General features: G+C 53.5%; 1 protein-coding gene and 1 long non-coding RNA gene across 3 annotated transcripts; one reads left to right on the forward strand and one right to left on the reverse strand.

Annotated features, from left to right (window-relative positions):
* Positions 1 to 4496: 4496 nt before the first annotated feature.
* Positions 4497 to 85507, reverse strand: LMX1B (LIM homeobox transcription factor 1 beta). Of its 2 annotated transcripts, none has more exons than XM_012457884.2 (8): positions 85369 to 85507; positions 84382 to 84568; positions 9803 to 10035; positions 7600 to 7781; positions 7345 to 7422; positions 7138 to 7204; positions 5127 to 5291; positions 4497 to 4844 (listed from the first exon to the last, which is right to left on the reverse strand). In XM_012457884.2, exons 1-8 carry the CDS (start codon positions 85505 to 85507, stop codon positions 4687 to 4689), a joined length of 1209 nt encoding a protein of 402 aa, XP_012313307.1. In that variant the 3' UTR covers positions 4497 to 4686. The 2 variants fall into 2 exon arrangements, with proteins under 2 accessions (XP_012313307.1, XP_012313306.1); XM_012457883.2 differs by having other exon boundaries at positions 5148 to 5291; positions 7105 to 7204.
* A 653-nt stretch (positions 85508 to 86160) lies between these two features.
* Positions 86161 to 92346, forward strand: LOC135274634 (uncharacterized). Its single transcript, XR_010342433.1, has 3 exons — positions 86161 to 86489; positions 90710 to 90780; positions 91172 to 92346. It is a non-coding gene; the product is annotated as an uncharacterized LOC135274634 (long non-coding RNA).
* The last annotated feature ends 49489 nt before the right edge of the window (positions 92347 to 141835 follow it).

The following is a 141835-nucleotide window of genomic DNA, read 5'->3' on the forward strand; positions in this document are numbered from 1 at the left end:
CCCGGTGTCAGGTAACTGCAGATCTCAGCTTAATATGTAGCTTCTTCCAGAAAGCCTTCCATGTTGCTCCACCTTCTAGACAAGGTTGGGTACCCAGGTAACGGGGCTTCTTTGTACCTCAACTGAGCTCATATCACACTGTTGATCTCCTTGAAGCAGGGATGACCAATCCCCAGTTCTCAGCCTGGTGGCTGGCACTTAATGGCCCTTCGCAAATACTGGTTGATTGAATGAATGAAAGTGTTGGAGAATGGGATAGAGTGAAATGGAGACGAGGTGAACACATTTAAGGTTGGCGATGGCTCAGGGTTGGGATGAGACGAGAATCACGGGAGGGTTGGGCAGGAACAGGGTCCTCAAGCCCTCCTGCCTCCTGACCCTGGTGGCCATCAACAAATCTGCTAATGTCACATGCGGGAGCGGCCCAGGCCCAGGAAGCCCCTTCCTCCATCCAGGCCCTGCCCCCCAAGAAGCAGCACCACAGGCGTGTACAGGTCGGTTTATTTACAAATATACTGATGTCTCGTCTTTTTTTCTTGTTTCCATTTTCTGCTGTTGTGGGAAGAGGTGGAAGGTGAGAGTGGAGGGCAGGGCGGGGGTGGTGGTGTGGTAAACGCTAATAAATAATTTAACAATGACAAGTTATTAAATAAAATGTGTCTGGGGATGGCGGGTGGGCAGTGAGAGTCTGTCTGTACAAGGAAAACAGGCATGGCCGGTGGCCCGTCCCCACACCCGGCTGGACTGGGCTCCCATGGGACCCCCGGGTGGGGGGTGGGGGGAACCAGCAGAGAGGCTCATTGGCGACAGTGCCTTCGGAGGGCCAAATGTTGGAGGGGTCGTCTTTCCTGCTCCCCCAGGCCCCCAGGCCCCGTGTGCCTGCGAGTGTGGGTCCGTGAGCCTCCACGTGCGTCCAGGTGTGAGTGTGTGTGTGCGAGTGCGTGCGTGCGAGCGTGGAGCCCTTTCCCCACAGGGCAGGCTTAGTCCCGGAGCTGCAGGCTCTCCCTCACCCTAGGTGGTGCCCAGAGCTCAAGGATGGAGCCAGGCAGGCATCAGGCAGTCCTCCTTCCCGAGGCTCCCTGTGTGCGACATGAAAAGGGTATTCAGAGGGGGTTTGGGAGAGGCAGCTTCTTGCTAGGAGGCTGCAGGGCTTCCCAGAGGAGAAGAGGCTGTCCCCAAACCCATGCTGGGAGCTTGGCCCTGCTGGGCCCTGCTGATCTGATGCGGCGCCAGGGCCTTCCCACCTCCACCCACCCTCAGGAAACCTCCTAAGATGCCCAGCCGCGTGCACTCTCCGGGCTCGTTCCAGGCTCTGCTGGCACCTTGGTCTGACCCTTGTGAGGAGTGTCTCTGTGTAGCCTCCCTGTGTGTTTCCCGGGATAGCAGAGTGGCTGGGAGGCTTCACGGAGCAGGTGGATGAGGCTCTGGCTGGGGCCATGAGCCGGGCTTCATGTCCCTCCTCTGCCCTGTGTCTCCTGGGGCGATTCTTTCCTCTTTCTAAGCCTCAACCTCCCCAGCAGGGAGGTGGCACTTGGCTTTTCGTCAAGACCCCTGCTGCCCCCCTCTCATTCTGTTTTGCTCTGGAGACCACACAGTTATCTCCCTCTCCCACCCCAGCCCCCTTAGTGATGAAGATCCCATGTCATGGCAGGGGTGAGGGGTGGTCCTGGCTACTCCCCGCCCGGCTCCCAGCGAAGGCTGCACCTCCTCCCATGAGGTGGGAGAGGCCTGCCCGGCCCTGCAGACCTCTGCTGACTGGCCCTGAATACATCGCCTCCCTTCTTTGAGCCTCAGGCTCATCTGAGAAATGGGTCCCTGCCATGTCTAGACTCTCCAGCTGGGCTTTCCTTCTAGGAGAGAAGCCCTCAAGGGCAGGCCCTGCATTCTTGTTCATCTGTGTGCCACGCCCAGTCCAGGGCTGGGTGGAGTGGGTGCTGGTGTCTAATAGCCTGTGAGCAGCAAGGCACAGCATAGGGCAAAGGGTCCCTAGCCACGGCTGACAGGGCACCTCTGGCATGAGGGGCTCTCTGAGGTCCCTTCTGGCTTTAACAAGCGTGCTGTCCCTAGACCAGCTCCCAGCATGGGGCCCTGGCTAGATTCGGGGCCTTGTGAGGGCCCAGAGTGGGAAGAGGCGACCCCAGGGGCTGGCAAGTTTACTAAGAACACGTTGTGACCCCCTGACCTGAAGGTCATTCACAAACCACAGGGCACAATGGGGCTGGCACGATGTCTGTTCTCAGCTCAGCTGTCACTAACCCGGCCCTCGGACAGGTCTCTTCCCCTCTCTTGCCTCAGGGTTTCCAGCTATAAAATAAGGGGTGAGGTGAGATGACCGTTTCTGATGTCGCTTCCAACATATCAGGTCTGGGAGAGAAGGGCCAGGTCTCCTGGGAGGTCAGTGTCTGCCCCTGAATCTGCCCAAAGTGTCCCTGGCGTGATTCAGACGGTGCATGTGCAAAAGGAGAAAGAGAGGTGTGTCTCCAGAAGCCAGCATAGCTGCTGCCCAAGGGACCCATGGTGGCACAGTCCCCAGTGGGCTGAGGTGGCAGAAGGACCAGGACATCAACTGAAGTCCTTGGAGAAGCTCTGTTTGGAACAGCTTCAGCAAGGCCAGCTGGCTGCTGGGACCCGATGGCTGACATGGGGCTGCATGTCAGGCGAGGAGGGTGGCCCAGAACGCACTGGGGGGAGTGAGTTCCCCAGCAAACAGGGGAGCAAAACCTCAGGACAGGTTGAACTCGGAGAAGTCCAGAGATCCAGGCAGAGGGCCCCAAGGGTGGAAAGGGACACTCGGCATCCTTACTTGCTCAAAGGTTGGACCAGGCAGACCTTGGGGTGGTGGCTTCGGGCTTGACTTTAGAGTTAAAGGCAGGGTTATGAGCACCTAAGCAAGGACACAGTGACCGGCAGGGGCCAGGGCGGGTTCACCAGTCAGGCCCCAGCAGCCCAGCCTCCTTGCTCTGACGGGGTTAGAAGTTGAGCAGACCGGGACTGGGCTGGATCGAGTGTACCTGGCTTCCAGCAGGGCGCCCGATGGGATCTGCAATCTCCCTGGGGGAAGGGGGCAGGAAATGCAATTGGAATGTGTCCCCCAAGGAGGATGGATTAATGGGCCAATGTCAAACACGGAGAGGCCACCCTGGCCCACACACCTCGGGTGAGACACCCAGGGCCAGCTCTTCACTGGGCAGGTGTGCTGGGAGAGAGCAAAGCAGTGGTCACAGAATCAGGGTGCAGAGAAATTCCACAGGCGGGAAGGAATCGAGTAGGAGGGAATGGAACAGGAAAGAGGGCACATCCCTCACTCGGTCTACACAGTAAGTGCCCCCATCGTCCTGTGTATACACAGGGAAGAGATGTGGCTTAGCTGTCACCTGTGTGTGGGGTCCGGGATTTAGTTACAGCAGGGCAGGGTGACTTTCCAAGGTCATGTGGCCAAATCACTCATTGGTTTTCAGGCCACACTAACAGAGGCAGGGTGCCACAGCCGGAGAGGGATGTGCCTGCTCTCTTCTGGCCGGCTGACAGCAGCGGGAAGGTGAAGTGATACCTGCCCCACAGGGACAGCTGGAGGCCCGCTGGGGGACAGTGTTGAGAGGAAGAGCTGGACAAGCCTGGCTCTGGGAAGCAGGAAGGCACAGCTGCCTTGGCTCACTGATGTAGAGAGCCCCTTGTCACTGGAGGTATGTGAGGGGAGGGAGAGGGGCTGGGGAGAGGACCACATTGCAGATGGGGTGCCCAGCAGGTGCTTTTGAGGTCCCTGACCACATGGAGTTTCTGCCGTCTGGCCTGATGCTCCCTGGTTCTAGGGGCTCCATTTGCCTCCAGAGTTGGTGGGGCCTGGGGCTGCTCTCCCTGCCCAGGAAGCCCCCATCTGGGCCCAGGCTGGGATACAGCTGGGTCCGCATGCTTCAAGCTCACCTCCCTCTCCAATCACTCTAAGAAGCAGGGGTTCCCTGTCCCTATCTGGCCTCCTTTCCCCTTTCTGACAGGCCAGGGCAGACCCACTGAGCACCCCGTCCCTTTCGGGGTCCCCACAAAGCTGTGTGCATGTTTGCGTGGGTCTGCCTGCGAGTGTGCATGCGTCTGCATGTGCCTCTCTGTCCCTTCCCGCCTGGCCAGGCTAGGGCCATGAGCCTACCTCCTGACCGTGCCTCCCCCTCAGGCCATCCCCACTGCTGCTCCAGCCTGTTCCAGGCAGTGGGCCTGCCCCCAGAGGCCATCCCTTCCCCCAGAGGCCATCCCTTCCCTGCTGGGGCACAGGTACACATGCTTCTCAGGTCACCACCTCATGACACCATTGTCTTGGGGGCTTGCATGGAGGGCCATGGACACAGAGAGGACATTTAAAAAAATAGAGAGAATTTAAGCTTCCCAAAAAAGAGATGGGGAGGAGGCGATGGAGGCCGAGGTGGGACTGGGAGGCGGGTGGCCGTCCGAGAGCTCTGGGTCCCTGGGGATGACAAGGTCTCTGTGGGCAGGACACAGCCCCTGCCCAGGCTATGCCCATCTACCGGTCTGGCTGTACCCCATGGGCACAGTGGCCAGGCCCGGCCTGCCGAGGGGAGGGCACCGTATGGCTGTCTGTAGTCTGTGCAGAGAGCAGGGCGGGGTGGCCAGGCTGGCCGAGGAGGCTGGCGGTCCCCCCCAAGCTCCTGCCCAAGCGTCCGTGCGCCCGGCTGGCTCTCAGGAGGCGAAGTAGGAACTCTGCATGGAGTAGAGCCGGTCGATGGGGTTCCCCACACGGGCCTGCAGGGAGCCGACGTCCGAGGAGCCGAGGAAGCAGTCACTGAGGCTAGTTAAGGAGGTATCACTGTCGATGTCGTGGAAGATGGAGTCATTCCCTGGGGGGCAGAAGGGGTGTCAGGACCCAGGCTGGGACTCCTGGGGGCCCTGTTAGTCCTGTAGGCTATGTGACTGGAGGCCAGGGAGTGGCGGGATGGCCTGCTGGCCCGTGCCACCCAAGAGGGGCCGAGGCCCTTCCTGTCAGCAGGAGGCAGGAGGGCTGTGCTGGCCACGTTGCCTGAGCCCGGGGACAGCAGGTGGCTGTCATGGTCCCAGGCCTGCCCGGTCTGGCAGGGGGCAGGGGTTGTGCTGGGGTGGGGGGCAGGGGTAGGGCAGCTTACCATAGGGGTTCATGTGGTCACCTGGCATTTGGGGCGGCGTGAGGCCCTGCTGGAAGGGGTCGCTGCTGCCGTAGGGGCTCTGCTCCATGGCCACGATCTGCTGCTGTGGCGGGGCCAGCGGCGTGTAGGAGGCCATCATGCCCTCCATGCGGCTGGACAGGACCTCTGGGGACACAGTGAGCCTTCACCCACTGGCCCGGCCCACGCCCTCCTGGCTGCACCCCATGGCCCGGCTTCCCCAGCAGCCTCCCCTTCTGGCCCCCTTGGGACTCCCAGGCACCCCTCTCTAGCTGAAGCTATCCAGACACTGACTCCCCAGCCCCTTCCCCAGGTGCACGCTCCGGCTCCTCCTGCAGACTCGGTTTGCTAAAAGCCAGAGTGCTCCCTCCCTATCTTCTTTCCTCCCATCACCCCACCTACCCAGGGGATCCAGGGAGCAGGGGGAGGCAGACCCCACACAGGCAATAGCGACTCTGCCCTGCATCTGGGAGTGCCAAGGTCCCAGACCCAGGCCAAAGAGGCCCCGGGAAGGCTTCCTGGAGGAAAGGGCCTCTACCCTGGTGTGACTTAAAGAACTAGCAGGGGCTCAACAGGCTGGAGCAGGGGAGGCAAGCCAGGTTGAGGGGCAACAAAGGCCCTGAGGAGACAGACCAGCGGTGGGTAGGGTGCAGCACACGGGCTGAGAGCCAGGGAGAGAGGTCGGTGTGTGGGGAGACCAGGTAAGAGGGACCGCAGGTCATGGGGAGCCCTGGTGGGAGCCCCCGAGGCTGCTGGGAGCCACAGGAGGGTCTTGGCAGGTGAGGGCTAGAAAGGCTGGAGGGAGAGACCAAGGCTCGGGCCAGTGGGGGAGGAAGCCAGAGGAAGGGCAGGGTCTCTGTCAAGGTCGCTGTGGGAGAGGGCTCCTGAGAGAGTGGGAGAGACACAAGACTTCACTCCCCAACTTGGCACCTCAGCGGATCACAGCATGGGACAAGAAGGGTCAGAGGTGACTCCTGGTTCCTGGCACAGACAAAGTGGACGGTGGTGGCATTTGCAGAGACAGGGTGGGGAGGAGGAGGGCATGCCGTGTGCGTGTGGGCAGGAGGGAGGGGGGCAGGAGGGAGGGTGTGGCATGGGCTGGGATGAGCTGGGGGGACTGTGGGACCTTCTCGGGGAGGCTATGTCCAGGAAGTAGCTGGGAACACAGGGGTGAGACAGCCCAGGACCTGGCTGGGAGACCAGAGGCCGTGAGTGCAGCCTTAGAAAGGGCAGAGAGGGAGAGAGGAAGAAGCAGGCTCTGAGACTGTGTCCTTAGAAGCTGAGTCCAGCCTAGGACACTGGCCTGGCCCCCAGTGCCCTGGCACCTGGCCGGAAGCCTCCGTGAACAGGCAGCTCTGTCCCCCACCCGCTTCTGCAGTCCCAGGGAGCTCCCTGCTCCTCCCTTCATGGCCTTGAAGGCTCAAAGTCCCATGGGGCCCAGTAACCAGCCTGGCTGGAGATTCTGATGTGGAAACAGCAGTTTTGGTGAAGCCCAGTGATGAGGGGCCTGATTCATGTCCCTGAAACCAGTCCCTCACGCCTCAGCAGGACTCTCGCGCCCGGACAAGCTTTGCCTGCAGAATTCCAGCAGTGGGGTAGTGTCCTCCTGTTAAAGGCACAGGCTCTGAGCACCAGGCTTGGGGCCGAGGTCCAGCTTTGCACCTGACTGGCTGAGGGATCCCAGGCAGTCCCTCAGTTTCCTCATCTGTGAAACGGGACATGGCAATACCCTCCCTTGCAGTGATCTGTGAGGACGGCGTAAGATGGCATGTGCTGAAGGCTGAGCCCTGCGTCTAGCCACCACTCTGTCTCTCCTCCCTGGGTCCCCTAGTCCCCATGACTTCTCTATTTCTCTATGTCTCCGTGGTTTTAAGGCAGAGCCCTGGGCTCTGATGGCCTTGGTGGAAGGCTTTTTGGAAGTTTTGTTAAAGGAAACATCCCGGGTCCCTTGGTCCCTAGCCCTGGGACAGGCGCAGCCCTGGCCCCAGCTCACCCTGGCCCAGCCGCTGGGAGTTCTGCTGCTCCTGCTGCTGCTGGTGCCGCCGAGCCAGCTTCTTCATCTGCAGGGAGAGCTGGTTCAGGCCGGTGCCGCCCCTACCCCCAGGCATGGCCAGCCCCACCCCCTCTGGACCCCTGTCTTCTGGCTGCCCCCTCTACTCCCACCCTACCAGGGCCAGCAGGGGTGGGGGTGGCCTCTTACCTTTGCTCTTTGGTTCTGAAACCAGACCTGGACCACACGCACACTGAGGCCCGTCTCAGCTGCCAGTGTCTCTCGGACCTGGCCCAGAGAGAGGGGGACAGGTCAGGCCCTCCAGGGGCGGCAGCCGGGAGACAGTGGGTTTAAGGGGATGATGAGATGTTGGGGAGAGATAGAGGGGTGTCCCTATCCCCAGCAGGAGCAGGGGGTGGTATCCAGACAGGCAGCCCTCAGCCCCACCCCATAGCCACCCCTCACCTTTCGGCAGGGCTTGGACGAGACCTCAAAGGAGGCCTTGAAGGCTCTTCGCTGCTGCGTGGTGAGGATGGTCCGGGGTCGCTTGGGCCTCCTTGGGTCCTTCCCGTCATCCCCGCTGCCCTTGCTCTGGCTGCCCTGCCCCTTGGCCGGCTTCATGTCCCCATCTTCGTCCTCGCTCTTCACTGTGGGGGACACAACCCGGCCTGTCAGGAAGGGCCAGGGACAGCCCAGTCCTCAGCCTTGTCCCCTTCGGCAACCTGCTGCCCGACAGGAGACTGCACCCCTCTGCTGAGCCCTGCCGTGGCTCCCCAGTTCCCGCAGGATAAGGCCCACTTCACTCCCCTGGCCCTCACCTGGCCCTGCCTCACCTGGCCCCTCGTCTCTTGCCCGCTGTACCCTGCGAGTCCCTTCCCCAGCACACTCTCCTCACTTCCTCATCCTGGGCCGCAGCCACACCTGCACAGGAACTCACACAGGTGCGCCCTGGACAACCACAGCATGGGCGTGCACACACGTACATGTGGCCGCACACACACTCAGGAAGCCAGGCCCACGCGGGGAACAGGCACACAGGCGTACACACACGGTCATGCACATGGCTCTGTGTGTGGACATACGCAGAAGTGTGCAAGCAAAGACACGCACCGCAGATATTCACGCAAGAGTGCTCGTGAGCGTCGCCTACGCACACACTCATAAGACGCACACACTTAGTACAAGCGGCTCATAGGTATATTCACACACACGGGCCCATGCTCATGGGCAGTAACTGACAGGCATGCATGCGTGTGAACAGACATCCAGCGTGTGCATTCACCCAGCACTACAGCCACACCCACCACACACACACAGAACTTCCACGCCCCAGGTTTGGGTCTCAGAAATGCCAGCCCCAGATGGATGGCCAAACCATCCACTGGGCCGTTTCTCCCCAGCCACCACTGGGCCTCCTGCTGCCCCCTGGGCTGGTCTCCCTTCTTCCATCCTGTCCTCCTCGGAATGCGGGGGGTGATCTCGTCCCACTGAGACCCCCTCTGCTGGGCCTGGCATGAGGGGATCACTGGCGCCTGGCTGGCCTCTGCTCTTCCTTAGGAGTCCGGACAGCCATGAGGCTGGCTGCAGCGGTGCCCTGCCCAGGGAGGGGTAGGGACAGATAGTGGCGAGCTCGCTGCTGGCCATGGCAAGCCTTTCCCATATGGCAGATCCTGTTGCCACAGGGCTGCAGGTTACTATGGGGCCTGGCGGACCGGGACACCCCCTCTCCACGCCGCCTGCTCCAGTCCTTCCCCACTGTTCCCACGAACAAGGGCTGAAGCCACTTCCTGGGCTTTCCCTCCTTAAGGCTCATTCCTGGCTGGGCTTGCCCTGTCCGCCAGGAGGGTTCCAAACTGGCCTCATCCTTTTAGGGGCTAGAGCAGAGTAGGGAGGGTCCTTCACCCTGGGAAATGGGGTCTTTCCCTCAAGCACAAAGGGCCCAGCCCCTACCCCTCGGCTGGGAAACAGGATGGCTTGGGGCTGTTTGCTTCCCCGATGAAGGTTTCAGGGGGCCGAGGAGGGGAGAGCACACCAGGTCCCTGCCTCTCAGGTGTCCCCAGCCTGTGGACCGGGTGCTGGTAAGGACCTCTGTGGAGCTGTGCTGTGTGTGTGGGGCCATTAAGGAAGACAGCGCGAGGGGGATGGGCCAGAGAACAAGAGCTGTGTGTGTACACACATGCACAATCCACAGTACATGTGAGCATGTGTACAAACATGCATGTGCAGCCATGTGGATTGTTTAGTGCACACGTGTGCTGTGTCACGTGCATATGTGTGTGTACGCTTAAGTGTGGTTTTTGCATTCCCAGGTATGTGAACATGTATCTCCACATTTATGTACATGTATATATGCTCAGGGTAGGGATACTCCTGTGTGCATTTTATGTGCTTGTGTGTACACGTGATCACACACGTGTTTATACGTATGGATGTGTAGCTCTCAGGTAGTGAGCAGCGCGCATTTTGTGAGCCTGGGGAGATGCACGTTCGTGTCATGTGCATGCAGGTGGACACGTCAGTGTGCATGTGCATCGGGACGTGCATGCACCATCTGTGTCTAGCTCAGGTCCTGGAAGCAGGAGGTGGCTTCTCCAGCCAGGACTCCCCCTCAGGACACCCCAGCAAGCCCCATCTCTGAGGCCTGCCCCCAGCTCAGGCCAGGCCTCACCAGAGTCGGACTCGTCGGGGCTCACGGAGCTGAGCAGGTCCTTCTCCTTCTCGTAGTCACCCTTGCACAGCAGCTGGCCCTCCTTGAGCACGAACTCGTCACCCTTGCGTAGCTGCCGCTCACACACGCAGCAGCAGAAACAGCCCAGGTGGTACACGCACTCCAGCGCCCGCATCACGAACTCGGTGGGGGCGATCTTCTCCATGCAGCCGCTGCACTTGGCCGCGAAGAGCCTGTGGATGCACAATGCGGGTGCGTGGGCTGCGCTCAGAAGTTCCTCCCAGAGGCCACTCCTGCAGAGGGCCTCTCCCTCTTGCCACCCTGACCCTCAGGCCCAGGTGGGAGGGAGAGGCTCCCCTTGGGCACTAGGCAAGACAGTAGGAGGGCCCTGCAGCCCTATTCTTCTGCCTACAGGCCCCCAGTGGCCCTGGGATGGGTGCTGGCAACCTGCCTAGAATCACCTGTCCCACGTGAGGCAGCTCAGGGCCCTTCCAGCTCAGAGACATGGTGGCCACTAGAGGGCAGTGTGCAGGGTCCACTCAAACTTTCCCTGGGGGCCAGGTCAGCCCCCATCTGGAGAGGATCCCTTCCTCCTCAAATCCCCCTTCTGCTTCTCCTCTGATTCTCCCTCACCAACACATCCAGGCAACTCCCAGCCCCGTCTAACCCACTGCCCAGCCTGGGCCCCTCCTCTCCTGCCCAACCAGCTGCCTGGTCCCTTCCCTGGGCTCCTGGCCCCTTCAATCCTTCAAACTGCAGCCCACACAGGAGCCATCACATACACAGGAGCCATCACACACACAGGAGCCAGGGGGACCTTTCTAAAATACAAATAGGATCAAGCTGCTTCCCTGCTCCAGACTCTTCCATGGCTTACATGGGCCTTAGGAGAACATCCGAGCTCCTGAGGCTGGCACTCAAGGCCCTTCATGATCCTGCCTCTCCCCTCTTTACCCTCTGCTTCCCCAGGCTGCAGCCCCAAAGAACAGCCTGAAGTTTCCCCAAAGCACCATCATGGCAGCCTTTCAACACGTTCTTTCTCCATCCTTTGGCTTGGCTAACATCTTCCTATCTCTCTGTCTCAGCTTAGGCATCTTCATCCTGAACAGATATTTACTGAGCACGTACAGAGTGCCAGCCCTACTCTAAGCATCTTATGTGCAGAGATGCATTTAATCCTTGCAACAACCCTACAAGAAGAGAATGAACATTAACCCCATTTTAGAGATGAGGAAAGTGAGGTGCTAAGAGGCAGAGTCACTTGCTCTGGGTTGCATGGGTAGCAAATGCTGGAGCCAACTCCCAGGCTGAGCCTAATCCAGTTCCCGCATGACAAAGTGGTTCCGTCTCCCATCATCTCCGCAGACAAATGAGGGCGGGGGTCTCCAGGCCCTGGCCAGCACTAGCAGGAGGGGCTGGGCAGCACACCCTCCTCCACTATGTCTGCTGACCGCTCCTCCCGACACTCCTCCACCCTGTCACGTGTCCTGCTCTGTGGGAACTCAGCTCAACAACACTTTGATGGAAAAATTTATGAAGAATCAAATTATTGCTGCTGGGAGGGAATTAAAACCATTTTTCATTCCCGGCATCCCCGGGCCACGTCTGCGGGCGCCACCTTGGGAGTGCTGTGCACATCCCATCCCTCTTTATGGCCCGCCATCACGGGCACAGATTACAGCTGCAATTCTCTACTAATCGGTTCTGGAACAGAAATGGCCATAAATGGGAGGCACTGCCTGCCTCCCTTCTCGGGGCTGCTGTCAGAACCACCCATGGCGAGCTGGTGGGGCAAAGTGGGCAGGGCTGCTTTGAGCTCTGCCTGCTGCCCGAGCACTGGCCAGGGCACTCAGTTGGGGACACGTCCATCGCCCCCTGCCATCCACCTCTATTATACCCAACGGGCTCCTACTCATCCTGCCATGCCCAACTCCAATGCCACCTCCTCTGGGAAGCCTTCTCTGATGCTCCAGTTGGTGGGAGGTGGCCTCATCTATGCTCCCCTGAGCTTCCCCCAGCTTCAGTTTACTCCTGTAAAATGGAGATGTCAAGCCCTTCCTGAAGGCTGTTTTCAGGATTCGAGGATGCTGAGCATGTAACTCAGTATGTGGGTATCAGAGTGGAGTGACATGCATGTCCCTGTAGGTGCCCTACTCTACCAACTCTACCAGGATCACACACGTGTTTATACGTATGGATGTGGAGCCAGTCCCAAAAGCAGGTTTCACGAGACAGGACCTAGACCCATTCGATTCTCAAGGGGGCCTCAGTGAGTGTTCATGGAGCAGGTGAGTAAAGGCCTGGGGTGAGCCGAGGCTGAGGCCAGGCTCTGCTGTGGACACCCTGGACCCCACCAGCCCGCAGGGCATGGCTCTGCAAGGGGAACGTGGGCTGGATTTTGGCTCTAATTTGGCCCTCTGGCTGAATCACCTTGTTCAGGGCACAATCTACCCAACTGTCAGTGACCGCTTTAGGCAGAGGCCCTGGGAGTCCAGCTCTACTGAGGGGCTGAGGAATGAGCCTGGGTTTGTAGAACCTGCCACTCTGACATGGAGGGCACTCCTCTCTGAACCTCCAGTGCCCCTCTGTCCCCTCCCCATGCTCTACCTGACCTAGTGGCCCCACTAAGGTCTGCAGCCTGACCTCTGTGGCCTCCCAGTGGACAGACACTAGCCACGTCGTTGCTAGCATGGCAGGGCCAGGGTCTCAGGGTCCCAGGCCAGGGTCAGCACACCTCGGGTGGCTCCCAGAGAGAAGCCCTTCTTAGGCTGGGGAGTGGGCAGCAGGGCGGGTGACCTGCATTTGCAGTCAAAGCCACGGTGCTGGCTGTGTGCAGAATAGCCGAGCTAATGCCTTGGCAGCAGGGGGTCGATTGCTACTTTCTCCAAACTCATCAACACAATCTATTATTAATACTTCTCCAAAGGCTCGGTGCCGCCATTATGGAGGCAGCGCCAGCCACTCAGGGCATCATCTGTTATCTAGATTGCAAAAACTCGGGAAATAAAACAAACTGCACGCACTTTATAAACAGAATGCGCCATCCGTTTGGTCTCCAAGCATCTCTCCACCCAATAAAACATCGGGGGGGATGCATGAAATACTCACTCCCAATTACCGGGCTGCCTTTGTCTACTGTGCTGGGGTGAGAGCGACTAATGGCTTGTGTGGGAGGGGTTGGGGATACCAGCGGGGTCCCCTCTTCTCTGTGAGCCTCCATTCCCCCTCTCTTTGTGCCTCCTACCACGGAGGACTGTGGAGCCAGTCCCAAAAGGAGGCCCAGCCACAGACAGGTGGCATTGGAATCACATGGACTTGAGTTCCACGCCTTGTCCCACCAATTGCTAGCTGGTAACTGGGAAAGTAATTTTGTCTTCTTGAGCCTCAGCTCATGTATCTGTACAATGGGCTGAACGACACTGCCTGCATCTCAGTATGAAGATGTAGTGAGCTGTCAGGATACAGCAACGGGTGTGGCAGGCACAACCTCCATAACTTCCTTGCTGTGTGGCTTTAGGCAAGGCATTAGACCTCTCTGAGCCTCAAATTCTTCATCTATAAAATGGGAATGATCAGGCCAGGAGCGGTGGCTTATGTCTGTAATCCCAGCACTTTGGGAGGCCGAGGCAGGCAGATCACTTGAGGTCAGGAGTTCAAGATCAGCCCAGCCAACATGGTGAAACCCTGTCTCTACTTAGCCAGGTGTGGTGGCACACACCTGTAGTCCTAGTTACTTGGGAGGCTGAGGCAGGAGAACCTCTTGAACCCGGGAGGCGGAGGTTGTGGTGAGCCGAGACTGCGTCACTGCACTCCAGCCTGGGCGACAGAGCAAGACTCCATCTCAAAAAAATATAAATAAAAAGAATGGGAATGATCATCCCCGACCGCGGGGTTGTTGGCAGGGGCTGGAATCCTTTAAAGCCCTTGGCACCACGCTGGCATGAAGGAGGTCCTCCACAGAAGTCTGCCCTTCTCTGCCTTTCTTTGGTTCGGTGTGTGCCCAAAACGCCTTCATTACTCACCCTTCTAGGGTCTCCACGATTCCTGGGGGCAGCCTGCAGCCTCCCACCCTAACATTGACTGGGTTTACAGGGCTCCGCTGTGCTTCCTTCTCACCACCACCCTGGGCTCTGGCCAGCCCTTCCAGCTTGTCTGGCCTGATCTGGACAGAGTACTCCTGGCTCCATTATCAGTCTCATAACGCTCAGTTATCAGCTACCCGCGTCACCTCATTCAATCCTCATAAAACCCCGAAAGGAAGACACTGTTTCCATTATTCCCATTTTACAGATGACCACAGTAAGGTGCACAGGCCAGGTCACTCTTTCAAGGTCACACAGCAGCATCACCAGATATTCCCTCCCTGCTCTGTACATCTCAGCGTGCCTTTGCCCATAAGCCGCCCTTGCCCTGGGCCCCGGGTACCATGCCCGTGTCTGTCTGTTCCTGAGACTTGGGGGCCGATTCACCCCAAGTTCTTATTACTCAGCATGAGCCCGGCCCCCAGAAGGTGGGGCTGGACATTTGCATCTCCTCCACCGGCAAACACTTTCCTCCCGCTGTGGGATCATCTGAGATTATGGAGTAAGAAATTCCATTTTCAGGGATGTCCTTCCTATGAAGAGTCCCAGGGTGTGAGAAGATATCTCCATATCCTCTGAGTTTTTATGGGTTTATTTGTTTAACGCTCAATTTATTAAACTCATAAGGCTAATAAACAAAACTCCTGAAAACCAATTTTTTCAGGAGCATTTGAACATGGATTACAACTCTGATTAATTTCTTAAGAGTCACAGAGTATGGCTGATTCATTGACAACTGCAGAGACACACAGAGTATGGCTGATTCTTTTACCTCCAATAGCACTGGCTTCCTAACGTCCTGGGAGCACTCCAGCTTCTCCAAGCAGGCCTTCATGCGCAGATCTTAGGGTCCAGACAGCAGACGCCAGGCTTGGAATCCCAGCCCTATCACTTCCTAGCACTGGAATCTTGCACAAGTCCCTTCTCTTGAGCCTGTGTCCCCATCTGTCCAATGGGGATGATGACAGAGACTGCCTTACAGGGCCGGGCCCATGAGACGGACTCCATAAACAGCGACTGTGATCACCGTTACCAACTCTCCAGGACTTCCCAACTTCTGCTTACCATTCTTGCTGGTCAAGATCTCCTACCCTCTCCTCAGTGCCATTCCCACACCCCGTCACTGCCCTTTACAGTTGATGTGGCTCTTCCTTGGGTTCTTAGAACAATTCACACTCCACATTCCATAAGTGTCTCCCTACTCTCAGTGGGCCTCTTCCACCCATCAACGCAACCCTATCCAGCCCCTCCCCGCAGCCTTTGTCCAGGACACTGCCACCTCCCACTTCAGAGAGAAAGCAGAAGGTTAGGGAAGAGACATCCAAAGTTTGGTCTCGCCTCCTCATCAAGTTAAATCAGATTACAAACCCCCTTCACTTCCGAATGTCCAAGAGCACCCAAAAATGTCAGGATGAGCCCAAAGACCTCACTGTGGCACTCAAGGCCCCGCCCGCCCCATGACACCCAGCTTTTGCTGCCAAGCTTCTCACTACTCCTTGAACATAGCAAGTCCCTTCTTGTTCCCTTAGTGCTTAAAATTCCATCTGCTTCCAAGGCCTGGCTTCTCTACCCGCTTCCTTTGAATCTTGCTAAACTCCTCTCCATCCTTTAAGACCCAATTCAAGTGTCACCTCCTCTGTGAAGTCTTCCCTGATGCCCAGAATCCCAGCCACTCTCTAGTTATTTGTGTGTCTGCAGCCCCTACTGACCTAGGGTCTAATTTACCCCCTAGGCTCTGGCATGGAGGAGGTGGTTAGTGAGTGTTTGTCAAATGAATGCACAACCTTGCATGAAATGAAATAGGCAGCCAGGTAGCACAAGAAAACACCAGGTATTCTACTCCTAGGGGTCTGAGACTGCCACCAGGTAACAAGGTGAGTGAACTTGCCCTCCCACCCCCTCAGCCCCTTCACAATGACACAACTTGGAGTCCAGTTTGTTAACTTTGTATCCGAGGAGCTCCATGCATGCCTCCTGCAGGGCTGAGAGTCCTCCACCCCAAAAGCACCCTCATCCCCTGTACCCAGGGAAAGATCCTGGGGGTACCACGTTTGTACTAAGTGAGTCTTGTGACCTGAAGTGATTGGACCAGGCCTGGACATCTGACTCAAGGTGGGGGCCAATGGGACCCTCTGTCCCGTGTCCCTTCCTTCTCCTGCTCACTCAAGAGCTCTGTCAGCCCCCACTCCATTTTCAGGGGTGGTTCCCGCACCTCCATTGCCAGCTGCACAGCCCCTTCTCCAAGCCTCAGATTCCTGTTCTGTAAATGGGGGTTTGACCTTTCCCTCCCTGGGCAACTGAGAATCTGGTGATTTTAACCCATGTGGGAAGGCTTGGTCCAGGAGGGATCTCAATAGGTGTGTGCTCCCTCCTCCTCCCCAATCTAAGTCTCTGGAACTTCCTCTTTGCTACGTCCCATTTTTGTCTGAAGCGCCCTAATTGCACTGCTGGGTCTGTGCTCTCCCTGTCTGTCCCTTTGTAGGTATAGGCTGCACTGGGGACCAGGAAGATTCTGGGCTGGTTTCCTTTAGGGCCTCTCCATGCCCAAGTCCCACAGCCCCTGCCGCAAGGACTGCTGGAAACACCTTCCTCCCTCCATGGGGACCCCGAGGTTTGGCCCCTGTAACTGCAGCCCTTCTGTCCCCACTGGCTACACCCTCTCACATTTACCCAGCAAACACCCATGGAGGCTGCGTCTGGGCTGGGCTCATGGAAGATGCTTGGGGCACGAGTTGGACGGAATCTCATCCCGTAGGACACATGCTTGGGTGGGGTACTGGGGGCACGCTGGGCAAGCTGAGAGGCACAGAAAGCAGCAAGAGTCCATCTGGGGACTTTCTGGAAAAGATGACATGACACATACTTAAGAACCTGGTTCTGGAGGCAGAGGAGTGAGTTTGAATCCCAGCTCTGCCGCTTCCTAGCTGCCTGGCCTGAGGCAAGCCACCTCCACTCTCTGAACTGGTTTTTCTATTTGAAAGCTGGAGATCCCAATGCCCACCTTGCAGGTAATCATCAAAATGTACTGACCTCCCTGTGTCACACCTCCTCCCTAGGCTGGTCGGAGGTGCCCAGGATGGTACCGCCGTAGAGCCTTTCTTTCCGACAGTAAGCGCTCAGTGTGGTGGCCTATGTTATGACTGTGGGCAGCTCTGATGATGCCCGTAGAAGGATGAACTGCAGTTCACAGGAGCTAGGGGACAGGACTCTAGACACTCTCGGGGGCCGGGGGCCGGGGGCCGCGGCAGCTGCTGCTGCTAGAGTCAGCCTGTCACTTGGAGAGGGAGCCTCCCCGCCTCCTCCCTGCAGGACTCGCTGACATCTCCCCCACGTGCCTGCCGCGTCCTTATCATTCCGGGCGTAGCTGTTTTTTATTTTGAGACAAAAAAGGGCCTGTTGATGGGGATCCAACTCAAACCAGCTGCAAACATCTGCTTTGATGCGGCGGCTGCGGGCCGGGCGGGCGGCGGCGGGAGCCGCGGGCGGGGGCCCCGGTGCGCGCGTCAATCACGCGGCTGGAATGCGCGGCGAGGCGGGCGTTCCGCGGGCCTCGCGGGGCCTCTCCCGGCCTCCCGGCCTCCCCAGGCCTCCTCGCCGCGCCGGGGCCGGGCCTGCCGCGAGGGCTGCCCCGGCGCTTCCTGCGGCCCGGGCGCAGACGCAGCTGTGCGGGGCCACGGGCCCCTCGGCCCTTTGATCCGCGCCAGGGGCGCTGCTGGGAGCCCCCAGCCGGGGCTGGAGGTCACGGGCCGGGGACAGGGAGGGACGGGCACAGCCGGGAGCCCCGGGAGCCATCTCGGGCCAGCCTGGCCAGGGAGGCCCACATGCACATTCGGCGATTCCACAAATATTTCTTTTTTCCTTTCCTTTTTTTTTTTTTGAGATGGAATCTTGCTCTGTCGCCCAGGCTGGAGTGGCACGATCTCGGCTCACTGCAACCTCCGCCTCCTGGATTCAAGAGATTCTCCTGCCTCAGCCTCCCTAGTAGCTGGGACTTACAGGCATGTGCTACTACGCCCGCCTAATTTTTCGTATTTTTAGTAGAGACAGGGTTTCACTGTTGTTAGCCAGGATGGTCTCCTTCTCTTGACCTCGTGATCCGCCTGCCTCAGCCTCCCAAAGTGCTGGGATTACAGGCATGAGCCACCGTGCCCAGCTCTACAAATATTTCTTTAGTGCCTCCTTTGTGCGGTGCCCAGCGCTGTCTGGAGGTGGGGCTAAAGCAGTGAGCAGAGGCACAGCCCTTACCAACGCCCCCACCCCCAGCTCCTTCTCATCAGTGGAGGACATTCTCATGGGCAGGAGGACAGTAACACTGATCTATTTTAACACAGAGATAAATCTATTTCATACAGAGTATGACAAATGGTGACTACAAGGCAAAGAAGAGTGAGACAGGGAAGAGACGGGGCTGCAGCTTTAGAAGGAACAGTCAGAGGCATGGCTGAGGCACACATTCCAGCAGACACCTGGACATCTACAATATTGGGGGAAGGAGCTCCCTGCAGAGGGAGCAGCCAGTGCAAAGGCCCCAAGGAGGCCAAGCTTCGTGGCTGACTCCTGGAATCCCAACACTTTGGGAGGCCGGGGTGTGTAGATTGCTTGAGCCCAGAAGTTTGAGACCAGCCTGGGCAACATGGCCAAAGCCCATTTCTGGGAAAAAAAAAAAAAAAAAAAAAAAAAAAAAAATGGGCCCTGGGGACCGAGTATCTGGGGTGCGGCTGAAGCAGATGCACTCAGGTGACAAGGTACAGGCAGAGATGGGGGGCAGAGGGGACAGATCACATGAGACAGGGACCCTGGGAAGGTTTTGGGTGGGGGCGCTGTGATCTGATTGGCATTTAATTTTTAATTTTTATTTATTTATGGAGACAGAGTTTCTCTCTGTTGCACAGGCTGGAGTGCGGTGGTGCGATCTTGGCTCAGTGCAACCTCTACTTCCTGGGTACGGGCGATTCTCCTGCCTCAGCCTCCCAAGTAGCTGGGACTATAGGCACACGCCACCATGCCTGGCTAATTTTTGTATTTTTGGTAGAGATGGAGTTTCACCATGTTGGCCAGGCTGGTCATGAACTCCTGACCTCAAATGATCCACCTACCTCGGGCTCCCAAAGTGCTGGGATTATAGGCATGAGGCACCGCACCCGGCCCTGATTGGCATTTTAACCAGGTTCCTTAGGCAGCTGTAGGGGGGCACCGGGTTAGAGGGAGGAGCAGGGAGTGGCTTTGAGAAGTTAGCACAATGAGGCTGTAAGTTCAGAGCCAGGAGGGCAGGGGAAGCCTTGAGAAGGCAGACAGGGACCCGAGAGGATGTGCGAGAAAGGATGGCGTCGGGGATGAGTCCAAGATCTCCTGGCCTGAGCATCCGGAATAACGGAGTTGCCATTAGAGGACATGGGGTCTGTGGCGAGGTGCAGGGAAGAACGGGGAACACAGCCCTGGATGTATTATGTCTGAGCTGCCTTCTAGGCAGCCATGTGGATAGGTCCAGGGACAACTGCTTGTGTGAGGCTGGAGTTCAGGGAGAGGCCCAGGCTGGAGATGCTGTGTGGGGGCTGCCAGGATGGAGACACAGCCAGGGACCATGTCAAGGGCTTTACCTGTATTATTTCACGAACCTTTGGGTTCACCCTCTTCCTCCTTCTTTCTGGCCCTTCACTAGTGAATTTAATACATTTGACGATTTTGTGATTCCCCCACTCACCTAACATTTACCTGATACCTACTATGAGCCAGGCCCTCTCCTGGTCCGCAGTAGGAAACTTCTCCTCCCACCTGCTCATCAAACCCTCTGAGCTGGTCCCAGGTACCTTCCCCTATTCTCACTGAGGTCACCAGTTCCTGGTTGCCAAATCCAACAGTCATGATTGTTTAAAACAGTTATTATTGTTTACTAAGATGTATGGACTATTTTCTATATAGCAGGCTCTGTGCTTTATTTGCCTATGGGCTCCTCTTCCAACAGACCCCTGAGAGGTCGGCACCATCACCCTTTGCTAGAGAGGAAAGCGGTGCTTGGAGAGGGCACACGGCTGCTTAGTGTCTGAGCTGGGGTTTGAGCCTGGCACACTGCGTCCCCGAGCTCCTGCTCACCCTCCCAGCCTCTGTGCTTGGCTTCTCGGACCTCCCTGTTCTTGAAGCCCTTTCCTGCTTTAACCTCATCTGCCCTGGCCTCCTCCCAAAACAACTCTGCACTTGCCTCATGAGCATGGAGCTGCTGGGCCTCTGGCCTGGGCTGGGGGCACTGGGGTTGTGGGAGGATGATGGCCCCCACAGTCCAGAGGGCTGACAACACACGTGGAAGGTGAGAAACCCTAGGCCATGGGAGGCAGAGGCCTTTGGATTTCTCTCTGGGGTCCTGCATGGCCAGAATAGGCCAGGTCCAGAGCCAGGTGTCCAGGAAGGGCTGAGGGCTCCACGCAGTCTGAAGTCAATCAAACTCAGCCAGGTGGAGGGCAGAGTGGTGGGGCAGGAAGGACTTTCTGGACACTTCAAAGAGTTCAGAAGATTCCAATGGGGGAAGTGTTGGGGCTGGGATGGGAATGTGTGTGTCTGAGGCCAGAGTCAGGCTCTCTGTAGAGGTGGAAAAGCAGAGAGCCCATTCTGGGTGGGAGAAGTTGAAAAACAGCAAAGATGTGAAGAAAATGGAGGCCATTTCCAGGGTTAGGAAAATAGTGGGTCAGGTTGGAATATGGGTGACAAAGAAAGGTCAGGCTGGAAGCCTGGTCATTCCTCTTTTGTTCTCATCAAATCATACATTGATCTACCCATCGATCCATGCATCCATCCACCTACCCAGGTATCCACCTGTCCCCCATCCACCCACCCCTTCAACCATCTATCCACCCATATGAATATCCACGTGTGCACGCATCCATCCCTCCACTTACCCATCCATCCACCACCCATCTATCTCCCCATCCCCTACCCATCCACCCTCTCAACCAGCTACCCATACAAACATCCATGCCTCCCTCCATCCAACAAATACTTAGCTACTTGCTCTGTGCCAAACCCCATGTAGTGACTCAGTTCCTCCGGAAAGGGCAGAAACCTTCACTATACGACTTGTCTATTCTGTAAGCACTTGCAAGCACCCACCATGACTAAGCTCTGTGCTAGATAATGGGAAATCAGCAGGGTTACAGCCTCCGGGGAGCTCCTGGTGGAATGGGGAAGCAGGTATTCCACGGAGTGGAGTCTCAGATCTCCAGGGCACCACTAGAGCATCCAAGTGGTTGACCCAGCTGATATTTTGACCCCACCATTCTGATTCCAAGGATTTTGGACTGCTGTACATAGACCATAGCATTTTTCGTTTTGTTTTGTTTTGTTTAGAGATGGAGTCTTGCTCTGTCACCCAGGCTGGAGTGCAGTGGCGTGATCTCTGCTCACTGAAACCTCGGCCTTCTTATTTCAAGCGATTCTCCTGCCTCAGCCTCCCAAGTAGCTGGGATTACAGGTGCCCCCCATCATGCCTGGCTAATTTTTGTGTTTTTTCATAGAGACGGGGTTTCACTATGTTGGCCATGCTAGTCTTGAACTCCTGACCTCATGAACTGCCCACCTTGGCCTCCCAAAGTGCTGGGATTACAGGCCTGAACCACCGTGCCCAGCAGTTTCTCCACATTCCAATCACCCTCTGAATGAACCTGAGTTTGTCCACGTAAGCCAGGTATGATGTCCAGGAGCTCTCTCCTCCAGAGGGAAAGACCAACCATCTTCTCCCTTATTTCCCATCCTGTGCTCCTCTTAATGCAGCCAAAGATAGCATCAACTTTGTTAGCCCAGTCACTGAGGGCCTTACTGCCTAGTCTCTTTCCTGAGATCTGGACTAAGCTCTCTCCTCCTCAGCGCCCTTGAGCACATGCCCTGTGCTCCTGCTTGAATGTTTGAATCCAGGCTGTGAATGAAGCTGGCAGACGTTCCTACTAGACGTTACACTCCACTCACTCACGGGAACCAGCCCAGCCCTGTGCTGGGAGCTTCACACTCAGGGGCCTCACCGATGCCTCCTGACCACTGCTGGAGGTTGGAGTCTCTTTCTTACACGGGTCACCCAGCTGGTGAAATGCAGAGCTGGGGCCCCCGTCAGCTGGGCTGGTAACCACCACACTCTCCTGCCTTCCTGGAGGTTGGGAAGGTGGCTGGGGCCTGGGAAGCAAATGCCCCAGAGGTCTGGGACCCTGATACCTGCTGCTAGCCAGTGGGCTGTTGTGTGCTGACTTTTTGTCGGGACATAGCTGTAGTGGGTGGGCAGGATGAGTCCCCTGGCTGAGTCATCGACAGAGGCCTGAGAGAACACTCTGAGAAGCAGGTGCCAGAGAGGAGCAGGACTCCACGCTGAGCCCAGGGGAGCCTGGAGAGGAGGGAGCAAGAGCGGGAAATAAAAGGAGGTATATGAAAGTGTGGGTGGCACTCATTTCCTGCCAGAGACAGGGATCCTCTGCCAGGGAAGGAGAAAGGAATCTGGGGGACTACATCCCTGGGTCTCTTGCACTCTGGCTGGGGACGGGCAAAGGGTGGGCAAGACAGGTAGGGACCCGGCCTCTGGGACAGGCAGGGCCCGCCGCCCGCCCATTTAGTGGGTAACTGATCGCCCCACGCCCCGCCCCAGCCGCCTGCAGCCTGCCGGAGCCGCTTAATCACCGCCTGCCTGGCCGCATTAGCATAGTAATGGCCTTTAAATTGAGCCTCTTTGTTTTTTAATTAAGCTCCCAGCAGGTACAGAGAAGAGCGATTATTGAGGAAGCTGCCAGTGCTAATCGCCTGCAGTCATTTGACAATTAAAAAGTGCCTAGCTTTAACCCTTTCCCCTCGCCCGCAGCGGTTCCCCCAGCATTTATCCAGCACCAACTGCGCAAGCCTTCCCTATGGGATCTGTGGACCCCGCCCCAAGCAACTCAGAGATATCTGAGAGGTTTCTGCCAACACCCCCATTTTGCTGATGAGCAAACTGAGGCTCAGAGAGGGGAGGTAATTTGCTCAACATACCCAGCTTGGGCATGAAAGAACTGGGGTGGCAGACAGGTTGCTAGAGAAAGCCGGCCGCTTGGTCTTTGCACCTTGTCCTGCGCTCTGCTTGCAATCTGGCCAAATGCTTCTCATCCTTCAAAGCCCAGGTGGGCACTTCCCAAGCCCCATGGCATGGTGTTCCCAGGGTATCCTTCTCTTCCTGCCAGTTCATCCATTCCCCCAAATACTGATGCAGTGCTTATTGTGTACCAGGTGCGGTGCTGGGTGCTGGGGACAGCAGCGAACAAGCCGAAGGGAGACAGCCCGTCCCGGGGACTGCGGTAGGGAGCGAGTCAGAGAAGGCCACTTTTCGGAAGACAGATTTGGGCTGAGACGGGGAGGGGAGAGGAGGGCGAATCAGCCAGGCAAGTATGGGAGGTGATGGAGAGTCCAGGCAGGAGAGAAACACTGAGTGCAAAGGTCCTGAGAAACGACAAGAATCAAAGAGAAATGAAAGGTGCGGAGCTGCGAGGAGGGCGGGCGCGTGGAGCAAGAGGAAGCTGGGGAGTGCAGGAGCTCGCCCGTGTGTGCAGGGTCTTACACACTATCTCCTTAACATTTTTAATTTTTAAAATAATTGAGTATGTTTTTGAATAGGTAATGCACTTCGTGATTTAATACTGAAATGTACAAATACCAAAGGGTGTTCTCTGCATTCTCCTCCACCCCGTGCCTAGCCATCCAGGTCCCCTCCCCAGAGGCAACCCAGGTCTTTTACTTGACCCTCCTCCAGAGATATGCCACACAGACACAAACCCACACGGAAGAATCCGAGTGCATCCATCATTCCCCTCCCCAGCCAGGGTTTTGTTTTGGTTCTGTTTTGGTAATGAAGACTCGTTGGGATTTTTTTTTTTTTTGAGATGAAGTCTCGATTTGTCGCCCAGGCTGGAGTGCAGGTGCAATCTCGGCCTCCCGGGTTCAAGCGATTCTCCTGCCTCAGCCTCCCAAGTAGCTGGAATTAACAGGCAAGCACCACCACTCCCAGCTAATTTTTGTGTTTTTAGTAGAGATGGGGTTTCACCACGTTGGCCAGGATGGTCTCTATCTCCTGACCTCGTGATCCGCCCGCCTCAGCCTCCCAAAGTGTTGGGATTACAGGCGTGAGCCACTGTTCCTGGCCTTTCTTTTTTATACAAACACTAATATGCTCTATAACTGTTCTACACCTCATCCGTCCACCTGCCACCCCCATCCCATGACTGGAGATTACTCCCCGTCAGGGCAGGAGAACCCGATTTTACAGCTGCCTGATCCTCTATTGCAGGGCAAACCCTAATTTATTTAACCCGTGCCCTGTTGATGGCCTTGTGGGCCATTTAAAGGATTTTTGTCTTAATCTCAAGAGCCACAGGAAGTCATTGAAAGGTTTTAAGTAGGGAGTGGCTGGAGTGATTTACATTTTTTACAGATCACTGTGGGGAGACTGGCTAAGAGGTTCCAGGCTGGTGCCCTGCAGGTGGGAGGCACTGCAGTCGGCTGGGGTTGCCGGAGTGGGAGAGGGGTGAGTTACCAAAAAGTGAAGTAGGGAGTTCCTGAAGTGGACAGGGCTTTGGGAGTGAATGGGAGAACTGGGGTTGCTCCCTCGGCCCTGTCAGGTGCCTGGTGGATGTGGCCTGAGGAGCTCTGGCTGAGATGGGGGCACAGGGTGGCAGATGGGGGACCACGTGGAGATGCCAGGCAGGCAGTCACCTGACAGCCAGCGCAGCATCTGTTCATCTTTGGGTCAGGGATCTCCCCATGTCAGGCTCTCTGATGCCCAAGAGGAAATAGATGGAGCTTAGCTGTCCTACAGGTGGCCCCAAGCCCCATCTCTGCCAGTTCACACTTAGCAGGGGCCTGTTGACGTCCCGGAATGCCCGCCCCCTAACCGCCTCCGCCCCCTAACCGCCTCCACCCCAGACCCCAGGTGGAGCAGGTGCTCCTGAAGAGGAGTGGTACTGAGAAAGCCCGGCAGTGACTTTTTAATAAAGGAAGAGGAGCATCTGCGGGCATGGTGTTGGGGTGAGGAGGAGTCCAGACACTCAGAGACATATTCTACCCCTAGTCACCACTGGGGGAGACTCCCTTCTCCTCTGTCCTTGGCTCCCTGGTCAGGGGAGGAGCAAGCTGTTGATGCCCTGGACCCCCCTCACTCTGTCCCTGACTCAGAACTACAGATGCCCCCCTAGAGAGGAGCTGGGGGCACAGCCAGGACCACCATCTAGTTGCCTTGTACCCCATGGATGAAGCAGGGAGCACATAGCAGTGCAGGCAACAAGGGGTTAACAGTCTGCCCATCCCCATCTATCAACCAGCATCTCCCAAACAGACGGACAGACAAGGCAGCTGTCCAAACAGGCCTGTGTACCTGGCCACGGCCGCAGAGAGGACAGGGCAGCGGCTGTTTACTCTGCTGCTGCCACAGCCGCACACTCACACACACACTCGAAGGCCATTTCCATCCAATCTCCCCGTGGGGATGCGCCCTCCACCCCTGCCCCTCCCACCACCCCTGCACAAGCAGATTCCTAAATGCTCATCTCCCAGACAAGGGCTGGGAGTCCCCAGGAGTCGGTGAGGAAGGGAGGCTCCCGAGGAGCACAGTGCTGGCCCCTAGCCGTGCCCCAATGCCCCCTCTCTGCCTAGAGCAGAGGTGGAGTATCTGAGAGCCTGGGGACCTGGTGAAGCTGGGTGCCTGGGGAACCACCCCTTCAAAGCCCCCCTGGCCTCACTGTTTGGGCCCAAATCTGTGTCCCCTTGTCCATCTCCATCTCCCTGATGGTGCCAAAAGCTACCTCCTGCCCTGCCCGATTGACCACTGGGTTAGCCTCTCTCTACACTGGTCCCTGAGCTTGACCCCATCGGCCTCCTGTGAGGCCTCAGATCGCCCAGCTCCCTGGTGCTGAGTTGTTTGTGGGGCCTGGTGTGTCAGGTGCACACAAAGTCCAGCCAGCAGCACGCAGAGCCCTCCCCACCCTCTGTGGGTGGCTCCCCATTCACTCTGACAGGTCCCCTCAATGCCCTTTCCCTTGGGAGGGGCTCCCCGTGGTGTCCAAGGCTCCCCCCTTCCCAGCATGGATGCCTGCTGTGAGCCAGGTTCTGGGCTGAGCTCCTGGAGTTCTCATCTCCTCTCGACCCTGGAAGGCAGGGAGAAAGAGTCTTCCCATTTCTCAGATGAGAAAACTGAGCTTTGTAACAAGCCTCACAGCTACAGAGTGCCAGAGCCCCCAGTAAGAGATAGGTCAGCGTGTGGTTGGACAAAAGCCAAAAAGAGCCTCTTGCTTTGTGTGTGCGAAGAGTCCACAGATGGGCAGCAAGGGGTGCACAGTTCTGACCAAGTCCTGCGCCAGGCACCATGTGCCTGGGCACGTCACCGACATCACTTCTGGCATCACCGGGGCCGGCAAGTGACAAAAGCCAACACTCGCGCTTACCGGCGCCTCTGGGAGGGAAGCTCCTGCCAGGCTCAGCTGGCCAGGACATGGTGCAGCCAGGATTCTGTCCTGGGCTCTGCGCCCCCTCCCTAAGGCCAGGCCCTGGACTGCTCCTCAGCCCCCCGCGCCCCGTGTGACATCTTTACGGCACATGCTGGGTCTGAGAAGGCCTGAATGGGGCAAGAGGGAGGCAGGACATCCCTCAAGTAACGGATTGTAAATTCCTGGGCCCCGGCTTTCCATCCCTAACAACCTCCTCCCAGGCTCACAGTGCCTGTCCCTTCGCAGCCAATTTAAATGAGGGGTCCCAGACGCGGGGTGTAAAGCATTCCAGACTCGGGAGAGGGGCAACTATTGTTTCTCTGGGAAAAAAAATAAAATAAAATAAACTAAACTGAGTCTCTGCAGCTTCTAATCACTCTCACATGTGCCGCATGGGTCCCGCGGAGGACAGCTCTCTACAGCGTGTGAGCCGTGCCCGGGCACAAACCCTGCCTCCCCCTAGAGCCTGTGAGGGAGGCCCCTGACCTCCATCGTTCCGTGGGAGAAACTAAGGCAGGGGGAGCTGCGCAGACACTGGCTCTCATTCAGTCCCTCTAATAGCCTCACACTGTCACTAATGATCCCATTCCACAGAGGGTACAACTGAGTGCCTTGCTCAAGGTCACCAGCTAGTACTGGGCCAGCCAGGATGGCCTCCAGCAGACAGGCCCAAGGGATTTGAAACCAGTTCTTCCCGGAGCCGGAGACCTTTGCCCCTTGCGGTGTGGCCTCCCTACGTGAGGAGCATCCACTGACCCCTTCGAAGGAGCCCGGCCCCAGCAGCCCTGCCCTGGGCAGGTCCCACCACGACCACAGCTGGGGCCCGGGAGCATCAGGGCTGGTTTTTAATAAGGAAGATGAATTTACTTGGAAGCCCCAGTCCAGGAGAAGGGGGTGGCCGAGGCTGCCGACTTCACTTCCCTCTGCCCTTCTGGAGGGAGAGGAGTGGAGGCCTGGCCAAGTGGCCTCTGGGCCGCTGGGGGCCTGGGCTGTGGGGGGCGGCTGCCCCGGCCTGGAGGGAGCTGGCTCACTCTCTCTCCCCGAGTAAGCCCACAGGATATTACACTGCCTTTGTGTGCCTGGTGACCCAGCTGCTGGTTATTGAAAAATTCCACCGCTCGGCACAGGGCAGGCCCGCTGACCCCTCATCCCGGGGCGCGCCTATCTTTCAAAAGATACAGGATTAGAGAGCCAGAGCCGGCCTGGAGCAGTGCCCCGTCTGGGGTGTCTGTGTTTTTGCGGCCTCTTGGGATACTGGCTGGAGTGGGCTCTTGGCGCAGGATTTAATTAGTTGGAATCAGCCTGCGATTACTGCGGCGACTATTTACCCAGCCACTCTGCAGTCTGAGCTCTGCTCGGAACAAAGATGGGCCCCTCGGCCCTGGCTGGCCAGGCCAGGGGCCCCAGCTGAGCCTGGGCCCAGCTGCTGGGAGGGGAGGGCTGTGGGCCTGGCAGACCTTCTGCTGGCGCACCTCATTTAGCCGATATTTGTGGGTTTTCGCAATGCAAAGCATCTACGTGGGGCTTTTAAAAAATTAAAGCATCTCAAGAAATTTATGACCGATTTCCGAGCGGGGTCCCCTCCCCCAGCTCAGGGCTCCACGGTGGCCAAGCAGAGCCGGGTTTACTGGGGTGGGATTGAATTCCTGCTGACGGCCAGTAAGCTGGGCATGGGGCTGTGCCCACTGCCAAACTCTGGAGAGCAGGGGAGGTGCTCAAGCTGATGTTTCTCTTGCCCCTGCTCTGCCACCTGGGATGGCCCCCGGCTGTGTATCTGTCCTGCACTCCCCTCCAGACAACCACAGTGGTGGCAGCTGGCGTGGGAGGTCTGTGTGTGCAGGGCTCCTGATGCCTACCCACAGCTACACCCACACCCACAAGAATTCGCCTGTGACACATACAGTAAGTCTTCACGTACCCTTGTGGATGGGTTCTTGGAAACTGCGACTTTAAGAGAGAAGTCGTATAATGAAATAAACTTTTTTCATGCCCGCTATATGGGAACGTTATTTGAGGAACTGCTGTCTGTGGTTTCACTTAATGTCGCAGTTTCCAAAAACCTATCCAGGAGGGTGAGGGAGGACTGACTGTACTGCCGCCCACAGCAGCCAGGTACCACGCATGTGGCACACCTGTATTGCATGTGCCAACAGTCTACAAGTCCTACCCATGTCCACCCTCACATGCCTGACAACACATAGGTGTATGTTGACCATATGTGTATATACCTGTATTCAAACATGACTACCTACTCACACTTGTAATCCCAGCACTTTGGGAGGCTCAGGTGGGTGGATCACCTGAGGTCAGGAGTTAAAGACCAGCCTGGCCAGCATGGTGAAATCCCTTCTCTACCACCCGTCCATCTGCATCTGCCCAAGCCTGCTATTTACACGTGCCCACATATGCCAGCATAATATGCCGGCAAACCTGAGTGTGTCTGCACCCACATGCACATATACAGGCCACATACACTCACGTGAACACTGATACGTGACCGCTAAACCAAGGATGCGTACGTGCACAACTCTACCTACAGGCCGCTCTCTGAGCATGCTCACACATTTACAATACACACAACTGCTGATGCATATGTACACACATGCACACGTTTCCAGCCGTGGGGAGGTCTGCTGCCTCTACTCATGTATGCATATGTCTGGCCGTGGGAGGCACTGTGGGGGCTGTTTCAGGCTCTGCCCCTTGGAGGAGGTCACTTGGAACCAGCGTCAGGTGACTGCTCTGGGGGCCCAGCTGGTATATTCTGGGAGGCTGAGGCACACGCCAGGGACACTCTTGGGAACTGGATTTGGGTTAGGGTACACCCAGCACCAGGTTTCTGGAAAAGTTGCCAGGGTGGGGGTCTCCTCGCTGTCTGTTGGGTAACCTCGCCCCTAGTTGTCACCAATCCTCTGCCCAGGAGCCCTGCCCTCAGCCTCCTCTGAAGGCTCATTTCTCTCACCTGCCTCCTCCACTTCTAACCATGGCCACTGTGGTTCCTGTCCTCCCTCGCAACCTGGGGAGTGCTTGGAAGCCATCCTGGGGGAAGGGACGGAGGAGCAGGCTGCCCAGATCCAGAGGAACTTTGGGCTCTGATGATCTTCCTTTCTGCTCTGCTCTGCACTGCCCTGGAGACAACCGACCCCAGCCCTCATCCCATGGACACACACCTTAACACATGTGCACACACATGAGGTGACTAGAATGGCACCTACTTACACAGAGAAACATGCTGCCACATACAGAGGTACATACAGGCACCTGGGGTCACACACAGTGTGCACTGACACACCCGGAGGAACACAAAAGCCCAAGGTATACCCTCACACACGCGATCACAAGAGATGCTGGACAAACAAGGACACATCAAAACGACCCCACAGACGCCCGAGCAGGTTGCAGGTGCCCAGGGACACGCTCAGATGCATGTGAACACACACACACGCATGCACACATACAAATACATAATGCAGACCTGAAGGAAACTCTTTTCCCAGAAGTCCAGGGAGGCCCAGGCAGTGACCCAACCACAGACCGAGACTGGTTGGTGATGAGGCCAGGGGCCCCGACTCACGGACTGGCCCCTCTCTCTCCCTAGCCCCCAACCGCCAGGAGTCCTCATATCCACAGGAACCCTCATCCCTGTCTCCACCCTCTTGGCCAGGCCCTGTTTCAGGCCTTACCCTCTTGGCCCCAGGCAGCCCATGCCCTCTCAGGTGCACCCTTGCTGTGTGGAATGCCCTTCTGCCTTCCCTGCTCACACCAGCCACACTTCCTCTTGTCCCCTCCACCTTCCGGCCTCGGGGCCAGGACTGCTCAGAGCTCAAGCTGCTGGAGAGCACCTTCAGGGTTGGACCCCAGGCCTGTTGCTGTCTCTGTGTCTATTTCTTTCTTTTCTTTTCTTTTCTTTTGAGATGGAGTCTTGTTCTGTCACCAGGCTGGAGTGCAGTGGCGCGATCTCAGCTCACTGCAACCTCCAGGTCCTGGTTACAAGCTATTCTTCTGCCTCAGCCTCCTGAGCAGCTGGGACTACAGATGCCACCACCACACCCAGCTAATTTTCATATTTTTAGTAGAGATGGAGTTTCACCAGGTTGGCCAGGATAGTCTCAATCTCTTGACCTCATGATCTGCCCACCTCGGCCTCCCAAAGTGCTGAGATTACAGGTGTGAGCCATTGTGCCCAGCCCTCCATGTCCATCTCTAAACAACAAATGAGTCTGGCCATGACTCAGTTTCCTCATCCAGTCAAGCACTCTTGATGACGTAACAAAGAAGGGCAAGTGCAGCACGCTTTTCCCAACTGTGGGTACAAGGAGCCAATTCCCAGAAGGCTCCTCTCTTCCTGCCTATCATCCCCTGCCAAGCACCACCCAGAGGGCCTGGGGGATGTGGAGTTAGGGGGACAAGAGGTGGGTGGGGCCTCTTTGTGGTCTGAAAGATGTGGATTTAAATCCTGCTTCTGGGCCAGGCACAATGGCTCATGCTTGTAATCCAAGCACTTTGGGAGGTCGAGGTGGGCAGATCACCTGAGGTCAGGAGTTGGAGACCAGCCTGGCCAATCTGGTGAAATCGTGTCTCTACTAAAAATATGAAAATTAGCTGGGTATGGTGGTACAGGCCTGTAATCCCAGCTACTCAAGAGGCTGAGGCAGAAGAATTGCATGAACCCTGGAGGCGGAGGTTGCAGTGAGCCGAGATTGCGCTACTGCACTCCAGCCTGGGTGACAGAGACAGACTCTGTCTCACACACACAAAAAAATAATAAAAACAAAAAAAAACTCCTGCTCTATATTTCTGTCTCAGCTTTATGACCTTGGGCCTGTGACTCCACCTCCAGAGCCTCAGTTTCCTTGTCTGTAAAATGGAAGGTTAGGATCTGCCTCTGCAGCATTCTGGTGAAGGTGTGATGAGACCGTTAGCACTGAGTGCCCAGGACAGTGCTCAGGAAGTGACAGCCTGACTCAGTTGCCCTCTCCAACCTAGAGGGACCTCTCCCTGCAATGCTGAGGTCTCTGCAGACCCCTGGCCTTAGTAAGAGTCTCTGTCCCTGAGCCCCAAACACCAGAGTACTTCCTCAGCATCTCTTCTTCTGCCCTCCGTTTCCTAACCTGCCAGGACGCTCTGCTCCCTTCAGCCCCTCAATCTGCCCCCGTCTTACCTTCCCCGGCCAGCCCTGCTCGGTCCACACGCAGTGGTACCACATCATCACCTGCACTTCCTCCCTCAATCAACCTGCATTCAGCCCCCTCCACTTTCCCCAAGCCACCACTCAGCTGAAAACACACAACACCTTCCAGACCCAGTGGTCTCCTTCATTGATTTATTGATTGCTTCAACTGGCCCTTGCTTACCGAGCAGCTACTACGGACCAGGCACTGTGCCAGGGGCTGGAGAGCTAAGCTCACACTGCCCTCTGCCATTGGCCATCCCTTTCTTCTGGAAACTCTCTGAAGGCACACGGTCTTGGTCTCTGCCCAGAGACTTGCGGGTTCCTAGCTCTCCACCTGCTCTCAAATGCCAGGACCCTCAGGGTTCTGTTCTTTAACAGCTTTGAGTGTCGCTTAATGCCAAAAGCTCTCAAACTACCACCTCCAGATCTACAGCAATAACCCCTCCCTCAAACTCCCACCCTCCCTGGGGATCCAGACCCCTTGACTGGCCTGCTTCCTGGGCTGCTCCGTGAATGCCTCCGGGGCAGCACCGCCCAAAGTGTTTACACTCCAGCTCCCGTCATGCGGCACATGTGCACAAAGATATATGTACCAGGATGCTCACTGATGTATGGCGTGTGTGACAGCAAAGCACTGGCAGCAGCCCAAAGGGCTGTCAGTGGGGAAATGGGTTCATAAATCAAAGTTCACCCATTCCCTGGACTGTTACGTCGTGGCTGCAAGACAGAGCAAACCCGCGTGCACTGATGTGCGCAGGTGTTCTCAGCGTGTTGCTAAGTGGGACAAGCCAGTACAGAGCAGAGCAGTTTAGAGGAAATATGGATCCCGTCAAAAGGAAAACCAAGTGGATGTGCACAGAACGCGCTGCCACGCTTGTAGGAAAGGCCTGGAACGTAAGTTACCCGTCTGTCAACTGACCGCCTCTGGGAAGGGGGTGGGGGAAGGGATGAAGACTATCCCGTTTTGTTTGACTTCTGCTTTGCCTGAATTTATTTTACGATGAGCAGCAATGATATTTGTAATAGAAAAAATAGGTAAGAAATACAAAGAAGAAAGAAAATGACCAATTTGTCATTTCCTCCTAAGCTCAGTCCCCTTTGACCAGCTCTTCTGGAAGTGACACCACCGTTCTCCCAGGGCTGTGAGAGAAGAAACCTCGAATCCTTGGTCCACGCCTCTTTCTCTCCCATCCTTCCCACGCGGCCCCTCTGCAGGCCCTCGTCCCTGTACACCTGTCCGGCACAGGCCTCCTTGTCCCCTCTGCTGTCTCCTGTCTCTTTCAGAATGAAAATCAAACTGCATCACAGCCTGCTCGGAAGCCTTCAAAATCTCTCCACTTACACGCGACAGGACAGAGCAGCCCTGACTACCCAGCGTGTCCTCAGCGTTCGGCATCATGGAGAATGGCGCCAGCGAGGTTATTAGTATTGCTATTATTTTAACAACCTGTTCTTCACACTTCCATTCTTCCTTTTGCCCTCAATTTCCTTTCTTTGCCCTCACTTACTTCTCCACCCTCTTTCTCTCTTCCTGCCTCACCTTCCTCTTTCCAGAAATGGATCTGCAGCTCCAGCCACACCAGGGCAGGGTCTCCCTGATCCCATCAGCCTCCCTCACCCAGCTCAGTTGCTCTGGACTCCGAGGTTCCTGTTCTCAACTCCATGCCTTGGCTCTCCCTGTCCCCTCTCCTGGGGCTGCCCCCTGCCCCTCCAGGGCTGTCAGCTGAATGCTTTTCATCCTTCCAAGCTGGATTTGATGGGCGCTTCCTTCAGGAAGCCTGCCTGCTCCCAGCATCTTCCAGCAGGCTGCCCCCAGGAGATGGGGAGCAGAGCACCAGACCTGGATTCAGACCTGTCTGTGCCTCTCAGCAAATCTCTCAAACCTCAGTGTTCCCATCTGTAAAATAGGCCAGACATAGAAGCTGCCTGGTAGGTTGTTCTGAGGGTTACTGAGGTGCAGGGCAGAGCACCTCGGCATGGCGCCTGGCTTGGAAGCCTCTGTGTGGGAGCTGTGATGAAAGGCCCCCTCCTCCCATCTTTGTTCACCAGCACGTCTCAGCCTCTCCGTGCATGCTGCCTTCTGTGTTCTGGTCAGCGCCTGCATTCACCCTGGAGACAATGGCGCAGCCCTCAGGGAGGGCCCATGCCCGCCTTGTTGGGGGTATGGGGAGGCCTCCATGCAGGGGGACACAGCTGAGCTGCCGCGGGCTGGCATGGGCTGGCCCCACGGAGGAGGCCGGCTACCCAGGGGGCTGGTGGGGGGCAGCTGGTGCCTGCTCTGTTCAAAGGCCAGCGATTCTCCACGGCTGGTGAAGGGTGGAGGGTGTCCCATGAGCCCCTCCTCCCAAAGACATACCACCCAGGGGAGGGAGTGGTCCAGATCAGAGACAGGGCAACCCCGCCCCTGCAGCCCAGCACGAGGAACACCGGAGGGGCTTTTGTTTCTTTGGTAAGAGGAGCCTCCCACCTCCTCCAGACTCACCCTCCCGGAGCAGCCCTGCTGGCCGGCGGCCGCCGACCTACAAGCTGGGCGAGCCTTTTCTCCAACACTCAGTAAATACTCAATACTGCATTAAAGCAATAAATAGTCATTTTAAGGAAACCGAGACTCAATTTAGCCACCAGAGTCAGGAGCAGTGGTTAGCAGGGCTGCGGAATGTCACTGCACAGCTGGCAGCCCCGCCCCCGCCGCCCCAGCCCCAGCTCCAGGGGGAGGCCCAACAATGGACCATGCCAGGCTGCACTGCCCCTCCCCCAAAATCAGGTTACAATGGACCGTGGAGGAGGGGCACCGGCTCAGCCAGCAGCTCCAGGGAGCCAGGGAAGCCAGAGAGGCGCGAAGGCATGGAGGAACACCCCACCTCCACCTGGGGATAATAATAATAAAACTAACAGCAGCAGCAGCACTGGCAGGAAGAAGACAAGCCATTCCTGAATGGACCAAATGGATGCTTGCCTAGTGCAAGCACCGCGCTAAGGATGGCACAGGCATCCCTGTGTTTAATGCTTCAGCCCCTCCAATGACAGAGATACCTTCATCCCCACTTCATAGGTGGAGAAACTGAGGCTCAGGAAGCTGAATTACTTTGGTCAACATCAAGAAAGACTTACACAGCTTGTGGATTTATTAAGCACCAAGTATGGGCCATGTGCTATCTCCGTGACATGTTCCCATTCTACAGACAAGGGAAGCGAGACACCCAGCAGGGAAGGGATTTGGAGGTGACACCTCTCGGCTCCTTGCCCACATGGCCCCTTGGCCTGCTTCAAGGGGAAGGGGTACACTGCCCCCCATCCCTGGACCTGACCATCTGTTTGGGTGGGGGATTGGGCTGGACTTGGGTGGGGGAACTTGGGGGGCCTGGGCCTGTGATTTGGTCTCCAAGTTATGCAGGCAAAACAAACAAGGCTCCTCTGTGCAGTGCTGGGGGGTTTGTGCTCACCGCCATGGAAACTACACAGAGCGTGGGGGAGGGGAGTGTGGCTCGGCTCTCCTTTACAGATGTGAGATCCCCCCAGCCTCAGACCTGGGGCCAGCCGTGGGTGGCCTGGAGGCAGCTGGAGGCAGACGAGGGCTGGCTGGACAGGCGTTCTCTACCTGGTATCCCCTTGAGCCGGGTTTGGGAGACAAGAGCCTGGCACAGGACTCAGACTTGGGCTCTGTGGGTGCAGCTGGCATGGGAGGGCAGAGAAGTCCTGGCAGTCAAGATGTGCCAAAAATACCAGGCAGAGATAAGAGCAGCAACTCCTACCCACCTGGCTAAAAATAGCCCCATACTGGGAGGCAGAGAGGCCTCCCGGGATCCCCCAAAGACAGCCTGGCCTGCTGCCCCTGCCCCATGGGTGGCCTGGTCTGGGATGAGCCCATTTCCCAAGCAGGGCAACCACAGCCAAGGAGAGGGCAAGGGCCTAGCACATCGTCTTGGGAAAAGTGCTCTCAAGTACTGTGTATCGACTATGTGCCAGACGCTGCCTGGCAAGTGATCCACAAGCCTGGTGTCAACCAAAACAAATTGAAATGGTGATAACAGTGGAGGCAGGCATTAATGTTTGCTGCACACTCATTACGTGCCAGCCGCTACTCCAAACGCTGTATGTGTTTCATCTCATTTTAGAGTCAAGGCTTACTATTATCCCCATTTTATAAATGAGAAAACTGAGGCCCAAAGAGGTCAAATCCCTTGCCAAGGTCACACAACTGTGAAAGCGGCAGAGCTACAATTTGAACCCAACTCCCTCTGCTCTCGAAATTCTTTTTCTCTTCTTTCCTCTTCCTCGTCCTCATCTTCTTCTTCTTCTTCTTCTTTTTTCTCTCCCTCTCCCTCCTGCTCCCCCTCGTGCTCCCTCTCCTCCTCCCCCTCCCTTCTCCTCCTCCTCCTCCTCCTCCTCCTTCTCCTCTGTCTTGCTCTGTTACCCATGTTGGAGTGCAGTGGCACATTCTTGACTCTCTGTAACCTCTGCCTCCTGGGTTAAGCAATTCTTCTGTCTCAGCCTCCAGAGCAGCTGGGACTACAGGCATGCACCCACTTGGCTAATTCTTTGTATTTTTAAAAGAGATGGGGTTTCACCATGTTGGCCAGGCTAGTCTCAAACTCCTGACTTCAAGTGATCCACCTGCCTCAGCCTCCCAAAGTGCTGTGATTACAGGTGTGAGCCACCGCACCAGCCTCAAAATCCTTAAGCCTTAGGTTGTTCAGCTGAGGTCAGTAAGGCTCAGAGAAGGACATTTGCTTGCTCTGGGTTGTACAGCAATAAAGCCAGGATTGGAACTCAGGGTTTTCTGACTCCAAGGTCCAAGCTTCTCTCCAGATCCCGAGCAAGTCACCACTGCCAACGCCACCCTCCATGTCAACAGTGGTGTGTTTGTATTGTGTCTGTCTGCTCTTCCTGACGGGCAGTCCTGCCTCTGCCCCAGCCTCCTCTGTCTGTTGGGTCCCATTTGAGCTGAGGGCACCAGGCTCCCTATCTGCCCCTAGTGGCACAGCCCCACCTGGAGGAAGCCCAGGTCAGGACCTGGAGTTGCCCTGTCTAGACACTTACTGAAACTCGGCAGCGGTGGCCGCTCTCGTGAGCCTGGCCTGGCTGAGCCCAGCAACAATGAGCCCTCTGTGCCCAGCTCAGGGCCTGCTCCAACAGGCCGCCCACCAGCTCCCAGCCCAGCCCACACTTCCACCCGTACCTCTCCGGGCCCGGTGCCCACCCTGGGAGCAGGCCTCCTTCCTCCTGAGGGCAGGGCGTGGGAGCCTCCCACGGCTAGACCAGGGAACTGGTTCTGCAGAATTCTCAGGGCTGTTCTCCCAGACTAGGCTGGGAGCCAGGAGGTCTCCAGGAGCAGGAACCAGTCCCTGCCACTACCCTCAAGCAAAGAGATCCTGGCCCCACTTTACAGCCAAGGAAATTAAGGTTCAAAGGGAATTCCCTGACAGGGATCACTGGGAACTACACACAAATGAATGTCTCCTGACAAGGTATAGTAAGGATAATTATTATTATTATTAGGCCACCACGTACTGAGCAGTCACTTGCCCCAAGCTCATGCTAAGCACCATACAGGGGTCAGCACTCTCAATCAGCACAGCCTCCCAGCACAAGGCACCATATTAATCCCATCGTACAGGTGAGAAACCTGGAACCCAGAGAAGTAGACACTTGCATAAGGACACCTAGTGGGCAAATAGCAAAGCAGGAGCTGGTAGCAGCAGTCCTGTGTCTGTCTGAAACCAGCTTTCTTTATCCTGCAGGGTGCTGTGGGTACAAGGCCCTGGGTGGGGGAGGGGCGCAGGGGGCTTGGCTGCCCCGCAGGTGTGCCATGCCCAGTGGGCCTAGCGCGGGAGCAAGGCCCCTTCCTGCTGTAATTCCGCCTCCACAATCCCTGCATTGTTGATTCATTAGGTAATTTCCCTGGAAGCACCAGCTGTTCGGAGGGTCCAGAGATGACTGATTGAGGTGGCTGAGCGCTGCAGGGGCCACCGGGCCAGGGGGCGCTGCAGGCCTGCCCATGCCTAGGCAAAGGTTGCACCTGACCAGGTGTCCCCCCTCCCCTCTGCAGTGGCCAGACCTTGCAGGGAACCCCCAGGGCTCCAAGGACAGTGAGGGGCAGGCCCAGCCCCTCCCACTAGGGCCTGGCATTCCCCATGCCTGCTCAACTCAGGCTGCAGCCACACTGCAGGCCGGCAGGTGGGGAGTGGTGGGCGGGGTCCCACAGGGCCCCACAGAGCCCCAGGCTCCTGGTGGCCCAGCTGAGTTGGGGCAGTTAGGGCAGGAGGGAGGGGCCTCCCTCATCCAGGGTTCTTCTGAAAGCCACCTCTCCATGGCCTCTGGGGCTGGCCCATTAAACCTGCTCCCGGTGCCCCACAAATAGACAGCGACCATGTGCCTCTCCACGGTGGCCCTCTGCCCACCATACCCAGAGAAGCTGCCCCATCCTGGCTGCTTAGTTTGTCCTGTTGCTCAGAAACCCACTGTGGCCCCACAGGGCCTTGAAGGGGGCCATGCATGAGGTGTCCACGCTGGCCAGAGGGTCACCCTGCACGGGGCATCCACACTGGCCTGAGAGGTCACCCTGCACGGGGTGTCGCACTGGTCTGAGATGTCACCCTGCACAGGGTGTCCACACTGGTCTGAGAGGTCACCCTGCACGGGGCATCGCACAGGTCTGAGAGGTCACCCTGCACGGGGCGTCCACACTGGTCTGAGAGGTCACCCTGCACGGGGCATTGCACAGGTCTGAGAGGTCACCCTGCACGAGGCGTCCGCACCGGTCTGAGAGGTCACCCTGCACGGGGCATCCCCACTGGCCTGAGAGGTCACCCTGCACGGGGCGTTGCACTGGTCTGAGAGGGTCACCCTGCATGGGGCGTCCACATTGGTCTGAGAGGTCACCCTGCACGGGGCGTCGCACCGGTCTGAGAGGGTCACCCTGCACGGGGCATCGCACCGGTCTGAGAGGTCACCCTGCACGGGGCGTCGCACCGGTCTGAGAGGGTCACCCTGCACGGGGCGTCCGCACTGGTCTGAGAGGGTCACCCTGCACGGGGCGTCTGCACTGGCCTGAGAGGTCACCCTGCACGGGGCGTCCACGCTGGCCTGAGATGTTGTCCTGTGTGTGGGTGTGTCTACTGTGGTTAGAGGCTGCCCTGTGTGAGGCTGTCCCATGCGGGATATTTTCCAATTTTCCATTCTTCTTCCCCTGGCTACCTCTTACCCATCCCAGATCCCAGCTCTTAGTTTAGATGTTGCTTCTGTAGGGACGTCCTCTGTGGGGTCCTTGACTAGTTGAGCGCTCCTGCTCTGACTCTCCAGCAGCCGCCTGTGGGTCTCCTATCATGGCGTCTCCCGAGATGCCCTGTCACTGCCTGTTTTATCATTTTATCAATGTGGTTCTTGGGTCCTCAGTCCAACCCAAGAACCACAGCAGGCATTGCCTTCATCTGGCTTAGCTGGAGCTGCTGCCACAGCTACACTAAGGGCTCAGGGAATACTGTTGTTAGGTGAAGGAAGGGACAGATAAATAGGACATCACCCAAGGGTTCACATCGGCCTTTGCCATCCCCCTGACATGGATTTCAAGCTCTTCTATGTGTTTACCACGTTCTAGGCTTTGATACAAGCCTTTTACAAAGGTTAGTTCACTCTCACAGTGACCAGTGGAGGTGGCTACTGCTAGCAGCTCCAGTTTACAGATGAGAAAACTGAGGCACAAAGAGGTTAAGTGACTTGTCCAAAGTCTCACAGTAGTCGAGCTGCGGTTTAACCCCAGGCCACCTGGCGGCAGCAGTCGAGTTAATTGCTATACCATTTACACTGCCTTAGAAGTCACTTCTTAGGCAGCTCCAAGCAGTTGCACACAGACCACAGAAAGCTTACATTGCCTGGGACACACCAGGATAAACTTATAAGGCCAGAGTAGACAAACACACAGGACAACCTCTGAAGCCAGTGTAGACACCTCCACACAGGACAATCTCTAAGGCCACTGTAGACACACACATACACAGGACAACCTCTAAGGCCAGTGTAGACATCCCCACACAGGACAATCTCTAAGGCCAGTGTAGACACCCCCATACAGGACAGTCTCTAAGGTTAGTCTAGACACCCACACACAGGACAATCTCTAAGGACAGTGTAGACACACACACAGGACAATCTCTAAGGCCAGTGCAGACACCCCCACACAGGACAGTCTCTAAGGTTAGTGTAGACACACACACAGGACAATCTCTAAGGCCAGTGTAGACACACACACACACAGGACAACCTCTAAGGTTAGTGTAGACACCCCCACACAGGACAATCTCTAAGGTCAGTGTAGACACCCCCACATAGGACAATCTCTAAGGTCAGTGTAGACAAACACACAGGACAATCTCTAAGGCCAGTGCAGACACCCCCACACAGGACAGTCTCTAAGGTTAGTGTAGACACACACATAGGACAATCTCTAAGGCCAGTGCATGCGCCCCCAGATAGGACAATCTCTAAGGTCAGTGTAGACACACACACAGGACAATCTCTAAGGCCAGTGCAGACACCCCCACACAGGACAGTCTCTAAGGTTAGTGTAGACACACACATAGGACAATCTCTAAGGCCAGTGCATGCGCCCCCAGATAGGACAATCTCTAAGGTCAGTGTAGACACACACACAGGACAATCTCTAAGGCCAGTGCAGACACCCCCACACAGGACAGTCTCTAAGGTTAGTGTAGACACACACACAGGACAATCTCTAAGGTCAGTGCAGACACCCCCACACAGGACAATCTCTAAGGTCAGTGTAGACACACACACAGGACAATCTCTAAGGCCAGTGCAGACACCCCCACACAGGACAGTCTCTAAGGCCAGTGTAGACATCCCCACACAGGACAATCTCTAAGGCCAGTGCAGACACCCCCACACAGGACAGTCTCTAAGGCCAGTGTAGACATCCCCATACAGGACAATCTCTAAGGCCAGTGCAGACATCCCCACACAGGACAATCTCTAAGGCAAGTGTGGACACCCCTACACAGGACAATCTCTAAGGCCAGTGTAGACATCCCCACACAGGACAATCTCTAAGGCCAGTGCAGACATCCCCACACAGGACAATCTCTAAGGCCAGTGTAGACACCCTCACACAGGACAATCTCTAAGGCCAGCGTAGATGCCCCCACATAAGACCACCTCTGAAGCTAAGCCAGTGTCAGCAGAGCCAGCAGAGCCCGTGCCCTGAGTTTGTGGAAGAGGCTAGATGGGCCATGCCCGCCCTGCTGTTATGAGGAGGGATGGGGGCCTGCAGGGCCGGCTTAACCCTGGCCCAGCTGGAACACAGGACGGCCTCCTGGGGACAGTGTGAAATTGCCATTCTCCACTAAGGGGCTGCTGCTGGAGGGAGCCTTCCTAGCCCAGCTGGGAGAGGGTCAGCAGCGCCCCTGGGCATGTTCTGCCTAGGCCTGGGAACCTCCTCACCACCTGCCCAGCACTGGTGGCCAGGACAAGAAGCAGACAGGCCTGGGGCATGAGTTGCCTAAAGCTGTCACTCTCCATGGGGGCAGAGGGCCCATTCAGACCTGTGACAGGGCCCTTCTGGGGCTAGACAAAGGGCCCCAGATCCCAGCAACAGACAGTAAGAAGTGTGCCTGTGAGTGCATCTGAGCGTCTTTATGTGTCTGCATGCCTCTCTGTGCGTACACGAGGGAGAGGAGGCCTCGGCAGACCCCAGCTGCAGAACACCCACCTCTCAGCCCCCTGCAGGGTCCTCCCTACCTGTATCCCAGCTGCGGGTCTGGCCTGCCCCATCCTATGTGGGCCTCTGGGTGCCTCTTGCCTCCAGTACAGACTTCCCACCTTCCAAGGAAGTCCTCCTTCCCTCCCCACCAAACTAGGCTTGGTGGGGCAGGGGGCTTTTGGAATTTGAACCCCGGTCTCTCCAGCTGCAATTAATGCAAATGACTTTCCCAGGTTTTGGCTTGATAATTTGATTATTTGTTCGGCATTTATCTTAAGCAAAGTGGATGACAAATAACTGCAAACTAATGTGATAAAAACCATTTATAAAGCTGCCTCGTTTGGGGGCCTTCCCCTAACTATTTATGACAAGGTAATAACGCTGCCTCGTGCGGCCGCCTGCCTTTAAATTGGTTACTTAGAGGCATGATGGATGAGGGGCGAGGCTACCTTCTTCTGAGGAGAGCTCCTGATTTCTGATCTCATTTTTGAGGATAATGAATTATATCTAATTAGTCCTTCCCAAATCTAATCAGGAGCTGGGAATGTGGACCAGAGGGAAGGGGCTGGCAGGCGGCAGGGAGGGCAGGGGGTCAGCAGGAGGGGTGTCCTGGGCCCAGCAGCCGGGGAGAGGGCCAGCCGAATTTGAGGCTGGCTTGCTGCTACCCACTCCCTACACCCTGGCCAAAGGGATCCAGAGCTGATAAGTCCCTCCCTCACTTTAGAGCCTTCTGGACTACCTTTCTCCAAACCCCAAGCCTGACATTTGGTGCCCTTTGCAGACTCAACTTCCTCTGCCCTGTCCTACTCCTGCAACCCATCCCCAACACTCCGCAAACACAGCCCCCGACCTCTGCGCTGGCTGGGGATTCCCTCTCTGCCCTTCATACCCAGGAGTCTCTGGTTTGGTTGTTCCCACTGGGGTCCCTGTGCTCTCTTCTGAGACTTTCCCATCCCCCTGCTTATTCCCCCAAGCAAGGACCTAAGTAGGAACTCTTGCCCATCTTCCTCTAGAAGCTTTGATCACTGGACAGCTAGTCCACACTGCTAAGTGGGGCAGGCACCCCTTCTTCTGGCTAGACACAGTCCTGTGCCAGGTGAGCAAAGTACCAGGTGGAGTCCTGTCCCCCACTCACCCCTAGGCTGGCTGCCCTCATGCAGTGAACATCCTGCATCACAGGAATGGACATCCCTAGGTGATCTCACAAGACGGGGAGCTTCTTGCGGTTCCTTAACTTACGCTGGTATGTTCTTCATCTCATACACTGGCTGGTGCATAAGCAAGTCCTCACTAGTGGCTGAATGCCTGCCTGAATGAACGGATGGATGCATCAAGATCCTCCTACTTCCAAAACTCTGGCCCAGGAGCTGCAGAGCCAGGGCATGTGTGCCCCTGTGGAAGTGGCAAGGGCTCTGCAGTGAGAATGCCCAGCCAACCTCCCTGAGGAGGCTTCTGGGATCCAAAGTCCATAGATCTTCTGTCCTCCCAACCCTAGTCCTGGCCCCAGATGCGGACAGGCAGCCCCTGCTTTCAAGGGTAAGGTGATCCTGGAAACGCGTCACCATTGGGGAGTAGACTTGCACATAGCAGAGTTCTACTTGCAGAGAACTACAAGTATGGTCAGATTCTCAAATACACTTTGCTTATTTCATGCATTTTGTGTATCATATCAGACACCTGACCAAGATTGCCAGCATTTTATGCACTACCATATTTATGTGTTTAAATGTCATTATTTCTCTTCGCCATCAGACAGTCTATGTTCACTTTGTCAAGCTGATGATGTCTGCCTTTGTGGGAAGAATGTTTCTTCTTACTGGCAGTAGTTGCTTTTATTTTGGCCCAGTTCTCACTTGTTTTACTTTTTCAAAATCTAGAACAAAATGCAATAAAATATTGAAAAAATTGCCCAAGTGCTGCTTATAAGGTGGCAGTAGGGCCAGGCGAGTGAACGTTAGGTGACCAGGACCACCCTGAAGAGTGTGAATCCTTCTTTCATGAGGCAATAGGCAAAAGCCAGATCTGGGAGAGAGGGAGGTTTGGGGGCCGGGCTCATAAAAGGTCCGAGGGCCGGATGTCTTTCCTACTCAGTGTTTCTCAGTTAGAGGTGATTTTGCCCCAGGGGACATTCAGCCATGTCTGGAGACATTTTTGAGGCCATGGGCTGGGGGATGCGGTGCTGCGCCAAGTGGCATCCTGTGAGTGGCAGCTGAGATGCTGCTGAGCACCCTACATGCACAGGACAGTCTCCCACAGCGATGCAGAGCTGACCCACCACGTCAGCATGCTGAGCCTCAGAAACCCTGCAGTGTAACTGTTCAGACTCATGTCAGAGGACTCAGCTCTCACCTGCTGAGAGCATGGAGACCTGAGGGATGGGCAGGAGGAACACGCCACTGCCCTCTCACTGGGCTGCTACCTCTCCCCATGTCCCAAAAGTTCCCTGGGGCATCATATCCCTTCCTTCCTCGGCACAGTGACCTTCAGAAATGCCTCCTCCAGGTGGCTTCTGAGGCCTTTGTCCTTGTCTGTCTAAAACCATGAGCCTGGGGAGATGGCCTCTGAAAAATCTATCTATCCTATCTATCTACCTACCTACCTACCTTCCTACCTATCTAATCTAATCTATCTAATTTATCTGTCTGCCTGTCTGAGGCGGGATCTCACTGTGTTGCCCAGGCTGGTCTGGAACTCCTGAGTTCAAGCGGTCTGCCTGTCTTGGCCTCTCAAAGTGCTGGGATTATAGGTGTGAGCCACTGCACCCAGCCTGAAGATCTTGTTTAATATTTTACTTAAACACAGGTGCTCACTGACACCCGTCTGTTTTCCATTCCTCAAATAAGGCAACTACAAAAAAATAAATTTGGTAAAAGAAAAAAAATTCTCCCAATGAACTCATCATCTTCCTGTGGTCAATGTGAATTCTCTAACTCATCCTATTTTTCCTTCCATCTGGGCTGCTAGGATGCTCAGAGTTCAATTTAATCCTCTACTTTAGTGGCTACTGGCCTAGGCATTGGACGTACTTCCCCAGCACACTGTGGGGATTTGCTTCTCTGCTTTTATTTTTAAGAATCTGACTGACTCTTCGCCTCCTCCTGGAAGCTGTCTCTACCCTTTTGGGAAGTAGCAGGTGTGCATCATAAACGAAAAGACGACCCAACATCCACGGCGCAGCTGTGAGCCAGGCGCATCATGGATTGCTCACCCACAGCACTGCTTTCTGTGCTCAAAACAGTGATCAAAACAGTGCATTCAACTTTGTGAATGTACTAAAAACCGCTGAATTGTACACTTTGAAATGGTGAATGTTGTGTAAGCAATACCTAAAACAAAACAAACAGCATCATTATATCTCCATTTCCAAGGGAAGCTTAGCAAAGTGATTCACCCAAGGTTGATTCATTCATTCAACAAGCATTTTTCTGTTAGCTCCTACTATGTGCCAGGCATTGCTCTGGGTGCTAAGAATACATCCGTGAACAAAACAGGAGGAACCTCTCCCTCCTTGCTGCTTATGAGGTGGATGGCCTCTCAGCTAGTAGGGGACAAAACCGGGATTCCACTCCAGGACACAGTCACCTTAAAGCTTCCCTTCCCGTCTGTCTGTCTTCTCTTCCCTCTTGAGACCGAATTCCTCTGTGCTGGGCAGGTGTCCCTGACCAGCTCCCTCAGCCCCACTGGCATCCTCCTCCAGCACCCGCCACTGCTTCCAGTGCTGGAGGGGTAGTCTAGGGCAGCCAAGACCCTTAGGCTCCCCATCGAAGGGAGCCACCACATCGGGGTGAGGGGCCAGGCTAACAAGACCTCCAGGGCTGAGCTGCGGACAACCTCCTGACAGTAGCCCCAGGCCAGGGTATCTTTGGGCACCTCCAAAAAGCTGATTATCCCATGAAAAAAGTACACGTCTTCATCACATTCACACCCACCATCTCTTCCTTTGCTCCTCCCAGGAGTGCATAAGGAAGATCCTGACACCAGGCGGATCAGTTGAGCCCAGAAGTTCAAGACCAGGTTGAGCAATATGGCAAAACCCCATCTCTACAAAAACTACAAAAATTAGCAAGTGTGGTGGCGCTCGCCTGTAGTGCCAGCTCTTCGGGGGGCTGAGGTAGGAGAACTGCTTCAGCTCCATTTCACAGGGAAAAGGGACTTGCCCCAGGTCACAACAGGAAGCAACAGACCCAGGACTGGGTGTCACGACTGTCCCTACCCCCTCCTCTTCTCATGGGCCCACCTGGCTCCCCGTGGCATGCTCAGAGTCTGGCATCCAGCAGGCACTCAGTAGTTGCTGCTCATTTCCTTCTATAGAGCCAGGTGCTCAGACCTTGGCAGTGGAGTCACTGGGAGAAGACAGAGGTCACGTGGGAAAGGCTCTATTCTGGGATGTGTAGCTAGTTTGGGCAAGAGAGAAGCATACAGTCCCTCCTCCTACCCGCTCCAGCCACTGGCTGGCTGCCCCCACCCTGAGTGGGCATGCAAGGCCGACCTGGTACCTACCACCAACCTACCCGTTTACCCTTCACACAAACGAGATTCAGGTGCTCGTTCCCCACCTCACAGACACAGGCTTACCCCACTACACCAGACACAGTCCCTGCCTCCAAGTTATTTGCTGTCTCTGGGGAAGGCCGCTGAGTAAACAGACCATGACAGTACGTGAAATCAGGGCTGGAGTGGGGGAGGCACAGGGGTCTGTGGGAGCCCAGCCAAGGGGCAGCAACCCAGAGCAGAGTGTCAGGGAAGGCTCCCGGGATAGGACGCTAGGCTGAAACCTGCGCAAGGGCAGGAGCTGCCCCAAGAGGAGGAAGCCCGGGTGGGTGTTGCCAAGACAGTGTGGCATCTTGGGATGGCTCTGAAGGGCTGGAACAAACACGGAGGGTGGAGACAGGCGGGATGAGATGGGCCCACCGGCAGCATATTCCACATTCTTACCCTAAGAATGGTGGAGCTGGGGGGGATTGGGGTAGGGCAGTGAATGCTGGGTAGGTTGGCAGAACTAAGCCTGGAGGCTGGGAGCCCAGGTTCAGTGGAGAGAAGGGGAGAGTTCCAGAAATGACTAGTAAGGTACATGTCTAGGCCTTGATAGCCAACTATTGGCCTGATGCCGGGGTGGGGAGTAGAGAGGTCAAGACAATGCCCTGATGTTCAGCTTGGGGGCCTGGGAGGTGGAGGTGCCATTTACTAAGATTAAATAACACAACACAACACAACACAACACAAACCAGGGGGCTGGGGATGGAGGGCAGGAGGGAGGCCAGTGTGGTCATGAAAGGGCAACAGGAGGGATCCTGCTGGGGTGGATCCAGGAACGTTCACATGTGATAAATTTGCACAGAACTACATGCGCGCGCGCACACACACACACACGCAACACTGGAGAAGTCTAAGTGCAACCAGTGCACCATGTGGGTTGTTGGCGTCCTAGCTGTGATGTTGTCCCGTAGCTGTGCAAGACCAGGCAAAGAGTATGGGGACCTCTCTATTATTTCTTGCCATTGCTCATGAATCTACAATTATCTCAAAATAAAAAGCCAAATTAAGAAGTATCCACTTAGAGCCAGGCGTGGTGGTTCAAGCCTGTAATCCCAACACTTTGAGAGGTCAAGGCAGGCAGATCAATTAAGCCCAGCAGTTCGATACTAGGTTGAGCAACATGGCAAAACACCATCTCTACAAAAAATACAAAAATTAGTGGGTGTGGTGGCGCTTGCCTATAGTCCCAGCTCATCAGGGGACTGAGGTAGGAGAATTGCTTCAGCCTGGGAGGTTGAGGCTGCAGTGAGCTGAGACTGTGCCACTGCACTCCAGCCCGGGCTAACCAAGTGAAACATTGTCTCAAAAAAAAAAAAAAAAAAAAAAGCATCTACTTGAAACAAAACAGAAAAACAAAACACCACTAACTGGGGAATGGGTTTGGAACGGGGGCTAGGTATTAAACGAAATCAGCTCCTAGCAAAAAAGACCCAGGCCCCACTCTTCCCATCTTCGGGCAACGCTGGGCCTTTTGCTGGGTTTGTGTTCAGTCTTGTCCAGCCCTCAGCCGGCCCATCCTGCTCCCCGATCTGGCCTGTGCCTTGGCCTCTCCCACAGGGTCTTTCTTCTCCATCAACATCCCCTGGGGCCACACTTCAGCACCCATTAAGCCTCTTCCCCACTGTCCCTGCTGTGTCCACGGATGAACTGTGATGCCACAATCTCTGCTCCTAACCCATCTCCTTGTTCCCACAGGCTCCAGGTATTTCACTCTGGAGACAGGACACGGGTGGGACTGGCAGGGACCCCCATCATGATGGAAGTCAAGCAGTGCCTAGTCCAGTCCAGATCTGAGCCCCTTCCTTTTTCTGTGCCAAGGGCAGATGCACTCTGTGCCCACCCACACACACACCGTCATGCACAGGTGGGAGCACAGACTGGCCTGGAGACGTGCGCACATGGACGGACCTGCACACGCAAAGACCATGGGGTGCACACTCACGTAGCATTAGCGGTAGCCACGTTCCTGCGTGGACACACACCCTGGAGCCAGCCCCGCCCAGGCTGCCGCACCCCCACCTGCAGGAAGGCTTCCCTGCCAGGTGCAGTTATCTCTCCAAACAAACCCCCAGCTGATAAGGAGACTGCCTTTGAACGGGAGCCCTTCCCTCCTCTGTGATCAGATAAGCAGGCTGGGAAGAAAGAGAAAATCCCCCCCTTTCTCCTCCTCACACTCCTGCTGCTCCACACAGGGGCTGCCTGGGGGCCTGCAGCCCCCCTCCCGCCGCGCCCCCTCTCAATCATGCCTCGGATCACAGGATCACAGGCAGCGTGACAGGCAGCTCCTCCGGTTTGGGTTTCAATCAGGGGAGCTGCAGCCTCAGGCAGACAAGCCGGGCCCCTCCACCTGGGTCTGAGGGGCCACTGGGTCTCTGTTGTGAGGACCCTGCCTCAAGGGTCCTGGCTGTTAGGACCCCCAAGCATTCCAGTATCCCACCGCAGGCACGTCCCCCATCTCAGGTCACTACCGAGGCTCCTTGTGGTTTGGTTAGGGTTTCTTTTTCTTTCTTTTTTTGTTTTTTTGAGACTGAGACTTGCTCTTTTGCCAGGCTGGAGTGCAGTGGCATGATCTCGGCTCACTGCAATCTCCGTCTCCTGGATTCAAACAATTACCCTGCCTCAGCCTCCTAATTAGCTGGGACTACAGGCTCGAGCCACCACGCTCGGCTAATTTTTTTTGTATTTAGTAGAGACGGGGTTTTACCAAGGCCAGGATGGTCTCGATCTCCTGACCTCCTGATCCCCCCACCTCGGCCTCCCAAAGTGCTGGGATTACAGGCCTGAGGCACCGCGCCCGGCCTGGTTTGGGTTTCTTTTTATTTCAATGGCCCTGACTTGCAGGGTCCACATTCAAACTAGACTGTGGGATCCTCCACCTAGGACCCTGACTTGTAGGATCCTACTCAAAGGGATTCACAAGTTTGTCGGATTCCTCAGAGCAGACCCAGCCTATTGAACCCGTAGCTCAGACCCTGGTCTGTGGGAATCTCATCTCAGAGATGCTGGGGACGGGGACCCTGTTCTCAGAGGCTCACATGTCTGAGCACTCCATGTTCCTGAATATGGGTCTGTGGGACCCCTCTTCTCCCTGCAGTAAGGACTGAGGCAGCCTCAGGAGAGGAGCGGGGCTGAGGGAGAGGGTTAGGCAGTGGGTTACAGGGCAGCATTCCCACGGCCCTGCCTGGGGCTAATGCGTAATTAGAGGTCTCAGGTGTGTGTGTTGTGGGGAGGGGTGGGCTCCAAGGGCCTTCGTTTTGTTTATCCTTCACAAAGACCCCCAACAGGAGGCCACTGTCCTCTTGAGACAACCCTGCAGTCTCAGCTCTGGGCTGACCCCCGCCCCCTATGCCCCACCCCCTGCACCTGCCAGCTGCCTGCTGAGGAGGATGGCAGCCCTCGGGGTCTGGGGACGGACAGGCCAGGCTATCCTGCAGCCCGGGGCAGCTTGGAGCCGCCCCCCAGTCCCTCCTTCCAGGTGCCTCCCCCACTCAGCTGACTCAACAGAAAACCCCATGATTTATTTATGCCCAGGAGCAGCCTCTGCCCAGGATGGAGGAGGATCAGTCAGCCCCAGCGAGGAGAGAAGGAGGGAGAGGGAGAGAGGTGGGGAGGGAGAGAGAGAGTTGGGGAGGAAGAGGGGGGCAGGCCCTTCTCCTCCACCCTGGAGCCCCATCCAGGCCCTGTCCCCATGTCCCCACATCCTATGGAGTCCTTCCCCATCACCGCCTCATCTGGGCCTTCGCAGACCCAATTACTTATAATAAACAATTCCGTTTATCTTTATCAGAATCATTATCTAAATTGGCTACATGACACATACTGTTCTCTAAGTGCACCCGGGGGAGGAGGGGCCATAAAAGCCGGGTTCTGCACTCCGTAATTATCCCTCTATGGGCCATAAACCATTACACTGGTGTTTAAAATAGGTATGGCGAGCAGTTTCCCTGCCCGCCGAGGGCCGCCCAGGGCACCCACAGAAAGGCCGCTAGGCAAGTTTTGCTGCGGCCAACAACTTCCAGCTGCTGGAGGCTCCTGTCGGGCTCCTGCCTGCTGGGCCATGCTGGCCTCAGGAAGGGTGAGGGGCTGGCCTGGGCGGTTGGCAGTGCCGAGAGGTCAGGAGCAAGGGGGCCCCATGGCCTGCGCTGGGGCATTCCCGTTGCCCTCCTGGCATCATTAACGTCCTCTTTCAGGATACTGGCCCTTCTCCCTGGCCACTGCTGACTCGGGTTTCCCTCACTGTTTGCAGAAGCACCTCCACCGCCCGTGGGGCTGGCCTCCCCTTCATCGTCCCCAGGGAGGGCCACATCAGCATCTCACCCATGATTAAAACAAAACAAGGCTGCCCCCTTGGAGCTCCCCCTGCCTCTCAGCTGACCGGTCAGAGCTGCGGCTCTGGTCTCAGCTTCCCAGAGGCCTCTGCTCCCTCTGGCCCCTAGAAAAGATGACCAAAATCTGTTACCCTACAAATGGCCCACATCCCTGGCAGCCAGGTCCCTTGCTTGTCATGCCAGGACATACTGCTGACTTCGGGACAGGGCAGGAAGCTCCTTATCTGAAGTCTCCTATGCCCAGCCCTCCTCAGTGGGCTCAGGAGTCCCCAGCGTGTGGGACTGACAGAGACAAAAAGCTGCTGAACAGAGAGGCTCCTGGCTGCTGCCTCTGCCAGGCGATGTGGGCGAGGATGAACGGGGGCTCACCAGGCTGAGAAGGAGAAGAAGGAACATTCTTAACAGCAGCCACAGCAGGTGCCAAGGTTTGCAAGCAGGGATAAAACTGATGTTTGAGAACAGTACCAAATTTTGTGTGCTTACAACAGTGGTTCTCTGCCAGGCATGGTGGCTCACACCTGTAATCCTAGCATTTTGGGAGGTTGAGGTAGGCAGATTGATTGAGCTCAAGGAGTTTGACACTAGCCTGGAAAACATGGCGAACCTGGTCTCTACAAAAAGATACAAAAATTAGCCAGGCATGGTGGTGTATGCCCATAGTCCCAGCTACTCGGGAGGCTGAGATGGGGAGGATCACTTGAGCTTGAGAGGCAGAGGCTGCAGTGAGCCAAGACTGCACCACTGCACTCCAACCTGGGTGACAGAGCAAGACCCTGTCTCAAAAAAAAAAAAAGAAAAAAAAAACAACAATAGTGGTTCTCAAGATGAGGTTCCCCTGATCAGTGGCCTCAGCATCACCTGGGATTTTGCAGATTTTTGGGCCTAGCCCAGAATCACTAAATCAGAAACTCTGGGGAAGTCGGAATGGCAGTCATAGTTTAACAGGCTTGCCAGGGGATTCTGAGTCCTGCTTAAGCTTGAGAACTCTGTTTCTAGACGGGGCCTGGAGGATGCAGGGAGAAAAAGCTGGAAAGATGCCTCTGGAAGACTGCTAGAGGTCTTGAGTCTCTGAGAGGGTGGTAAGAGCATGGAAGACTTTTACGCAACCGAGTGACAGGGTCAGACCATAAAAAGTTCACTCTGACTTCAGGGTCGGGGAGGCAGACAGCAGGCAGGGAGGCCAGGACGAAGCTGATGCAATTGTTTAGAGAAGGGATGGGGTGGCCTGAGATAGGAGAGGCCAAGGGGATGGAAAGAAGGGGACACATTTGAGTGATGGTCAGGGGGTCAAATGGTCAGGCTGTAGGTGAAGGAGAGGGAGCACCATGGAAGACACAGGTAGCTTTGACCTAAGAACCCGGGAAGATGGTAGGTGCTTCTCACCAAGACAGGGAGCAGGGATGCAGGTTCTGGATGGGTGGGTGTGAGGACCATGACTTCAGATCATGCTGCCTCTAAAGGACCAGCAGAGCCTCCCAGGCGGCAAGGCTGGATCGGGTGGAGCTTTGCCTCTGGGATTTGCCCCTGTGCAGAGGAGGCTGTAAGCCATTGCCTCCCTCCTCCCAATTACCTGATCCCAACTTGCAGTCCCTACCGTCACAGCCTCCTCAGTCCTGGTGACCTTTATGGTCCTAGGCAGCCTTGTCACCCCTGGTGCCTCCAACAGGCAGCCCAGCATCCCCCAGATTCTAGCACTCATCTTCACCTGGAGAGTCATCACCCATGCACCCGACATCAGTCTATCCATCCATCTTGCTACACCACCAACACAGCCAGTCTTTATGCTCCTTGCTTTATATTAATGATCATCCCCAGTCCTCTCATGCCCCTGAGATGAATAACTAACACCATTTTACAGATGAGAAAATCAAGACTAGGGGAAGCCAAGTCACCTGCTCTGGGTACCACAGCACACAGGAGGGAGGGGTGAGACTTGAAGCCAGGTCCTGCCCCCAACACTTCATCAAGATGGTGCTTGCATTTTTCTCTAGCACAGAGCTTGGCCTGGTTCTCCTAGGGCAGGCAGGAGCCGATGCCAGGGTGGGCAGACCTGCAGGGCTGGGACCTGCCTTTGAGAGAGGACAGGGAGCCTCGCAGCCTCCTTAATAGGTCCATAACTCATTCCCTGGGTTCACTAATGTTCCCGGCTATTAGTGCCAAGCACAGCTAAGCAAACTACAAAATATTCCTCCGATTCAACAATCAATTTCCATACTGTTACAAATGGAGTCCACGCCTGCCATGGTTCATTTTTCTTCCAGCCCCCTTTTTCCTTCCTTCCCTTTTCCCAGTTTAGTGAGGAAGTCATTACTGGGTGTTACGAATTTCACAACATGCTGAAAAAATAAAAATACAGTCATGCATACAGTCAGGGCCACAAGCTGGAAAGCTGCCTTTTCCATCACCCAGGGAGCTGCCAGGGTCAGGAGAGCAGAGAGGGAGGGCAGAGATGGCAGCTCCCTGGGGACAGGAGGATGGAGGGTTGGGGGCAGATGTCAGATCTCTGGGGAGAGAGGTCTGTGTCCCTGTGAACTCACCTAGTCCATGCCTGGAACTGCCCGGGGCTGGCTGCTCTTGAGGCTTTGGATTTCCCAAAGGACACAGTGTGGGCTTGCAGAGTTGGGCCTGGGGTTGTGCTAACATCCCTGGGCTTTCCCAACAAGCTGGCAACCTCGTGCTTGGGCCAGGGCTCCACACTGCCCTGCGCAGGAGCCATCAGTTGCAAGGGTCTTCCCCGAGTGGCTTCCTGGAACTGCTGGATCACGGATTTCCCCCCGAGGCACACAACACTTCAGCAACCTGAGCCACCGACCATTCTTAAACTGGGCAGATTTGAGTGAAAGTCAAGCGATCATAAGGGCAGGATGCAAACCCCACTGTCCATCATCAGGGGACTAGTTACATGAACGCTGTGCCAGTGAAGGCGCCAAGGTGAAAGGAACGGGCCAGTAAGTGAAAAATGCAAGCTGCCAAATGGCATGTGCAGCACGATCCTACTGTGTCCCGAAGTTATGTGTGTAGAACTGAATGTAAATGTGTAGAACAATGTCCAGAGAAATTTATTTCACCTGCTAAGGGAGTTTATCTTGGGGAACTGGGCTTGGTTGGAGTGGCGGGGCAGGGATCTTTCATTTCTTTGTTTATATAGTCTATGTTATTTGAAATCTTCCTAGCATGTTTTTCTTTTCTTGAGATGGAGTCTCACTCTGTTGCTCAGGCCGCAGTGCAGTGGCTATTCACAGGTGCCATCATAGCACACTGCGGACTTGAACTCTGGGCTCAAGCGATCTGCCAGCCTCAGTCTTCTGAGTTGCTGGGAACAGGCATGCACCATACTGCTTTTGTAATAATTTTTAAAAGGATATTTGCTCAAAAGAGTGAGCTCATTTGTTTCCTCTTACATAAGACTTTCCCTGATCCACCAAAGCAAAATGTGTTAGTCTTTCCTTTTGGCGACCCCCTGAACCTTAACGCTAGAGCACCTATCACATTGTGTGTTCCACCCCCTGCCTCCTTGTTAGACCGTGACACCGGTGTTAGGAGCCGGTTGTTGAATGCACCTTAGCGATTCCAGAGCCAGCACACTCCAGAGAGTGAGCATGAACAGGAATCTTGGCTGCTCTGTCCCAGTGAAAGAGCAGGGTCTGCACCGGGGAGGAGCTTGACAAAGATTTGCTGACTGGACCGAGTCTGGTTCTGGGAACATGGTCCCTGGCAGACTCTGCTCATCTACCAGAAGTAGAACCCAGGGGCTGACAGGCACATCTTACAGGCATACAACCTGGCTCTGGCCCCACAGGAGAGGAGCAGGCTGCACCTGGCCACCTGGCCAATCTCTCCCCTGGACTGTGAGCCCTCAAGGGCAGGTGATGCCTGTAGGTTTCACTGTTGTGTCTTTATTTGCCTAACATGGGGTCTGTATGAAGTGGATTCTTGGTGACTACTGCATGGATGGAAAGACAGATGGGGGGATGGATGGATGGATGCATGGATGGATGGGTAGATTGATGGACAGGTAGGTGGATGAGCAATAGATGGATGGATGGGTAGGTAGATGGATGGATAGGTGGGTGGTTGGATGAGTAGGTAGGTGGATGGATAAATGAGACTGGGAGGGGTCATCACTCCTGCTTTTTTTAGACACACAGACTTCTCTCTTGTCATCCATTCTACCCTGACACGTCACTTCATATCACCATAGAGCAAAAAGAGGTTTTCTGAGAGGAGGAGCAGAGTTTAGCCCAGCACTCTGCCCCTGATCACACTACCAAGAAGGTAGGGATCTCAGGCCTCAAATAAGAAGTGAGCCAGGATTCTAACCCTTTCCCCTAGGTTAATAACGGGCCCAGGAAGTATTTCTTGAGTGCCTACTAGGCAGCAGATACGGTACCAACTATGCTCTGGGAGCCAGAGCAGCCCCTACCCGCACTGGACTTCTATCTCAGGGGCATGGTGGGGCTATTTCCCTGACCTCCCTCCCTCAGCAGCTTCTCCCCAACCCCATCTTCCATAAGGGAGTTGGGGTTCCAGAGTTCTATTGCTGGAAATCCCCCGGGGCTCCCTTTGGACTCGAGAGTCAACTCCAACTCTAAAACATGGAATTCAAGAATTCTGAGGATGAAGTCCACTTCCTTGCTAGCTCCTCCTGGAATGGTGTCCCAAAGACATCATCCCCTGCCCTCCCACCTTGTATGCTCAAGGCTCCTGGAGGGCAGGTCTTCCACCCTCAGCCTTGCCAGCACCGTCTTTGACTTAAGGGATCGACACCATTGATTTCTCCTCCGAGGATCTTGTCCTCCCAGCAGGCTGCCATTATGGTTGTGCAGGTTGTTCACTGAACCAGATGCTCCTCAGAGGGGTGAGTGGCTTGAAATTCAGTCTGTGCCCAGCTTGGGAACGATGTCCCTTGCAGGAAGGGTTGGGTTAGAGATGGCCCTGCTCTCTGCCTGGCCTGAGGGCAGACCTCAAGCACAGCAGGGATTTGGCATCCATGTATGTCTCCCTCACAAGACTGGGTGCTTCCCAAGGACAGAGTCTGAGTCCTCCCTATGTCCTTCCACAAGGCTGACTGGGCCCAGGGGAGGTGCCAGTGAGGGGTCTGCTAGAGGCCAGTGTAGAGTTCTGGAGAAAGGTGTCCATCTGTTGTGGGAGAGGTGGTCTCTGGGAGGTGGGGTCCCTGGTCTGAGTGATGCTCTTCCACAGGGACCTCCAGTTGGGCGAGGGAGGGGATGGGGAGCAACCCAGCCAGGTGAATACCATTCACAAGCGAGCTGGAACAACGCAGCGCGGCAGGACGCCTATGCCGCTGGGCCAGGTGGGACAGCGGAGCCGAGTGCCTCCATAGGGTGGGGGCTCTATCAGGGCAGACTGAAAGCAGGTAGGCTGGGAGGGCAGGAGAAGCCCCCGGGCCCTCCGTCCTTGTCAGCGCTTGGCAGGGATTCTGAGGAACTCCGAGTAATTGCTGAAAGGGCCTGTCTTGCTTGGGAGAATCCCAGGTGAAACATGCCCGTCTCCACCAGCTCCTGCCCAAGGAAGCTGCAGCCAGGAACATCCCTCAGCTTCAACCCGGACTACATACCCCTCGAGGGTGGTGGTTCCATTTTACAGGCAACGAAGCCGAGGCTCTGGGAGGGGCAGTGACAGGGACAGGAAGTGGCAGGGTAGAGTTCTCAGCTGAGCTGGAGGGCAAAGCAATTCTCTTCCCGGAGCCCTGTTTCACGGTGGCTCTGAGCATTTCTCTATAATCACACAATGCAGGAGGCCATGGGGCTTTGCAGAATGAAACTAGAAGCCTCAGACTAGGGAGCAATTGATCCCCAAAGATAACCGTCCTAAGGCTACAGGAAGGGTGGGTACTCCCTCCCCTGTCCTGGAGAAGGGAGCTGGTTACAGGGGAGAAGAATAGTGTGGGAGAGTGAACTTCCCCCCTCCCTCTTCTGTGCCTGACCCCACCATCCTCTGTTGGCCATTAAGCTTAAATGCTGACTTGGGAGGGGCCAGTCGATCAATAGCTCACCCAACAAACAGGTTTTTCCAAACTCACACTTTATGGATTTCTCTCCTCATCTCATTCTTTAATCCTGACAGCTGCTGAGCTGATGGCAGAGCCTCTCCAGCCTGGGAAACGACTTCTGCAGATGCCCGGCAAGTGGGGGCGCAGGACACCAAGGACCCAGAGAGACCAGCACGAGCCCACCAGCCTGTTACCTGGCAGGGTGAGATGACTCCCACCTGGCCTCCAGATGGCCTTTATCAGCGGGGCCTCCTCTCCTCTCTGCTGCTGGGCAGTGCAGGCCAGTGGCTGAGACTCCTGTGGTGGAGCTGGCCAGACTTGCTTCCGGTTGTGCCCTTTTCTGGCTGTGAGACCTTGGCAAGTCACTTGACCCCCTGAGCCTCAGTTTCCTCATGTGCAAAGTTGGCATAAAAGTGGCGTCTACCTGGTAGGGCTACTGTGGCAATTCAATGAGAAACACAGTGCCTGGCAGGAAAGAAGTGCTCCATAAAGGTTATACAGTATTGATTCAAGTTCATTCCTTTCTAAGACCCCAGGAGCTCTTCACCCACCCACAAGTACTGGGGACAGATAAGGGAGTCCATGGACACACCCTGTGGGCCTGTATTGATAAGTGACCAGAGATCCAGGATGCTCAGGCCAGTCCTGGCTTACACCTGAGGTCCCAGCATCCTTACCAATGACACCCCCTTTCACTCGGAAAGTGTCCCACTTGGAATAATGAATGATTGACAGGTACACCTAATTCCCTGAGCTACTCAGTTGTGTCAGGGACAAACAGTTTATCACTAAATCTTGTCAACAATCCAGGGGAGTAGAGATCGTGCTCCCCAGTTACAGAGGAGGCAGTGGAGGTTCAGAGAGGTTGTGACTTGCCCAAGGACACACAGCGGTAAGTGACTGAGCGAGGGTCACACTGCTGTCAACATGACCCACTGCACCATGCCGTCTGCACTCATCTGTTCTGCTGGCTCTGTCAAAGATGCACTTGAGGCTTGAAGTCAGAGAGTTGGTGCTCCCCGGGGCAGACAGAGACCCTGAGACCCCCAGCTCCTCCTGCAGCTATCGGGAAAGTACCCAGTTCCCTACCCCACCACAGGCAGGTTACTGAGAGCTGATCTAGCTACCTGGAGAACTCCCCTCTAGCCTCCACCCCTAGCCCCCAGCTGTGCACACAAGTCAGCCTGCCTGGGATAACAAGCTGTGAAGATCTTATCAGGCCCCTGATGGCTGATACTGACACCAGCAGGCTGTCCCCCTGCCCACTGCAGCCTCAGCTCCTCCCAGGCTGGGGAATCCTGTTTTCTTTCCTAAGTGGAACATCAGATTACTCAGGTCTGATTTCACTGATTGGGGGTGGGAAAAGGGCGCGCTCCACTTAACACCTAGACACAGGGTGAGGTTGATTCCCGAGCTGCCAATCCATCATCCTTGGATGGGGTCCCTGTCCATTTTCCCTTCCACCCTAGGGTGGGAATTTCTGAATGAGCAGAAGGCCAGTCTGTCTCACGCCTCCAAGACAAGGAGAATGATCTCAGATGATCAACAGAAGTGTTTCTTCCCCTTGCTTCACTCCATTCACTCAGCAGACCCTCCCCAGTGTCCATGCTATAGCAGTAGAGACCCACCCTCAGGGAACGCCCTCGCAGTGAGGGAGATGGTGGCAAAACCATGTGACAAGAGCTGGGGCAGCTGAGGGTGCCCAGAGGAGGTAGGGCCAGGCAGCTGGGGTGGCTGCTCGGGGGATGATCCGAGAGGAGCAGAGTTTGCTCGGTGAAGAGAAGGGCAAAAGCGTTCTTGGTGGAGGGAACAGCGTAGACAGGGAAAGTGAGAGTGCGGGTGGGGCTGAAGCCCTGGTGATGCACTGAGGGCGTGTGGAAGGAAGATGCCCCAGGGTCTGGCGTCGGGGCTGCCATCTGTCCAGAAGGGGCTAGGAGATCTTGGAATGGCTGTGAGGACAGGTCTGGGACACAGGCTCTGGGGACCTCGCTCACTCACGCACACACGCACTCACCGGTCCACTCAGCTAGCTGCGTGCTCAGGAATCTTTCCTAGGTCCCGGGTGTGCCAGGCCCTGTTGTAGCAGCAGCAGGCTGACTGTGAGCAGGACAGACCCTGCTCCAGCCTCCTGGGCTGGCCAGGGAGACACATATGAGCATGAATTGCCTTGGCATTAGGTGCCACGAGACACACAACAGAGCTGTGGTGTAGAAGAATTGTTCCAGGTTGGGAGCAGGGGTTGCTGGCGGAAGCTGTGAGTCTTAGCTAGAACCCCAGCAGGAATGTGTCTGCTCTGAGGCTGTTGTGTCATCTGTAAAATGGGTCCCTATCTCAGAGTTCTGAGAGAATGGGGGTGAAGTGCTTGGCCCAGGGCCTGACCGGGGTAGGGGCACGTCAGCTGTGACCACAACTGCTCACGTGTGAGTGGCAAGAGGCTGGGGTGGGGTTGGTGCTGTGGACAGCAGCTGTGTGGAAGGTGGATTGGCCCCAGCAGAAACCTGGGAAAGATGGTGAGGTGAGAATCCCCCAGGAGACGGGAGAAGATGGCGCCCTGAGCACACGATTTCCTTGAAGACAGAGCCTCTCCCCACTTCAGCTCAGCAAGCAGCCTGGGGGTTGTGGGGGTGGGACTGGCTCGAGGACAGAAACTTGAGCTGCTGAACAGGAGTGGGAGGAGGACCCCAGCTGGGTAGGGGGTGGTCTCTCCCTGAGCGGGCACACCTAGCCCAGCCCAGCTCAGGCTCAAGAAGACCATACTGTCAGGCACCATGGCTAAGTGCAGGGCCCATGAAGATATGCACGCATGGGTTCATGTCCTGTTCCTGCTATTAGCTATGACCTTAGGGAGGTGATTTAAAACTCTCAGAGCCTCAGTCTGTGCCTCCATAAAACGAGGATATTGATGGGACCTGTGCTTCCAGAGGATGCAGAGAGATGATGCTTGCAAGGGACTTAGCAAACACACTGCCCAGCACACAGTAAGTGTTCAGTCAACAGCCGCTTGAATTATGACTATAGCCTCAGAGGCCTGGAGTCCAGTCTCCTCTGTACTCCAGGAAAGGGGAACTTCCAGACCAGAACTCAGGGCCTGCAGGCCAGAGAAGCCTGTGCAGACCTCCCAGAAGGCCCAAGGCTGTTTCCCATAGCTCTCTCCACATGTCCCTGTGCCAGGCTGCCTGCCTGCCCAGCTCTGTGTCCTGTGGAGAAACTCAGTGTACCTGCCTTGGACCATTTCCCCTGCTCACTTCCAGGCAGGTCACATGGAAGAACTTCCAGAGTCTCTTTCAACTCCTTTTCCCCAGAGGCTGTTTTAGAAAGCCCAGAACAATTCCTGGTAGTCTGGTCTGAGCTGTCCTGCTATATGGCTCTCTGAGTGTCCCCTATGACCCCACCCTGCTATCTGAGGGCCACCCCTGGCTGGCCACCCAGCCAGCAGACTCACTGCCAGGAAAGCCGGAAGCTCAGCTCGGGGGAAATGCCCAAATAGGTGGGAGCCTCTAGCTTGCTCTGGGATGTCACTATCCTCTTTGCCCTCCCTTCAGCCTGAAGAAAGGACCAGCACAGCCTCCAGGAACCCAGCTTTAACATAGCGACCAGCCCATGCCTATTCTGGCCATGATTCCATACCTGCCCTTCCCAAGGAGGCCAGGACAAGAAGGAGAGGTGCAGGCGGATGCAGAGGTGGAGACATCCCTGGCCTGGGAACTTGGGAGAGGACACATCTGGTAAACGTGATAAGACCTCACAAGGACTTGTCACACAGATGACAGGCATGTCACAGAATCACCTCCTGTCCCAAAAGCCCTGGACTGGTGCAGCCTCTGCCCTCAGATGCAGGATGCAAAAACTGATGCAGTGGAAGGACTGGCCTTCTTGGCTCTACAGCTGCCCAAGACTGAGTAAGTCACCCGAAGCCACCTGGAGGGGTCCCATGACAAGGCCTACAGGGCACAGAGCTCAGGATACCTGACGCATAGGGCTGCCTGCTGGCCTCTCTGCCTGAACCTTGGTACCTCCATCAGCACCCCCACACCTCAGCCCCAGCTCCCTAGGCCAGCCCTAAGAGGTCCCCACTCTGGAGGCAGCAGACATCTGGGGGCCCAAAGGGCTCCCTCTTCAATGGACACATCTTTAAATATATACAATGGGGTGCTCTAGTTTTTTCCTCCTCCCTTCTTTCTATACATTTGGGCTCTAAAATCTGGGCCATCCCACCACCCACATTAACTGCGTTAAGGAGGAATTATAAAAAGAAATCAAATTTCCCATAGCATTTGAGCGCCATTAAAATGCCAAACAATAAACTACCAGGCTGCAAATTAGATCAGTGGAAATATCAAACACATTGAGGTATAAAATCCATAATTGCATTTAGTGGCAGCCGTCCCTGGAGAGGCCCTGCTAAAGATCATCACAGCCCCACATATGAGAAGCTATTGACAGAAGAATAAAAATCGACAGGCCAACCAAATAAACCGCACGGGCTTCATTAAATATTCAGCAACGGAAATTTGACTATCCCGGGCCTCTCCCCTTGGTCCCATCCTGAGCCCTCCTCTGCCCCTCCCCAGTCACTAACAGCTTGCACTGGCAGGGCCAGGGGAGGGTGTCAGCCGGGGGTGGTGGGAAGGGGCCAGGCTGCAGCAGTAACAGGGGAGCTCCACCGGGATTATTATTGTTGGGCACATGTTATTAGCTTTCACCCCAGAGTAGGTGGCCCTAACTCTTTAATTAGGTCATTACAGGGTAATTTCCAGGGAGGTTTTAACTCCTTAGCAGCTGAAGAGCCTCCAGCCCCAGCCCAGTGGGGCTTAGGGCGAGACCCTCCAGGCAGGTAGAGGGGTGGGGCACGGGCCAGGCTTTGTTTAAGGCCCCTGGAGAATCAGATTCACCTGCTCAAGGCCAGACAGATGATGGAAAGGCAGGCTGGCCGGGAGCCCCATCACCCAGCTCTCGGGAACTGGCCCCAGATGCAGGGGAACCCTCACCTGGTAAAGCAGGACCCCAGCCCATCTGGGGGCCCCACCCTCTGGGGATGGCTTCTGGCTCCGCCCCTGCCTCAACATCTCTCCTTCCCCGCCTCTTTCCTCTCCTTTTCTCCTGTCCAATTATACCCTTCCTTCCCCTCCCCTCCTCTCCTCTCCAATTCTCCTTCCCAACTCTCCTTTCTCCTCCCCTTTCCTTCTCTCCTCCCCCTTCTCTCTCCTCTCCAATTCTCGTTCCCAATTATTCCCTCCCTCCTTCCCTCCCTCCTTACCTAGAGCCCCGAGATCTGCCCCTCCCTTCGTCCGCACCTAGGAGCTGCCATGTATAATGCATGCAGTGGAAGCGCCCAATAGGATTAGGCACCTCCGCCCGTCCCGGGGAGAGAAAGTTTATGTAAATGACTGATGACAGCGCTATTGTGTGAGGAATATCAATGGAGTAATTACAGTTACATCGGGCGCCCGCGCCGCTGGCTCGTGTTAATTTTTCACCGGCTCCCCGGGGAGAGATCGGAGCGCGCTCCGAAGAGCACAGCTAATAATGGGAGCTCCGAGCCGCCGCTGCGCCACGCGCCCCGAGGTCTTTCTGAGCAGACTGCTAAGCACTGGCTGTCTCCCCGGAGAGCCGAGAACAGAGATAAAATGATTAAAAACTGCCAAGCGGGCCTGGCAATCACTCGCTCCGCTGTCAGCCCCAGACAAGACAAATCTCTGCGATTTTGCTCTTCCCTCCTCTCCCTTTGTGAGCTCCCGAGCTGGGACGTAGGGGGCCGGGTGGGGTCGGGGTCAGCTCCCCAGGGTGGCAGGGCCGCAGGCAGGGCAGCCGGTGGCGGCGGGGAGGGCGCTGGCCTCCTGGGCTGCAGGGTGGTGCAGAGGCTGCGGGGAGTGCTAGGGAGCCCTGGATGCCCTGCCGTTCACCTTGCTCCTCCCAGGGAAACTCCATCCGGCACACCTGTTGGGAGAGACGGGCAGGCGCACCTGGGAGGGCACAGCAGCGGGGCACGCCCACCGGGGCATACCGGTCGACACCCACCTGCCAGGGGCACTAGCAGAGAGGGGCTCACCTGGACTGGGAGCTCCCAGGGCTTCGGGAACCTGCCCCATGCCCTGGAACTGTGTCGCCTCTCCCCATGCTTCCCCAGGCAGCCTGGTCGCTTCCAGAATCTGAGAGCCCAGCCTTAACAAGGCTCCCTGCCAAGGGCCAAAGCACGTCCCAGGGCAGGTTTGCAGAGGGGGAGGAGTGGGGTTTGTGCCTCCTCTCAGGGTTTAGGTCCTGTGGTGAGAGGGGGCCCTGGGATCCATCCCTTTGGCCCTGAGGCTACAGCAGGACCCAGTTCCTGAGAAGACAGAGAGCAAGGGAAGGGAGGAGCTGCCGCAGTTCCCAGCTTGGAGAGGGAGGGAGGGCAGGCATCACAGTCCCTGGAGCCAGTCACCCATCATCACCCCACCCTCCCCTGCACATGATAGAGGTGAAAGGAAATTCCTGCTGAAACCTGGGCTGGCTCTGGGAGCCTTGGCCAGGGATGTCACAGGCCAGAAGGGGCCATCTGCTGCTCTGCCTGTCACACCCAGCCTGCATCCATACATCACACCTGCAGGACCCACAATGACACAGGTGCACACCCTCCTCTCGCCCTGACACATCAGCCCACAATGGCCAACACCACACGCACACCCAGACCCACACAGCATCCTCAGGATGAACCTGTATGCCACACACCACAGAATCACCCACGACCATACACACACAAATGTACACGCATGCGCCTGACTGCACCAGGGCACACAGATATAGGACACCCTGAGCTGTGCTCACAGACAAGGTGACAGGCAGGCACCCTCAGCCATAGGCACAGAGGGTGATGTGCAGGCTCAGGGACACACCCACAGCACACACAGGGACACACACACACACACTGACACAGGCGCCGCCCCTGCCGTATGCTCTGGCATCTGAATTCAGAAGAATAAGCCATAGTCCCCAAGGAGGCATTGAGCCTGCCTCTCCAGATGCTGCTGGTTCCAGAGCACAGTGCCACCACCCACCACTGCCTGTGATCAGCTCAGCTGCAGTGAGTAGGGCAGGTACGCAACCATCAGTTGTTTGGAACAATTTGCAGCAGCGATAACTCCCTGACTGATAGCACTGGCATGAAAGCTAAGCAGAGCTTATGCTGGTGGCTTCTGGCCGGGTGCAAGGTGTCTATGCCAGGCTGGGCCAGTCCAGACCAGGCCAACAGCTGCCTACCCTCTTGCCAAAGGTGCCCTGGGTCCCTCCCAGGGAGTATGGCCAGAGAGGTGCCATCTCACAGCTTGTCATGTACACACACATCTCTAGGGATGCATGGACACATACCATCCTCTCTGACACACTCATACATATGTGTGCCTGCATGCATGCATGCACACACAGTCATGGATGCCTGGTACCCACTGAGATCTGAACTGCACATATTCACTGAGTCTCTACCATGGGCCATTCCCTGTGTCGGATGCTGGGTGACAGCTCTGACCTAGAGGACAAGGGCAGGCTCTCATTCAGTTCAAGTCCTGACACCCCCCTAGACACACCTATGCATACGTGTACTTGCACTTAGGTGCACCAGGGTACACACACTTGAACGCTACCTTGCAGCGCCCCTCTCCCCACATCCACAGCCTCCATTCACTCTCTCCTCTGGCCCCCAGCCTCCCTTTGCAATCTACACAGCAGCCAGAGCGAATGTTCTAACCTGAAATCTGACATGACACTCCCCTCCTTAGAACCCTTTCATGGCTTCTAGGGGCCCCTGGAGTAAAGGCCAGACTCTCTAGCACAGACTTCAAGACCTTTGTGACCTGACTTCTCCAGGCCCTTGTGCATGCTGATCTTTGCCTGAAACCTGCTTTCCTGCCCTCTTTCCCTGGATAATTCCTCTGCTCTCAGCTTCAGCAGCTCTTCCTCTAGGAAGCCATCTTCCATCCCGAAAGTCTGGGTGAGGAGCCCTATCCCCTGGGACCACAATGCCTTGTGTTCCCTCCATCAGAGCCTTTACAAGCTACTGCCACTGGGCAGGGCTGTGTCTGCCTTGTGTCCTTAGTACCCAGGACAAGGCACACAGCAGCCTCTCCGCAAATACCAGAAAGGAGGGAGGGAGGAAGCTGCTAGTGGAGTCCTAGAGGAGGGCTCCAGCATGAAGAGCACCCAGGAAACTCATCGGGCTGTCTTCTAGCAGGAAGTGGCTGTCACTCCTATCACTCGTCCCGGGCCATGGGAGTGGAATGCCTTTCCGTGCACACCCCTGAAGGGCTGGCAGCCCATAGGGCAGGGTCTAGCTCAGACTGCAAGCATTCAGTTAAGCCTCAGGCCCGCCCCTCCTTTCCTCTGAGAGGCCCCAGCCCACGGCACCTAAGGTGTGCAGCCCCTGGTACTATTTACTGTCAGGCCCCAGTCCAAACAACTCACTCCACAGCTGGGTGGCCTCGGGGCACTGACTTAACCTCTCAGAGCCTGTTTCTTGAGCTGCAATTTTGTGAGACTTGGATAATAATAATTTAGCAGCTATCATTTCCTCGTTTGATGGAGCCTCTGATTTGGGTTTTTAGAATAACAATTTTATAGGTGAAAAAAACAGGGTAAGTGGCAGAAAGCGATGGAACCAAGGTTGAGACCACCAGCCTCCTCTGAAACACACAGTTATTTCCCCTGAATCTCAAAGGTCATGTGTGTGACTGCTGTGACATCAGTCATCAGCGTGGCTGGGTTTGTCAGCCTCCGCACTTTTGCCCGGGCAGTGCCCTCAGCCTGGAGCGCCCTCGCCATAGCATCTCCTCCCACTGCAATTGGTTTTGCAGAAGCTTCTCGTGCCTGCCTCCTCTATGAAGCTGTTCTCAGTCTCCCGAGTCCCAGCGGCCTACCTCCCTTGCCTTTGTGTGAGCCCCAGAACATCTTGTCTGCTCCCTGTGCAGGCAATGAGCAAGTGGGTGACAAGCAGCAGACCAGAAGAGGAGTAGGAGGGCTGGGGGAAGGGTGGGCAGGAACTGGAGTCAGACCTGGTGGTGAAGCTCCCCAGCTGTGTGGTCCTGGGCAAGTGGCCTCTGGGTTCTTCTGGCGTCAGTCCCCTCATCTGCGAAATGGGAATGATAGTAACACCTGCCTCCCAGGCACATCAGGAGGCTTCATAAGGTGCTTGTGCCTGGCTGGCATGCAGTAGGTGCTAGGACTTAGAAGCAAATCTGCAGAACCACACTAGTGCCAACTTGACAGTGAAAGGACAGCCATGGGCACAGAGGAGGAGGGTGAGGGGGGAGCCCTGTGCTTCTGACAGGCCAGGGGCTTCCATGTCTCTGGGCTTTGGCCCACACTTACCCCACTCCTCGCCTTTCCTGACTCTGTCCAAATGTCACCCGCCTGGCAAAAGCTCTCCCACCTCCCCAGGAAGCATTCCTTCTTCCAGGTGCCCCTGAAGCAGGACCCTCCCCTGGATTAATCACTACAAAATTAATCCCTACAACAGCCTGGAGAGTAGAAATAGCTTTACCCATTTTATAGATGAGTAACTTGAGGCTCAGAGAGGTCAAAGGACTCAAGATAGTGGCTCATGGCTGTGGCATTAGGGAGGGCCCAGGACCTGGCACCAGGGGCTAATGCAGGAGGTGGGCAACTGAAATCTCCATGGGGACAGTCCCTGAGCACCTACTGTGCACCGGGTCTGCTCCTGGCATCTGCTGTCCCTTGGCTAGACTTGCCCTGCTCAGCACCACGGTGACCGTTGAGGGCAGGGCCTGGAGCGTCTTCTTCCCCATGCCTCCCTGTTACCCACACAGGGTGTGGAGGGAGGAAGCTCCACACACCTTCTGGAATGCCTGTATGAAACTGACGCTGTGTTCAGAGACCGGACTGGTGAGGCCTCTCAATGGTGCTCCCATCGCTGCTGGGCAAGGAGGCTGTCCAGTCTCAGAGTTTCATCACGGTGCCTTCCAGGTGCCCTCTCGTGCCCCATCCTGCCAAAGTCAGTGCTTGTCCTTTAGGTGTCCCTGCCTGCTCCTCATCCCAGGCAGGCCAGGATGGGACTGTCTTGCTCATTTGGGGTCCTGGCATCATTCCAGTCCTGCCTGGAGCAGGAGTCCTTCCGGCTGGATGAGTGAGCTGGGCTTCCTTCTTCCCTCCCTCCTGCCTTCCCCTAACATTCACTGAGTGCCTATTGCACCAGGTGCCTCCCTGAGGCACCACAAGCGGGAGTCACAGGGGCAATGAGGCATCTCGGAGGCCAGCTGGCAGAGTGGTCCCACTAAGGTGTGTGAACTTGGACTGCCGACGGCCCCTTTCTGTGCCTCAGTTTCTACACTGCTGAAATGGGGATAATAACAGACTCTGCCTCACAGACAATGAGGCTTAGGGTTGAATGAAACAATATGATCTTTAAATCAGTGACTGCACAGTGTAAAGGCTTGAGAAATAACAATCAAACCCTTTACTTCCCAGAATGCTGTGGGCAGTCCTTTTGGAGGAGGGGAGCGCTAGAGGGAGGATGTGCTGGTGGACTCCATGGTCTTTCCCCACTTCCTGTCTCCCAGAGGGTACTAATTTTGTCCTTTCATCCCCCAGCCTGGCCCCCATGTCCCAGGGTTTCAGGACACTGGTCCCCAGGATGTGCCACATGTCCTCCCAGCTGTCCTGTGGAAACACACTTGCTGCAACCCCACCCACCCATGCCAGGCAATGCGCCAGGCCCAGGGAGCTTCATCCATCAAGATGGACAGGTAACCACAGCTCAATCATTCATTCATTCATTCGCAATGACACAACACACAGATGCACCTACCAAGTACCAGGCCCTGTGCTAGGCTTGGAGGTGCCCTAGGTAAAGGTTCTCAGACCTCAGCATGCAAGGCTTCCCCCAGGGGCCATCTGGGAATGCAGATTCATGGGCTCCACCTCGAGAGTTCGAGTCCTTTCACAGACCTAAGATTCTGCACGTTTAACTAGTGCTGCAGGACAGATCCAAGCCTGGAGGACAGGGGTGGGGCTCAGAGCCAGAGAGACTCCATGAAACCGGTGACTCTTGTGCCAGGCCTTGGGAGCAGGGGAGTTTTCCAGAAGAAGAAAGGACGATGGAGGCCAGGGGACGTCTCCTGGGCAACCGCCACAGCCTGAGCAAGACCTCTATGTGGGCAAGTGTCTGAGACATGTGGGAATGGCAGGTGAGCTGGGGGCTCGCAGGCAGGGCCCAGCACAAAATGCAAAGGCAGAGGGAGGGCCACTAGAGTGCGACAGCAGAGTGTGAAACCGAGCTAAGGGCCCTCCTGGGTGTGGGGCCTGATGGGGCTGTGCAGGTCAAGCTGGTCATTCCAGGGACTAGCTAAGTGGGTCACCCCTGCTGGGACCAGCCTGGAGTGCTCAGGACCCTAAGGCCTTAGCCAGACAGCTGAGTACCTGGGGGTTCCAGCCACCCCAACGCCAAGCCCCAGGCCTCTGTGACCCTCCCTGTGTCCTGTTCCTTCTCCAGTCCCCGCCACTACCCTCATCTCCAAGGTGGCCAATAGCCTCCTCCTGCCAGTCTCATCCCAGGCACATGCTGCCCCATCATCTCCATAAAGTGCCTCTCCAGTTCCTGTCACTCCCCTGTCCAATAACCTTCAATGGCTCCCTCCTGCCCACAGGATAAAATCCAAATGCCAGAGTACAGCTACTGGTTCCTGCCCTGCTCTGCAGTCTTCAGTTCCAGCGGCCCCTTGGCAGCCCCTCCACCAGACTCAATGTCCCAGCCCACCCATTTAACCCCTAATATTCCTGCTGCCAGGGCCCCCTCCTGGAATGCCCTCCCCAAATCCTCCCAAGCTCCAGCCTTCCAATCACGGGCACCTGCCTGGGGTAAGCCGGCACACACTCTCGCTGCCTTCTTGTGTGACTGATGAGTTATGAGACCCCTGCCCACAACCCTACCCCCTAAGAAAAATAGCTCCCACTGACTGGTATGGCTCTTTGAACACAGCATCTCACCTTACTCTCCCGGCGACCTGGAAGGTAGGTTCTTTATGTGTATTTTGCTTGCGAGGGAATGGAGTCTCTGAGAAGCTAACGGATTTGTCAAAGGTCACACAGCTAGAAAGAGGCCAAGCCCAGAGTCCAGCCCCGCTCCCTACCCTTATACTGTCTTTCAGTACAAACTGAGCACCTACTGTTCCCTGTTCTAGCTGAGACCCGATACATATGACCACAGCCGGACCCCTCTGAGGCCCAGCACAAAGGACTATGGGAGCATTGGTAACAAAACTGGCAGGAACCACTCACCTAATGAGGACTGGCATCTGCTCCCTCTGTAAATCTCATCCTTACCTGGAGGCAGGTGTCTGGTCCTCAGGAAACTTTGAAGAAACTGAGGCACAGAGAAGTGAAAGCCTCTAACCTAAGGTCACACAGCTGGCAAGTGGTAAAACCTGAGGTTCCAAAGCCCTGGTGAAAAATCTGGTTAAGTTCCTGGCCTCCCAAGCAATCAGTTCTGGGGCCACAAAATCCAAGAAGAGGCCAATAGCTGCAGGTACAAGGACTGTGCTGGCCTGATTTCTGCTCAACGCTGCCCAAGCCCTCACCCTTACCCCACTCCACCCACTTAGCCTGTGAGCTCTCTGAGGGCAGGGTGGGCCTGCCCCATCCTGGCCCAGCTGACCAGCACCTGGCATGGAAGCTGAGCAACTCAAAGGCCCCCAGCTGGTCTCCTGGTCATCAGTAGCCCACACCTAATAGGCATTAGGTCTCTCACCTAATACCTCTTCTTCCTCACTTCCTGCCATGAGCACTCCCCAAGCAGATGGAGCACAGGGTTGGGTCCCTGATACTCCCTGTGCCCCAAGGCAAGCTGTTTCCTTTTACAAATTATTATTATTATTACTATCATTACTGTTATTTTAATTTAAATCTTTTGACGTTCAGGCAGATGTTTCTCTGCAGCCGTAAGGGCATGTCTGAGAGGATGGCACCTTGGGGACTGGCCTGAACTCTTGCCACGTGGGACAGCCCAACCAGTGGGCAGCCAGCTCCATCCTCCTCCAGGGGTCTGTTGCTACTCACTTATCAGGCTGACATCCCACAGGGGGCTACTGCCCTGCCCGCCCCTTTGGCTCCAGGCCTGCCGACTGGAACCAGAGCTGGAGGGGTGGGCAGGCGGGGGCACGTGGGAGGGGGCCGAGCCCTCACCACAGGCCCCTTTGCAGTTCAAAGTGACACAGTTAGGCAGCCGTCCCTTCAAAGGCCAGACAACGCCTGCCCCGAATTGCTGCACCAGCAGGCCCGGAGCCAGGAAGGCACTGCAGGGGTAAAGGTGGCCCTGTGAGGGCTGGCCATACTCCCATCCATGGGACAGACTTCCACTATCCTGGGCAAAAGGGCAGACCCCAGCCGGCCCCACCCTGTGGTGTAATCCTTGGAAAATCATCTTCCCTCTCTGAATCTCGCTGCTTTCACTATGTATTTGCAAAGTACTCAGAAGGCACTCAGGGGTGGCCATGCATGAAGCTGACAACATTGATGACGAAGATGATGATTCAGAGCCTCTCTCTGAGAGGCACCACCCCAAAGACAGGCCACCTGAGTGTGGTTCCTATCAGCTGCTCACTAGCTGTGTGACCTAGGGCAAGGCACTTAGGTTCTCTGTGCCTTAGTTTCCTCCTCTGTAAAATGGGGCTCGGAAGGGATGATGCCATGCCTGTTTGGCACAAGACAGGTCACAGATAACAACCCTCCCCCCAGTGCTGAAATGTGCTACTGTCAGGAGGGTTGTTCAGGCCAAGTCAGACCCACTGAGAAGGCTCAATGCAGGTGCTCCTCCAAGCCTGGGTTCCCTGGAGCTGAGAAGCCATCCCAAGGGCAGGTTGTGGTACCTGCAGATGCTGACTCCATGCTGCACAGCACCCCACTGGCTGTGTGACCCTGGGTGTATGGCTTCCCCCCTCTGAGCCCCAGTTCTGTCACCTGGAAACCCAGGCAAGCAATAGTGCTTTTAGGAACTCTCTTCAAGATCTGGGGTGCCATCTGAAGCTGGCAATGGTAAGTTTGCCGCCTTGGGGAAATCACTGTACCTCTCAAGTCAAGCTTCAATGTTGGCAAACTGGGAAATAATATTTATAAAACCTGCCCCCAAAGCAGTGAGAAGATTCGGTGAGCAAATCCCCACCAAAACCTTACAACAAGCAGCATGAAATGAACACTGGCCATTCATTAGGAGCCATTCCTTCAACAAACAACATTGAGTTGTAGTGCCAGGCCACCACCGGGGCACCAATCCCAGCCAGAGGCCAGACTCCACCCTCCCAAAGGCTGCTGAAAGTTTCTCATGACACAAGATCAGGGTTCCGTTTACTAGCTGTGTGACCTCGGGCAAGTTACTTAACTTCTCTGTGCCTCGGTTGTCTTACCTGAAAATGAAAATAATAATAGCACCCATGTCGTAGTGTCGTTAAAGAATGAAAAGTGCTGAGAGCAGTGCCTGATGGACTACAAGTGCTAAGCAAGCATCAGCTGGGGTTATTATTGCTGCTGTGGCCTGCTCCAGATCTGCCCCACCACTCAGAAAGCCCTGTGTAGCTGGGCTTCCTTCTGCCACTCACAAACTTGGGAAGCGTTAGCTCCTGAGAGGTGCCCCAAGTCCCCTGCAGAATGGAGGCTTCTGTGCGCTTCCTCTCTGGTCTGTTTCCCTAGCAGCTGGAATGCTTAGAAAAAAAGCACCCAGCCTGCTGGGCTTGTCAAAGCAGTGCTGGCTTTACTAGAACCAGGTTTGGATGGTAATTCTGTGGTCATAACAACTATTTTCTTTACATACTGCTATAGAAAGGGGAACCCCCGGCTTTTTTTTTTTTTTAAATTGAAGACACTATCAAGCGTAAATATGCTGGAGTTTTAAATAAAAACACGATGGAGAAAAGTAGTCAAAGCTCAATAATCAGAAGCAATTTGCGTCGCAAGCAGAGATGTGTCATTCCTCCCACACCCCCCTCCCCACTTGGCTGTGCTGTGTACGGGACTGGCTTTGGGGCTGGCAACTTTAGACCTATGGCAAAAATAATGAACAGCAGTGAGTCTTAGAGATAGCCTGAAAAATATTCTGGAAAAGAAAAACATATGCCAAAGAGTGTGGTGTAAAAGTCATATTTCATGCCTGACTTTAGAGAATGTTAATAAGGATTAGAACCATACTCCAACAGAACTACTATCAGTCAAGGCGGGGTAATTAATTTCGCTTCAGATCTCTGTTTGGGAAAATGAAAGCAGTAAGTGTTGTTTCACAGCATAGAGATTCCATTGCACTACAACAACCCAGAGAACTTCCAAAGCCATGTCCCGAACCCAGCTGAGACCTGGCTGTTGCTGGCGGCCTCTCCTGATCTGTTGCCTTGTAGATTTGGGGACATTTTCCGAATTATAACAATATCAAATTTTTTTTGCCACAGGATTGACTAATAAATATGATTAAGATAACACGACCCAAACCACAATGTCCTCTGTTCGGCCTGCAACATGTGGAGGACAGATGTGTCTTCCGTGCGCAGATGACCCAGCCGACTGCTCCCCTGAGGCAGGGACCCTGGGAGATGGAGTCTCAAGAGGTCCCAGCAGCCCACTGGCCCTCTGAGGCCCCAGCCAGGCCTCTGGCCTCCCCATGACCCACTGTAGAGAGGAAGGGCTAAGCCCAGGGTGTCTGGGAGTCAGAGACAAGAAAGATGGTGAGATGTGGCACTGTGCTCACCTGGCTTTTGTCCCTCAAGGTCCCAGTTTGGTAGATAGAATTCCTAAGTCATGTGGCCCCATCCTGTCCAGAAAACTATCAAAATCATTTCATTGTCCAGGCCCACCTGTCATCCCCTCTTAAAGAGCTGGGATCGAAGAACCTTCCTGTCCCTGAGACCTGGGCCCAGGGAAGACAGAGTAGGCCAGTGTTAAAGCCAGAGTCCGGGAGAGGGTTCTTAAAAGGACTGTGGAGTTGCCACATAGACCCCAAGCCTGGTAGTGTGTAGACTGGGATTTCTGCCTCTGCTCTGCAGAACAGGACAAGTTCTAGCTGCACCTGGACTGTGATTTTCCCATTTCTACTGGGATCTTGAAGAGCCCTTCAGCTGGGACATCCTAAAGCAGCCCCAGGTCCCTGTGAGTGCGGCCCTGCTGTGCTCAACTGTGGTCAGTAGAGGCCACGCAGAAGACCAGGCCCTGGAAATGAGGGCAAGGTGGCCTGGGCCTGCTGAGGTTGACCGCGCCGCTCCGGCTCTGGGGAAAGATAGGGAGCAGGCTCAGAGGCAGGGCTGGTGGGGGAAGAGCCCCTCCCACCCTGACCAAGCAGGGCTCCCAGCCTCAAGGCAAGGCTCTGAGCCAAGGTATGAGCGAGCCTCCTTCTCCGCTTTCCCTTAGGGACAGAAGGGAGAAAATAGAAGAGTCCCTCAAAGTTAGCTTGAGCCAAGCAGAAGGGCTCCAGCTGGCAGGAAGAAACAGGGCCCCTTTTTGCACCCCTCATGGACACAGGGGTGGGGGGCTCCTGGGGTTTCACCCCAAAGGCTCCAGTCAGCAGAATCGGAGGGGGGACTTCAGAGGAATTTGTCTCTGATGTCCCTGCTCCTTGGTCTCCTATTAGAGCCTGTAGAGGCTCTGCTCTGGAGTCCCCCTGTGCGCACAGAATGAATGAATGAACGAATGAAGTCAGAGGCAGGCAGGCTGAGGGCAGGGCAGGGCACCTCTCTGAGTAAAAAAGGGAAAAAGGGTCCCTGGGGGAGGGGCACTATATGGTGGATGAGCCTCAGCTGCCTGCATGGCAGGGACAGGGTAAGTGGGCCACTGGGCCGAGGCTGTAGGGTCTCTCTTCCTGCCAGTCCCCACTCAGAGGCCACTCTGGAGACCAGGCACATCAGGCTCCTCCTGAGCCCAGTGAGGTCAGGACAACCTGGCCAAGGAACCAACTAACGCCAGCCTCCAAGGCCTCCTTTCCACTGGGGTCGACTGGGCGTGGACTGCTGCATCCAGACCCTTATCAATGCTCAGGCAGGAGCCTCCCCCAAGACCAAGGCCTCTTCCCTGCGGAGGAGCCCGGGCCGATGGGTGGACTCTGCGAGCCCAGGGCGTGGGCCCCGCCGGGCTGATAGGAACCATCTGCGTTGTCTTAGGCCGCCTTTCGGTCCACTGTCCCTCTGAACTCGGCCGGTTCCCGCGGGCCGTTTGATGCTCGCAGGGTCACAGACCCCCGCACACAAATCACCGCCGCGGGGCTGGGGGTGGGGCGGAGGCGCTGAAACCTAATCCGCAGAGTTTGCTCCGCCGCTGCCTCCTTGCTCTTTCCCTCGCTCGCTCGACGCCCCCCACCCACCCCTTTCCAAACAAGGCTTATTTTTCTTGCCAAAAAAACAAAGTTGGTATCAAGTGTTTCGAGGGAGAAAGTCTCTCCCCCACCCCTGACCTGGAAGGAAGGGCCGGTTGTCGACTGAGCCAGAATTGCAGAGGGGGCTCCGGGAGAGGACGGGCGGGAGGTGAGCTCGGGGCTTCTGGCTCCGTCGGTCCCCTTCCCCACTCCCGCCTGCCGGTCCCACACTTAATGGCAGCGAATCCCATGGTCACCGGCCCTGTCCTATCCCTGTACTCGTCCTGCCCAGAAAGGGTTTCCTCCATCGGAGCTCCCCGTTCCTTTGCTCCCATAGATGGAAGCATCACTTCCTGCTCCTTCTACCTCCCCATAAAACAGCTCTTGCCTGTCGCTTTTACGAGGTGACACCCCGCTCTCAGCCCGATCCTCCCTGAGCCCGGAGCCTGAGCTCCGCGCGCAGGAGGAGGCTGGGTGCACTCAGGCGTCCCCGAGCGCTGCCAGGGAGCACGGGCGCACAGGGGACTCCAGAGTGGAGCCTCTACGAGCTCTAATACGAGGCCAAGGAGCGGGGACATCACAGAAAAATTCCTCCGAAGTCCCCCCTCCGGTTCCACTGACTGGAGCCTTTGCGGTGAAACCCTGGGAGACCCCCCACCCCTGTGTCCATGAGGGGCGCAAAACGGAGCCCCCGGAGGCGCGCAGGCTTCATTTGCTGGGTGTTGGTTTTGCTTTTGGTTTTTTCAGCCGGTGCAGCGACCCGGAACAGCGCGGTCGCTTCTCCGACGCCCGCGGCTCCCCACTGAGGCCAGAGGCAAGCGCTGCGGCTAAAGCCCGAGCCTCTGCGCCGCGGCGCCGGCCGGAGTTCTGCGTGTTGGAGCAGGCAGCAGGGCTCAGGCACCGCGGCGGCGTCGAAGGGCCAGTCGGCGGACATGGCTGGGTCTCTGCGGCCAGGGAGCAGCGGGAAAGCCCTGCAAACGGTGGAACGGGGGTGTCGGCGGCTGCGGCAGAGGTGGCGAGAAAGGCGCCACGGGCCTGGCGGAAAGGCGGGTTTCCTCGGGGGTTGAACAAAGGAATTCACCCTCGGAAGAAAGGGGCTGAGCGTGCAGCCAGGAATGGCCAACGCTGAAGACCTGCAGGAGTTCGAGCACTGTGACATTAGTCCCAGGGATCCAACGAAATCTGCCCCACCGAGGCCCCCAGCCTAGCACCTCCATTCAGCCTCTCTCTTCTGGTTAATCCCGCTTTAATGGGGGTGGTGGGTGTGTACCCCGAGTACCACCTTTCCAGGGAAGAGGGGACAGAGCAGGACCCGTGCTCTCCGTCAGAGGAGGCAAAAACATCCCCCCAACCCTCCCCCCATTCATCCTCTAGTCGTGGGGTCACTGTCCCCATTTTCCAGACGCTGCCAATTAAGGCACCAGCAAAACAACCCGTTCCCCCGTCCCCGCGGCAACGCGCTGGCTCCAGAGGCCCAAGCGTGCTCGGAAACGAAAAGCGCCAGGGGGCTACCGAGCCGGAGCCCCCTCCTCCCGCCGCCGACCTCGGAAGGGGTGGAGGGGACACGGTTGTAAGGTGCTCCGCTTCTTTTCTGTGCTTGACATGAATAAGGGGATTAGGACGGCAAGTTTCCGTCGTTCACTCCGTGGGACAAAGGGCCCCGCGGTTTGAACGGCACAGCCTCTGATTAAACGACAGAGCCCTGTCACTCAGCACCATCCTAGGTACTTGTGTTCGTGACATAATCTTATTAGAAGATAAAACCGGCGAAATCCTTTTCATAATGAAAAGTTACATTTAATGGCCGGACTCGCCCCCGACTCCCTCCTCGGACCCTGCTCGCCTTTCCCCGTTGCTGTTGGATATGGCTCGCCTGTAATTGGCATTTAAAGCACCAAGTCCGGGAGAAAAACGGGGTTTAGGGTTTTTGTAATCCCCCTAAACTGTCTTTGTTCGAAATCTCCACAGATACAAGTCTGTTAAGAGTAAATATTTGTGGATTGATACAACCACATTTCCCCCCTGCAAACCAAATCTAAAAAAAAACCCATTGCTCGCCGCCCTCCGGCCGGGGCGCAGGAGGGAGGGGGTTGGGGTCGGCCCTAGCGTCCGCGCCGGGAACTCGGTTTTCGGGCTGCCTGGTTGCCTCTGGGAGCTGAGGGACTTTGCACATTTCTCAGGCGGGAAAAGGGTCTTAGATTCTCCCCCGAAACTCCTAATTTTCTGTTCTCTCAATAAACAAACCTCCCGAACTTGCTGCTTTCGGCCAGCCCGAGGGGGTCGGCGGGAGGGCTTGGGGAGGGGCGAGGGCTGTGCTCAACCAGGAATGAAATGCCAACTCTCCGGGCTCCAAGGAGAAGCTGGTTCCTTCTGGGCCTTGGAAGGCCCCACCCGGCGGGGCACCCCAAGCCCAGCCCAGAAGAGCCCCTGAGCCACCAAGGGTCGCCGGAACGCTGAGGAACCCGAAGGCAGCTGCAGGGCACCGGACTCCCGGCTCCAGCCCAGCCCGTCCCAGGATCGGATTCCTCCATAAATCAGCGGCCGGGTGAAAGGGCTGCGCTTTAGAAAGGGCAGGACCGTGTGCGCGTATTAGAGCGCGCGGTTCCCAAATCCGGGCTAAACCCCTGGTGACACCGAAATTCATCAACCGCCGCTGGCGCCCGCGACTCGGCTGCGGAGCCCAGGAGCCTGTGCATGGTGTCATCCCACTCCCAGGAAAGAAGAACGTGGTGCAGGAACCGCCGAGAGGTGGGCCTGGGGAAGCCACGGGTGGAGGTCGCTGAAAGCCGCCCCACCCTCGTGTCCTGACGGCGAAGGAAGCTCTCCCGCCCAGGGGAGGGCAGTTATTCTAACCTTTTTCTTCCTCTGGCCAGGGCTGGCCCTACAGGGGGCAATCTTCGTGAGGGAGGTCAGTGACACCCTGCCTGCCCACCCTCGGGTAGCAGCTCCCCCTCCCCACCCCTCCCAGGCTGGGCGCTCAGGGGGAGATTGGCAACTTTGTAGAGCCCGCGCCTTCCGGAAGTCGTATGGGAGGACTTAGGGATCCCATCCAGCTTTGGGAGTTGGACCCGCCTGGGGGGAAATCTGCTACAAGGTAACTCTGGGCAGGGAAAAATCTGCTACAGAGTAACTCTGGGCCTGGGGGAAGCCGTTCAAGCTGCTCAGCCTCAGTTTCCTCCCCTATACATAGAGCTGGAGTGGTACAGTGAACTTCACAGGGACTCAACAAATGCCAATGCCTTGCCCTTTTAGATGCATTACTATGACCTGCCTCTCTGTTCAGTAAGACTCTGCTCCTGCAGGTTCACATCTACACTGACCATGCTCAGGAGTCTCTTGGGAAAAATGGGACCTCCGTGTCTCAGTAGTTGTGAGGGCCCATTCACAGGCTGCCTTTGGCTCTGAGGAGCTGCCTCTGGCATCCAGACCAGCCCCATTCCCTTTTCAAGGGAAAAAAATAAAAACACAGGCCCCTGACCTGGGTGAGGAGCAGAAGGGTGGGCAAGACCCCTCTGGGAGGCCTGTTCAGGAGGCTGCACTTTCTGGGCCTCCCACGCAGGACAGACAATGTACTCCTGCCAGACGGGGCTGCCTTCGGCTCATTTCCCAGCAGGAAGAAAGAAAACATACATTGACTGCATGCCCAACACTGGCTGGCATCTTGAGTTTGTTCCACTTTATTCTCAGAGCAACCCTGTGAGATTGGAATGACCACGCCACTTCACAGTGAAGGGAACTGAATTGAAGCTCAGGAAGAGTTGTCAGTCCTTCCCTAAAGGCCCTTGGCCCTTGTCACTGGGAGATGGAGACATTCTGGATCCCCATTCTGTAACTGCCAACAAGCTTGCTCTTTGAGAAAATGTGCCCCACCCAGGACCCCTCCATTTGGAGGAGGTCACCCCAGAGCACCTTGATCCTCTGGATCCCTGAAGGCAGCTCGGTCCTAGTCTGTTGCCCATACCCGACAGCCCAGTAACTATAGCAATCCAGGAGTCATATGACAAGAGTCACAGAGTCCCCTCAGAAAGCAGGCGGTGGGAGAAGTGGGAACAGCAGTCACACCCAACTTGTCCCAACCCAGCACCGCTCCTGCCCTCCCGTCACTGCTGCTGAAGCTCCCTGGGAGGCGCTTGGGGGAGGGACCCCTGGCAGCCCTGTGTCCCAGCGTGCTCAGCTCATCTTCAGCTACCCAGCAGCTCGGTGGCCTCCTCATTCCTGCCAGCCCCAGTGGGCATCGCTGTTGCTCTGGGTAGCCATCAGAACCTTCCCCAGCTAGCCACCTCCCCACAGATCCTGGGGAAGCCTCTCTCACAGCACCAGCCTGGCCAGGAAGCAAACATCTTTGTTTCTTCTGGAACCAGGCTCCAGGAACTGGGTTTTTCCTTTAGCAACACTTACCCCCAGTTTACCAAGTGCCAAGGCCAGCTAGGTGTTCTGCCATCAGCCAGGACATTCATCCAGGGCTGGTCCGAGCCAGACTCTCAATGGAGACAAAGCCTCCCCACAAATGTACCCACACATCCCCAGATCCCCAGCCCCTCATCCCCACTTCAGGGCCCCAAGGTCAGCAGGGCAGGTCCAGCGGCTGCCAGTCAAGATGCTGAGTAGAAATGGATACACTATTAACCAGGGAATAACAAAGGAAGGGCCCACGCGGAAATTTATTTGTACTGATCAGGCGAAGCAAAGGTAAAGGGCAGAGAGGAAGTGCTGTCAGCCAGCCTGAAATCCAAGAAAGTTGCCATTCTGAGCACAGTGGTCCCTTACACCCCACCACTCCTCACCGCAGCGGTAGTTAAAGCAAACACAGGCCCTTCACTGCCCCGTCAGTTACACCTTCCCCCCAAAATTACACAAACTTTGAAACATTTTTCTGAGAGAAGATGGATGCTTCAGGAGACTTGAGGTCAAGGCTAGGCTGTTTAAAGTATATTATTAACAAATAAACATTTACTGCCAAAAAAAAAAAAAGAGAGAGAGAGAGAAGAAGAAGAGAAAAACCCTATAGGCCACCGGGGAACCAAATCATGTTGCTTTTGGCATCAAATGACAGGAGACATTTATGACATGAATGGAGAACACCAGCCAGTCGATGAAACGGCAAACGTCTGCCACTTTGCTTCCTCTACCTTCGTGAATCAACTTTTTCAAAAATGGTTTTCAGCCTTAGCCCTCTCTTACTACCACTGACTCCCCACTTCTGACTGCAGTGGCAATAAATATATATAATTTTGGTTTTGCTCTTTGCTGCCATCGGCACAGATTCTGGGTTGGAGAGGGCCGGAGGAACTTCCGGCTGGGTCAGCCAGAGAGCCAAGAGTCCTGGGTCCTCGGACACCCCCAACTGACTGACAGCTCACATGCAGCTCCTTGGATGAGTGGACTATCCCTCCCTACCTCCCTCCCCGGCTGAGGCTTGACTGTGGTGTCTAACAAATTGGAAGTTATAACTCATGTCGGTGAGAGTATCCTCCATCCTTCAGCCTAACTGATGCCAAAGTAGGACTGTTTTTTTTTTTCCTTCCTTTTCTTTATTTTTTAGAAACTCCCAGAGCTGCAGGACAGAGGAGGCTCCTTGGAGAAGCATCGCCAGCCACCCATGGGTGGAAACTTCACAAGGCCACAGAGCCCGAGCTGGAGGGGCTTTCTCAGTTCCTGGAATTGTGTTTCTCTACCTTTCAAACCTCATCTTCCTTCTGAGAAATAAGACAGATTCCTGGATCTCTCTCCCACCTACCCCCTTCTCCATTGGCTGAGCTTTATTTTTGTTGTTTCAATCACAATTAACAATGAGTACAAACAGTTCTTCAAATATGAATTATTAAGCTTTTCCAAGCTATATGCGGGCCCTGGAGATGCCAGTTGTTTCCTGGTGGAAATACTGTTGCTCTGGATCAACCTCCGTCTGCCGCTACGGAGAAAGAGCCTAGCACACCAGGACTGTTGGGGCCCTTTCTGTTAATGCAGTTGGCATCTGTGCTCACCCACACAATCAGGTTTTCCACCTCTCTTGAGGTGCAGCAGGGGATAACAGATCCCTTGGAGAATGCAGTATGTATTAAAGTTCCACCAGGTGCCTGTGTAATCCTCACAACCACCCTGCAAAGTCATGTCATCACCCCCAGTTTGTTGATGAGGCCCAGCTCAGAGATGGGCAGCCACTTAGTGAAGATCACACAGCTGCCAAGTCTTGGGGCTGGGAGGTGAACTCAGGTCTGACTCAAGTCTAAAGCTCTTTTCAAGGGTGAGGAAGGCAAGACTTTCACAATGTCCTATGAAGGCAAAAGCAATGGCTTCCCCTGGGTGCTCCTCATCCTCCCTGCATGGAGAGGCTCAAGGCAAACCCGGTGTGCCATGGAACCTGGGCATAGAACCTGTTGGCAGTCTAATGTGTGTCCTTGGAGACAAGGTATTCCCTGCCATGCTGATGGTGAGAATAGTAACAACAATAACTTCCAGAGTATTAATAACAAGCCAGGCAAAATGCCAGGTCCTTTGGGGCACCTTATCTCAAGTCCTTATACGAATACTTGCCCCCAGCAGAATAAGTCCCCAATTCACAGAGGAGGATCAGCTAGGTGCCAGGGCCATGTGGTCTCTAAGCCTGGCTCCAATGGACAGGGCAGGCGAGAGTTGACAGTCACCAATCATATACCCAGAGGAGATCCTCCCAGTCTGCTTCCCCCACTCAAGAAAAATAGGGCGAACAAATAAGGCCACTCCAGCCCAGTGCCCAGGGAGGGGAGTCGAGGGTGAGCCAGGAGTCACTGTGAATAATGCCTCCGTTCAGCAGCAGGGGACTGTAGCCTCAGGAAGGCCTGTGCTTACCCACTTGCACACAGCCAAGGTGCTGGATTAAATGGTGAGATGCCCTCCAAAGGGCCAGAGGGTCCCCAGACTTGGGCTGCCAGGGTAAGCCCTTTGGGTCTCAGTCCCCAGAGACAGCACCATGAAAGCCTTTTTGTAAGGCAAAGTCCTGGCTCCTCCTCTCAAGCAGATAGTTTCCAGGACAGGCCCTCTGCAGTCCGGAGTGAGTCTGCTGGGGTGAGATGGGGGGCTCGCTAGCTGGGGTACACACTGGGGAAGGAGTGCTGCTGGAGAGTGGCACCCTGCAGGAGGGACTATGGGAGGCCTTCCAGGCTGGGAGAAGCAGCACCCAGAGAAGGCCGGAGCCTGACTGCTCTCCCCCTGGGCCACACCCGAACTTGGGAGCTGGATGGCGAGGGTAGGGGGAGAGGTGAGCCGCCCAGGAAGGTCTTTCCCAGGGTAAACACTTCCAAGGAAAGGAATGTGTAGGGCAGAGCGGTTGGGCCACGGGAGCTGCAGCCAGCTGGGGGAAAATTTTAAAAAACTCACCCCAGGACTCACCCCAGGGCTTTTTGTGAAACTCAGTCAAAGCCTCAATGCTCCCCTTCTGCCAAGGAGGGCACATCCTACCTGGATAGGCGAGCCCAAAGGGCCCCCGGCGGGCCCGACGGAGCCCTGGAAGTCTGTGCAGCTGAGAGGCTCCGCCGCCCGGGCAGGCCTTGCGGGCGGAAGGGCGCCGCGGCGTCGCCGCAGAGGTAGGAGCGCAGCCCGGGCTGGAGCTCCGCGTCTCGCCGCGCACAAAGGCGCCGGCTCGCGCCCCAGCGGGTCTTGGGTCGTCAGACCTGGGAGCTGTCTTACAAGCGATTAGACTCCATTTTGTGACAGATTTTTGGACTCTCCCACCGACCCTCCCCCCTTCCGGAGCCTCCTCCAGGAATTCGCCACCTCTTCAGGATAAAAACCCTTTCCAGACGAGCGACAGACGGCAAGAAAAGAGAGTTACATAATTCTATTTGGCCAAGCCGCCAAGAAAAAAACAGGGCGTGGAGGGGGGGAACGTGCCTTATTTTTCATTTGTTCTCTGGTGGAGGACGGGGAGAGGTGTTTCTGATTTGCAGGACGCTGCGTTTCCTCTCCGTTTCTTAACCGGTTTTCTGTCCGAAAAGACTTTTTTTTTTTTTTTTTTAAAGGAGCCCCCAAAAATCACACATGGGGAAAAAGGAGACTTTTGGAGTTAAGAATGAAAATGCCCAAACTCCGCGGCTGACCTCTGCTGTGCTCTGCCCACCAAGGATGTACAAGAGGATTTTATCAAATTCGGCTCAATGTGCCCCAGTGTCAATTAATCACCCCCGTGGTGCGTAAAAGAACTTGGCACTTCTGGGTGTCCCGGATCTTGGAGAACAAATCGAAAGGAGGAAGAAACACATACGAAAAACGGCAACTTCTTTTTAAGGATGGAGCCCTGCAACTCAATCAGGGGTGGGGACACATTTTTCAAAAGTTGAGTTTGGTGCGGGGATTGTTAATTTCCCAATGCCGCTGACGCACAGACTCGACAAAATCAAGAAGGCACGTTTCTGTGCCCGCTTGCCTGGATTCTCGTCTGAAAAGCATTTACGCACAGATGAAATAAATATGCATCTGCGAATCTCAAAGAAGAAAAGAAATGTGAATAAAAAAATTTATTGTACAAAGAATATCCCTTTCCAGGGAGCCGCTGCCTGCCTGGAGCGGTACTCCATCTCCCTGCAAAACGACTCCCTGGGTATTTGTCCCCAGGACTGTCTTGATAACAACCACCCCACACCTCACCCCTAGCACATCCTGCTGGCCTAACGAAGATACCTAATTGGGACTATTGGGAAAAACGGGATGAGGGAGGAGAAGTGAACTGCATAGCTAGAATAATGTACTCCCCACCCCAGGCTTCAGCCCCACAGGACCCAGACTCAGTGAGGTCTGGGGACCTGAGATTCGCCCTGTGCCAAAAATGATTCCCAACACACGGACTGCACTGAAGAAGCCGGCTCTTAGGTGACTTTTTCCTTTTCTTTTAAAAACAAATATACTTTGGACAAAGCAGTCACAAATGTTTAACGTTTGTTTTGTAAGATGAGGGGTGAGCCGCTCATCTCTAAGGCAACGTCCAGCTGAAATTTCATGACTTTACCATTCTGTGCCTGAAGAACTGGGGGCATCCTTTATTCTTTTTAAAGAGAAGCTCCATAAATGATTATGGGGAGTGGGGGAGGCAGAATCTGTACAAGTGATTGGTAAGAATCTTTTCAATATATTAAAAGTAGTTTTTGTTTTTTTTTTCAAACCGTGCAAATGATTTGGAGGCCCCTTTCTAGTTTCCCCGGCCCCCTTCCCCCACGTGTGTTGCCAAGGCTGGTGGCTGAGCTGGGTGGTAAGTGGCACTGCCAGAACTCGGAGGTCAGGCCAGCAGAGACCAGGGGTGCAGGGCTGGTGGGGGCTGGAAGCTGGTGTACTCTACCGAGGCCAGCCCAGAGCCCACAACCACATCTACCCCAATCTAATTTTCCCATTCTATTTGTGCTGCTATATGCTTGGGCTGTGGCTGAACTGACTGGCGGCATCTCCGTCTTCCAGAACTAGAATCAAATTAGTCCAGAGCACAGCACAAAGCAGACCGAGGGCCGCGTGCCTAAATCTGGGGTGCTTCCTACTGAGAAGAAGGCCTCACGTGCACTCTGGGACCAGCAAAACAGCTGACCCTCTGAATGGACTCCAATCCCTACCCAAAGATCCCTCAGCTGGAAGAAAGAGCTAAGTGCAAAAAGCAGCTCCGGCTCAGCCCCTAGACTACCAGGCACAGCCAGAGCCTTTTGAGGTAAAACCTGATGCCCTCTCTAGGGCTCTGGCCTGCACTATTTCCAGGCCTCAGTTAAATGCTGCTTTCCATTTGGCCCTGGATTTGGGGACAATCCCTGGGCACAGCAGGTAGGGTGCACTCACCATGAGGCGCCAGCAGCCCAGCTTTTCTTTCCCTGGAGGCTTGGGCATACACAGCCCTCTCTGAGCACCAAACAACCAAAGCAGCCTACCCACTCTGCAGCCTCATCCAGGACGGTTTTCTGGCATCACTAAAAAGTTTTCGCAGGCAACCACTTGTCTCTGCAATGAGGCTTTGGGGATCCCCACACCCCTCTTTCAGTTGTGGCTCCTCACTGCCTCCCTCCCAATTGCACTGCCAGGCACAAAACCCAGCAGGTCAAAAGAAAAAGCCTGCATGTACTGTTATCTGTCCCCAGGCCCGGCTATACAAATCCAGTCTCAGCTAAAAACTAAAGTTAGCAAGAAGGGCTCAACCATGTCTCTGGTCTCAGTGCTGAGGTTTGGGTTATACCAGGGCAGAGCGGGCCGTTCCCCTCCTCAGTACACACTACTAGAAAGGAGACCTTCTGGGGAGGGCTAACTCTGTCAGCTCCTCACTCCCACTGGGAGACCAAGATTGTAGCTTGCTACCTTTTGAGGTCCTCTTCCTGGAATGCTTCGCCAACCCAGAAAAACTGTAAGTGCAAAATTCCCGCATGGAACGGTTTGGGGAATATGGTCATTCTTTTCTCTCCATCAGGGACTAGAAGTGCAGCAGGGAGCCTGGCAGAAAGGGGGCCTCCCTTGCTGCTCAGGCCGTTCAGTGGCCAGCACTCCACCTCCTGGCTCCTGGCTCCCGGCTCCCGGCTCCAGGAATCCCAAACCCCCACACACCAGGGCCTTGAAGCAGTCCGCCAGGCCTGGCTCCCTAAAGCACTGTTTTCCTTTGGAAATCAATTTTGTGTTCCCAATTCTGGCCTCCGTAGGGCCAGACCCTATCCCAAGACCCAGGCACCAAATTCCTCAGCCGGCCCAGGGCCTTGTCCTGCACCCCAATTCAGCGGCCCAGAGCAGGATTCCGGGACAACGGATGGCAACTGGGGGCCGTCCGGAGGTTCCCTGGACCCCATCAGTGCCGGCTGGGCTGGGCTGCTCCACCCCAGCCCCAAGACGCGCAGCTCCCGGAGCCCTCAGAGCTGCCCGGCCCAGTCTCGCACAAAGCCGGCGGCAGAGCTGGAGCGGGCCGGGCCCGGCAGGGGGCTGGCTGGGCTCGAGTGCCGGGTGGTGGCGGGGAAGGAGGACGAGAAGCGCTTACTGTTGGTAGTCTTGTTTGCAGTACAGTTTCCGATCCCGGAAGTAGCAGCTGGTGGTGAGGGCTTGCTGACACGCCGCGCACTGCAAACACTCCTCGTGCCAGGACGACTCGTTGACTCGCATCAGGAAGCGGTCGGAGATGGGCCGCTGGCAGCCCTCACAGACGGCGGGATGCGGGCAGTCGGAGCCTGCAACGCACAGGGCAAAAGCACGGCGGTCAGCACCGCCCGGCCCAGCTCCGGCGTCCCGGTCGCACGGGGCCCACAGCCCCCGGCCCTGAAGACTCGGGACGCCCGGGACCACCGCCCGCCGCCTGCGCTTCCCGGAGCGCCGCGCCAGGGGCCGGGCGGCCCCAGCTAGTCGGTCCCAGTCCGCTGGCTCCGGCGCAGAGAGGCCGTGGGCCTCGAGCCTCGGCCCGGCGCTGCGCTCTCCCCGTCTCCGGAGAATCCGCGCTTGGTGTTAAGACAAATGAGAACGAGCATGGCGCAGGGTGGCCGGCTGGGACCAAGACAGGCGAGGTGAGGCTGGGGCGCTCGCTGGCTGACACGCCCCACGGCAGCGTTCCTGGTCTTCTGTCCCCGATCTCCCCAAGATCTGTGGTTTGAGTGACCCGGGAGACGTTTTTCTCTTAGAAGCTCCCCCACCCCAGGTGACCTGGCGCCTCTCCCAAGCTCGCCAAGGTGATTGCTAGGTCTTCCATCACCCCTGCCACCCGCCACCTACGCCGCCGCCGGAGTGGCAGCTCTAGAACCTAGGCCTGAAAGGATGGTGGGTGGCGACTGGAGCTGTCCTGTTTCCTTAGGACGCCCGCCGGAGGCGTGCTTGCGGCCCTCTGGTGATCACTCCAGGAGTCCTGTCTCTCTGTCCCCATCCCCACGTCCTGCAAACCCATTTCCTTTATCCGTTGGCCTGGACGCCCGTTTCCACAGCCGGACGACGCCCCTGGCCCAAGCCCGAGACCACTCGAGCGTTCCGATCCCGCACTCACCCAGCAGCACCCCCAGAGTGGCGGGTCCGGGGCGCAGGGCGTGCTCCTCCATCTTGATGCCGTCCAACATCTTGGCGCAGTCCGTCTGCCCGCGAGGGAAGCACCTCTCCAGCGACTCGGGACCTGTTGCTATATCCATGGGACGCGGGGCGCGCTGCGGACCCCGCCGGCCCGGCTGCTCGCCTGCCGGCCCGTCTGCCCGCTCTTCGCCGCCGCGGCCCGGGAGCCGGGGAGGCGCGACCCCCGCGGGGCAGGGGCTGCGGCGGCCCCCGGCGAGCGTGGAGCGGCGGCGCGCTGGCCCCGGGCCCCGGCGTCGTGCGGGCGGGCCGGGGCGGCTGCAGCCCGCGCCGCGCTCTCCCGGGCACTCGCAGCCACGCGCGCCGGCTCCTCTGTCACCTGCTTGTCAGTCCCGGAGCCCGGCGGCGGCGGCGGCGGCGGCGGCAGACGGAGCCGCGGGGAGGAGACGGGCGGCAACTGCGGCGGCGGGCGGGGGAGGGGGTGGGGGTGCAGGGGCGGCCCCGCGGGCCGGGGGGGCGGCGCGCGGCGCAGCGGGGTCCCGGGCGGGGCGCAGCGGGCGGCTGGGCTCCGGGCGCGCTCCCCGCGCTACTCCAGTGCCATGGTGCGCCCGCGGAGCCGCCGGGTTTAGAGCTGGGGCTGGCGGCGGAGGGATACGGGCCGCCTCACCTCCCGAAACTTCCTGACATTTGAACCCCGCGGCCCGTATCCCTGCGCCGGGATGCGCCGCCGGCTCCACGTCAAATAGTGCCGTCCCGCCCCCCCTCCCGCGTCCGGGCGCCCCGCGCCGCGCCTGGCCCCGAGCGCTGGCCTCAGCGCCCCGGCCCGGCCGGCCGCCCCGCGGGCCCCTTGCAGAAGTTCGAGTCGCCTTCGAAACAAATCCCTCTGCTCCACCCCCTTGAAAAATTGATTTGGGAGTTGGGGAGCGAAGGCTTTCTCTTTTCTCCCCTGCCTTCTTTATTATTAATATTTTGTAAAGCTCCAGCGCTACGAGGAGTGGCCCCGAGCGAGGCCAGGCTGCGCGGACGGCGGGGAGCGCGGCGGCTCCGCCAGGGGACGGCGCCGGCCCGGAGTGGCTGCCCGGGGACCCCCGACTGTCGGCCGAGGTAGGTCGCGGGGGCTGAGTCGGCGTCCCCCGGGCGGCGGCGCCTGCTCGGGGTGGCTTGGTCCGTGGAGAGGGCCGGCTCCCGGGATCGAGGGACGGGGGCGGGCAGAAAGCGAGGACGGCTGGTCCTCAACTCGCCCAAGGGGACCCAGGCCCAGGAACGGGGAGTGGGCCCGGAGTGTGGGTGAGGGGTCCGGGAAAACTCCGGGCCTGGCAGAGGTTGGGCGGAGGACTGAGCCCAAGGGATGTTGGGGCCCCCGGGATCGAGAATGGGGGGCACTGGGCCGACAAGGAAGGTCAGGCCCGGGTTCAGGCAACCGAGAGTTTAGAGGACAACTAAGGCTGGAAAAGGGGCCCCCCGGGCGGGGGCGGGAGCGATAGGCAAGAGCCGGGCCTCCTAGGGTTTGCAGCTAGGGGCTCTGGGAGGGAGCGGTGGCCCCAGGGTAGCGGCTCCAAAGAAATCGGGTTGGCTGCCAAGATTGGCGTCCTTTGGCGTCCCGGGTACCCGGACCGGAATCGCTGGGCCGCGCGGATCAAGGACAGTGCCCTGGCCAACCTGGGCAAAGTGGGCCTCGGCACCGGGAAGCGAAAGGCCGGCGATATGGAGCTGCTGACTCCCGCGCTAGCCGGGCCTGGCACCCGCGTCCGGTGCTAGAGGCCACTGCGTCGGGCCGGCTGTCTGCGGCCCCTGGGTCCCTACCGACGCGCGGCTCACCAGGGAACAAGGGGGCGGGTGAGGCCCGGGGCAGCAGCGGGCTGACCCTCGCGATCCGCTGCGGGGCGGCCCCGGCTCCTCCCGGAGCGAGGCAGCGGCGCGGAGCCAGGCGGGGGCGGAGGGCATGGGGGGCGGGTCCCCTGACCTCGCTGGAGGCGAGAGGGCGGATCGGATTTGGAACCTACGGGAGGCTTGGTCAGAAGTGGCCCCCTGCCGCCGCGGGGCCCCTCGAAGGGGCCGGGCTTTGTGGAGAATTGGAGGCTCCCGCCCCACCCCAGTACCTGCGTATGTGTCGGTGGGTATCTGTGTGTGTCTGTGCGTGTCGGGCCCCCGCCTCTGCGGCTCCCCCGTGTGCACCTTGGCTCTGCACACACGGTATGTGTGTCCCTGCAAGCTTTCAGATTCCCAGGGGGTGAATCTGTGGATCTGTGTCTGAATCCCCTGCAACCGTGTGTGTGTGAATGTGCGGGTCCTTCGTGCCTCTGTGTCTGGCGTGTGTGTCTGCATCACTCTGTGCGGGTGCCTAAGTCTTTGTGCGTGTCTCAACCTCTGTATTGTGTCTGCGATCCTTTTCAGTATGTGTGTCTGCGTATCTCCGTGGTTCTGAATGCTTCTGTGTGCTCGCGGGTCTCCCAGCGTCTGTGTTTGTGTGTGTGTTGGCGGGGGTGGGGGGGGGGCTTTGTGCTTCCATGTATTTCTAAAGGCGCCTTTGTGTGTTTAGGTCGGGGAGAGTGGACGAGTAAATGTGGAGTTTCTCTCTCACATCTTGGTCCCTTCTTTGCTTAACCTGGGATCCCCAGGCCTTGACCCGCGAAGTTGGGCCTGGGCCTGGGCCTGGGCCGTCTTCTCTCGGCATCTGGGGCGGGGGCGCGGCTGCTGCAGGGAGAAGCCAGGCGGGCAAAGGCTTTTGCGCGCAGAACCAGAGCCTGGAGGCGCGGAGCCCGGCTCGGGGCCGGCGGGCGGACCAGGCACATTCTGCCCTCTGCTGGCCGCGGTGCGTCACTGCAACCGGGGCTGGGCGACTGCCTGCAGGCTAGAGTCCTCGTTCCAGGCTCAGACCCTCGCCCTCTCCTTCAGGGTGCACAGGGGAATCCTCTCCCATCACAGGCCCTAAACGCCCAGCTTCTGGCGCAGGGCTCCATCCCCTCCCCCTGTTTTCCACTCCCCACCTTCCCTGTGCCTGATCCCTTCTACTCCACACCTCTCCTTTCCCCCTCTCCTTGGCTGAATGAGGGCCCCTTTAGCCCGGCCTCCGAGGCTTCTTTGACTCTTGAGTTGGCGTCTTGAGTTGGCGTCCAGGGCCGATCCGGGGCTGCTGGCTGTGCCCAGAGGCGCATTTCTCGGGCCACTCAAAGGCTGGGTCTCCGGGCAGGAGGATTTGTGGGCAGTCACCACTCCGTGCCGCGGCTGGTCTACCTTGGGGAGTGTGGATTCTCAGCGCTTCTCCCGCGATCCTGCCAGAGTCATATCCCACGCCACCAAGGCGGGTATGGGGTGGGCTGCCGCGAAGCGGGCCGCGCCCGGGGAAGGGGCGCTGGCTTGGTGGACGCCAGAGCCTGGCTGCCTTCTCTGGTTTGGGGTGGGGCTGCTGAGTCCACACCCCTTGGGCTCCCCTCAGTGTCTTCCCCCGCTGTCCATTCATTCCCCCGTGTACACAGACACACACACACACACACACACACACCCCTATAGGCCTTGTTCCTTGCCCTTTGTCCTCACTCCTCGGTTCCCGTGCTCCCAGCTGAGTTGGCTGGTCTCGAGTCCTTCGCATGTAGACGCGCAGAGGCCCCAGGTCTCTCCAGGACAATCAGGGCTCCCGTGCCTCTCCACTGCTTCCCTTGCTGGAGAAGCGGCCGACTGGACGGCACAGCAGGGGCCAAGGCCCAGAGCGGGCTCCTGCCCGCAGGCGGTGAGCGGTGCCTTGCTCCACCAGGGCCCTGCGGGTGCGATCCCGGACCAGCGGATTTCCCCGGGCGCCTCCGGCCCACGTCGCGGGAGCCACTCGCTCCTCGCCAGCGGATCCGGGATGCTCTGCCGCTCAGATTTCAGCGGCAGAAACGACCTCGGATTCTCTCCACCTGGGAAAAGACTGAGTCGGCGGCTCGGAATAGCTGGAAGAAGCGAGAATGGAAAGGGAGGCTCCGGGGCAGGGGTCCCGGCTCCTTCCAGTCTGCGGACGCCCCAGCTCCATTGAGCCCTGCCCTAGCCCCCTTTGCTTCTCTTCTTACGGCCGTGCACCCTCTCCTCTGCGCCACCCGCCTCCCGCGACCAGGGTCCTCTGAGCTGCCCTCCCCCACCCCACCCAGCCCTGTCCATCCCGCCCTGGGCTGTCTGGACCATTTTGTGTTTCTGACGAGCGCCAGAGCTGCACTGCCCCCTCCCTGTTTGCCACCCCAGCTGGAGGCGCGGATCTAGGGCAGCACAGGGGCAGTCCAGGCCGGGTGCGAAGGAGCTAGAAGCCGAGGACCAGGACCTGCGAGCATCTCTATTTACTCTGCTGGGAGAGCCAGGGCTGCGGAGAGCCTGGGCCATCCCACGTCGCCCTGCCGCCATCGGTCCTGCCGAGTCTCAGATGCACAAGAGGTGGCCAGTCTGGGTGGACCAGAGCCGTCCCAAGACGTGGGGCTGGGTTGGGGGCTGATATTCCTGGGAGGTGGCCCCGGGTCTACGGTCCTGGGAGAACCACACAGACTCAGGAAGTGGAGCAGGAACACCCAGAGACTGAGTGCTGGAAACTTGCCAGCCAGCAGTGACCATGTTCCATTTCTTGGACCCCAGTGGACTGGACCCCAGGGCACATGGGCCAAAGGGTTGGGCCCCTTCTCAGCTAGAGATGGCCGTGTGTAATCATCACAGAGTAACCCTTGCTGCAGCACGGTGCAAGTGTCTGTGGTCTTGCTGTGCAGGTGGGAGAACTCACAGCGACCTTGAACCCAGGTGGAGGCCCACGCAGAGGAGTGAGGGGATGGGGCCCAGCTGGGATCCTTTGAATCAGGGCTGGGAACTGGTTGTCTCTCCCATTGGGATTTTTGAGCCTGATGGGAGAGGAGTGGTGGGAGACAGGATTTGAAGGAGAATTTGCTGGTGAGGCAGAGCGCAGAGTCTGAGGCTGCATACAAGCGTGCATGTCTGTGTGTACGAGGGAGACAACCAGCCCCAGTGAACCCCCTCAGTCCTTCCTGCAGCTTCCCCCGCAGCGGGTGGGGGCTCTGGCCACAGACCCATGACTTTGCAGCACAAGGTCTGGGTCATTAGTCATGGGATTCCTCCATGATGGGTCAGGAGACTGGCTCCCTCAGAACCCAGGCTGCTGTCAGCCCTGGGGACTGGAGCTCCAAGAGACTGCGTCCTGGCCAGGTGGTGCGGTGCTGAGGTCCCGTGGTGGCTTGGAGTGGTCAAGAGCAGGTCTTGGGGAGCCACCCAGATCTGGTTCAGGATCTGGCTGTGGGACCTCAGGGAGGTCCTGCTCTATTCTCTGCACCTCAGCTTCCTCATCTGTCCCACAGGGTTGTAGAGAGGCTGAAATGTAAGTGCTTACCACAGCACCAAGCACCCACCAGGGCTCTGTATATCTTTGGTAAATAATCGGATGGAAGGGGGGGCCTTGCTGTCAAGACTTGGGGAAATCACAGCTGCCTCCTCCTCCTCTTCCTTCTCCTCCACCCAGGGCTTGAGGGCACACAGACCCCCTGGGCTCACCTGTGTATCTTCCTCCAGGGCAGGTGAAGCTCAGCTCCAGGCAGCTGTGGGCTAGGCACGGGAGACCTCCAGGCAGTGCCCAGAGGCCCGGCACAGCTGGCACAGCCTTTGCCACTGGCCCTGCTCTGGAGCCTGGGCCTGCAAGTAGCTGCTCAGAGATAGACCCTTGTGGGGCCAAATAATTAGGGGCTTCAGCCTATTATACCAAAACCAACCACGTGGGATTCTCAAGGTGCCACATATTTATTTTAAAATATATTTTCTTCAAGAATCTTTGTCTTTCTTGCCAAATGGATGGGCTGGATTATTTCTGCAGCCTGTCTGGAACTGGGGGCTTCTCCAGCTGAGGACCAGAGTGAGAGCAGAGAAGGCCCAGGATTGTATTTGAAACCATAAAAGCCACATTAAGACACTAAGAATAACTTGCAGAAAGACATTTTCCATGAATTGGACACAAGGTCACAAAAGCCAGAAAGTTCCTCAGTCTCCACCTCATGGGCCCATGGCTGGGGAAGGGATCTCAGTGTGAGGCTAGGGCCAGTACCCGTTCTATTTGATCTTTATCTTAAATCCACTTCAAAACGCTGTGGCTCAGCGGATTGAAGGTTCACCCCTTCCTGTAATTATTTGGTGTCTAGTAAAGTTCTTATGAGTGTCTGTGCAAATAAATGCATTCGATGTGCATTTGTTTCGGTTAGTACCACTTTATATAGGAGGTGTATGCACCTCCCATTGGCCCTTAGAAAAGAAAATAAAAATAAAACCAAGACTTCTGGACCAGGCAGAGGGGTGGAGCTGGGGCAATCTGCAATCCCACTGCCTCAGGGGCTCCTGGGCCCCAAGACACTACCAGTTAAGTTTGTAGCCTTTGAGTTCACCTCGTGGGGGTGATCAGGGCTGGCAGATGGGTTTGGTGAAATCCAGATTCTAGGAAGCCTTTTTTGGAAACAGAACTGGGTCTGCCTCTTCTGCTGCCTTTTTTTTTTTTTTTTTTGAGACATAGTCTCACCTTGCTCTGTCATCCAGGCTGGAGTGCAATGGTGCCATGTATTTTTACTAGAGATGGGGTTTCACCATATTGTCCAGGCTGGTCTTGAACTCTGGACCTCAGGTGATCCACCCGCCTCAGCCTCCCAAAGTCCTGGAATTACAGGCGTGAGCCACCACAGCCTATCCTTTTTGCGTTCTTGCTAAATGGATGGGCTGAATTATTTCTGCAGCCTGTCTGGAACGGGGGCTTCCCCAGCTGAGGACTAGAGTGAGAGCAGGAAGGCCTAGGATGGTATTTGAAGCCATAAAAGCTGCATTAAGGCACTAAGAATAACTCACAGAAAGACGTTTTCCATGAATGCATTTGATGTGGATTTGTTTTGGTTAGTAACACTTTTGATTACTGTCCTCTGGGCATTCTTGGTAAAGTAAAATGTATAATAAATAAGGGTGAGTTTTGGGGGGACCACTTATCATTTAAGTGACAGAGCTTGTCTGTTTCTCTAAAATGTGAGCTCAGCAGACCTGGCCGAGAAGAGCGTTGAACAGAGATGTGACTGTCCAGCCCTCTCCGGACAAGGCAGCAGGGTGGGGCAGGATGGGCATTCCTCCTGTGTGGCTGAGGAAGCACCTGCCCGCTAAGGGTGAGGAGCCTGTCCAGGGTGTCAGGGGCCAAGAGCACCCATGCCTGCCTCACATCTCCAGCCCGGAGTCAGAAGGCAGCCTGTAGATATGTTCAGTTTGGCCCCTGCAGATATTCTCTCCTCCCAGCACTGCAGTCTGGATTTATTTGTTTTAAAATTATTCTAGCATTTTTACTGAAGCATAATTCTCATGTATAAAAGTGCCAAAGCATAGGGTTACGAAGGGGACACACCCATGCTACCAACACCCAGATGAAGAGAGAGAATGTTGCTGGCTTCCCGAAATCCTTCTTCGTGTCCCCTCCCAGGCACCACCTCCCTCCCTCCAAGGAAACCACTCTCTTGGTTTTGACTGTTTTTGATTTTTTTAATAAATGGAATCATCCTATATACTCCTTACCATACTTTAATCATGAGATTTTGTGTGGAAAGCTGGATTTTCCTCCTGAATAATCAGAGGTCTGATCGCTTTGGACCGTCATTCCAGCAGCATGCTGACAAGCTGGACCTAAATTTGCCCCTCCTACCTCCATCCCAGGCAGGACACCCACTGGATTCAGTTTGCCAGGGAGCATTTGTCTTGGTCGCTCCAGCTGTCAACCTCTGGCTCCTCCCCTGGTCTTCAACCCATCCACAAAAGGAATCCCCAGATGTACACTGGGGAACTGCATCCAGAACCTTCTCTCACCCCACCCCTCTATCTGCATCCAGTACCCTTTGAGGCAGAGACCATGGGACCTGAAACAGGTGAGGAAATTGGCATCTCAGAGAGGTGTTGTAAAGGTCAGATCCTGGATTCAAATCCGACTGGCCTGACTCCAAACCCCAGGCCCTTGTCATCTCCCCACAAGGCTCCCTCGGGCATCCAGACCCAGGCGCGAACTCCTCCTGCCTCCTTCCAGTGGGGAGGAAGCTGGACTTTTTCCAAAGGAAACGCTGGGAAACACAAAGCCCCAAACAGAAAACAGGGCAGGGATGGTTCCCAGGCCCTGGCTGCCTAACCTTGGGTGATGCAAGGCGAGTCTGGGCTAGGCTGGTCTGCACTGGCGCAGCCTCCCCAGATGCGTCAAGGGAGGGTGGCATCGTGCCATTCCCTGAGCGTCCACCACAGGCCAGGCATTTCATATGTCACTCCCAAATACTCACAAAGCACCTGTGAGGTTTCTATTATTATTTAGCCCCATTTTTCAGATGAGAAAACTGAGGTTCAGAGAGGTTGAATGTTCTGCCTAAGACTGCAGCGTCTGAAGGCTGAACTGGGTTTTGAACGCTTTGAGAATGGCTTCCATGCCATGACACTGTGCTACCCTGGCCCGGTTCTCCTTGGCCAGCCTCTCTTCTCTGAGTGACCTCCACCCTCCTGTGGTGGTAAAGGTGTGACCAGGTGCTTCATCTTGGGTACTTAAAGATTCTAGAGTCTGGCTGGCCTGGCTTGAAGGTTTAGTTGCAGGAGCCACTTGGTGATTTTGCAAGTGGCTCCTGCAATTAAACCTCAAGCCCGGCCTGCCAGACTCCAGGCATGATGGTGGATGGCCTCAGTCTGCTCATCTGGAAAGTGGGGATAATATTACTACTTTCTATTATTATTATTTATTTATTTAGATTTTTGAGATGGAGTCTTACTCTTGTCACCCAGGCTGGAGTGCAGTGGCATGATCTTGGCTCACTGCAACCCCCATCTCCTGGATTCAAGTGATTCTTCTGCCTTGGCCTCTCCAGTAGCTGAGATTACAGGTGCCCGCCACCCACCCAGCTAATTTTTGTATTTTTAGTAGAGATAGGGTTTCTCCATGTTGGCCAGGCTGGTCTTGAACTCTTGACCTCAGGTGATCCAGCCAGTTTGGCCTCCTAAAGTGCTGGGATTACAGGCATGAGCCACCATGCCTGGCCTACTTTCTATTATTATTTGGAGGTTTAACAGAGTCTGTGGACTTTTGAATCTGGAAGAACTGGCAGTGGCCTGTTAGAGCGGGAAGAGGGCTCACAAATGTGCAGAGTTTCTGAAGCAGGAGAGACCTCAATCCGTTGGAGGCCCATGTGGCTGAGTCAGAGCAGGCTCGGGTGTGGCTGCAGGTATGGACAGGGGCCTGAACCACAGGGCAGTGTAGGTCATGATAAGGGGTGCAGAACTGAACCTGAGGGGAACCTGAGTGGGGGGCATGGGAGAGTTGAAACGGGGCAGTGTCCTGTTCACGTTTGGTTTTTAGGAAGATCTCTTGGGCCACGGTGATGGGTGAGACTATAGTCTAGAGGCTAAGGGATGAGGCCTTTGGGTTTCAATATGCCTTTTGTATGGAGTGAGGCTGGGCGGTCCACAGAGCAGACCTTATCCTCCAATTTCCCATAGAGGTTGTGTTTCCAGATTCAGGGTTTCATGTTACACAGAGTTATTCTTTCTGGAATGTGTCCCCCAAGCAACCCCGCTGGACCCTCTGTGGAAGGAGGGGCTCTCTGAATGCAGGATTCGCGTGTATGCAAAAAAGCGGAACATGCCAGCCCTGCGCCTTGCTAGCATCTGTCCCTGAAACAGACCAGCAACCAGCAGACAAAGCAGTGCCCAGGAGCTGGGACAGGCTGCAAACATCAATACAACAGTCATAGTGTAATAATAACCTTTATTGATAAAGCCTCTGACCTAGAACGATCTCATGGAATCCTAGAATAAGCCTGGGATATAGCTGTCATTTCCATTGTATGGATAAAGAGACTTGTGGGGAGTGCCTTGTTCAAGGTCGCTGAGTGGCAGGACCAGGCGGGTGGCCCCAGCCCTGACACTGTCACCTGTGGGCCGGGCAGCCTCAGGGGTGGTGAGTCAGGCATGTTGCTGAGCTCTGTGGGATCCAGACAGCCTGCAACTGTCCCAGTGTGCAGAAAAGCCAGAAAATTCCATCTTGGCATCCTGGCCTCCACCTCTGCTCCAGCTCACACAATCTGCCCAGTTGAGTTATTCTCCCTGGAAAAGCTCGGCAATTCAGGCTTTTCCAAACCCAGGAAAAGCCTCCAAGTCTAGAATCCTCCCCGTGGCCTCTCCCTGGCCTCATCTCTTCCTCCCTCCCCTTGGCTCTCCATGCTATGCTGAGTGCCGAGCACATTGGCCTGACTTCAGTTTCTCAAGCCGCTCCTACTCTGTCCTGCCTCGGGGCTTTGAATGGGTCATTCCCTTCACCTGGAAAACCCTCTTCACTCCCTCTTCCTAGCTTACTCCTATTCATCCTTTCTGTCTCCATGTAAAGGCCACCTCCTCCCAGAAGCCTTCCTTTACCTCCCAGGCTAGCTTAGAGCTACCTCTTACATGTTTTCAGCAACACCTGATAGTGATTCTCCTTCATGGTCAGATGGGGTTGCATGTCTTTTTCACTCCCCATTCTGTGAGTCTCAGAGGGAGACCCAGGAGCCATGAGAAAGGAGTGATGGCGAGGTTGCCCTTCAGTGTCAAGGCAGTGGAAGGGGATCTATGAGATGGAGAAGGAACACGTACCCTTGAATATAGCCTAGTCCACGTTGCGCTGGTTCTGTAGTTGGGGATATGCCTTTCCCATGTAGGTCAGCCAAAGACTCAAGGCAAAAAAACACCAAGCCGCTTCCCACTGGGGGCTCGTTGTGGGGGCAACTGTAAGGTGAGACAGTCCCGAGGGGACTCTGCAAAAGGAAAACTGCATTTTCAGGGTATGGGGGTACAAGAGCATTTAAAACGATATGTTTTCTTTGAGCAGCTCTTTCCATTGATTTATTTATTTAGAGTCAGAGTCTCCATCTGTTGCCCAGGCTGGAGTGCAGTGGTGCCATCTTGGCTCACTGCAACCTACACCTCCTGGGCTTAAGTGATTCTTGTACCTCAGCCTCCCAAGTAGCTGGGATTGCAGGGGTGCACCACCATGCCCAGCTAATTTTTGTATTATTGGTGGAGATGGGGTTTTGCCATCTTGGCCAGGCTGGTCTCGAACACCTGACCTCAAGTGACCTGTCTGCCTTAGTCTCACAAAGGCTGGGATTACAGGCGTGAGCCACCATGCCCAGCCAGCTCTTAACTTTTACATAAAAGGATATTAATAAGTACAACACAGCCTGGCATGGTGACTTGTGCCTGTAGTCCCAGCTACTCAGGAGGCTGAGGTGGGAGGATCTTTTGAACTGAGAAGTTCAAGGCCAGCCTGGGCAACATGGCAAGACCCTGTCGCTGAAAAAAAGTTGGTCGCGGGGGGGACAACAAAATACAAGCTTTTTAAACAGTAAATTCTCTCTGCATTTAGGAAGTGCCCTATTGGAGAGGAGAGAAGGCTTTGTGAGATTTTTGGAGCCTGAGCTCTGGATTCTCATCTGTGTGGAACCCAGAACAATGCAGGACATCCTGAGAGAGCCAAGGGCGTCTGAGGAGAGCCTGGTGGTGATGGGAGATGATTCCATACTTGCCCTAAACATGCCAGAAGCAGTGGGAGATACTTTTGTATTTTTCTAATTAAAAGATACCCCCCACCCCAGGGTGGGCTGGGCACAGTGGCTCATGCCTGTAATCCCAGCACTTCGAAAGACTGAGGTAGGAGGATAGCTTGAGGCCAGGAGTTTGAGACCAGCCTAGGAAACATAGCAAGACCCCATCTCTACAAAAAATTTAAAGGTTAGCCAGGCATGGGGTCATGTATCTGCAGTCCTAGCTACTCAAGAGGCTGAAGTGGGAGGATCATTTGAGGCCAGGAGTTTGAGGTTGCACTGAGCTATGATCTCACCACTGCACTCCAGGTTGGGCAACAGAGCAAAATCTTGTCTCTAAAAACAAAACAAAAAACCCCAAGTATTTTTGGCCAATTTAAGAAATTTTTAAAAACCCTCAAAAACTCAAGACAACGAAACTGTCACATACCTACTTAAAATATTAAATTTATGAGTTTGGTACTACCTGCAAAATTATAATTTTTATTGTAATTTTGGATGTTTATAGCAGTAACCTGAAAAATAGGTAAAAAATAAAAATAAGATCATATATATATATATATAGATATATAGATCACATATATATAAGATCATATATATGTGTGTGTGTATATATACATTGCTTTTTTTTTTTTTTTTTTGAGATAGTCTCATTCTGTAACCCAGGCAGGAGTACAGTGGCATGATCTTGGCTCACTGCAACCTCAGTCTCCCAGGTTCAAGTGATTCTCCTGCCTCAGCCTCCATAGTAGCTGGGATTTCAGGCATCTACCACCACGCCTGGCTAATATTTTGTATTTTTAGTAGAGACAGGGTTTCACCATGTTGCTCAGGCTGGTCCGAAACTCCTGATCTCATCGATCTGCCTACTTCGGGCTCCCAAAGTGCTGGAATTACAAGTGTGAGCTACCATGCCCGGCCTTAAGTATTGCTTTTTCTTGCAGTTTCTGAAACAATTTCATTTCAAACCCTTCACCTGCATTTTTTTTGTTGTTATTATCTTTTAATTGTGATGAATTATACCGAACATAAAACTTACCGTTTTCACCATTTGTATGTGTACAGTTCAACAGTTCAGTGACAGTAAGTGCATTTCCGTGGTTTTGTTTGTTTGTGTTTTGGAGACGGAGTCATACTCTGTCACCCAGGCTAGAGTGCAGTGGCATGATCTCGGCTCACTGCAACCTCCGCCTCCAGGGTTCAAGTGATTCCTCTGCCTCAGCCTCCTGAGTAGCTGGGACTACGGACACATGCCACCATGACTGGCTAAGTTTTGTATTTCTTTCTTTCTTTTTTTTTTTTTTTTTTTAATAGAGATAGGGTTTCACTGTGTTGGCCAGGCTGGTCTCGAACTCCTGATGTTGTAATTCACCTGCCTTGTCCTCCCAAAGTGCTGGGATGACAGGGGTAAGCCACCATGCCCGGCCCATGCCTGTTCTTATACAAGCATCACCATTTATTTCCCCTATTCTTCATTTTGTAAAACAAACTCTGTACTCATTAAAGAATAACTCCTCGTGCCCGCCCCTGACCCTAGTCCCTGGCAGCCACCATTCTGCTCTTTCTGTCTCTGCATTTGACTGCTCTTATGTGCCTTACAGAGGTGGAATTATACATATTCGTGCATTTGTGACAGGCTTATTTTACCTAACTTAATGTCTTCAAGGGTCATCCATGATGTAGCATGTATCAGAATTTTCCTCCTCTTTAAGGCTGAATAATACTGTGTATTATGTGTATATATATCACATTTTGTTTGTTCATTCCTCTGCTGGTGGACCCTTGAGTTGCTTCTGTTGCTTCATTATTGTGAATAATGCTGCAGTGAACCTGGATGTGCAGATACCTCTTTGAGTCCCTGCTTTCAATTATCTTGTTTATATACCCAGAAGTGGTTTGCTAGACCTATAGTAATTCTGTTTTTAAGTTTTTTAAGTAACTGCTATACTATTTTCCATAGTGGTTGCACCATTTTGTATTCCTTCCGATAGTGCACAGGGTCCCAATGTCTCCACATTCTCTCTCTCTCTCTTTTTTTTTTTTGATAGTAGCCATCCTAGTGTGTGTGAGGTGTATCTCATTGTGGTTTTGATTCACATTTCCCTAATGATTAATGAAGTTGAGCATCTTTTTATGTGCCTGTTGGCCATGTGTGTATCTTCTTTGGAAGGATATCTATCTAAGCCCTTTCCCCATTCTTTATTATTATTATTATTTGAGATGGAGTCTTGTTCTGTTGCCTAGACTGGAGTACAGTGGCATGATCTCCGCTCACTGCAACTTCCGCCTCCCAGGTCCAAGCGATTCTCCTGCCTCAGCCTCCTGAGTAGCTGGGATTACAGGCGTGTGCCACCACGCTTGGCTAATTTTTGTATTTTTAGTAGAGATGGGATTTTACCATGTTGGCTGGGCTGGTCTCGAACTCCTGACCTCAGGTGATCTGCCCACCTCAGCCTCCCAAAGTACTGGGATTACAGGTGTGAACTACAGTGCCTGGCCCCCTTTCCCCATTCTTTAATTTTTTTTTTTTTTTGTGGTTGAGTTGTAGGAGTTCTTTATATATTCTGGACATTAACTCCTTATCAGATATATGGTTTGCCAGTAAACTTTTCTCCTAGTTCATGGGTTGCCATTTCACTTTGTTGATTGTATCTTTTGATGCACAGAAATTTTATATTTTGACAAAGTCCAATTTATTTTTTCATTTGTTGCTTGTGCTCTACCTGCGTGTGTGTGTGTGTGTGTGTGTGTGTGTGAGAGAGAGAGACAGAGAGAGAGAGAGAGAGAGAAAGAGAGAGAGACAGGGTCTCACTCTGTCTCCCAGCTTGAGTGCAGTGGTGCGATCTTGGCTCACTGCAGCCTTGATCTCCTGGGCTCAAGCAGTCATCCCACCTCAGCCTTCAGAGTAGCTGGGACTACAGGCAAGTGCCACCCTGCTGGCTAATTTTTGTATTTTTAGTTGAGACAGGTTTTGTTGTGTTACCCAGGCTGGTCTTGAACTTCCGGGCTCAAGCACTCCACCCGCTTCAGCCTCCCAAAGTGCTAGGATTATAGGTGTGAGTCACCTTGCCCAGCTGCTACTTGCATTTTTGAATCTGTGTCCTTTGTCATTACCAGGCCACTTTTTGAGATGTCCAACATCATTTTCTGGAGCACCTCTATCTCCAGTTCTTTAAGTTGTTTGTTACAAATTCTTACATGGTGCTAAAATTACCCCAAGCCAAAAATAACTGTTTGCTGAACATTAGGCTACTAGGTTACTTTTATTCTTCTGGTAAGTATAAATTCATAATCTGCACACCTTTTCTTATTGTGTTATAAAATGGGCTGTAAGAGGCTTGTTTGCAACAGTATCCATCCCCTGTGTGTGTGAGACCACACTCCCTGGAGAAATTCTAAAGCTGCAACAAAATTACTTTATCTTTCTTTCAGTCCATTTGTCAGGTTACTGCCATTAACATCCAAAATGAGCATCTGGTGAGGCCATTTCAGGCAAATGCATCTTTCCCAAATAGCATTCTATTGGTCAAAATGAAGTAACCGTAAATGTGTCCCATAATACAACATGCTCTCTCAGCAGTCAAATCTAAGGGATATTTTTTGGGGAAAAGCCCTACTTTATATTCTGGGTAGGCTCTAACAACGATGACAATAGCAGCAGTAGAAATACCTACCATATGTTGGGTATCACTCTAGCTTGGCACTGAGCTCAGCACTTCACACATACTCTCACACCGAATCCACAAAGTGACCTGATGCGAAAGATACTCATTGATATGGTTTTACTCTCCGTCCCCAGTCAAATCTCATCTCCAGTTGTAATCCGTGTGTAGAGAGGGAGGAGATTGGATCATGGGGGCAGTTTCCCCCATGCTGCCCTCATGATAATGAGTTCTCAGGAGATCTGATGGTTTTATGTGTTTGGAAATTTCCCCCTCACTCTTCTCGCTCCTGCTGCCTTGTAGTAAAGGTGCCTGCCTCCCCATCACCTTCCACCGAGATTGTAAGTTTCCTGAGGCTTCCCCAACCAGAAGGAACTGTGAGTCAATTAAACCTCTTGTTTATAAATTATCCAGTCTCAGGTATTTCTTTATAGCAGTGTGAACACAGACTAACACACTCATACTGTTCCCAATCTACAAATGGGGAAATTGAGGCTCAGGCAGGTAAAGGCATATGCCCACCAGCCACACAGGTACTGACTGGTAGATCTGGAATTTGAACCTGTGTCTCTCAGAGCCCAAGCTCTTGTTTGTTTATTTATTTACTTTTATTATTTATTTATTTATTTATGTTTGAGACGGAGTCTTGGTCTGTCACCTGGGCTGGAGTACAGTGGCAAGATCTTGGTTCACTTCAACCTCTGCCTCCCAGGTTCAAGTGATTCTCCTGCGTCAGCCTCCTGTGTAGCTCAGATTACAGGTGCCCACCACCACGTCCAGCTGATTTTTGTGTTTTTAGTAGAGATGGGGTTTCACCACGTTGGCCAGGCTGGTCTCAAGCTCCTGACCTCAGGTGATCGGCCCGCCTCAGCCTCCCAAAGTGCTGGGATCACAGGCATGAGCCACGTCACCTGGCCTATTTATTTATTTATTTTTATAGACATGGAGTCTTGCTATGTTGTCAGGCTGGCCTTGAATTCCTGGGCTCAAGCGATCCTCTCGCCTAAGCCTCCCAACTAGCAAGCTCCTAATCATCACAGGACTCTGCTTTTATCTCTATGATTGATGCCTGCTGTGAGTGCCCTGGAACCACCGATGACCCAGAGAGAAGCCTGCCCAGATGGCTGGGTTTGCAGTGCTCCTACCTTGAACCTGCCAGGTCAGCTGCAGCGCTGGGGCCCAGACCTGGCTTTGTTCCCTCTGCCTCATGGTTGGTGGTCCTTCCTGGGATGCAGGCTGGTTCCATGAAGGCACATCACATGTGGCTCCTCCTCACCCCTTCTCAGACACTTTAGAACCAACTCACCATCATACTTGGAAGGAAAGAAGGAAGGAGTACTGGGAAGAAAGTTGCCACTCAGTCTGGCCACATGTCACACACAATGGTGACAACATAAAAACATCCGAGGCACAAGTGATCCTGGTTGCCTCTTCCTTTGTTTTAGAAAAGGAGCTTTCCAGAGTGTTTATTTCTGGTAAACTTTTTTTTTTAATCATGGGACAGTTCAAACATATATAACAGTATAATGCACCAGTTACCCAGCCTCGGAGTGACAACTCATGCACAATCTTGTCTACTTCCCACCCGATACCCTTATCTCATTGGGTTATTTTAAAGCAAATCCCAGACGTGATAACATTTCAACCATGAATATTTTGGTGTATATTTATAAAAGATAAGGGAGTCTATAAAGGTAATAATAGCCACGATGCCATTATCACTCCTGAATAAATCATCTTCAAGTTGATCTAGTCAGTGTCTACAGTTTCACTGATTGCTTCATAATTGTTTTGTACATTGTATTGAAAAGGCTGTGTGTTGTTAAAGTCTCTTTTAAGCTATAGTTTCTCTCTCCCATGTTCTGTCTCTCTCTCCACCTCTCCACCCTTGTCATTTATTAATATTTGTGGAAGTAACCCCGTTGCTTGTCCAGGAGCATTCCCCCCATTCTGGATTTTGCCGCCGTATTCCTGTGGGGTCTTTTAACATGTTCCTCTGTCTTCGGAATTTCCTGTAATTAGATCTAGAGGCTTGATCAGATTCAGGTTCGATTTTTGGCCACAATGCTTCACAGGAGGTATTGTGCCATGTCCTTTTGTCAGGAGGCCCATAGTGTCTTGTGATCTCTTTTTTTGGGTGAAGTTTGCAGTTGTGGGTGTTCACTGCCTAGTTTCATTACTTTATTAAGGATTGCAAAATGATGATGCTTTTTTTTTTTTTTTGAGACAAGGTTTTGTTCTGTTGCCTTGGCTGGAATGTAGCAGTGCAGTCTTGGCTCACTGAAGCCATAATCTCCTGGGCTCAAGTGATCCTCTTACCTCAGCCTCCCAAGTAGTCGGGACTACAGGCATGTGCCACCACACCCAGCTAATGTGATGTTTTAATTCTATCTTCCTTCTTCATTTATTAGCTGGAATACGTGAAAAAGGGCATCTCCTCATTAACTCTTTAGTTAACCCAAGGCACAGTATGCTCTCCTTCAGTATATACACTATAGACAACGCAAGACTTGGCTCTTTAATGGTTCTCAAATAATGTGTTTGTTTCCCAGTATCCTAGGAGGTTTTTAAAAAATTGAATTTTAAAAAAGTATCATTATGGGACCAAGTTTGGTGACTTAGACCTGTAATCCCAGCACTTTGGGAGACTGAGGCGGGAGGATTGCTTGAGCCCAGGAGTCTGAGACCAGCCTGGGCAACATGACAAGATCCTGCCTCTACAGAAAATATACAAATTAGCCATGGAGTACATCCCTGTAGTCCCAGCTACTTGGGGGGCTGAGGTGGGAGGATTACTTGAGCCCAGAGGTCGTGGCTGCAGTGAGCCAAGATTGTGCCACTGTACTCCAGCCTGGGCAACAGAATGAGACCTCCTCTCTCTCAAAAAAATAGTATCTTTTTAAAAATCCCTATGTTCATCTTTATGAACATAGGGATTTAGTGTTATTTGATGTGTTTCAATCCCCCTGCCATTCTTATCCTTATTAGTGCTCAAATGATCCTATTCAGCCAAAGAGAACCTCTTTGGATTGGTTCCGGATGTCTTTGACCCCAGTTGGCTTTGATGGCTTCCTTGCTTTCTGGAACAGCAAGGTGCCCCAGACTCATGTTGTATATTTTCTGCCCCAAACCTGGAATCAGCCTTCTCTCTAAGGGGTCCTGGTTCCTTTGAGTGAGGAATACTATTAAGAAAGCACAATCTTGTTTTACACGATGTTCATTACTATTGGGTTGGTCATTGTTTCTGGGCATTTTGAATGGATAGAGCTAGGAAATACATTTTTTAAAAGGTAAAAGGCATCACAAATTATGATTACCAAAACTTGGAAGCAGCCAAGATGTCCTTCAATAGGCGAATGGGTAAACAAACTGTGATACATCAGACAATGGAATATTATGCAGTGCTAAAAAGAATTACCAAGCCATGAAAAGACACAGGGGAACCTTAAATGCATATCATTAGGTGGAAGAAGCCAGTCTGTAAAGGCTACACAGAGGATTCCAACTGTATGAAAAGGCAACACTATCAAGACAGTAAAAGATCCATGGATTCCAGGTGTTTGGGGAAGGGAGGGCTGGACAGGGCGAGTGCAGGGGAGTTTTGTTTAGAGTGGTGAAACTACTCTGTATGATATTATAATAGTAGATATATGTCATTATACATTTGTTCAAACCCATAGAATGTTTATCAAGAGTGAACTTAAATGTAAACTATGGACTTTAGTTAATGTCTCATTATTGATGTATCAGTTGTAACAAATGGGTACCATTGTGCAATGTCACTGATCTCATTTTTTAAAAAAGAACACTCCATTAATGAAAGATGTTAGCAACAGGGAAAACTGGGAGTGGGTGGGGGAGGTGAAGGGATATATGGGAGCTCTCTGTATTTTCTGCTGAATTTTTCTGTAATCCCAAAATTGCTAAAAATAAATAAATAAATAAAGTCTACTAATGTACTTAAAAAATCATGAGTTCATATTGACACTTCTAATTTAAATTCAGTACTACCATGTTTTTACTTAGCCTCATCTGTTCTTTCTCCCATGAGAAATGTCCTTTCTTTTCAGTTCCCAGTGAAAGAGAAACTCATTTGTTGAGTGCCACTTGACCCACTTCACACTCTCAGATAAGAATGCCAGTACTATCAAGTCTTAGTCCCTTTGGGCTGCTGTAACAAAATACTTTAGACTGGATAATTTATAAACAACAGAAACTTATTGCTTACAGTTCTGGAGGCTGGCAGTCCAAGATCAAGACCCAGCAGATATGGTGTCTGTTGTTCACTCTCTGCTTCAAAGACGGCACCTTTGGCTGGGCACATTGGCTCACGGCTGTAATCCTAGTACTTTGGGAGGCTGAAGCAGGCAGATCACTTGAGGTCAGGAGTCTGGGACCAGCCTGGGCAACATGGTGAAACTCCATCTCTAGTCACACACACACACACACACACACACACACACACACACACAGTAGCCAGGCATGGTGGCATGCACCTGTAATCCCAGCTACTCAGGACACTGAGGCACGAGAATTGCTTGAGCCCAGGAGGCGGAGGTTCCAGTGAGCTGACATCGTGCCACTGCATTCCAGCCTGGCAATAGAGTGAGACCCTGTCTCAAAAAACAAAACCAAAAACAAGCAAAAACAAAAAACAAAAATGGCACCTTCTGGCTATGTCCTCACGTGGTGCAAGGGCAAAGAGATGAACAAGTCCCCGCAGAAGGACACTAATCTCATTCACGAGGGCAGACTCCCCGCCTCTTAATACCACACCAAAGATTAGGTTTCAACATATGAATTTTGGGGCAACACAAGCATTCAGATCACAGCACCCCAACAGTATGATTATTATTTTTTCTTTCATACTTTATGTCTTTATTTTTGCTTTTTCTTTAGGAATGTCTTATTAGGGAGGGACAGTCAAAATGACTGTGCTTTTTAGTGACCTGGAGTAATTCTTCTCTGTCTGGGAATGTCATCAGCTTCCCATAAGTTAGCTTTTTGGGTTTGTTTTGCTTTTGATATTTGAACTTTCTTTTGCAAGCGTTTCACATTATTTTATGATTATATTAAATATTTGCCTGGTTTCCAAGTCAGGTCTACAAAACAAGGAATATTATGAAGGGTCTGTCTCCCCCTGCACCCTGTCTTCCTCCTCTCCCTTTAGGGAAGTGTTGCTGCTTCAAGTTTTTGGCTTGTCCTTCCATTTTAAAATTTAATGCCTCTACTTTTCTTAGGGAAATGGGAGTATAAGCTGTATACTCTTCTCCCAAATTATAAACCAATTTTTTTTCTAGTCCAGCTCCTGAAGCTTGCAGAGGAAGTCCTGACCTCAGACTTTGCACATCATCATCATCTACTCAATTTGAAACAAGTTATTTCTGCTTTTTGTCAAATGTCTATTACTATTTCCAGGCGTTGTTTTTATTTTGTTTTGTTTTGTTTTGTTTTGTTTGGAGACAGAGTCTCTGTCTGTTGCCCAGGCTGGAGTGCAGTGGCTCCATCTCTGCTCACCGCAACCTCTGCCTCCTGGGCTCAAGCGATTCTCGTGCCTCAGCCTCCCAAGTAGCTGGGATTACAAGAGCGTGCCCCCATGCCTGGCTAATTTTTGTAGAGATGGGATTCCACCATGTTGGCCAGGCTGGTCTCACATTGTTGACCTCAGTGTGATCCGCCCACCTCGGCCTCCCAAACTGTTGGGATTACAGGCATGAGCCACTGCGCCTGGCCCAGGGATTGTTAATTGAGCTTTCAAATAACTCCATGGGGGCCGGGCGCGGTGGCTCAAGCCTGTAATCCCAGCACTTTGGGAGGCCGAGGCGGGTGGATCACGAGGTCAAGAGATCGAGACCATCCTGGTCAACATGGTGAAACCCCGTCTCTACTAATACAAAAAATTAGCTGGGCACGGTGGCGCGTGCCTGTAATCCCAGCTACTCAGGAGGCTGAGGCAGGAGAATTGCCTGAACCCAGGAGGCGGAGGTTGCGGTGAGCCGAGATCGCGCCATTGCACTCCAGACTGGGTAACAAGAGCGAAACTCCGTCTCAAAAAAAAAAAAATTAAAAAAAATAACTCCATGGGATAGGTATTATCTTTGGTTTTTGTAGAAGAGGAAACTGGGACTCAATGAGCTGGGATTTGAACAAGTGTCTCCTGATTTCACTCACTTGTTCGTAAACATTTCTGCAGCACCTGTTTCAGACCCCGTCCTAGGTACTAGGATACAGAGATGACCCACAGAGGGTCCTGTCCTCCTGGAGCTCACATCTCATGGGGTCATGATGTCTGAGCAGACAACTGTGGTATGGGACTGTCTGTCTGTCCACCTACTGCAACAGCAGCTCCTCAAAGGAATCTGCATCTGATCCACTCTGAGCTAGAGCCCAGCACAGCTAAAATCAGCGGATGTTTGTTGAATGAATAAGTAAATAAATAGAGTTTAAAAAAACAACAACTAAGCTTGAGGTTGTTGATGAAAGCCTAGTGCCTCTGAAACTAGCAAGCCTTTGTAAGAAATTTTAACAACATTTAAACTATGAATATAATATACTTCATTACAGAAAACTTGGAAAGTATAGAAAAGCACAAATGAGAAAATAAAAATAATTCATAATACCAGCCCCCAGAGTTAGTCTTTCGGTTTTTTATTTTTTAAATATTTATTTATTTGTTTATTTTGAGATGGAGTCTTGCTCTATCACACAGGCTGGGGTGCACTGGTGCAGTCTTGGCTCACTGCAACCTCTGTCTCCTGAGTTCAAGCGATTCTCCTGCCTCAGCCTCCGGAGTAACTGGGATTACAGGCGCACACCACCACGCCTGGCTAATTTTTTGTATTTTTAGTAGAGTCAGTGCTTCACCGTGTTGGCCATGCTTGTCTCAAAGTCCTGACTTCAACTGATCAGCCCACTTCGGCCTCCCAAAGTGCTGGGATTACAGGTGTGAGCCACCTCACCCAGCCTTATTTTGGTATTTTTTCTGTATAAATATCCTTTAAGAAAAAAATTTGGATCATATCATCTACATAGCTCCGTTGTTTGCAATGAGAAAAATAACAATGCATCATGACCATTTTCCCCAGGGAATATCCCTTTAAACCTAAGCATCTATTTAGAGGTTGGATTTATTTTTTGCCAGTGATGACATCCTTTACCACATAAAATAATTATAAACTCAAGATTAAGGCTGAAATCACAATGGGAAGAAGAGCAGCTTTGAGGCTGCATGCTGTGCTTCAGTTTCCATGACACAATCCTTCCCCAGCAAATGTCAGGGAAATTCAATGAAGACATCAGAAGGGGGCATCAGTCCTCCTTGGCCCCTTTAATACTAGGAGTTGTAACATCAGCACAACCTCCTTCTACAGTTCCGATCTTTCAAGTACCACTAAAATTTCCTCTTGGGTGCAGAGAGGAACTATCATACAGACATTAGAGCATGGGATGAAGGGCTGGCTCTGGAGTCAGAGCTCCACCTGAGCCCTGCTCCACCTGAGATGGCTGTTTGACCTTGGCAAGGGGGCTCTGTGGGCTCTAGAGCCCTCATCTGTAACTCAGGGCAGCTACTGTACCCATCTCTTCAGGTGGTCATGAGGAATCAATAGCACAGTGCCTAACACATAATAAGCCACTCATAAATATCAGCTATTATTATGACAACTTGTGTGTTTGGAGCTTATTTTCTGGGTTACACTTGCCATTCACTGGTGTCAGGGCTGCTCTTGGCAGCTTGTCTTGATGGGAAGATAATCCAGGCCTTATGAAATACCTGGATGACTGTCATCATCTTGCCTGGAGGCACTGGGCATGGTTGTCTCAAGCGTGCTCTGACCCCACCTGCACCGTAAGCAGCCATGCACCACCATTCCACAGATAGAGGCTTATGATTTTATTTTATTTTATTTGTTAACAAATTCATTTATGACATGATTAAATTCATTATGATGTGATTACTATACAAATAATGAGGGGAGGTAAAATCATGTCATAAATAAGTTTATAGTCTTTGGAGTTAGACAATATGGGTTCAAATCCCAGCCCTCTAATTTTTATTTTTTATTTTTGGCAACACAGGGTCTCACTGTGTTGCCCAGGCTGGAGTGCTGTGGCCAGATCATGGCTCACTGCAGCCTTGACCTCCCAGGCTCAAGCTGTCTTCCCACCTCAGCCTCCTGAGTACCTGGGACCACAGATGGCATATGCCACCATGCTTGGCTAATTTTTTGTATCTTTGGTAGAGACAGGGTCTCATGATGATGCCCAGGCTGGTCTTGAACTCCTGAGCTGAAGTGTTCCACCCGCCTCAGCTTCCAAAAGTGCTGGGATTACAGGCGTGAGCCACGGCACCCAGCTATTTATTTGACTTTGAACAATTTCCCATCTTTGAGCTTATCAGTTTCCTCATCAGCAAGTTGGAGATCATAATTGTGGATGGCTTTATTTCCCCACATCTAGCATCCATTACCATAATTTCGCTTTTCCTTTAGGAGAACCAATTCTCTCTCACCCTGAACCTGTGATTCATTCCTGGGCTCTGAGTGGGGCATGTGACCCAGGCTTAAGCCAATCAGAACATTCCAGCATCTGACCACAGAGATGCATTTGTGGGTGATCATGTGACTCAAGCCAGTCCAATAGCAGGAATCTCCAGGCTTTTGCTTGAAACACTTCTTTCCTATGGCCTTGCAGTTCTGAGGATGTTAGAGCAGCTGCTACAAAGTCATCTTGTTCCCAAGTGGGACTGGTTGTCTGAGAATGGAGCTGCAACAGAGGAAGTAGAACCAAGAGAACACACAGAAGTGCACAACTTTTGAGCACCTGCATGAAACTGACGATGATTTTCTGTTGATACAAGCTAATTAGCTTTCTCTCTTTGCTTAAGCCAATTTGAATTGGGCATTCTGTCACTTTCAGCTGAAACAATCCTGCCGGATAAAACAGTAGTATGTATTTCCTAGAGTTAAAAGGAGTAGATAAGGAAACATATAAATCTAAAGACCTCGATACACAATGCCCTTGGCACAAAGTAAGTGCTTAATAAATGGGAGTTGTTTGTATCTTTGTTATAACTTTAACTGTAGAAAAACAAGAAAGTGCAGATAAAACAAAATTGCACTTTTTTTTTTTTTTTTTTTTTGAGACAGGGTCTTGCTGTGTCTCCCAGGCTGGAATGCAGTGACGTGGTCATGGCTTACTGCAGCCTTGACCTCCCAGGCTCAAGTGATCTTCCCATCTCAGCTTCCCAAGTGGCTGGGACCACAGACACGCACCACCGTGTCTGGCTTTATTTTTTGTAGAGACAAGGTCTCACTATATTGCCCAGGCTGGTCTCAAACTCCCAGGCTCAGATGATCTTCACGTCTTCGCCTCCCAAAGTGCTGGGATTACAGGCGGGAGCCACCGTGCCTGGCCCAGGTTATTCTTAATCTCACCTTTTAAAGGTAGGTAAATATTTTGAAATATTTTTCTTCCAGACATTTTCCTATATATATATGTATTTATATAAGCGCTAAAATGGGATTACTCTCTAATACTGTTCTGTAGCCTGTTTCACTTGGATAAAAATCAAGCACATTATAAAGATATATCTGCACAGCACAGCCATTCATAACAGCTGCATAGCATTCCATGTTTTTGTTGGCTCTTCAGATGATCTCTAAATTATTTTTGGACAAATAACTTTGTGATGGCATTCTCATCATCAATCTATATCTTTGTGGATTTTATACATATGTGTATACTTCTTTGCGGGGGTGGGGAGACACAGCCTCACCCTGTTGTCCAGGCTGGAGTACAGTGGTATGATCGTGGCTGACTGCAACTTGAACTCCTGGGCTCAAGCAATCCTCCTGCCTCAGCCTCCCAAGTAGCTAGGACTATAGGTGCATGCCACTACACTCAGGTAATTTTTAAAATTTTGTGGAGACAAGGTCTCACTGTGTTGCCCAGACTGGTCTCAAACTCCTGGGCTCAAGTGATCCTCCAGTCTCAGTCTCCCAGAGTGCTGGGATTACAGACGCGAACCACCACTCGCCAGATTTTATAATTATCTAATAATAAGTTTCTAAGGGTAGGATTGTAGAATCTGGAGGTTTTAAAAATAGAAAAACCTATATTGTAATTTGTATTGAAACTTTTAATATTTGAATAAAGTACATAATTGAGGATTTAAATGTCTTTCCCAGAAAGTGGGGAGCTCAGCCCTGTGGGTTTCAAATCCCGTTCCACTTCAGACACTTTCACAGCTCTGACGTTGTGAATACCGTGATCACCCAGCACAGGAGGGACTGCGATCGCCAGAACTCTCACATCAACAGCCTGTGATGACGACAACCTGGATGTAGCTCACTCTGAACTCTGCCTCTCCACTCAGAAGACCCAGCTTCCTGCAGACCCTTATTATTCCAGGTATTTCAGGGCGACCCCAACAGGTAGATAACATACACTCATAGATGAGTCTTGGTTGCCACTTGATTTTGAAAGAAAAAAGTAAAATTGCATTTATTTGCAAATGACATACTCATCTAGGTAGAAAATCCAGTGTAATCGGCCGGGTATGGTGGCCCATGCCTGTAATCCCAGCACTTTGGGAGGCCAAGGCGGGTGGATCACGAGGTCAGGAGTTTGAGATCAGCTTGACCAGTATGGTGAAACCCTGTCTCTACTAAAAATATAAAAATAAGCCAGGCATAGTGGTGCGTGCCTGTAGTCCCAGCTACTCGGGAGGCTGAGGCAGGAGAATCATTTGAACCCCGGAGGCAGAGGTTGCAGTGAGCCAAGATTGTGCCACTGCACTCCAGCCTGGGCGACAGAGTGAGACTCTGTCTCAAAAAGAAAAAAAGAAAATCCAACGTAACCTACAAAAAAGCAACTAGAACTAATAGATGAGTTTAGTGAGGTTGCCAGATACAGCAGCAATATACAAAAATCAACCATATTTCTATCTTCTGGTGATGGAACATCCATCATTAATTCTGTTTTTTTAAACAGTGTGATTGAGGTTTTCACTTAAGTCCTGGTTGCATTTTACACCCCTCTATCCTCCCTTACCAATGCTGCCATTGCACTGCCAAACAAAGTTCACTATCATGACCACTGGCCGTGCCAGAACTCGCAGCTTCTGGCTGCCTCTGAGCCTCCTTGGCCTCTTAGGGACAAGCGACGCTGCTCCTGTCATGATGGCTACCACGATCCACACGGCTCCACTTGGCCTGCTGTCCATGCAGAGCTGCTCCTTCCTGTGGACTTCCTGTGCTCTGAGGACCTTGGAGGAAACAGCAAGGTCACACTTCCTTGGTGCGGCAAGGTTTATGCTTGGTTAGGGGACCCCACAGCAGGACAGCTTGGGCACATGAAGGGCTGGAGTTTAGAGAAACAGGGCTTCCTTCTGCACAGCCCCTCTTCTCTCCACATTGTCAGGAGACCGTGTCGACACTGCTGTCAAGACTGCCATCTGCCCCCCGGAGAGCCACCTTGTGTCCATAGGGTTGAGCCTGACTCACTGTTGTTGCCTCCGATCTCCTGGGGTAGATGCTCACTCCAGGGCTCTCCGCTCCTCCCCAGAACCCTGCCTTGTCACCCAGCTCTCTTGTCCTCCTAGACTGGCACGTGTCTGGGCCCCCTGTTGCTGTGCCTCACATTCACCCCCAGTAGGCTGCCCAGTCGTTGGCCAGATCGTCCATTCCATGACAGATGCAGAAATGGTGGAGACTCGGGGCCCCGACCTGCCCAAGGCCCACAACAAATAATGACAGAGCCAGAGTTTGAGCCCTTTCCTCCCTGGCACCAAGTTTCCTGCTGGTTCTGCTGTGTCCTCCAGGGCCAGCTCACTTCCTGCCAGCTCCCAAAACCTAGGTTCTGCACGGGGAGGCTGGTGGGCAAAGGGGTGTGAGTTGGATGAACGGGCACTGTGGCACTTTGTGCAAGGATAACCAGGCGCTGCCCCTCTCCGCATCCCTGGCCTCTAGTCCCTGCATCCTCCATCCCTAGCGCCACCCATTGTCTTTTCCCCATAGGCCTCCATCCTACCCCCGAGAGCCACCCTCAAACCCTACCCCCAGGTCTAGCTTCCTGCCCGCAAGGCTCCTGATCCTGGAGCCCTCCACCTGCCTCAGCTGGGCGGTGTTGGGCTGGGGCTGGGTGGTGTTGGGCTGGGGCTGGGTTTTGACAGGCAGCTGAGCTCACTATGCTCCAGGCTTGGCCCCCTCCGTTCCCCACCCCCATCCCAGCTGGCTCCAGAAGGGAAGCGGGGGTGGGGGCAACTTCACAGGGAAACTTTTGTTCTTGCCTAGAACAGACACGGGCTGGGGACTGAGCTTCCCCTTGGCTGCCACGGAGACCGGGGCCACTTGAGTTCATGTTTATTTTCACAGCGTGGATTCCATGGAGATAATCGGCCCAGACAGGGAAGCCCTGGGAAGCGGACTTGGGTCTCCGTGGTGTGCCTACTATGTGCTAGGCCAGAGACAGGCAGGAGCCAGTGGAATCTGCAAGACAGTCCTGGGGACTAGCCACTGGGCTGCATTTGCCTGAAAAAGAGGCAGCCAAGGTTCAGAGAAGGGAAGCCACTTGCCCAGGGTCACACAGCGGGTTAGCAGAGACCTGGAAGGGGAGGCTACGTGCTCCTGGGGCTCTTCCTACTTTGTGCCTGAGTTACAAACAGAACAATTCACTCTCCCCGAGGCTTTTTGGAGAAAGTGCTGCCTAGCGCTCCAATCGGCCAGAGTCCCTGGAGCAGGATGGACCAGAGTGTGGGTGTCTTTTCCAGGACAGAGACTCTAATCTAAGCTGAGGCCTTGGGCAAACAGCATAATTCTCTGAGCTGCAGTCTCCTCCTCTGTGAAATGGGGCTATTAATAGTATTTGTTTCATCACAGGGCTGGCATATAGTGAGAACTCAACGATAACCATTGCTAATGTTATTATGATCCCTGTTGCCAATGTTATTATTATTACCGTGATTCTTCTATTTTACCCAGTGCTAAGCCCTTGGGCTCACCGTGGGCCCCAGGAATCTTCAGTAAGATGCATCAGTGCCTTTCCGGGTGGAAGCTTTTTCTGCTGAATCCGTGAGGGATGGGAGAGGAGGGCCGGTCGTGTCCGAATCACCGCTGCGGGCTGCCCCTGAGGAACAGCCCGGGAATTTCTCAGGGAATCACCTCCAGCCCTCCTGGGGGCCCACCACCCCTCACTCTGAGCCCTGCCAGCCCCGGTACTGGTCCTCTCCCAAAATCCATGCTCCATGTTATCTATTGATTTTTCTGGATTTACTTTTCACATCAGTTTATTTCATGTCTGAAATTCATCTAGAAACCCCGTTGCGCCCAACTCACCGAGCCGCACCCGCCAGACCAGTGATCAGCATGCCACTTAGACCAGTGTCTATGCAGAGGACCCAAGGAAACGGCCGAATCAAAACCCAAACATGGAACCAATAAAATCCTTAACCTGACACTACAAACTTCCCACAGACTTCAGAGAAATACCTCAAGAAGGGCACGACCTTTTCGTTTCTCCCCAAGGCTACCTCCTCCTCCAGCGGGGTCTTTCTAAAATACAGATTTGACCTTGTCACTTCCCGGCTTTAAAAACCCTTCGATAGCCCCTCGGTATTTATTATTCTTATTCGCTAACATTTATCGAGGTCCTCTGCTCGCCGGATCCTGCACCAAATGCCTTTCATGCGTTTGTTCCCATGGGGCAGGGACCACTGCCCTCCCGGTGTCAGGGATGAGGAGACGATGAGGTGGGGGTGCCATTTGGGGTCACACAGCTGGTGAGTGGCATGCAAACCCAGGTTGTTCTGGCTCTGAAGCTGGTCCGCCTTCCACCTCTCTGCTGCCTGGCCAGATGCCTCAGGCTGCCCTTGGAGATCCCCACCCCGGCCTGGGGCTGATGTCCCCGGCCTCACTTCATCATGCCTCCCTCTGCCTTGTCTAGGTTGACCCTTTCACTCTTAGATCGCTTCTGTCCTTCAGTCTCAATGTGGAAGCTCTACCATCCCCAGTGGCCTCCAGACCTCAACTCGATGTCCTCCACGGGGACCTCCCTGCCTCCAGTAACCCGACTCAGACTTGAACTTCTGAATCACAGCAGCTCTTCATGTCTCCCATTTGGAAATGAAAACCCTCCCTGGACCCCAAACCTCCTGCTGGCTACTGTCTTCCATCTCTCTTTCCATTTCCTGCCAAGCTTTTAAAATCGGGTGTACGGCCCTTGTCCTTGTCCGCCCCCTCACCGCCCCCACATCTCAGCAACTTGCTGCCATCTCTCACCTGAAATGGAGACTGGCTAGGCTGCCCTGCCCTGTGGGTTGCCTGGTCCCTTTGCCAGGCTTTTTGGCTTCATCTTACATCCTTAACGTTCCTCTTCCCTGGCTGACCACCTACCCTCTGGCTGCTCCTTCTCCAGCTACTTTTGGTATTTCTTCTTTTGCTCTGTGTCCCATATTGGTGTATCCCAGCATTCCAACCTGATTCCAACCTGATTCCCATGCCTCCTGGTGTCCTCACTGGGACACTCCCCAGGCCCCGGCGGCCTTCCCCTCATCAACCCTCCTCGTGGGCCCCCATCTCCCTGGGAGGCATCACCACCAGCCAGCAGTGACATCTGAGCATGCTGCAAACTTCTTCCTCATCTCCATTCTCCACTCCTCCTTCTCCGAGTCCAGTGCAAGTCCTGTCCGTTCTACCTGTGTATCTTGGGATCCCCCTTACTGGCACCCCCATTCTGGCTGCCATATTCTCTTACCTCCTCTCAGGTCTCCCACCTCCAGCCATCCCCCTTCCAAGTTCTGCTCCCTGCTGGGCACAGAGTGACCTTTCTCAAAGGCAAGTGTGTCCCTTCTGTGGCTCCCTGTCACTCTCACAATAAAACCCATCTCAATAAAGCCCATCGTCACCTGGCCCCTGCTACCTCTCAGTCCTACTTTCTCACTGTGGGATCTTGGATCAGCTCATTAACCTCTCTTGCCAGTCTCTGACGCTCCATAGCAAAATGAGCCACGTGTAGATCCGCTGACTGACACTCCAGGCTTTCATGCCTGCTCTTTTGCTTTTTTTTTTTTTTGAAACAGAGTCTCACTTTGTCGCTCAGGCTGCAGTGGTGCAATCTCAGCTCACTGCAACCTCCACCTCCCGGGTTCAGTAATTCTCCTGCCTCAGCCTCCCAAGTAGCCAGGATTATAGGCATGTACCACCATGCCCGCTAAATTTTGCATTTTTAGTAGATACGGGGTTTCACCATGTTAACCAGGCTGGTCTTGAACTTCTCACCTTAAGTGATCTGCCCACCTCGACCTCTCCCAGAGTGCTGGGATTACAGGCATGAGCCACCATGCCTGGCCTTCATGCCTTGTACTTTTACGTGAGCCTCTCCTTCTGTCTCCAATACCCTTCCTCTCTGGCCCTCCAGGCCGACTGCTGTCCCCCCTCATCTTCATGCAAATGCCACCTGCCTTTGACACCCACTGGGAGACTCAGGGCCCCTTCTGCTGTGGTCCTTTCAGAGCTTATACAGGCACCCATTAAAGTATTTATAATATTGTAATAGTCTTGCAACATCTGTCTGCTGCCCCTGCCCCCGACTGAACTGGAAGTTTCTTGAAGGTAGGACTCAGGAAGGATTTCATTCTGGGTCTTTTTGTGCTCATCTCAGGGGTTTGCATGGAGGAAGGGCTCAACAAATATTCGTTGAATTGCCCTCAAGTCAGAAAAGAAAAAAAATACTGGGCTGGGTGCAGTGGCTCACACCTATAGTCCCAGCACTTTGGGAGGGTGAGGCGGGTGGATCACCTGAGGTCAGGAGGTCAAGACCATCCTGGCCAACATGGTGAAATCCCTGTCTCTACTAAAAATACAAAAATTAGCCAGGTGTGGTGGTACCTACCTGTAGTCCCAGCTACTCAGGAGGCTGAGGCAGAAGAATTGCTGAACCTGGGAGGCAGAGGTTGCAGTGAGCCGATATCGTGCCACTGCACTCCAGCCTGGGTGACAGAGGGAGACTCCATCTCAAAAAAAAAGAAAAAAAACCCACAACTGAACTGAAAGTTTGAAGAGCCCCCTGTATGGGGCTGGAAGGACACGTAGCCAAGGGCTGGTCAGTTGAGGCCTCAGGGGTCAATTGAGCCAAACTTGGGGTCTCCTGGGCAGTATCATTCAACACCCTTCTCCCCAACACACATCCTGGGGTGCAGAGTTCTGTGCATTCTGGAGCTAGAACCCAGCTTCCAGTGTCCTGGATGAATCAGGGTCAACCCTGCCTGAGGCTTTTGGAGCCAGACAGGACTGGCTTTAAATCTCTACTTAGGAGGCTGAGGCAGGAGGATCACTTGAGCCCAGGAGTTCAAGGCTGCAGTTAGCTATGATTGCATCACTGCACTCCAGCCTCCGCCAGAGAGCAAGACCATGTATCCAAAAAAAAAGAAATCAGTCCTTCTTCCCAGCTGTGTGGACTTGGAATAAATCCCTTCACTTCTCTGAGCCTGCTTTTCCTCTTGCAACATAAGAATGATAATTTATTCCTGCAGAGCTGTGTGAATTCGATGAGTTAGATTCAGTGGAGTAGCTAGACCCATGGGGGGCACCTCGTGGGTGCTCCGGAATTGCTCATTCACGCAGTCACACAGCCTCGGTGCCTCCCTGCACGGCCTACCCCCTGGCCTTTTACCACCCCAGGGAGATCTGGCTGGCCAGAGGGTAATTGCCCATGAGGAAACTGAGGTTCAGAGAGGTCAGACTTTTTGCCCAAGGTCACACAGCCAATGAGTGACGCTGGGATTTGAATCAGGCCGATCTCTTAACCACGGGTCTGCTCTGTGTGTCCTTCCCAGGCCAGGCTCACCTAGGCATTCCCAGTGGGCTCTGCGTGCTGAACTCGGAGCGGCCTCCCTCACAGCTCTGGGAGCCAGGCAGGCTTTCCCGCTTCCCCGCCTCCCCTCTGCCCACCGCTGGATCTGTTTAAACTAGCCGAGCAGGGTGAGGTGGGGAGGCGGCGGAGAAGGTACGGAGATGTTTGTTTTCCTTGGGGGTTTATATCAACATTGGTCTTGACATTTCGCCTGTTATTATGTGTGGCTCTTTAGAGGGTGAAATAATATTTTCTTTTGCTTGAGAAAAGGACAAAGTTCAGACAGAGCTCTTGGCCCCAAATGGATTTTCCTCCTTCTCTGCTTTCCATGTGCCATAGCTACTTGGAGTTCCACAGAGCCATTTCTGTGGGGCCGACATCCTCCCCGGGGCTGTAGACAGCCACCGTGTGCCGTAACCCGGCCCGTGCGCCGCAAGTTCACCTCGTGCTCTAAATACCATCTGCTTCCCAAGGATGCCGTTTGTGGGTCACTGGAACCTTCCATGGGGTCAGCCCCGGTGCTCTCTTGGTATCCACAGTGTGTGCAGGCTCGCTGTGTGCTGTGTATTCTGAGGCCTCTAGGAGGCTCACCTTTCCTTGGACACCCTTGGGGAGCTGCTGTCGATACACTGGCAGTGCTGCGGGTACACTCTCTTTGCTGTTGGCACCCTGGACACTTCTAGGGGTGGTAGGTGCAAGTAGTGCTGATGGCCTGTCATAGGCAAATCCCATAGGCCCCAGGGGTTCCCCGTGAGCTCCAGAGAATGTAGGTAAACACCAACCAGGCAACCAGGTGCCTGGAGATACAGACATTCTCCAACGTCCGTGGAGTTAGTCCCGAGGTCCAGGTACACCTTGGGTGCTAGGATTCTGTGCAGCACAAGGGAGGGTGAACGTGTGCCAGTACTCTCAGGGTACGGAGACCTCCGTGTGCTCTAGAGATGCGCCCTGAGTATGCCGCAGATCACTGTGAGACAGTCACCATATGCCCACAGCCCTCATCCTAGTTCCTTGGGACTGCCATGAAAAGTTCCGCCAACTGGGTAGCTTAAGACAACAGAAGTTACTCTCAGTTCCTGGAGGCCAGAAGTTCAAAATAAAAGGCACAGCAGGGTTGGTTGCTTCTAAGGCTCCAAGGAGACTCTGTTCCATGCCTTCCTCCTGGTTCCTGGGAGTTGCTGGCAGCCCCGGGTGTTTCTCTGCTTGCGGCCTCATCACTCTGATCTCCGCCTCTGCGGTCACATGGTGCGCTCCTTGCGTGTCTCTGGGTCTGAATCTCCTCCTATCTCTTATAAAGACATGAGTTTTTGAATTTGGGGCCCACCCGAATCCAGTATGACCTCATTTTAGCTGAGCTGATTACATCTGCCAAAGACTGTATTTCCAAACAGTCACATTCTGAGATTCCGGGTGCATGTGAATTTTGGGGAGATGCTGTTCAACCTAGAACAGTTCCCATTGCTTGAGCTCTGACTGCAAAGACCTGAGTTAAATCCCTTATACGTATGACCTCACTTAATCCTCCTGCACCCTGAAGAGGTGGGTGTTATCAGCCTCATTCTATAGTTGAACAGCTGAGGCTCAGGGTGAAATTTCACTTGTCCAGGACACACAGCCATGGTAAGAGGGTCTAGGATTCATGCTTAGGCCTGCTGGGGTCCCCCACCACACTGCCCTGTACTACACCCTTGGGCGCTGGGGGCACATTTCTTCATACTCTGCACCCTCTAAATGAGAGTTTCTGTTGACATTTGGGACTGATTAATTCTTTCTTGTGAAGGACTATCCTGTGCGTTTAGGATTAAGGGTCAATGGCCTCTACCCATTACATGCCAGTGGCACCCTCCCTCCAGTTGTGACAATCGAAAATGCCTCCAGACATTGCCAGCTGTGCCCTGGGGGCTAGCACTGCCCTGGGTGGACAGCTGCTATTCTAGGTGCACTCTTTTTGGGGCAGATGTGGTCTGTGTGGGAGGACCAGGGCTTGCTTCTTTGGTCTGACAATGAAGGTTCAGGGTCACAGATGGGAGCAATAATGAAGATGATGGTGATGATAATGTACGTGCCAGGCACTCTACTTGCAGTGTCTTATTTAACGCCTGCCTCAACCCCAGAGGGACCCACAGTGTGGGGTTGGTGAATGAGGTCGTGGAAGCTCAGCACCTTAGTGCCTGAGAGGCGCTTTGCAAAGGAAAGCCCATGTCCTAAACACTCCCAGCCTGCTCTTGGGGTCTGGGATCCTTCCTGGGATTGTTCAGTTGATTAAAAAGTTCAAGGCAGAGGGGGGCTGGGCGCGTGTAACCTCAGCACCTAGGGAGGCTGTGGTGGGCGAATCACAAGGTCAGGAGTTCGAGACCAGCCTGGCCAACATGGTGAAAACCCCGTCTCTACTGAAAAAATACAAAAAATTAGCTGGGTATAGTGGCGGGTACCTGTAATCCCAGCCACTCAGGAGGCTGAGGCAGGAGAATCACTCGAACCCGGGAGGCGGAGATTGCAGTGAGCTGAGATTGAGCCACTGCATTCTTGCCCTGGCAACGGAGTGAGACACTGTCTCAAAAAAAAAAAAAAAAAAGTTCAAGGCCATCAAAGCTCCTGGGGAGAAGGAAGATCTTCCCCTGGATTGCTCATACTGCTCGGTGACTGGTGGGTTTCAATACTTGCTTCTCTGCTCCCCTTCACCACCTTTAAGGGCAAGCTCGTACCTGGGTGGATCCAAAATGGTGACATCCTAGTTTTATTATTTATTATTTTGATTTATTATTTATTATTATTAGTTTTGAGATGAAGTTTTGCTCTTGTTACCCATGCTGGAGTGCAATGGCGCGATCTTGGCTCACTGCAACCTCCACCTCCCGGCTTCAAGCGATTCTCCTGACTCAGCCTCCTAAGTAGCTGGGATGACAGGCGTCTGCCACCATGCCCAGCTAATTTGTGTATTTTTAGTAGAGATGGGGTTTCACCATGCTGGCCAGGCTGGTCCGCCCACCTCGGCCTCCCAAAATGCTGGGATTATAGGCGTGAGCCACTACACCTGGCTTTATTATTTATTATTTATATTTTTAGATGAAGTCTTGCTCTGTAGCCCAGGCTGAAGTGCAGTGGCACGATCTTGGCTCACTGCAACCTCCATCTCCTGGGTTCAAGCGATTCTCCTGCCTCAGCCTCCCGAGTAGCTGGGATTACAGGTGCACACCACCATGCTTGGCTATTTTTTTTGGTATTTTTAGTACAGACATGGCTTTACCATGTTGGCCAGGCTGTCTTGAACTCCTGATCTCAGGTGATCCACCCGCCTCGGCCTCCCAAAGTGCTGGGATTACAAGTGTGAGCCCCTACGCTTGGCCAATTTATAAGCATTTATTTATTTATTTATTTTGAGATGGGGTCTTGCTCTGTCACCCAGGCTGGAGTGCAGTGGGACTATCTCAGCTCACTACAGCCTCAACTGCCTTGGCTCAAGAGATCCTCCCACCTCAGCCTCTCAGGTAGCTGAGACTACAGGTACACGCTACTGTACCTGGCTGGTTTTGTTTGTTTGTTTGTTTATTTTTCGATACCGAGTCTCACTCTGTCGCCCAAGCTGGAGTGTAGTGGTGCCATCTCAGTTCACTATAACCTCTACCTCCTGGGTTCAAGCGATTCCCCTGCCTTAGCCTTCCGAGTAGCTGGGATTACAGGCACCCACTACCACACCTGGCTATTCGTATTTGTGTTTTTAATTATTTTTTAATATTTTATGTTTTTGAGATGGAGTCTTGCTGTGTCGCCCAGGTTGAAGTGCAGTGGTGCAATCTCGGCTCACTGCAACCTCCACATCCTGGGTTCAAGTGATTCTCCTGCCTCAGCCTCCTGTGTAGCTGGGACTACAGGCACATGCCATCATACCTGGCTAATTTTTATATTTTTAATAGAGATGTGATTTCACCATGTTGACCAGGCTGATCTTGAACTCCCGACCTCAGGTGATCCACTTGCCTTGGCCTCCCAAAGTGCTGGAATTACAAATGTGAGCCATTGCACTCAGCCAATTTTAAAATATTTATTCATTTATTTTGAGATGGGGTCTTGCTCTGTTGCCCAGGCTGGAGTGCAGTGGCACTATCTCGGCTCACTGCAGCCTCAACTGCATGGGCTCAAGTGATCTTCCCACCTAAGTCTCCCAGGTAGCTGAGACTACAGGTATTTGTCACCACCCCTGGCTAACTTTTTTATTTTTTATTTTATGTTGCCCAGGCTGGTCTCGAACTTCTGGGCTCAAGCAATCCTCCCGCCTCAGCCTCCCAAAGTGCTGGGATTATAGGCATGAACCACTGTGCGAGGCCATATCCTAGTTTTAGAAAGAGCAGCTTCTCTCCCCAGAATAAAGACCTGTCGCCTTATTAGGTCATCTCTTCTCAGTATGTCTGATCCCAGCTGACAAGCAGAGCAGGTGGGTTGCTCAGTGTAACGTTCCAAGAGGAACAGGCAGTGTGGTCAGGGCTTTCACAAATACTGCACACCCTGTTCACACCAGGCCGAGTTTCGGGCATTGGGGATGGAGCCCTCAAGGAGCCTGCAGTCTAGATGAGCAGAGAGGAAAACAGAAGCCAGCGAACAAATGAACAAGATCCTTAGCAGCATAAAAGACATAGCCAAGAAAGTGAGCCAGACGCTGAGATGGGGGATGGGGGCTGGGGCTGGAAGCAGGCGGCCGGGAGGGTCTCTGCTGAGCCTGGGCTCCCCAGAAAGCAGGGCCTGAGGCAAAGGTGTGAGTGCAGGCACTTCATGGGGTGCGTGATTACAGGGAGAGTGTACTGGGAAAGGAGGGAGAGCCTCTGTGAAGGGGATGTGACATCAAGCTGGCCACTGCATCTGGTGACAACTGGCTGCTCCATCCCACAGGACAAGCTGCAGTGTCGTGTGAAGGACATCTCAGGACCATCCAACCTGGGGGAAGGTGGGGAAGCATTGTCCACTGGCACCAGCCCCTCGTGCTCAAAAGTTAACTCTTCTTGGCCAGGCAAGGTGGCTCACGCCTGTAATCCTAGCACTTTGGGAGGCCAAGGCGGGCGGATCACCTGAGATCAGGAGTTCAAGACCAGCCTGGGCAACATGGCGAAAACCCTTCTCTACTAAAGATACAAAAAAGTAGCTGGGTTTGGTGGCACATGCCTGTAGTCTCAGCTATTTGGGAGGCTGAGGCAAGAGAATTGCCCGGGAGGTGGAGGTTGTAGTGAGCTGAGATTGTGCCATCGTACTCCAGCCTGGGTGACAGAGTGAGACTCTGTCTCAAAAAAAAAAAAAGTTAACTCTTCTAAAATGTTGAGGCTGCATATTCGTGAGCTCTGAGTGGGTTCCACTGTGCAGTGACCCACGGTTAGTCCCAAGGCAGGAGGCGAGAGGAGCATGGGCCCCACCGGACAGGGGCACTGTCCTGAGGCCTCTGCATGGAGCCGGCTGGAGCCTCCACAGACCTGGGCACCACAACAGAGACAAAGGCTGGAACAGACGGAAGATCCTGTTGGCATCCAGCGTGCCCAGGAGTGTCCAAAACAGCTTACTGAAGAGGTGCCATTTGGGCTGGGACCCAAGATGAGAGTGAATGAGACTTGTGCCTGACTTCTGAGCCACCTATGAGGAAATCTCCCGGAAAGAACACTGGTTATGGCTTTTATCAGTCATTTCTTTTTCAAAAATTTAGTTAGCTTTTTTTTTTAGAGATAGGGCCTTGCTATATCGCCCAGGCTGGTCTCAAATTCCTGGTCTCAAGCAGTCCTCCCTCCTCAGCCTTCTGAGTAGCTGGGATTACAGGCACGCACCACCACACTCAGCTATTGGTCATTTCTTTTTTTCTTTCTTTTCTTTATTTTATTTTCCTCTTCTTCTTCTTCTTCTTTTTTTTTTTTTGAGGCAGCGTCTTGCTCTGTTGCCCAGGTTGGAATACAGTGGCCTGACCATGGATCACTGCAGCCTTGACCTCCTGGGCTCAAACAATCCTCCTGCCTCAGCCTCCTGAGTAGCTGGGACTAGAGGTGCATGCTACCACACCCAGCTAATTTTTAATTTTTAGTGAATATGGGGTTTTACCATGTTGTACAGGCTGGTCTCAAACTCCTGGACTCAAGCAATTCTCTTGCCTCAGCCTCCCAAAGTGCTGGGATTATAGGCATGAGCCACTGTGCCTGATCAACTGATCATTTCTTGACTTTTGGGGTGATCTGGGACCGAGCTATGTGAGCCTAGTAGGTTTCAGACGCCCACAAAGAACCAACTCTGGATTCTGCAGAGTTAGAGCCAATAGGAGGCGCCTCTCAGGAAGTAGATAAGGACAAAGGGTGCATTCTGGTTGGGACCTGAATGACTTCATGATAATTATGGATGCTTGTGGTTACTCTAGAGCAGTGCTGTCCAACAGAAATATAGAGAGTACATGCACTTTAAATTTCTTGGAGCCACATTCAGAAAAAAATGAGTGAGATTTATTTTAATAAAATCTATTATTGGCTGGGTGTAGTAGCTCGTGCCTGTAATCCCAGCACTTTGGGAGGCTAAGGCGGGTAGATCACCTGAGGTCAGGAGTTTGAGACCAGCCTGGCCAACATGATGAAACCCCATCTCTACTAAAAATACAAAAACTTAGCCGGGCATGGTGGCAGGTGCCTGTAATCCCAGCTACTTCAGAGGCTGAGGCAGGAGAATCACTTGAACCTGGGAGGCTGAGGTTGCAGTGAGCTGAGATTGTGCCACTGCACTCCAGCCTGGGCAACAAGAGAGAAACTTGGTCTCAAAAATATATATATATGTGTGTGTGTGTGTGTGTGTGCTGCACCACCTCTCTCTCTATATATACATATGCATATATATATAATTTAATTCAATATATCCAAAGTGTTATCACTTCAATACATAGTCAATATACAAAAGTGGTATTTTATACTGTTTCATTTGCACTATGGGTTTGAAATCTGGTGTGTATTTTACACTAACAGCACGCATCAATTAGGACTGGTCGGATTTCAAGTGTTTGATGGCTACAATGTGGCTAGTGACTACCGTGTTGGACAGCACAGCTCTAGAGACCAGAAGCACAGCTTATCTTGTATATATGGTTGGCATATTTCTGTTATCATAACTAGAGGAGTCTTAGTGAACAACTGGCCCACTGGCTGATCACTTACCCAGGAGTCTGCTGGTGTCAGCACCTAGGCACCATTATTGGTGGACATCCTGTGCCTTTAAAAAACAATTTAACATTTTATTAGGTTGGTGCAAAAGTATTGTAGTTTTTGCTATAAAAAGCAATGGCAAAACAGCAATTATTTTTGCACCAATCTAATATTTTCAGATAACCGTAGATTCACATGCAGTTGTAAGAAATAATATGCCTTTTACTCAGTTTCCCTCGATTTCGCAAAACTATGGTACCACCACAGGAAATTGACTTTTGTATAATCCGCAGAGCTTATTCAGATTCCCCTATTTCACTTGCACTCATTTGTGTGTGTGTGTGTGTTTGTGTGTGTATCTTTAGTTCTGTGTATCACCTGTGTAGGTTTGTACATCCACCACCACAATCAAGATACAAAACAGGCCAGGAGTGGTGGCTCACGTCTGTAATCGTAGCACTTTGGGAGGCGGAGATGGGAGGATCACCTGAGGTCAGGAGTTTGAGACCAGCCTGACCAAAATGGCGAAACCCTATCACTACCAAAAACACACACACCCACAAATTAGCTGGGTGTGGTGGCGGGTGCTAGCAATCCAGCTACTTGGGAGGCTGAGGCAGGAGAATTGCTTGAACCCAGGAGGTGGAGGTTGCAGTGAGCTGAGATTGTGCCACTGTACACTAACCTGGCTGACAGAGTAAGACTGTCTCAAAAAAAAAAAAAAAAAGATACAAAACAGTTCTATTTTGGAACAGAGTGGTTCTAGGGGAACGGAATTTTAAGGATGGATTTTCTAAATTGGTTCTGAGGTTTCTGAAATTGGGTCTCTAACCTGATTACATTTAAAGATGGTAATATTTCTATTTCCAATGGTAAAGAGAGCATTGAGAACTGTTTGTAGAGATATACAAAATATCCCAGTCAACCACTTACAAGAAGCAAGGAGCTAGGTGACTCTGTATATGATACTTGCAAATATTTTTGGAAAAATAAGGAATATAATGATGTTGATTCCCTGCCCTTAAAGTTGCAGGACAAAGTGTGAAAGAAAAGGATGAGCTCAGGGATTTGAATTTCCAGCCCAAGAGCTGCATAAATAACCTAAGAGCTTCTAGCTGTGCTGACACTGCTGAAAACCAAATGCAGAACCTTATCCTGTAATTGGCTGAATTACAGCACAAATCGAACTCCCAGTCTTGAAGGGTGTTTACTGTTAAAGTGAGGGCATTGGTTGGGAAAGAATGGGATCCTGTGTTGGAATGGTGACGTGCGAAGGCTTTGGTGAACGTGGGGACATTGAGCCTCTAAAATTCTCATCTTCTTCGCCAGTGGAAGAGATCTCTCTACCCCCAGCCAAATGGATCTCCCTATCCCCAGTGGAGTTGGAAAAAAGTGGCCTCCCCACCTCTAGGGACAGTGACATTCTCACTCCCAGTGGTGTCTAGTCACACTGGTGTTGGCTGCTCCACCTCTGTCTGAGAGGATTTACCCTGCATTCCTGGAGGAAATGATAATGGCCTCCTTAGGCGGCTGCTCTGCAAGGCAGCGCCTGATTCTCCTCAGGACCCATACCCACTACCCCTCTTTGCTTCTAGACCTGTAACTAGACTCAAGTATGAAGTAGGCCACATTCCGAAAGAACTGCTTGGGTTTTCTAATTTGGACAAGTAGAAATCTGGGGAGCATGGATGAGGATGGATATCAAGGGTATGGGGTAATGATGGAAGGAAGGTGAAGTTGGATCAGGCAGCATTTATTGACATGGGCTCACTAAAGCAGAGATTCTGCATTTAATGTTGCAGCTTGGGGAGTTAGAAAGGGCTCTTACCATTTGTTTGCTTAGTTAGCTAAAACATGGACCAAAAGATGACCCACTGTGAGTGTAACTGGAAATGCCTGCCCTTCTTTGGCTTAATATAGAGGAGGAAATTCACAGTCTTGGCTGGGCATGGTGGCTCATGCCTGCAATCCCAGCACTTTGGGAGGCCGAGGCGGGCAGATCACCTGAGGGCAGGAGTTCGAGACCAGCCTGGCCAACCTGGTAAAACCTCATCTCTACCAAAAAAATACAAAAATTAGCTGGGTGTGGTGGCCTTAGCTTGTAATCTCAGCTACTTAGGAGGCTGAGGCAGGAGAATCACTTGAACCAGAGAGGCAGAGGCTGCTGTGGGGCTGAGATTGCACCACTGCACTCCAGCCTGGACAACAAGCAAGACTCTATCTCAAAAAAAAAAAAAAGAAATTCAGAGTCTTAGGGAGATGGAAATGCTAGAGTGTATTTGTCATTTAAGACCTACTCATCCACATTGGGAGAGTCTAGGATATATCTGTTAGGTTTGACTGTTTATGTCCCCTCCGAAATTTGTGTTGAAATGTAATCCCCATTATGGTGGTATTAAGAATTGGGGCCTCTTGGGAAGTGATTAAGGCATAAAGCCTCTGTCCTCATGAATGGATTAGTGCCTTATCAAAGGGCTGGGGGAGCTAGCTTAGGTTCTTCTTGCCCTTCCCACTTCTGCCTTGTCAGGACCCAGCATTCTTCCCCTCCAGAGGATACAGCAACAAGGCACCATCTTGGAAGCAGGAAGCAGCCATTACCAGACACCAATCCTTCCAGCAACCTGCTCTTGGACTTCCCAGCCTTCAGAGCCATGAGAAATAAATTTCTATTGTTTACAAACTACCCTACTCTCTAGTATTTTGTTACAGCAGCAGAAACAGACAAAGACAATACCTTTCACCAGCCCTAGGAGAAATAAATTTGTGAGGGGAGCCCCCATGTCCTTGCAGGGTTCTGTGATCATTCTTCTTTGCAGGCCACACCTTATGGTGGGAACCACAGCCACTTAACTGGAAAACCCAATGCAGTGGGAGCACCTGGATCCTGTTCACGTGTGAACAAAAGTCTTACATCGTAAAAACAGCAGGTCGTGACTCCTTGATCAATTCCCAGATTTATACACTCAGCCAGTTTATATGCTCAGAACAGCCTGAATAAAGGGAGGCTGGGTCCCTCTGGGGAAGGACCCTGGTACGCTATTCAAAATTTATACTGTTAACCTCTCTCCTAGTATTTCCCAAAGGGACCTATAGCCTTCTACCAGAGTAACTGTGCGTTGGAACAAAGAAAAAAATCAGATTTTTTAGGGACGACAGTATACTGGCTCTGAACTGACACTGACACTAGGAGACCTCACATGTCACTGTGGCCCTCCAATTAGAGCAGGGGCTTATGGAGGTCAGGTGAGCAATGGAGCTTTAGTTCAGGTCTATCTTGCAGTAGGTCCAGTGGGTCTCCAAATACATCCTGTGGCTATTTTCCCAGTTCCAGATGCATGATTAAAATAGACATACTAGCAGCTGGCAGAATGCCCACAGTGGTTTCCTGACCTGTGAAGTTGAGGGCCACTATGGTGGGAAAGGCCAATTGGAAGCCACTGGAACTACTCTACCTACAAAAATAGTAAATCAAAAGCAATACTGTATTTCTGAAAGGATTGCAGAGATTGGTGTCACTATCAAGATGCAGGGGTGGTAATTCCTACTCATCCCCTTTCAACTCTTTTATCTGGCAAGTGCAGAAGAAAGATGGATGCTGGAGAACGACAGTGGATTATCGCAAGCTTAACTAAGCGGCAACTCCGATTGCAGCTGCGGGTACCAGATGTGGTTTCATTGCTTGAGCAAATTAACGCATCCCTTGGTACTTGGAATGCAGCTATTGATCTGGAAAATGCTTTTTTTCTCCATCCCCATCCATAAGGCCTGCCAGAAGCAGTTTGCCTTCAGCTGGCAAGGCCAGCAATACACCTTCACTACCCTGCCAAGGGGTCTACCAACTCTCTGGCTCTAGGTTAGAATTAGCTCACAGGGATCTCCATCACTTTTTCTTTCCACAGGATACACTGGTCTATACATTGATGACACTGGGCTGATTGGATCTAGTCAGCAAGAAATAGTAACTACTCTAGACTTACTGTTAGAGTGACAGAGGCTGGGAAATACATGTGACTAAAATTTGGGGGCCTTCTTCCTCGGTGAAATTTCTAGGGATCCAGTGATATGGGACCTGTTGAGGTATTTCTTCTCAGACAAAAAGCTGTTGGAACTGGCCCCTTCTACAACCAAGAAAGAGGCACAATGCCTAGCAGGCCTTTTTAGATTTTGGAGGCAACATCTTCCTCATCTGGCTATTTTGCTCCAGCCCATTTACTGAGCGTCCCAAAAAGCTGCTGGTTTGAGTGGCGCCCAGAGCAGGAGAAGGCTCTGCAGCAGGTCCAGGCTGCTGTGCAAGCTGCTTTGCCACTCGCCCCACAGAACTCAGCAGATCCAGTGGTGCCCAGATGCCAACAAATGGCAGGGATGCTGTCTGAAGCCTTTGGTAGGGCTCTAGGAATGAATCGCTTCTCAGGCCTTTAGGATTTTGGAGCAAGGCCCTGCAATTATCTGCAGAGAATGACTCTTTTTTTGAGAGATAGTTCTTGGCCTGCTTCTGGGCCTTAGTAGAAACTAGGCTTTTGGTGGCCCCTAGACATTTGACCAGGGGCCACCAAGTTACCAGGTGACCTGAGCTGCCCTTCATGAACTGGGTGCTATCTGGCCAGCAAGTCATAAAGTTGGGTGTGCACAGCAGCGCCCATCATCATATGAAAGTGGGATATACACAGACCCAGGCAGGCCCTGAAGACACAAATAAGTTACGTGAAGAAGTGGCCCAAATGCCCTCGGTTCCCACTCCTGCCACACTGCCTTCTGTCTACCAACCTGTGCCAATGGTTATGGGGACGTCTTATGATCAGTTGACAGAGAAGCAGAAGACCCTGGCCTAGTTTATAGCTGGTTCTGCACAGCATGCATGTATCACCAGAAAGTAGGCAGCTGCAACACCACAGCCCCTCTCTGGGGCATCCCTGGAGGGCAGTGGTCAAGGGAAATCGTCTCAGTGGGCAGAACTTCAGGCAGTGCACCGGTTGTGCACTTTGTTGGACAGAGAGATGGCCAGAGGTGCTACTGCAAACCAATTCACGGGCTGTAGCCAATGGTTAGATTGGATCATCAGGGACTTGGAAGAAACACAATTGGGACACTGGTGACAAAGAAATTTGAGGAAGAGGTTTGTGGATAGACCTCTAAATGGGAAAAAAGTGTGATGATATTTGTGTCCCATGTGAATGCTCACCAAAGGGTGACGTCAGCAGAGGAAGTCACCCTTTGGATAGGATGACCTGTTCTGGGGATACCAGTCAGCCTCTTTCCCCAGCCACCCATGAACAAAGTGGCCACGGTGGCAGGAATGGAAGCTACGCATGGGGTCAGAAACATGGATTTCTGCCCACCAAGACTGATCTGGTATGGCCACCTCTAAGTCCCAATCTGTCAGCAGCAGAGACTAACACTGAGCCCCTGAGATGACACCATTCCCCAAGGCGAACAGCCAGGTACTTGGTGGCAGGTTGATTACATTAGACAGCTTCCATTAAGGAAGGGGCAACATTCTGTCTACTGAAGCAGACATTTACTCTGGATATAGATTTGCCTTTCCTGTAGGGAATGCTTCTGCCAAAGCCACCGTCCATGGATGTAACAGAGTGCCTTATCCCCTGTTATGATATTCCACACAGCATTGCTTCTACCGAGGAACTGGTAGAATTTACCCTGCTCGTGGAATTCACTGGTCTTACCAAAATCCCCACCGTCCTGAAGCAGTTGGTTTGATGGACAGTGGAATGGCCTTTTGAAGACTCAGTTACAGCACCAGCTAGGTGGCAGTAGCTTGCAGGGCTGGGGCAAGGTTCTCCAGAAGGCTGCATATGTTCTGAACCAGCGCCTCATATATGGTCCTATTCTCCCATAGCTAGCATTTCCAGTTCCAAAAATCAAGAAGTGGAAGTGGGAGTGGCGCCTCTCACCTTTACTCCCAGTGACTCATCAGCAAAACTTTGTTTCCTTTTCCCAAGACTTTATGTTCTGTTGGCCTAAAGGTCTTAGTTCCAGAGGGTGGAGTGCTTCCACTGGGAAATGGAACTATTCCACTGAACTGGAAGTTAAGATGCCACCCAGCTACTTAGGGCTCCTTATGCCTCTGGGTCAACAGGGAAAGAAGGGAGCTATGGTGTTGGCAGGGGTGATTGATCCAAGGGGACAATGGGCTGTTGTTCCTTAATAGAGGTGGAAATAATATGTCTGGAATGCAGGAGACCCCTTAGGGCACTTCTGAGTATTACCATGTCCTGTGATTAAGGTCAATGGAATCTACTGGACTATGAATGGCCCAGACCCTTCAGGAATGAAGGTTTGGGTCACCCCACCATGGGTCATGGTAAAAAACCATGACCAGCTGAGATGCTTTCTGAAGACAAAGGTTGTACAAAACAGGTAGAAGATGATAGTTATTAATGCCAGTTTGACCACGTGGCCAGTTAGAGAAATAAAAACTGTAATTGTCATGAGGATTTCCTCCTTCTTTTGTTATGAATACATTTGTGTTTTTATGCATCTATTAAACAATTATCTTTGTTTCCTTTCCCCTCTTATTCCCTTATCATGTAACATAAGATTTATTGACTTCGTACCACTATTTAAGTATTGTTAATTTCACTTTATACTATTTAAGTTACAGGATATTGGGAGAGGAGTGAACACCACCTGAGGACTTTATCTCCTCTTCTGAGGAAGGGATTAGTGCAATTTTCATTGTACACAGAAGAGCTGTATCATGTTCAGTGGAACCGTGACCTTATTATTGTCTTTATTTGGAGATTAAGCTTGGCTTCAGAAGATGCCCATGGATGCCTTATTGACAAGGGGTGGACTTATGATGGTTAATTTTATGTATCAGCTTGACTGGGCTAAGTGGTGCCCAGGTAGCTGGTAAAACATTATCTCTGGGTGTTTCTGTGAGGGGGTTTCTGAAAAGGAATAGCATTAGAAAGGACATTGCTCTCACCCATGTGGGAGGGGGCCATGCAGTCCACGGAGGGATTGAATAGAACAAAACGGCAGAGGAAGAGGGAATTTGCTCTCTCTTCTGGAGCAGGGACATTCATCTCCTCTTGCCTTTGGACAAGGATGCTCCTCATGCCTGAGCCTTTGGACTTGGACAGCGGCTTACACCATCAGCCCCTTCGTTCTCAGGTCTTCCTGCTTGGACCGGAATCACACCACCAGCTTTCCTGATCTCCAGCTTACAGATGACAGACGTGGGACTTCTCAGCCTCCATATCGTGTGAGCCAATCCCTCACAATAAATCTTTCTGTATATTTATATATGGAGATCCTACTGGTTCTGTTTCTCTGGAAATACTGACTAATACAGCCCTGTACCCAGCTTCGCTCCAATGGTAACATCTTACAAACTATGGTACAGTATCAGCACCAGGAAACTGACTGGATACAAGCCACAGGGTTTACTTAGATTCCCCTATTTTACTTGTACTCATTCATGTGTGTGTGTGGGTGAGTACACACACACACACACACACACACACAGAGTTCTGTGTCTCTCATGTGTAGCTTCATGTATCCACCACCACAGAAACAGTTAAGATACAGAACAGTTCCGTCACCACAAGGATCCCTTATAGTATTTTTTGTCACTATACTCACCTCCTTCCTGTATGCCCACCCTGCCACTTCTGATGTCTGGAAACCACCAATCTATTATTTTCTAAAATGTTGCCATTTCCAGCCAGGTGCAGTGGCTCATGCCTGCAGTCTCAGCACTTTGGGAGGCTGAGGCAAGTGGATCACTTGAGGTCAGGAGTTTGAGACCAGCCTGGCCAAGATGGTGAAACCCCATCTCTACCAAAAATATAAAAAAAATAGCTGGGTGTGGTGGTGTGTGCCTATAGCCCCAACCTCGGGAGGCTGAGGTGGGAGAATGGCTTGAAACTGAGAGGCAGAGGTTACAGTGAGCCAAGATCGCACCACTGCACTCCAGCCGGAGTGACAGAGGGAGACCCTGCCTCAAAATAAAAAATAAAATAAAATACTGTCATTTCGAAAGTGTCATGTAAGTGCAATAATATAATATGTGATCTTTTGCGACTGGCTTTTTTCCCTTAGCATTATTCCCTCGAATATGGCGCCTTCAATACTTGGTTATTTTTTACTGTTGAGTGGTATTCCACACCCCATAACGTTCAGTGGGTCCTGGTGCCCTCCCGGAGGGAGGGGCCACGCACAGGTCCTCAGTGTGCACCTCACGGCCAGGGTCTGTGTTAGGGAGATTATTATTTAAGTGACCGAGGGCAAGGTTAAAGTTAGGGAAAGAATGACATAAGATAATGGATGTAAAGTGTTTGGCAGAGTGATTCGCAAATAATATGTACCCAATAAACAACCAAAATAAAGTGCTCTGATGGACAGAAAAGAGGAGGATTCGGCTCTCCCAGTCCCGTATCATGGAGCATAGGTTTCTTTCTTTCTTTTTTTTTTTTTTTTTGAGACAGAGTCTTGCTCTGTGGCCAGGTGGCAGGCTGGAGTGCAGTGGCACGATCTCGGCTCACTGCAACCTCCGCCTCCTGGGCTCAAGCAATTCCCCTGCCTCAGCTTCCCATGTAGCTGGGATTACAGGCACACACCACCATGCCCAGCTAATTTTTGTATTTTTTAGTGGAGATGGGGTTTCACCATGTTGGCCAAGATGGTCTCAATCTCTTGACCTCGTGATCCGCCCGCCTCAGCCTCCCAAACTGCTGGGATTCCAGGTGTGAGTCACCGCGCCCGGCTGGAGCATAGATTTCTAACCTAGAGATGTTTCAGACTGGGTTGTCTTGGGTTGCCCGCTGGGAAGGAGAGGGGCTAGATTCTGGCCTGGCTGCCTCCAGATTCTGGAGGCTGCAGCATTGACCCTGACGTCAGAGGTCACGGCAGACCACCCACGCCGGCCTGATGGGCCCCGAGACTCTCAAAGGACCTCAGGCTGCAGAGTGTGCCCCACCCACACCCTGGCTACTTCCCTTCTGCCCTGGTCCGAGTCACCATCACCTTCTGCCTGAAGAGACAGCAAGGGCTCATGACTGGCTTCTCTGCTTCTGTCTCTTAGAGTTCAAGTCAACCCAGGTCCTACTTCTGCTCACGACCCCAGTGCCCTGAAAGTAGAAGTCGCAGCCTCATGGCCATCTGCAAAGCCCCGTGCGACCCAACCCGCACTGGTCTCCGAGCCGGCTCGGCTCCCGCGCTTCTTTCCCCGGATGTGCTGCGCAGGCGCCGTCCTCAGGGCCTTTGCACTTGCTGTGCCAGCTGCCCGGAAACCTCTTCCCCCAGGCGTCTGTGTGGCAGCACTTCCCCTTGGCCACCCTGTTTGTAACCTCTTACTGATTCCCACGCCAGCACTCCCTGCCCCCCTTTCCTGCTCTGTTTTTCTCTGGAGCACTCAGCACCATCCGGCCTATTCCTTACTAATGCTGCGCGGTGCCTGTCTCATCCCCCCACTTTACTAGAACACGAGTCCCACGAGGGCAGGGACACTGGTCTGTGTTGCTCACTGCTGCGTCCCTGGAACAGTGCCGGGTGCATGGCAAAGCACGGAAGTGCTCAGTGGATGCCTGCATGCGGCTGCACCCGCAGCTTGGCACCCACTCTCTTGGGCACAAGTTGTACTTGTGGCAGAAACAAAACTCATGACCACATTGGAGTCACTGGGAAGTCTCAACCGACTCCATGCACTGGGCACGCTCCCTGCATCGTCTTCATCGCAGTCACCCAGAGTCCAGAGTGGCCCTGGCTCCGGACCTCTCGCTGGTCAGTGCGCATTCCCCTGGGGACTCAGCCCTGGTCAACTGCAAACTGGCTCCAGGGGAAAAAGGGTGTTGCTTGGACCCTTGTTTTTTAACCACAGCCATAGGGCAGAGACGTCCCTGGGTGCCTGATGCCACTGCTCTTACTCTCCAGTTGGGTTCTTCAGACTCCATTATTCCCAGTACAGCTGCGGAGACAGAGGGGTTGAGGGGTGGGGATATGCCAATCGAATGAGGTCCAACTGTGGGCCGTGCCATCTTCCTTCTTAACTTCGATCCATGGGATGCAGGCACCACCATTGACCTGGCACTTGAGCCCCTGAGATCCAAACACCTTGCCAAGGCCCTCTGCAGTAGAAGGTGGAGCTGGGGGTCCACCCGGCTGCCTGGGGTGGCCTGGGGCCAGCATCTACAGTGCAGGTGGGGGTGGTGGGGTTTGGGCTGATGTCTGCAGGTCAAGGCCACTTCAGGTTCTGAATGTCCCTGTGTCCCCAGAGCCACCTGCAGGCCATCTATGATAAGGCATGCACAGGAGGCTGGGTGGGCTGGGTGGGCTGGGTGGGCTGGGAGTGACATCCAGACCCCCAGCTGGAGACGGCCTCTAAACGCTCCCGCTGGGCATAGACTTCTTCAGGGCCGTTCCCTTTGAGTTCTATCTGCTGCTGAAAGGTGGGGCCTTGGGCGAGCCCCCACACCACAGCTTGCCCAACGAGGTGTGTCTGGACTTCCCTTCCCACTGCTCAGGGATGCTGCGCTCTGTCCTGGGCAAGGGCATGGCTGGCTAGTACTGCGGGACACAGACAGGGAGAGGGTGGGATCAGCCAGTGACTGGGGACCCAGGGGACAGTACTAGGCATACCCCTAAACAACGGGCATGAGTTTCAGCCAGACAGGGTCAGGGCATGGGGGCATGCGGCTGGGGACATGGCTGGACAGTGGTTGGTGACAGGATAACACTACAGATACAGCATGACAGTGCCTGGGGACACAGAAGGTCAGGTTGTCGAGGGACCTGACCTGGAGCCGTCTCTGGACCCTCCCCAGGTCTCTCAGCCCTGCCCTTCCCCCGCCCCTGTTGCTGCTCCCTGCTCTGCGGCTGCCACGCCACTGTCTGATGCCTTTGAAATCTTATCTCTCATCTTGTTCTCTGTTTCCTCCCTGTCCAGGCCTCATCTGTCTCCGGCCTCCCACCCCCCGACTTGCTTCCCATCTGTGGCTCTTCCCTCCTCTCCTTGCCCCTCTGGCTATCACCTCTGTCCTGTCCGTTATCCGACTCCAGTTCTTCCCAACCCATCCAGGGGAAAAGTTCAGAGCCGTCGGTTAGGACCCTGCCTGCTGCCTGCTGCGTGCCCTACACCCTGGACCCTAGACCCATCGGTCCCTCCTTCCCTCCACGGGAGACACAGGCTATAGTCCTAGGAGGACCTTGTCCCAGCCCTCAGGCTTCCCAGGGTCCCCAGCCTACCCCTGCTGCTCCCTGAGGCTGGGATCTCAGGTCCCCTCCTCCAGGCAGCCTTCCTGACCCTCCCAGACCTTCCCAGCAAAGGCGATGCTGCCTCCTCTGAGCTTGCCCAGCCCAATGTGTCCCTGGCTTTTGCCTGAGTCACAACTGCCTGGATTCTGCCTCGCTTTAGTCTGTGACGTCCTTGAGAGCAGGGACAATTCCACTTTCCTTGCCTCTGTACAGACAGGGAAACAGGCTTGGGAGCAGGTGCGCTGTCTGCCTGGAACGCCCAGCCGGCTCCTCACAAGCCGAGCTCCCTTGCACGCCTCAGCGTTCGGCTTGAGTGTCAGCCTTCAGCAAGGCTGTCCTGACCGCTCAGCTAACATGGCTCTCTCCCTCCCTGGCCCCCACCCATCCTCTATCTCTGCACCCTGGTTTCCTTGGGGGTTTCATGAACTACTTTACAGAGAAAACAGGTAGAAACGCCAAGGGGAGCTAAGTGTGGGCCAAGGGGTGTCTATGGCCCTCAGTGCACCAAGAGCTCCCCAGCTCCCTGCCCTTCATCAAAGCCAGAGTCCCAGATGTCCCGGCTGCCCCTGGGGGCCTGCAACGCATGGAATCAATCTCCCCATGTAGCCCCAGCCTATGTGGCTTCAAGTCCCATCCCTACCATTTAGTAGCTGAGTGATCATGGCGAGTGCTTCTCTGGGTCTCGGTGTCCACACCGGCACACGGAGGCTGGTGATGGTGCCTGTCTCAGGCTGGCGGTGAGAACTAATGAGTTAATGCCCGTAAAGAACCTGGCATGTAGTAAGTACTCAGTCAATAGCTCTTCTTGCTCCCAGGCATTGCAAGAACAGCAGCAGCAAAAACATAGCAACGATCATGAACTTGAACATGAAGATCACCTTCCTAGGATATTAATGAGAATGGCTTGTCAATCCTTTTCATTGCCATGAGCCCGATCACTCCCGAATGCTTTATAAACAGTACCTCTGGACTCCTCTCAACCCATTGGGAAGTATAGACTCTTATTCCCATCTTCCAGACAAGACTTTAAGATGCATAGGGCAGACAGTCACCCAGGTCACACCACACGTCTGCGGGCAGCAGATTATAGAGGCCAACAGTGGGGCTTGAAGGCTGTAGGGTCCCTGGTCTGATCTAGCTCAGGTACTTGCCACTGGGTGACCTGGGGAGATTCATACTCCTTCTCAGCCTTAGCTTACCTATCTGTGAAATGGGTATAATAAGGCCTTTCCTCACCGAGCCACAGTGAGCGTTCAGAGCATTCTACAGCCTTGCTTACTGAGCACGTGATGGACTGTGGCTCTCACTAGAAGCTGCGCACTGGGCTTTGTCCCAACCCGTACTGGCCCCAAGTGTGAGTATTCCTACCCCGTGGCCCAGCCTCCCAAGACTGCATGTGGCCCCTTCCTGCTCTGCCAGGGACCCTCAGGCCTCTGAAACTGTGAGCATGCCCACCAGGGGTTCTGGGGACAAGGTCCACAGGCCACTTGGAAGCAATCGGGGCCTGAGTCTCTGGGGCCCGGAGCCCACCTTGAACCTATTTGAAGCATTTCCATCTGCAAAGTTGAAAAATAAACCAAGAAGGGAGGGTCCCTGGCAGATTCTTCTGTTCATTCAGCTTGTCTTTCTCTGCAGTGCATTGCTGGCTGATACCTCAATGGCTATATAATACAGGGCTGCCTAGTCATGAGCCTGCCACTGCCCTGAACCTTCTATGGCTCCCACTGTCCACAGGAACCAGCCAGGTGCCTTAGCCAGATGACAGCTCTGGAGCCCACACACCTGGGCCCTTTCCTGGCTGTAGGACCCTGGACAAGTGAAACTCAGCCTCAGTTTCCTCACCTGAAAAACAAAGAAAATATAATGTTCTCACTTTAAAGGTTTGCCCAGAACACAGGGATTTCCCAGGATGTGGGGTTTTCAATGCTAAAACTTGGAAAGTTCCAGGCAAACTGGGATGAGCTGGTCACTTTCAGGATTGTGAGGATAAGAAGGAGAAAATGCATGAAAAACACTTAGCACAGGGCTGGGGACTAGGAGGTGCTCAACCAACAGCAGTGCCAGCCTGCCAGCTGGGGCTGTGTGTGCGCCACGCTGCACAGTTTCCGCAACTTTTTCCCATCTGTTATTTCACAAGCCTCCAGCCACCCTGCCTATTCTCCCACTTTAAAGATGAGGAAACCGAGACACAGAGGGAGTAGGCAGCATGTCTGGGTCCCACAGGGGAGGAGACAGGGCGCAGGAACTCACCCAGTGTCCCGGGGGTGGTTTGGCCTGGGAGAGTCGTGCTCAACAGATGATGCTTCTCTAGTATGGGAGCCCAGGGTCTGTTGGACGTGAGGGTGGCCCTTTTCTCTATAAAGATACTTTTTAAACTGTTAGAACTAATAAACAAACAAAGCTGCAGGATACGAAATCAATGCACAAGAATCAGTAGCATTTCTATATACTAACAACAAACTACCTGGAAAGAAAGCAAGAGCCAATCTCGTTTCCAATAGATAGCCGAGAAAGAAAACGCTTGGGAAGAAATTTAACCAAGGAGATGAAGGACCTGCACACTGAAAACTGTAAGACGCTGATGAAAGAAATCGAGGACAGTTGTTTTAATAAGCCTTTTAATGTGACAGTCAGTGGTGTGATAATGCTTGCTTTGAAAACCAAATTTGTTCTGGCACAATTAATTAACTTATTCATTTGGGAAAATTTGAGCATGACTCAAATTTCCCATTTTCTTATGCATGACTTTGTCTGCAAGAAACACTAGGAATATTTCATCCAGCTGAACTTAGTTGTAGGAATACACAAAACATATACTCCCCTCCAATTCCTATTAGCTAACTCCACTCACCACACGTGAGCCACACCCATTCACACACCTTATTATGTACATCATGTTGCTCTAAAAGATGATCAGCAATGAGCATATGTACTTGGTGTTCTTTGTCACACCAACATTGGTCATTTCAGGTTTTGTTTTTTTTTTAATTTGCTGTTAACTGTTTAAAATATTTGTTTTCCAGCCATTATGAGTCAAGTCAACCTGTGTCACTGAAGAAGTATGTGAGTGTCAGGACTCTAATCTCATTTTTGCCCTGTGATTTTTCTTTCTTTCTTTTTTTTTTTTTTTGGAGACAGAGTTTCACTCTTGTTGCCCAGGCTGAAGTGCAATGGCACGATCTCAGCTCACCTCAACCTCTGCCTCCTGGGTTCAAGCGATTTTTCTGCCTCAGCCTCCTGAGTGGTTGGGATTGGAGGCGTGTGCCACCACGCCTGGAAATTTCATATTTTTAGTAGAAACAGCATTTCTCCATGTTGGTCAGGTTGGTCTCGAACTCCGGACCTCAGGTGATCTGCCCGCCTCGGCCTCCCCAAGTGCTGGGATTGCAGGTGTGAGCCACCACGCCTGGCCTTGTGATGTGTATTTATTTGTTGCTAGTTTTTGTTGTTGCTTGTGTATATTTTTAAAAATTGGAAGGGCACGGTCAGCACTTTGGGAGGCTGAGGTGGGAGGATCACGTGAGGTCAAGTGTTCGAGACCAGCCTGGCCAACATGACGAAACCCCATCTCTACTAAAAATACAAAAATTAGCCGGGGATGGTGGAGGGTGCCTGCAATCCCAGCTACTCAGGAGGCTGAGGCAGGAGACTTGCTTGCACCTGAGAGCCAAAGCTGCAGTGACCTAAGATCGTGCCATTGCACTCCAGCCTGGGCGACGAGTGAGACTCTAAAAAAAAAAAAAAAAAAAAAAATCGACTTCACTTTTTAGAGCAGTTTTAGGTTTACAGAAAAATTGAAGGGAAAACACAGAGCGTTCTCATATACTTTGTTTCCTTTTCATTAATTAATATCTTGCATTAATGGTGCAATTTGTTACATTTGATAAGCCAATATTGATACATTATTAACTAAAGTCCATCCTTTACATTAGAATTCACTGTGTTGCAATTCTACGGGTTTTGACAAGGGTATAATGACACATATCCATTATGACAGTACCATAAAGAATCGTATCACTTCCCTAAAAGTGCCCAGTGCTCCGCCTATTAATCCTTTCCTTTCCTATCTGCCACCCCCAATCCTTGGCAACCACTGATCTGTTGCCTATCTCCACAGCTTTGTCTTTTCTAGACGACATGTAGTTGAAACCCTACAGCATGTAGCCTTTCAGATTGGCTTCTCCCACTTAGCAATATGCATCTAAGATTTCTCCATGTCTCGCCATGATTTGATAGCTCATTTCTTTTTATTGCAGAATAACATTCCATTATCTAGATGTACCATATTTTATGTATCTAATCACCTGCTGAAGGACATCTTGGTTTCTTCCAATTTTTGGCAATTTTGAATAGACCTGCTCTAAACACCCATGGGCAGGTTTTTGTGTGAACACGTTTTCAACCCATTTGGGTAAACAGCAAGGAGTGTGATTGCTGGATTATGTGCTAAGAGTATGTTTCATTTTATAAGAAACCGCAAACTGTCTGGAAGACAGTGACCGTATAATTTTGTATTCCCACCAGCGATGAATGAGAGCTTCCGATGCGCTACATCCTCGCCAGCATGTGGTGGTGTCAGTGTTCTGTATTTTGGCCATTCTGATAGATGCGCAGTGGTGTCTTGTTTTAATTGCAATTCCCTAATGAGGTAGGTTCAGCCTCTTTTCATGTGCTTGTTTGCCATGCCATCTCTATATCTTCTTTGGTCTGGTGTCTGTTCAGGTCTTTTGCTTACTTTTAAATTGGGCTCTTTGTTTTCTTATCTGCTGAGTTTTAAGAGTTTTTTTTTTTTGTGTGTGTGTGTGTGTGTGTATTTTGTATGCCACTACTTTTTCAGATGTGTGTTTTACAAATATTTTCTCAAAGTCTGGCTTGTCTTTGCATTCCCTAAACAACGTTTTTGCAGAGCAGAAATTTTTAATTTTAATAAAGTACGTTATTTTTAAAAAAATACATTTTTTCTTTTTCTTTTCAGTAGAGACAGGGTTTCATCTTGTTGGCCAGGGAGGTCTCTAACTCTTGACCTCAAGTGATTCACCCACCTTGGCCTCCCAAAATGCTGAGATGACAGGTGTGAGCCACCGCACCTGGCCATATTATTTTAGTAGAGAAGGGGTTCTATTTTATTTATTTTTTTGCTGTTCACTCATTCATCCATTTATTCATCCAGTCATCCATTCATTGGTCCATACATGGGTCTGTCTCAACCCAGGGTGAAGGTGGGAGAGTGGATGGAGGTGACTGGGAGTGGAAAGGCAGGCTGCGATCCTGGACGAGGGTAAGACCCTTGGTCCTCATGCTGCCAGGCTTCTGTCCCCAAGGACAGTGGCCCTAAGGACTCAGTGAGGTAACCCACAGAAGGGCTTAACAGAGTGTCTGCCCTGGTAAGTGCTTAGCAAGCATCAGCTAACAACACGAAGCTTATAATTCACAAGAACGACACACTTCACAAAACGTTTCCCCCTCCAGGATCCCATTAAATCCAAGGAACACTACTAATTTGAAAAGTGGCTGTGATTCTCCGTTTTCCAGGTAAGGAAACTGAGGTCCCAGTCAGCAGAGGGAGTTGCCCATAGTTATCACAGAGAGCAAGGCAGTGGGGGGCGGGCATCCAGGCTGGTGGGACTGGCTGGATAGCAGAGCCCACCTGCCCCACCTTACCACCTTTCAGCCTGTCTTCTCCCGATCATGCCCCAGAACGAACTTTGTCCTATCATCCACCAGTGCCCTTCCCCACGGTCTGAATTTTTTCTTCTTTTCATTTTACTTGTTGCTAGCAGAAATCAAATGATTGGGTTGCTTGCTTATTATCCATGTCTTCCACATAAAAGTCAGCTCCAAGAGGGGAGGAACTTTGTCTTTTGTGTTTACTGCAAAATCCTCAATGCCCAGGCAGGTTCTCAGAAAACACTTGCAGAATTATTTGATTCTCTTTTAATGGGACAAATGAAGCCAGGTGCCAGCTGTGATGCAGTGCCCCATTCCAGCCAGCAGATGGC

Source organism: Aotus nancymaae, unplaced genomic scaffold (assembly GCF_030222135.1).
Source record: "Aotus nancymaae isolate 86718 unplaced genomic scaffold, 86718_ANA_hifiasm-v0.15.2.pri h1tg000003l, whole genome shotgun sequence".
Classification (NCBI taxonomy): Eukaryota; Metazoa; Chordata; class Mammalia; order Primates; family Aotidae; genus Aotus; species Aotus nancymaae.

What these genes read in the sequence shown, in the direction of transcription:
- LMX1B (XM_012457883.2), bottom strand. Translation starts at nt 85,507, where the DNA reads ATGGATATAGCAACAGGTCCCGAGTCGCTGGAGAGGTGCTTCCCTCGC. An exon ending in CCCCGACGAGTCCGACTCTG is followed by an intron (nt 7,782 to 9,802) that starts GTGAGGCCTGGC and finishes TGTCCCCCACAG; the next exon opens with TGAAGAGCGAGGACGAAGAT. An exon ending in AGGGCTGCGCCTGTCCCAGG is followed by an intron (nt 5,292 to 7,104) that starts GCTAGGGACCAA and finishes CTGTGTCCCCAG; the next exon opens with AGGTCCTGTCCAGCCGCATG.